Source organism: Urocitellus parryii, chromosome 10 (assembly GCF_045843805.1).
Source record: "Urocitellus parryii isolate mUroPar1 chromosome 10, mUroPar1.hap1, whole genome shotgun sequence".
NCBI classification, from domain to species: Eukaryota; Metazoa; Chordata; class Mammalia; order Rodentia; family Sciuridae; genus Urocitellus; species Urocitellus parryii.
This window is the reverse complement of record NC_135540.1, coordinates 77,931,931-78,050,521: the sequence shown is the minus strand read 5'-3', so window position 1 is coordinate 78,050,521 and position 118,591 is coordinate 77,931,931. Positions and strand designations below refer to the sequence as shown.

Genomic DNA, 118,591 nt, shown 5'->3' with positions numbered 1-118,591 from the left:
TGTTTTTTTAATGACTGAAACCTGGCAAAATATAGGACTACTGGGTTGAATTAGTATTGCACATTTCTGGGGTTTGTTGTGCTACAGCCATGTTTAGCTGAGTAACACTGAGTGGTTATATATTCCATAAAATTAAATTTTGTGCCTCTGTTTCAACAGAATCACAGTTGATAGAAAAAAAATATTTTTCTACATTTGTGTTTCGTGGGCACTAATGTTTTAAAGGATTAAAAAATAAAATAAAACCTATTACAAGGTATGGAATAAGTCCCCCAAAATATGGTAAAATGATGTTTTTGTTTTTTCAGTACTGGGGATTGAACTCAAGGCCTTGCACATACTAGGCAGCGCTCTACCATTGAGCTAGATCCTAGAGCCTTTTTAATTTTTTAAAATTTTGGGACAGGGTCTCACTAAATTGCCTAGGTGGCCTCAAAATTGTGATCCTCTTGCCCCAGCTTCCCTACTTGCTGGAATTACCAGTGTACATAGTTAAAAGATCTTTGACAAGAGTACCAAGACCATTCAATGGGGGAAAGGATAGTCTTTTCAACAAATGTTAAAAAAAAAAAAGTTAGATCTTTACCTTACATTGTATACAATAGCTCAAAGTAGATCAAAGATCTACATGCAAGAGCTAAAATTGCAAAGTTCTTAGAAGAAAATATAGGGAAAAAAATCTCCATGGGCTGGGGATGTGGCTCAAGCAGTAGCGTGCTCGCCTCGCATGCGTGCAGCCCGGGTTCGATCCTCAACACTACATACAAACAAAGATGTTGTGTCCACCAAAACTAAAAAATAAAATGTTAAAATTCTCTCCCTCTCTCTCTCTCTTAAAAAAAAAAATCTCCATGACATTGGATTTGGCAATGACTTCTTGAATATGATATCAATGGCATAGATGATGAAAGAAGAAATGGACAAGGAGTTCATCAACAAAATGGAAATCTTTTGTATATCAAAGTATACTATGGAGGGAGTGAGATGTTACACATGCCTGTGGTCTTAGTGACTTGGGAGGCTAAGGCAGGGGGCTTGCAAGTTTGGAGGCCAGCCAAGGCAACTTAGAGAAACCCTGTATCAAAACAAAAATAAACAGGGGGCTAAGGATATAGCTTAGTTGATAGAGTGCTTGCTTTGCATGTACAAGGCCCTGGGTTCAATTCCTAGCATCACACAAAAATATTAATTAAAATAAATAAATAAAAAGGGCTGGAGGTGTAGATCAGTGTTAAGGAGTACCTGTTAAATCTCCCCAGTAGTGAGTGAGAGAGAGAGAGAGAGAGAGAGAGAGAGAGAGAGAGAAAGTCAACCCATAGAATAAGATAAAATATTTGAAAATCATATATCTGATAAGAGATTAATATCTAAAATATACATAAAGAACTACAACTAAAGAAAAAAACAACCTACCAGCTGGGTGTGGTGCTGGGTGTTGTGGTGGTACACTCCTGTAATCTCAGCAACTGAGGAGACTGAGTTCAGGAGGATCAGAATTTCAAAACCCAGCCACAGCAACTTAGTGAGACCTCAAGCAACTTAGCAAAACCCTGTCTCAAAAAATAAAAAAGGACTGGGGATGTAGCTCAATGGTAAGGCACCCCCGAGTTTAACATCCAGTATCAAACGAAAACAAAAACAACCATTAAACTTGAAATAATGGGTCACAAAATCAACCAAAGATCAAAACTGAGTAATATCCTGAAAAGCCTTATCAAATTGGCTGTCTTATCTTCCCTTCATGGGTCTTACAGATAAAAACATTAAATTAATTATCAAGAAAATGGGGAAAACCAGAAGAGAGAATGTAGATATACCAGTAGGGTGAAAATGCTTAGATGGTTATTAAGAAATGAGATGCTAGTCTGGAGGTGTAGCTCAGCAGCAGCACACTTGCCTAATATGCACAAGGCTCTGAATTCAATCTCCAGCACTGCAATAAAGAAAGAATTATTTAAAATTAGAAAAAAATAAATGGGGTGAATAAACAGACGTCAATAAGGTTGGAACAAAGGGGTTCCAGAGTCAGTCTAAGAGAAAAGAGGCTTTCTGCATGTCATGAGTATCTTTTCTTCACATGTTTCTGAGTAAGCCATTTGTACTTTATTATGACACTGTTCTGGACACCATCCTCTATTAGAGTGATTCTCTCATACCACCCAAGTGTGAGTATTTTGGGTTTTGATATTTTGTCTCCTTCAGCCATTAGGGATAATTTAAATTAATATCTGATAGCAAGCTGTTACTACTGTTACCAGAGTCCTCATTTTAGTTAGTTTTTTTTTTCCCACTGTGACAAAAAGATCCGATAAGAAAAACAGAGAGAAGGAAAAGTTCGTTTGGGGCTCACAATTTCAGAGGTCTTAGTCTATAGACAACTGAGTTCATTACTCTGGGCCCAAGATGAGACAGAACAGAGGAGGAAAGCAGTTCAGGATAAGACAATCAGGAAGTAGAGAGAGCTCTACTCATGAGGGACAAAATATAAACCTCAGAGGCATGCCCCCAGTGACCTGTCTCCTCCAGCCCCACTCACCTGCCTATAGTTACATATTTAATCCATACAGTTGATTAATGCTATTGGTTAGGTTAGACTTCTCATAACCTAATTATTTTACCTCTGAATATCCTTGCATTGTCCCACACATATGTTTTTGGAAGACACCTTATATCTGAACTGTAACAATCCTAGAACAAAATCCCTGGCTCTAGTGGTTCCAACAGATCAGTCTTGCCCACCCACTCCAGTTTGCTAATCAAAGATAACCAGTGGTAAAGTTTTAATCAGTGTGGCCACACCAGGAAGAACAGATGGCAATACAGGGACAAAGATCTATCTTCAAGGGGCTCACAGAAACTGAGGTTTCATAGAAAATGAAAACAAAGGCAAGGTCTGGGGGTTTGTATGGCTGGGAGGTTTACTTGGACTGGCAGAGTAACTCATTCTGATCAGACTATAGTCTGATTGATCAATATCTCAGGACTAAACCTCTGGGAAGGTCATCATCACTCAAGGGGGCAATTCAGTTTCCATCGTAAGTTGATTGCTACTGCTTTAGGAGCTAGCCTCAGTTCTGTCTTAGAGGAATAGTCTCATCATGGGGAGATCTGTTCTGTGAGGATAACTGCTGTAGGGTAGTTTTGGTCCCACATCATAAATATACTTATCAATCAGACCTGTGATTGCTAGAATCCAAGTTAACTGTAGTTGGATTCTAACTTGGATTCTAAGTTAACTGCAGTTAACTTGGAGTTGATTAGGTCAGTGCTGGGCACCTCCTTCTCTCAGTTGGAAATTATCTAGTCCAACATCTAAGTATTCATTGTTGGGAGGTACTCACAAATTTTGTCTTGAGCTTCAGTCTAGGATTGTGCTATGGTTTTAGTGTCCCTTTCAAAACTCATGTTGAAATTTGCTACTTTGATGGTATCAAAAGGCGGGACCTTTAAGATGTGATTAGGTCATGAGGACAGATTTCTTCATGAGTAAGATTAATGCTCTTATCTTAAATGAGTTCCTGATGAATTCAGCCTGATTTCATGTCTCTGTTCTCCCTGTCTCTGTGCACAGTTCCTCACCATGTGATACTTTTCACCATGCAGGAGTAGCAAGAAGACTGCCTCTGGATAGGGCCTTTCATGTTGCACTTTCTAGCCTCCAAAATTGTGAGGGGGAAAACACACACATGCACACACACACACACACACACACACACACACACGCGTGCGCGCATATTTATAAATTACTCAATCTGTAATATTCTGTTATAATAGCAAAAAATTGGACTAAAATAATTCTTTCTGTGATTTATGCCTGCTTCAGGAGAACAGAGCAAGAGGAAGGTGTTGGTGACCTTCTTGCTTCTACTGTTTTCTCAAATGCCATGGTACTATACTTTAGAGAACCATGATCTGAACCCCATTACATTAGCACTGATAGCCAGATTACATGCCTGTCTCAAAATAAAACATAAATAGGTCTTGGAATGTGGCTCAGTGGTTAAATGCCTCCCAGATTTAATCCCTGATACAAGAAACAAGCAAGCAAACAAACAAACAAAACAATAAAAAAAACCCAAACAACAACAACAAACAAAAACAAAACCAAGAAAAACCCCAAAAACACACAACCAAAAAGCAAAAATGAAACAAACAAAAATGATTAGCATTGATGCCTGAAATCCAGAACACCGCAGTGTGCTTAGGCAAATGTTCCTTCCAAAGGTGGAAAAAATGTGGATATAAGTGGAAAGAAGAATAGTAGCTTAAAGTAAAAGAATGAATAAGTGGGTTGTGTAATGAGGGAAATCCAATATTATATCAACACTTGGACAGAAACTCAGAGCAAGCAATGATATTGTCTCTCAGCACAATTATATCTGATGCCTGAAAGTATAACAGTGACTGTTCCCTTGGGAGTTGTCATGGGCATTTACTTTGACTTCTGTTTCCTTTCCCCTTTTACAAAATTACTTCCCTTCCCTGTGCCTTGTGCAAAGGTCATGTTCCCTCCCTATGCCTAGTATTCTGAATTCTAAAGAAAAACCCTACCTAAATGGTTAAGATGTTAACTGCTAAATAATTTTTCTGTATCTTTACAGAACCCAGAACATGTGCTGACCTTCAGATAACATCAGAATGTGTAATGCCCATACTTGCGCTGTGTGTGTTTGTGTGTGTTATTCCTGGGGATAGGATCCAGGGCCTCAGTCATGCTAGGCAAGTACTCTACCACTGAGCTACATCCCCACTCCCCCACTTTGTTCTTCTAATCCTGTGTATCAGCTAATACAAAGGATATAAATTAATGTGAGGTTTAACTTGCAGAAAAAGTAATATACCTGTAGAAAGAGTAACAGAAACAAGCCCTAGGAGGTTGAGGTTCCTAGCGGATGTCTTGACCAGAGGAGAAGGGAAAAAGAGACATAAACCCTGGAGGACAGCTGAAGAACCCACTCAGTGCATAGTCTTCCTGCCCATTGCTCCCTGCACTTCCTGTCACATCAAAAGAACTTTATGGGGCAGGGGTCATAGCTCAGTGCTAGTTGCTTACCTAGCACGTGTGAGGCACTGGGTTTGATTCTAAGCACTGCACATTAATAAAATAAAGGTTCACTGACAGCTTAAAAAAAAAAAGAACTTTACGCCATCAGGATGGAGTTTTGAGGATCATAATGCCTCTATCTTCCAGGGTTCTGGCCTTTGAATAAACCTGACTCCTTTCCATCATTCACATCTGCTAAATATTGGCTTTTGAGCAGTGAGCAGCCCTAATCTGAGTCTGGTAACAAAAAGGTGAAGCCATATATTTCTAAGACCTTTCCTGCTTAGGAAACTGACAAGATCAAAGTGAAGCCTGTGACTTGAGTAGCTTCCCCCTTGGGAGACATTTTCCTATGATGGGATAGTGGACTGACTGGTTATTAATGGTTGAATAGGATTCAAAATATGTGCTATTATCTTTTGACTGTAAGGGGTATGTGGTCAAAGACCAGGCACTTGCCTGTGGTATAATAAGTAAATATTTGATCTTTGTTCCTGGTTCCTGAGACAGAGCTTCAAAAATCCTAGGAATTCATAGGATTTTGTAAGCTACTGCCTGATCCACAGGAGAGGGAATGTCTCTAAATTGTTCAGGATGGGGAACCAATCATGTGACTAGAGAGTTGGAACTTTCAGCTCTACCATCACTGTCTCCACCCCACCTCTGGGGGAGGTAGGGAGGCTAGGGATTGAGTTCAGTCAATCAAAATGGGCCACAATGTAATTAATTTTGCCCATGTAATGAGAATTCCATGAAAAACTCTTAAACTGTTGGTGTGCTTACAGTTTTTCCCCTAGAGAAGTAAATAAATAAGAAATGAGGTATATAGTTTTATTCTATATTTGGAATTTCTGTGAAAGCTAGTAGTTATTTTATATGTATAAGAGAAAAGAGTTTATGTCCACTGGAAAAATAAAGCTAATTGACCAAATTGTCAAATAACTCTAGAATTAAAAAAAAAGCCTATCAAGAGAAGAGCAATATTTTAGTTCCCTTATTAAACTCATGTGAATTATAAATTTGATTGCTTCAGAGGGATGTGCTTACATAAGTTGGAATCCAATGATATCTGTATCTATTAAACATTTGTGGAATTTTAAATAGATGGACTAATGAAAACTTAAATCATTTCAAGAAAAAACTGTAGTTTTACTCTATTTACATTTTCAGATATAGACTTTTTCTCATGAAAAGAATTGTAAGAGGAATACAGAAAGCAATGATTTTACTTATAACAGATCAAATTTTGAGCAAGTATAATTTTAATATATTAAGTTTTGATAATAGTAATAATTAGTAATAAAAAATATCATAAAGAAAAACATAAGTCATCTTCATTAATGATATAGTTTCTTCAAGATGAATGGCATGAGTAATGGCCATGGACCTGACCAACTCAGGTGTCCCGCAAGAGAACCCCCTGTGTGGAGGCATAGTTGGCTGAGGACCTCTACCTGCTGCATCTATGAATGCTGTAGCCACCAGCCCCCTGTAACAGCCAGGAGTTGAGCATGGTGCTAGTGTTAATGTGAACCCATTCTTAGGAGATTGCTTTAACAAGGGACTGTGGCTCAAGGACTCCCCACCAATCAGGATGCAGCATTCTTAGCTTGCAAGGCAGACTGAGACTCCTGTCCAACACTCCCTCTTCCCTTTCTCTTTCCCAGCTGTCAGACATGCATGACTTTCTGAAGCTTCTTCATGTTTTATCCTGCTCTTCATAGATGTCTCTTGCACATTGAATTCCATCTTTGGGACTGCTTCTCAGATGATCCAGACTGATATAGAGTATTTGCTGTTTCTTATCACATAGGAAGGAGTTTCAGAACCATAAATATCACATTTCAAATGCGCCAATTTAAAAAAAATTTCCAAATATAAACATACTAAATGTATAATATGATGAGTTTTAGCTTATTTGTAGAAATATATCTTTCTAAAAGTGTAACAGTATTATTTTTTGAGAAGTAATCTTATCAACAATTTTGCTTTCTTTATTGTATTTTTCTATGTATGAAAAAGAATAAATAATAAGGTTAAAAAGTCTGAGGTTTGGGGTTGTGGCTAGAGCACTTGCCTAGCATGTGTGAGGCCCTGGGTTTGAGTCTCAGCACCACATATAAGTAAATAAAATAAAGGTTCATTTACAACTAAAATATATATATATATATATATATATATATATATATATATATATATATATATTAAAAGTCTGTGGTATGATCATTCCTAAGGTTATAGACACAAAGATGACTCTCTGAAATTCCAGGGAAATTTTTAGATGTATCATTATGATGGCATTCCTATTTGTTATTATTTTATTTCATCTGTTCAATAAATTCAAGGAAAATTGCACGTTTGTGATATACTCACTGAGGATGCACCTCTGCTTAGAGACCTGCAGGGGGCACTGTGATAGTAGCTGTGAAAGAAAAGGTCTTTGGATGGAGGCTGTAAAGATTATTATTATTATGTAAAATCAGTTAATAGACCGGAATCTGCTATAATGTACCAAAAAAAGCCTGCTTTGAAAAATCCATTGTGACTGAGTAAAAATGTCTACAAATGATGTAGCTTATCCTGAATAAGTATCACTGGCTTAAAAAAAAATAGCCTTGTACATCCACAAATACAAGAAGAATAGAACTCAGGCAAATAAGATAGAATAAATGCAGAAGTAGAGGTGCTGACTAGTGCTTTAAGAATCATTACAAACAGGGTTAATAAACTAATTTGAACTCTAACAGAGTACTGCTTTAGATCAATTCCAAGAGAAAGGGTGTTAGTTTAGTGGTGTTAGTTCAGCTAACCCATGTGGATCCAGAATTCTGAAAGCTATTAGTGTGATCTGAGCCAGTATTAATGACTGTAGGTAAAGGTGTTTCTATTTGAAAATTCAAAGATGAATTTTCTATTAGAAACAACCTTTACCTATGAATTTCTATAGCTTCAGTGAGTGAATAATTTAAGCTATGTTAAATAATAAAAAAATCATTAGCCTGGGTTAACTAAAAAAAGACTGCATATTCCAATCTTATCCACCAAATCACTTTTGGCAATTCACTGACTCTCTTTTTAGGAACAGCAGCCTGTGCAATTGCATGATACCATCTTTGAGAAGGGCTCCATACTTTAATTCTCTGCTGCCCTTTCTTGAAATTCTTAGTAATTTTGAATAGAAGTTTTATATTTTCAGTCTGCTGTAGGGGCTGCAAGTTACACAGCTGGTTCTGTCTTTTTTGAGCATTTCCTTATTTGATACAAATGGGCTGTATCAGAACTGCAAGGAAGCTTGTGTTGTCAAACCAATCTCAATGTCATGTCAAGGTCTGCCTGGGACATTGTTAGGAAGGATTGTGAGGTCTTATCTGGGAAAGTGAGAAAGTGTTTTGGCTAATTAGCATGTCAGCTGTGAACTGGAGAGAGGATCCTCATGGGACACATGTGCCATCTCTGAACCACATGACCTCTAAAGCCCTTCTAGTCTGAAATTCTATATGATTGTTTAGCAAAGATCACAATAATTTTGAGAAAATGAGAAAATTTGCTCCAATATTATAAGGAAGTGATATAGAGAATTCCTAACTGAATATACATCATGGCTGTCACACAGGTGAGGATGTAGAATATAGTACAATATAGAAATAGAGTTAGAAAATACCTTAACTGTGAAATCACAAAATATTTTTATTTCATTTCCTCTTCCTATAAGGACACAATTCATGTTATGTTAGGGTTCATCCTAGTATCCTCATTTGATCTACATTACCTCTTGAAAGGCTCTATCTCCAAATACAGTCACATTTTGAGATACTAGGGGTTAATATTTCAACATAAGAATTTGAAAGACATAATTCAGCTCATAGAATTTACTTGAAGTTACCCAAACATCCAGAATGTTTGCTTCTGATGGTATCAAAACTCAAGTGGTAAGCCAGGCATAGTGGCACTGGCCTCTAGTTCCAGCTACTCAAGAGGTTGGGGCAGGAGTATTGCTTGAGCCCAGGAGTTCAAGGCCAGCCTGGACAACATAGATCCTAGTTTGAAAACAAAAACAAAACAAACAACTACAATAAAACCCCAAATTTAAATATTCAGTTCCAGGCTGGGATTTAAAAAGCATAATTGAGAACTCTTCTCAGAACTGCTTATACATGTATATGTATTCTTTTGATTTACATTTACTATTACTATGAAAGATTTTTTATCTTATTTTATGTTTTTATTTTAAATATGTTTTTGCTATTTCCTTTGTTTCAGATTTTTCTCTTTTTTAGTTACTTAAGCGAAGCATGAATTAATTCTTGTAAAGTATTGAAGCAAATCATTTAAATATGTAGAATACAATGTAAAAATTCCTTCCTCACTCTTCCTGGCTCCCACTCCTCTTACATTGTTAGTGGTATATGCCTTCTGGCTTCTTTCCTATGCATATATAATAAAAATCATTAATAAATGTATCATGAAATACAGGTAAATGCTTCTTAGTAGGCAGTATATCAGTCTCATAAGGAAACACATAAATGGGTTTTGTTTTTGCACAGATGTATATCATAAATGAGAGTAAATACCTTTGGTGATGGCCACAGTTGATGGGCCCTGCCAGAGACTAATTAGACATACTTGAAACTGCCTCCAGGTCAAGTCTGAAATCAGCATCTCCTACAGGACATGCTATTTCTTTGAAATTTTGTCGCATTATGTCTAATTTTATGTTTAGCACAGGTCACCCACCTAGAAAATGTCTTTCTTTTGGTTAAGTTGCAATGAGATTTTATTTTTACACCTATCTACATCATTGTCATAATAATTTAGATGAATATATAATTTTATAAAGATATTTCAATTCATTCATGTTGAATAAAAAGTTTGTTTACAGACATTTGCTGGTATAGATGTAGGAATTAGAGTGTATGTCAAAAGGTATGAATATTACTAATCATAAAATCCTTTTTAAGTGTTGCAATAAAATAAAATATGAGATTAAATGATACCACTAAAAGTCTTTTTCCAAAGGCAGAAAGCACATTGTTTTCTTTTACTCTGAGTAAATGCAATTTAACAAGAAATTATTTTAGTTTTCTAAACTTTCCTTGCATTTAAAAATAAATGAGGGATTTAGGAAGTAAGGCTAGCTTCAAAACTCCTCATGGGGTGAGGATGTTCTAAGCAAACAGAAACTAACAGATTCTAAAATACAAGAATTTACAAATAAGAGGAGAAAAATGAATTTTCTTTATACAAAGTAAAAATAATACTTTGATTTGAGCAGGGGGGCATAAAAAATAAATAAAATAAATGAGGGTTAGCCAGGTTTGGTGGCACACTCTTGTAATTAATGCCAGCTCAGGAGGCTGAGGCAGGAGATTGCAAGTTCAAGGCCAGCCTCTGCAACTTGGTAAAGCCCTAAGCAACTTGGTAAGGCCCTAAGCAACTTAGTGAGACCCTGTTTCAAAAATAAAAAATAAAAAGGTCTGGGGTGTAGTACAGTGATTAAGCACTCCTGGGTTCAATCTCCAATACCAAAAATAAATGAATAAATAAATAAATAAAGCTTTGGTATAAGAAAATTTATGATGAGCATTTCTTTTTTTAATTTGTAGGATTTTAACAAACAAAATTCATTTTTTTTCCCCACTTAAAATTTTTTTGGGGAAGCACTGGAGATAAAACCCTAGGGGCACTTTACCACTAAGCTACATCCCTGGTCTTTTCTTTCTTTCTTTCTTTCTTTTTTTTTTTTTTTTTTTTTTTTTTTAGACAGGGTTTCACTAAGTTGCTGAGGGTCTAGCTAAAGTTTCTGAGGCTGGCCTTGAACTTGTAATCCTCCTCTCTCATCCTCCCTAGTTTCTGGGATTATAGGCATGCACCACTGTGTCGGGTCCCACTTAACATTTATTGAATTTTGTCATCCTATTAAGTTAAGAAAGAGGAAAACCATTCTCTTTGTGTTTCTAAATTTATTTTAGTAAGAGTAGACTTACTAAACATTTCTTTTGAATGCTGATGTCAAATAATACAAGAGTTATTATAAGGGGATCTTAGATGTCATTTGGTCCATTTTTCTCATTTTACTGATGCAGAACTAAAGCCCATAGCAATTAATTAAGTGATCAGAAATTATAAATTTGGAGCAGAACAGAAGTATAACTCTGGAGTCCTGACTTCCAGTGCTGTACCCTTTCCATGAGACCAAAGGAATAAAGAGGTGATTGAGAGAGAAGCAGCAACCTCATATGTAAGGCCATTAGGCTTTGGGAAATCCTTTGAGATCCTAGGAAGGCTGGTCAGAGCATGGATCCAACAAGGGGGATAGATAAGCTTTCTAGTGCAGGGATTGGGGTGCACCTCAGTGGTAGAGTAATTTTCTGCCATGTTCAGGCCCTGGGTCTAATCCCCAGCACCACTAACAAATAAAAAAATACCTCAAGTGCTATCCCTGGGTAGCTAAGCAGGTGTTGACTCATCAGGCTTTCTAAGAACTATACTCTTATATTAGTGACAATAGTTTATTTCAATTCTTCACTTACAGATGACCTTTGACTTCTGATTTAATTAGTTCTTGGAAGCCAAGGTATAAAAGAAAAAGCAGTTAAAGATATCAATTAAAGCAGTGAAAACAGACTTTATTCAGTAACAACTGATGGTAGGGAGAAAGAACTGAGTTCCATTCCCATTTGTTCAGAATTGACCTACATGCTGTCATTGTCTGGAAATTTTTAACAGGTTTACTTACAATTGTTAGAACGTTAACTGGCCAAAACTTGTTTACCAAAACCTGGTGACCTGCATTATAGCTTTCTGTCCTTGCATTTCCATAAACTTACACATAAACCTGGAGAAAGTTTATCAATACCTGGTTCTGCCCTACAATTTTTCCATTCATAATAATTGTGTGCTAAATTATGTCCCCCCAAATTCTATTGAAATCCTAATTCCTAGTAGCTCAGAATGTAACCATATTTAGAGGTATCCTTAAAGATACCTCTTTAAACAGGTAATTGAGTTAAAATGAGTTCCTGTGCATGGGTCCTAATTCAATCTGACTGATTTCCTTATAAGTAGAAAAAATTAGAATACACAGACATGTGTGCAGACACAGGGAGAAGTCAGGCATCTACCAGCAAAGGAGAGAAGCCTCAGCAGAAACCAACCCTGCCAACACCTGGATCTTAGAGTTCCAAAATCTGAGGAAATTAAAGCCACCCAGTCTAATAAAAATATCACATATTTAGATACCTCGAGACGTCTATCTCAAATATTGAATGCTCAGAACAACCAGTAACAGGACAGAGAGGTTTTTATGGCATTGTTTTGCTTGGGATAAAATGTTTCTCATCACAGTGGATCTTAAGCTCCTTCTCTAAATATGCGGATGGATATCTTTCGGCATAATCATTACATGTGGATGGCATATTAGTAACTTCAAATGATGCAGCAAAATAGGATTCACTTGCCACCCGCTGTTTAAAGAAAAACTTTACACAAATTAAATTTAACAGGGTTTAATTGAGTAAAGATAGATTCCCAAACTGGGCAGCCCTCAGAACCAGGGCAGAAAGACTCCTACTTGCAATGTGCTCTGAAAAGTATTTATGGATGGAAAAAGGGAAATGATGTAAAGAAAATGGAAGTGAGACACAGAGAATGCTAGATTTTTCCAGCCTGGCATTTGCTTTATTTGAACATGATTTGAACAGTTGGCTGCTTACTATTGGCAAGCTCAGCTGCTGTGATTGGCTGAAACTCAGCTATCCATTCAAAGGGCACATTTGTAAGTTAGGTTTGTTTTGTACAAAAGAAAGTTAGGATGCAGTTCTTTACATGAAGACTCAAATATGTGAGTGCAGTGGCCCTCTCAGACCAATTTAATTTGATTTAACACTGCAAAGAACCAATAGCTGTGCATTGAAATTTCAAAGATCTATGTTGGAGTCCTACCCAATTTCTCATACCTGATGCTGGAGGAGGCATTTGGAGGAGTTCAGTGGACTCCCGACAATGTCTGATTTCAAGGAGTGTCATAATACCCACGTAATGATAATCTTTCCTCACCTTCTGGTTGATTTGCAGGCAGTTTACTTGGAAGGACTCATGGTTATAAAAGTTCTTCCTTTCCTCTTTCACAGCTTTTTGGCTAGAGTTCAGAGAGCTGGAGGAGGTCCTAATGCTAGTGAGACATGGCTGCAGTGACTAATACACACAATTGAGAGATGACATTGGCTACTAGAAAATTTTATTTGAAAACAAATCACTATCTTAACAAAGTTGTGATAGTTATTTACATTTAGATTGGACAATTAAGAGATATGAAAATACTGATAAATAGAAAATTCAAAATAAAAAACATAAAACAAAGATATAACAATTTAAGTGAGTAGGTCAAATTTGAAATAGCCCACTCTTATGCAAACAGAGGGGATGATGAAAATAACAAACTTTTGATAGCCTATTAAAGAGACAAAGAGAAAAAAAAAAAATATATATATATATATATATATATATATATATATATATCGAGAGAGAGAGAGAGAGAGAGAGAGAAAGAGAGATGTTTGCAAACATGGTAACCGACAATTTACTTCACACTATGTATTTATGCAGTTCTCCCATCAACAAATAGAGTATATTAGCTCTTACTTTGAAATTTGCCTGAACTTTTGGTTTCTTTCAGTCAATAAAATCATCATAAATGATTCAGTGCATTTCATAACTGTATTAGTCCATTTTTCATTATGGTACAAAATACCTGAGATATGCTACTTAATAAAGAAAAGTGGTTTATTTTGGTTCTGGAGGTATCAGGTCTAGGGGCTATATCTGTTGATGTCCTACTTCCTGGCAGGGTCCTCAAATGGTACAGGACAACACATGACAAGAGCCAGCTAGTGCATATGTATATGTGTATATGTCTGGTCTCTCTCTCTCTCTCTCTCTCTCTCTCTCTCTCTCTCTCTCTCTCTCTCTTCTCTTCTTGTAAAGTCATCATGATTCAATTGTGGGCACTCCATTCTAAAGGCCTTGTTTAATCTTAATCAATTCCCAAAGGTCTTACCTCTAAGCACCATGGTCAGATTAAGTTTTCATTTCTTAATACCTCCCACTGAGGATTAGATTTCAACACGTGTAGTTTTTGGAGACATTTAGACTTTATCCAAACCGTAGCATACACCTAAGCTTTAAGCCTCCTGACAGCCCCACTTTCCCCATCTTGGGAGTCAGGTACCATTCAGGCTTGACCACTCAATGATGAGAAGACACAGGAGGATGAACTCATCTGGGCTGTTTCAGCTGCAGGTATACTTCTGACTGAGCATCACATGTAGCTTCAGATACAATGCCTGCAGCAGAAGAACCATTCAACTGAGATCAGTTAAGAAACAGACAGTACCATGAGAAATAACAAATCATTTTAATTTAAACCACTAAATTTTAATGTGATTTTTTAAACTAAGCAAGTAATAACTAAAATTTCTTATTTAAATGTTTACATATTAATATTATTTGACTGTCTCATTTAAAAATCAATTGAAATTGCACCAGTGTTAAGAAATGAGACCTCAGAAATGGATTGATGTCCTAACTATGGGAGTGTGTTTGCTATAAAAGTGAGTTGGGAGCCAAATGCAGTGGTGAATGCCTGTATTCCCAGCAGCTCAGGAGGCTGAGGCAGGAGGATTGTGAGTTCAAAGTCAGCCTCGGCAACTTAGTGAGGCCGTAAGTGACTACGGAAAACCCTATCTCTAAATAAAATATTTTAAAAAGGGCTGGGGATGTGGCTTAGTGGTTAAGCCCTGGTACCTAAAAAACAAACCAACCAAACAAACAAAAAAGTAACTTGGGTCCTCTCTTGATTACTGTGTCATGCATGCTCACCTGCATGCCATGGTGGCCCTCACCAAGTGCCAGCACCATGCTCTTGGACTTTAGAGCATGAACCAGCCTTTAGAACCATGAACCAAATTAATTCTTTTGTTTAAAAATTAGTCTGTGACATTCTGTTATAGCAGAATAAAATGGACTAAAACACATATTTTTAAATGAAAAATAAACTTAAGAATATTTTCTTTATTTTGGTAAAATGGGGGATTGAACTCAGGACCTCATACATAGTAAGTAAGCAAATGCTCTAACACTGAACTACATCCCCATCGTTTTGTGTTTTTTTTTTTTTGTACAGAGGATTGAAACCAGGGTGCTTTTACCTCTGAGCCCCATCCCAGCCCCTTTTCATTTATTTAAATTATTTTGAGACAAGGTTGTTGCTGAGGTTGGCCTCCAACTAAGGATCCTTCTGCTCTACCTCCTGTGTCTTTGGGATTGTAGGCATGTGCCACCATGTTGACTGTATATGTTTTTCTTTGCTTGTATATTTGCCCTGAAGAGAAAATTTCAGGGAAATAAAATCATAAGAAATTTAATTAATTTGTTTTCTTTATTCTACAAGTAGTGTTTCCATTTCATTTCTTGGCATGATTTACAGAGGAAGATAATGCGTTAAATACTCTCATTTTGTTATTATGCAAATGTTCTTTTTTGTAAATCTTTGACTGCAGCATGAAATTTAATTATATCTCTATATGTGACTTTTATTCTGAAACCATACAAAAGCAAAAAAATATATATTTTTTCAGTTCTGGGGATTGAACCCAGGGCCTTGGACATGCTAGGCAAATGCTCTACCACTGAGCTATACCCCTGGCCTTACAAAAGCAAATTTAAAAATAGACTTTAAAAATTTAGCTCAAATCTTTGTGGTTTATTATTGTTTTTGCTCTTATTGTTATTATTATTGTTATTTTGCAGTACTGGGAATTGAACTCAGGGCTTTACATATGCTAGTCATATGTACCACTGAGCTACATCCCAAGCCCTTTGTGATGTTTTTAAAAAATGTTTTAACTTCCTACTTTTATGTATAAGACTACAAAAACCTCTATCTAAATAATGATAAAGCAGTTCCGAGTTACAAGAATAGATCTTTCTTTGGAGTTCAGAGCTACAGGCAGAGGGCCCCCTGGAGGACATGAAGGTTTAAATGGCTCCTAAATTAAATGACTTTCCCTTTTAATGGTAGTGCTAGAGCTGGAGTTCTGGCTCCTTCTCAATCCAGCTACTCTTCCATACTATTGAAGCAATCTAATTTATATATAATAATCCCCCAAGCTAATAGGGTTTTTTGTATATCTCTAGAAAACTTGGTTAAAAATACAATGAAGAAAGCAGAATTAAAAATGATTAATGATTTCACAAAGAATTTATGAGAGTAGCTGAAAATACATATGCCACAACTGTTATCTTAATCCGTAGGATTGTGATAATATTTTGGGACACATGGCTTCCACAAGGAGAAAGCTATAGAGCATGGCTCACAGCCTGGCAATTGATACAGTTTTGCTGAAGATTTACAGATATGGAAAGCAGAGAGTAATGTAGAACTACAAAGGCCTAACTGGCCCCAAACCAATACTGCTAGAACTCAAGTCTCAGTCCCCTTATTGTGATGTGTACTTCAAAAAAGTAAAACCCTCAGAGTCTAAGCCTAATGACAGAAGACAAGACATGAAAGATTTTTCTTCCTCCTTGTAATGAAAGGCAATCTTCCCTTTCCTTATTTCCTGTTCCAGTATCTGACTTATCTCAGGGTGACTGATGGGAGAACATACACATTTTTAAGAGAAAATCTGCATACATCTCTTACATAGGGGGTGTAGTCTTGTTTTCCACAAAGCCTTTAGACCAATGGCTTCAAAACCCATAGAACATTTTTCTTAAATCATTGGCACTCTTGAATAAGGTAATAGCTTTTGATACCCATTTAAAATAAATTAATAACAAGCTTATACCCCAACTAAAAATAATGTACAAGTGAATGTTGATTTTGTGTAAGCAGCTGAGGAAGAATAGTGGGATTAAGAAGTTGTATAAATAGGAATTGGAAAATTGAGTTTTAGTAGACCAGTGATTCATCTCCTTACAGAAGGATATTATGAGACTTGAATAGCATGAAATCATTTAGGTATTCCCAGGCAGTGAATGTGCCTGAAGGATAGAGCCTGAGACTATGAATTTAAAAAATATTTAAAGTAGAAAATAAATCAGAATTTCTAGATTTCTAAAAATCTGCCTCTTTACCAAAACTCATTTTCTTCATCCATAATAGAAATATATCCAGTGATATATTAGTGGACAAGCTTTTAAGGTTGTGGATGTGCTGTAATATTCTGTCATTCAGTTGGACCTTCCACGATTTTTTCTTAAGAGGGTATAGTTTTCTCCAGTAATGTATTTATTTTCACTTTAATTTCATGCTACTTATCTAGGTTTTTAATTTATATTTGTTCATTGTTTTATTTATTATTTTTTTAAAGAGAGAGAGAGAGAGAGAGAGAGAGAGAATTTTAATATTTATTTTTTAGTTTTCAGCAGACACAACATCTTTGTTTGTATGTGGTGCTGAGGATCGAACCCGGGCCGCACGCATGCCAGGCGAGCGTGCTACTGCTTGAGCCACATCCCCAGCCCTATTATTATTATTTTTGATACCAAGGATTGAACCCAGGGGCACTCAACCACTGAGACACATTTCCAGCCTTTTTTTGTATTTTATTTAGAAACAGGGTCTCACTGAATTGCTTAAGGCCTTGTTAAGTTGCTAAGGCTGACTATAAACTTGTGACCTTCTTGCCTCATCTTCCTGAGCTGCTGGGGTTACAGGTGTGCACCACCACACCTGGCCTCATTGTTTTATTTTTATTTTATTTATTTATTTTGTGGTGTTGGGGAATCCAACTTGGGTCCTCCCACACATTAGACAAACCCTCTTCTACTCAACTACATCCCCAACCCCATTCATTGTTTTCACCGAGGTGAATTGCTGTTATGGTTTAGATATTAGGTGTCCCCCAAAACATATGTGTAAGAAATACAAGAATGTTTAGCCAGGTGAGGTGGCACACACCTATAATCACAGTAGCTTGGGAGGCTAAGACAGGAGGATTGCAAGTTCAAAGTCAGCCTCAGCAAAAAGTAAGGCGTTAATCAACTCAGTGAGACCCTGCCTCTAAATAAAATACAAAAAAATAGGGCTGGGAATGTGGTTCAGTTGTCAAGTGTCCCTGAGTTAAATTCCTAGTATCCCCCCAGAAAAAAAAGAAGAAGAAGAAGAAGAAAAAATACCAGAATGTTTAAAGATGAGATGATTGGATTATGAGAGCTTTAACTTAATTGGTGCCTTAACCTATTGATATGGGTTAACCAAATGGTAACTATAGACAGGTGGGAAGTAGTTGGAGGAGATGGGTCACTGGAGGTGTGTCTTTAGGGTTTATATATTTTTTTAAATTTTTTTCTAGTTGTAGACAGACACAATACCTTTATTTTATTTATTTGTTTTTATGTGGTGCTGAGGCTTGAACCCAGTGCCTCACACGTGCAAGACAAATGCTCTACCAACTGAGCTACAACCCCAGCCCTAGGGTTTATTTTTTGTCCCTGGTGAGCAGAGCTTTTTCTGCTTCCGGATTGCCATGCCCTGAGCTGATTTTCTTCTCCACATCCTTCCACTATGATGTTTTGACTTATTTTGGGCACAGAACAATGTAGTCAGCTACTTATAGACTGAGACCTCTAAAACTGTGAACCCCAAATAAAATTTGCCACTTCTAAAATTGTTCTTGTCTGGTCTTTTAGTCACATTGGTGGAAAAGCTGACTAAAACAATTGCTCTTCAAAGGATTTTGTGAGGGAATTATTATTATTATTATTATTATTATTAGTAGTAGTAGTAGTAGTAGTAGTATTTTTTGTAGCATGAAAATTGTGATTGCCTGGCAGGAATAAAGATGGGAAGTGGGGAATTACTGCGTATGTTGTGTTTGTGAGTTCTCTGATTTTGTAACAAACCACTAGGTAGATTTATATTACATAAAGTCATCCGAGGAAAAAGTTGAGGCTCATAGAAGTTAAATAATTTGCCAAATACCATGCTTACCTTGGATCAGATCCTTTGTATTACACAATTTAATGTTATTAATCCTATAAGGTACTGTATATATTCTGTTTAGGGGGAAACCAAGGCTCAATGCTTTCTGTAATTCAAACTCACTGCTACTTGATTTAAGGTCCAGGGCTTCACCTGAACACACTGTGGACAAACCTGCAGACTTGAAGCTGAGATCTTACATAAGTTGGGGACTATACAGACCACTTCCCAATTTAGAGAAGCTCCATTTGTAGCTCTCCACCTTAACACTGCTCTAATGGTTGATTTTAGGTGTCAACTTCATTGAATTAAGGAATACTTAGAAACCTGTTAAGCATTGTTTGTGGTGTATTTGAGGGTGTTGCCAGAGAAGATTAGCATGTGAGTCTCAGTAGACCAGGTAGGAAAGTCTGATAGGCACCATGCAATTGGCTGGGGAGTCAGAGGAAAGAAAAACAAACCATAAAAAGGTGAATGTCTGCCTACCTATCTGGTAGCTGAGTGCATTCTTTCTGTCTGTCCTTGGATATTAGAACTGGAGGCTCTGGCCTTTTACATGAGGTCTTAGGCCTTTGGCCCCAGACTGAGAGTTGTACCACCAGTTTCCTTTGTTTTGATGTCTTCAAACTTGAACTTAGCCATGCTCCTAGGGTCTCCAGTTTATAGACAAGCTGTCAGGGGACCTCTCAGCCTCCAAAATCATGTGAGCCAATTCCCCTAGTAAACCCCCTTTCATATCTGTACCCCCACCTCTCTTCCATCTCTTTGTAGAACTGTGATTAATGCCAACCTCTTACTGCAAGTAAGACTTCTGCAGTGGTGGGTACAATGACTCACACTTTTAATTCCAGCTACACAGGAGGCTGACAGGAGGATTGTAAATTTGAGGCCAGCCTAAGTAACTTAGACTATGGTTCAAAATTAAAAAAAGAAAAGGGAGAGCTGGGGATGTGGCTCAAGTGGTAGCGCGCCTGCATGCGTGAGGCACTGGGTTCGATTCTCAGCACGACATAAAAATAAAATAAGGGAGTTGTGTCCATCTAAAAAACTAAAAAATAGATATTTAAAAAAGAAAGAAAAGGGCTATAGCTAAATGTAGAACGCTTGCCTAGCAAACCCACGGCCCTGGGATCAATAGCATGTACAGAGAGATAGAGACACGCACACTAACTTCTGAAGTGATAACCAAAAATTGGAGACAGGTTGCCTGAGCTGAGAGAGAAAACTAAAATATATATATGGAATGTCTTTTTGAGTCAACCATAAATTTCTGTGAAATTAGATGAATGGATCCTTTACACAATGTAAAGCAACTTACCCTTTCTTTTGAGGAGAATCCATGAATAATAAGAATATAGAAGTCTTGCCAGGAGTAGTGATACACATCCTGTAATCCCTGCACCTTAGTAGGCTAAGAAAGGAGGATCACAAGTTTGAGGCCAGTCTTACAACTTAGTGAGACCTTGTCTTAAAACAAAAAAATTTAAAAAAAGGCTGGAAATATAGCTCAGCAGTAAGCATCCCTGGGTTCAATCTCCAATACTACACGACGCACACATACAAAAATATATATGTATGTGTGTGTGCTTGTGTGTGTGTATGTATATTGAAGTTGAACCTAATATACATATATTAGACATAAAACATAATCAGTATTAAGTTCACGATGTTTAGAGTCTAAGTTGTTGTATATGGTTGAATCATTACTAACGCTACCCTGAGACTCATTTGCTTCTATGGTAAATGGATTTCTTGACTTTATTTATACCTAGAATGTGTGTAAGCCAAGGAGACTTACTCTTGCAGAGGTGGGAGTGGGTTTATTCAAGAACTGCTTGCAAGGATTCAGAGCTTTTGTCCCAGAGCCACAGGAAGGACCCAGAGTCTTCACCTTATGTGAGAAGAGCAGGAAGAATGGGGCTGGGCTTGACACAACCCACCCTGTATTGGATTGTTTCTACCTTACACGTGACTGCAAGACTGAATAGCCCAAAATACTCTATTTATTTTTAAAATGACTACCTCAATAGTGGAAAATGGATTGGAAGGGGTAGAAGTGTATTCATTTTAGGTTATTCTGTATTTATGGGCCCTCTTAGTTGATATCTTTACCATGCACTGGATCATTTTACTCTTCTTTAATCCTTAAGATTTATCATAATGTCTGGCACATAAAGAATATGCTTGCCCGGCATAGTGGCACACACCTGTAATCCCAGAGGCTTGGGAGGCTAAGACAGGAGAATCGTGAATTCAAAGCCAGCCTCAGCATCTTTGAGGCACTAAACAACTCAGTGAGACCCTGTCTCTAAATAAAATACAAAATAGGGCTCGGGATGTGGCTCAGTGGTTGAATACCCCTGAGTACAATTCCTAGTACAAGAAAAAAAAGATATGCTTTATACATTTGCTCACTGAAAAATTGACTTTTCCATTAGAAGGTTAGTAATATAGTCATTATATAGAATGTGAAGTAAGACATCCCTTGATCATGAGAGTTTTGGCATAAGAACATTCTCTGAGAATGAAAAAATATTTTTCCTTGCTCATCATTTCCCCCTCAGTTACTTATTCTGATTTAAGAGGATGAATAAAACTATGCACATTGAGACATTTGTAGCAATGAACTCCATAAGGGGGGAATAAAACACCTGGTAGATGTGTTGCTGAAGAGATCTGAGGTACACCCATGAGGGTGACTCCTATATACTCTCAAAGGAATGACTATAATGTGACTGACACGAATGGAACTTGTTATCTTGCTGACTATCATAACCTGCTTAAAAAAGGAAAGAAGAGAGTCCAGGAAACCAGAGAAGCCAACTTGGGTGTTGTCCACATAGCTTGGCCAGGAGAGGCACCGGAACGCGGTCATTATCCTTCAGATACCCAGCAGTGGTCCTCTTCAGGCTTCTCCTCACCTGATGAGGACCTGTATATGGGGCTTTCTCTCATTTCTTCTGATTGAGAATTTGTCCTTCTATCTCTTTGACACAGTGAAGGAAGAGGTACTATATTTTGAAGATGTTCTGGTTACTAGAAAAATACTCATACAGCACCATACACGACTCTTGGCATTCTGAGTAACAGCTCAGTCTCCTGTGAATTTGAAATATGTAATCAAACTCATTATTATGAAGCTGCAAAAACTTGACCAATACAAGGCTTTAATAGTGACACCAAGGGCTACTGTAGTCCTATGAAATGGAGGTGATTACCCTGAGATAGTACTGGACTCCTGTTTTTGGTACTATGTCTTACTTGTCAAGTTTATTGTGGGTTCATGGTTTCAGTCCATGATTGAAAGACTCCATTGCCCTCGGCCTGAGGTAAGGAGAGCATCATGCAAGAGGGACATAGTGGAGTGCTACTATGCTTCAGGTGGCCAGGAAGGTGGGGTGGGGGGATAGAAAGAGAGAGAAGGAGAAAGGGAATTGAGGCAAGGGACCACAGAGATGATGAATCTTTCCAGAGTATATCCCCAATAATCTCCTCTCCAGCCATACCCCCACCTGCCTATGGTTACCGCCCAGTCAGCCATTCAAAATAGGATGGACTGATTAGGCTACAGCCCTCATAATCTAATAATTTCATCTCTGAATATTCCTGCATTAACAGGAGCTTTTGTGGAACACCTCATATCCAGATCATAACAGTGAATTACTTGCTTTTTAAGGTCTTTACTGATCGTTCCATGGGCTGAACTTTGGTGATTCCCAAGGATACCTCCTGTAGCTTCAAGTTCTTCAGGTTCAGAACCCTATCACCCTCCTCCTGGAAAGCTCAAACCAGAGAATTTTAAGATCCCAAAGAAGATATTTACATATTATAATTTAAGAAACACTGAATTTAAAGTAGATTATCACTACTTATTGTCACTTAAGTTCTATGTGCAAATGTGGGAATGCATAGCTATAAGTGGTTATCCATGTAGCAGGTGCTAAATGGAGGCCACCCTATTGATGAAAACCAAGACAGAAAACTCTCACAGGGGACTTATGGACCTGTGAGTGTCTACCTATATCCCCTGTGGGTTGTAGGTACTTCGTTTTGAGAAGCACAGGGAGATGATTATCTTCACCTAATTGTTTACTCATGGTCAAAGATGGGTTACCAGTTTTATTTATGTTGAGGTCCTGCCCAAAATGTCATTAGTCTTCTAGTGGGAATGATTTCTGACGGGTTTAAATGTGAGTATAATTTAAATTTTTTGTTAGGATAACTGTTTTAATCAAGTTTTCATCACTGTAACCAAAATACCTGACAAGAACAACTTATAGGAGGAAAGATTTTATTTTGGCTAAGAGTTGCAGAGGTTTTGGTCCATGGTTGGCCGACTGTATGGTTCTGCTCTGTGTACACTCCCCAGTACCATAAATAAATGAATAAATAGACATGTAAATAATGATGAATAGTGGAAGTAACTGAAGCATAGGAGTCATAACAAGAAATTAGGGTCCTTGACACTACTACCTATTTCAAACTTTGTTCTACTAAACTCTGGTTTAAAAAGGATCACGTTTTTCCTTCAGGACACCAGTTAGATGATACCAGAATGGGACAAATAAAGATTAATGATTGCAACATTGTAAATAATAGCTGTGTGCTATAACAGTCATCATGAGTTGAAAATATTTTATTTTTAACAGAGGCCAGAGTACATTGAGGCTACTACTTAGTCAGCAAGTTGTTTTCTTTTTTAATTGTTGCTATTAGCTACTTGCTCTCTACTTAAAATGAAGAAGTGAACTTTAGCACAATATATTACAGGGTGGTGACAGCAGTCCATTAGTTAAAGGCAACTGTCATGGCCTGAACAGGTTTTTAACTTAGGAACTCTCAAAATGAAAGACTCCAAGACTAATTATGGAGTAAACTTGGTGTCTTTAACTATCAACCCACTTATTTTTATTTTGCTTTTGAAAAGGAAGAGGATGTCCCTAAACAACATTTAAAATGCCAGTTTCCAGTTATTACTACCTTTCCAAATATATAATTCAAAGTTTCACTTGGTCTTTTTATTTTTTATTTCTAGTGCTGGGGGCTGCAGCTCAGTAGTAGAAGTACTTAGAAGTACTTAGCATGCATAAGGCCCTGAACCTTATTTCTAACACCGCATAATAAATAGATAGGAATAAATAAAATAAAATTTTTATTTCTAAAAGTTTTTATTTGCCTTGAACTGGGAATCCTTTAAAGACAGAAGATAGAAAAAATCAATTTCTATGACAACTTATACAATCATGAGTGAATCATTATAAATCACTTGAACCAGGCATGTTGGTGCATACCTGTAATCCCAGCTACTCAGGAAGCTGAGGAAGGAACATCACAAGTTCCATGCCAGCTTCAGCATCTTAGCAAGGACCTATGCAATTTAGTGAAACCCTGTTTCAATAAAATAAAAAATAAAAAGAGCTGGGGATGTAGCTCAGTGGGAAAGCATCCCTAGGTTAAATCCCCAGTACCAAATATAAAAATAAGTAAATAAATCACCAAATCATGATGTTTCTCTCTCTCTCTCTCTCTCTCTCTCTCTCTCTCTCTCTCTCTCTCCCTCCCTCTCTCTCTTTGCAGATGTGGTTGTAATACTTTCACTGTAGAGGTGTGGGGGGGGGACCTTACCCACTCAGGTAAGGTCAGAAAGTTAAATATTGTTATTGGTGGTTGAGAATTTTCCGTGGAGCATGGTGATTTATTTCTCCATCTTTGTGTGCAAATACCCAAGATTAGACAAGTATCCCAGCACAGAAACAGAAGTATACAGTAAGGCAGATGGATAACATTTAAGGCAGGTTTATTGTAAGGCAAGGGAAAGACAAAAAAAGGGAGATATATCCAGGAGAGAGTCAGAGGCGTGCAGATCACTTAGTGCCTGAACTGCCCTAAAATGATTAAACTTTGGGCTTTTGTTAGGACAGGGGTGGGAATTTGTATTGGTGCAAAACCTTGGCTTTGCCTCTTTGGACCAATGTTTTGTGTATCTTTTGCCATTTAGGAAAGTCATACACTTTAAGGTAAAGTTAAGGGCATACGCCTGCATACTTGGGTCATTTTTATCTTTCTGGCTTAGTACCACTGGCAGAAGGTCGTATAATGGTCACTGACCCTTGGAGAACCTTGTGGGTGCATGTGTGACCTTAGGAATATGATATGTGGCCTTAAATCGGGGGAACAAGGACCCGTTCCTGATTTCCAAGACAAGTATCAATATGGCACAGCAAGAAAGTCCTCACCAGGGGGCCCTTCCACACTGGACAATTCCACAATTGTGAGAAATAAATTGCTGTTCATTATAAATGATCAAGTCTGTGGTTTTCTATTATAGAAGCTAAAACAGACTAAGAAAATTGGTAACAACTGTGGGGTTGTTGCTATAAGAAATACATAAAAAGGTTAAAGAAGCTTTGCAACCGAGTGATGGGTAGGGGTTAGAATAGTTTGGAAGAACACATTTTAAAAAAATTTAGTTGTTATTGGACACAATACCTTTAGTTCACTTATTTACTTGTATGTGGTGCTGAGGATTGAACCCAGGGTCTCACACGTGTGAGGCGAGCACTCTACCACTGAGCCACAACCTCAGCTTCCCATTTGGAACACCTTTTTAAAAAGTCTAGATTTCCATGAACTCAGCATTAAAGGGCAATTCTGATGAGGGTTGAAAAAAGAAGATGTATAGGTAATGTCTGGATCTTGTTAAACATCACTTGAGTGTTTTGACCAGAATGTTGGTAGATATACGGGCAGTAAAGGCCTTTCTGATGAGGTCTCAGATGGAAATGAGGAATGAAGTATTGGAAACACGAGGAAAGGCTATCCCTGTCTCAAAGTGGTGATGATTTGTCTGAGTTGTATGTTTAACCTTGTGATGAAGTAGGACATCTGACAGAAGAAATTTCTAAACAAAATGTTTAAAAAGCTATGTGGCAACTTTTTAAAAATATAAAATATGTTTATTGGGTTGCTTTTCCACTCATCTTGATTTGGGTTGATTTTAGTGCTGCTTCCTCCTGAAGGTACATCCTTCTGTAAGTCTTGCTTTTCCTCCTAAAGGCGAGGACAGTGGAGCAATCAACACATAAAACGTGATTTTATAGCATCCTGGGCATTTACATCCATGAAATAGGAAGTGGGGCTCTGCACCAGGTACTTCTTGTGTTTCCCCTTCTCTTCTGGAGAGGGATGAAGGAGATCTTTTGTGAGTAGCCTATTCTCTTGGGGAGGTCATCATCTCCAGAAAGGTGAGTGTGGCTACTTTAAAACTGCTTATAAAAAGATAGGAGAGGAACAGATTATTTTAAAATTGAATTTATAATTAAAAAGAAGCAGAGTAAAAATGTTTGGAATATTCACATTCTGACCTTCTACAGAACAAAAAAGCATGCAGAGCTTTTGATAAAGGGGTTAACACTGGTAGAAGCCAGCCAGGTGCTATTCACAGAGATAATAGGAGAAACACCCAAAGGCATTTCAGAAATCTTGCAGGCAAGCCAGGGCTTTGAGGTCAAGGACTGTGGAGGTGGACTAAATCGACTTCTGTTCATTATAAATTACTGAGTCTGGGCTAGCATGGCAGTACATTCCTATAATCCCAGCTACTTGGAAGGCTTGTTGCTGAAACCTCAGTACTTGTCCTTGATGCCAATCCAATAATGAGGGCACAGTTTTGAGAAAATGGGGAGAAACACAGCGAACTCCTGTCCCAGAGGCTATGATTCTGCTCATCAGAATAGGGAACTTTTAAAGAGACGATTCAAAGGCTACATCCCACCTGTTCTCTGTCTGGAGCTGTAATTCACTTGTTAATTTGAGAGGTAATCATTTCTGTGATCTTCTGGTACCATCCCCAAAGTCCAAATTACTTCCGTCCTATGGTGTGTGTGTACTCAAAGACAGATAAATCTGTCTAAAATGCGGGGGGGGGGGGGAGATAATCCTGTTTCCCCTGAGATTAGGGAGGGAAAGAGATTACATAGGAGCAGGGAGAGAGGAAGAGAAAGAAACATGTTCACCTGAGGCCCTCAGGTTTATGACTGCTGATTTACATGTAACCAGTGTATAAATGGGTTGGGGAGAGGAGAGCCTAGGCTTTTGGTCAGAATCTTCCCTTTCCCCACCCATGCATATGCACTTTGTCAAGCTGTGTACTCACCCCTTTGAGACGTTCCATTCAATTGAGGAGGCGTGTACTAAGTATGTCAATGTATGTAAGTTTGCTCTTGGATAAAAATTATTCTCACCACTAGTTCTCAATACTACTTTGAAACTTATTTTCCCCTTGATGATGTTGGGGATTGAACTCAGGGCCTCATACATAGTAAATATGTGCTCTACCACTGAGCTATACCCTCAGCCTCTCATTACTACTTTGGAAACTTGACACAATAGATTCAGACATCAGATCTTATGCCAGTGGTTCCCATAGGACTGTATATTAGAATCTGTGAGGTCACATTCTAGATCCAAGGGTAAGGCTCTAAGCCCACCCATGAGGAAAAATTGGATGTGTCATAATTATTCTTGAAAAATTCCCTAGGAATTCTCTGTCATGGAGACCATCAGACCACCTCCCACCAGGTCAGTTTATCTTCCAGTAATAGATTCATTGTTTCTTGGACTAATCACAGAGGAAGTAATTGCCTGACTTTTAGGGCTGAATAGTTTGAAAACACACATGATAGCTTTAAACACTAGACTCATACTCAGTGGAGGAAATGTTCACATTTTGAGAGAATCCCAGGAACTGAAACCTTCAGAAAGAAAAGATTCCCCATCTCAAAATGCGAGCTCAAGGAAATGGTTGCTATTTTAATTCTTACTCTTTCCATTTTTTGTCATATAATTGAATTTGCATACATTAAATAAGGCATGGGTCATGATATCTGAGGTACTGAGCAATTCCATATATACAATATGCCCACAGGCACTATTTTTGTTGTTGTTGGACACATATATTTGTCCTTTGGTATCCACAGGGGATTCATTCCAAGACCCCTGAGGATACCCAAATCTATGAATGCTTTAGTACTTTATATAAAATGAAATAGAATGTATATATATTTTAAATTTATATATACTTTAAATCATTTGTAGACTAATTATAATAACTTAAACAATGTAAATGATATGTAAATAGTTGTTATACTGTGTTGTTTAGGGAATAATGATGAAAAAGTCTGAATATGTTCAGAACAGACACAATTTTTTGGTAGGACATTTTCCATCTGGTTGGTTCAACAGGCAGATGTGGAGGCTGACTATAGTTTTACATAGGTGAGTAATTCTCTAAGTATGGCCTGGGGATTCCTGGAGGTCCTTCAGAACTTTCAAGGGGTCCAAAAAGTCAAAAACATCTTTTAAATAATACTACTTTTTATACTTTTTTTCTCTGACACATATAATTAATGATCTTTTTTGATGTTAGCCCAGTCAGGCCACAGTTGCTAATTACTGAATCAAACACTAATCTAGGTGTTGCTGTGAGATTGTTTTGTAGATACATTGACTCTTGGAGACCCCAAATGTTACTTTGGTTCACAGTGAAACTAGGACCTTATGGAGGTCAGGTGATCCATGGACTTTTAGCTCAGCTGCATCTCATATTGTACCTCACAAGTCCTTGAACCTGTCCTGTGGTTATTTCTCCAATTCTGGAATGCGTAATTTGGTTTACTCAGCAACTGGCAGGCCCCCCATGTTGGTTTGCTGACCTGGTTAGTGAGTGAATGAGTGAAAAGGAGACAAGTATATGTGCATATTGGAGGAGGGAGAACTGTGATGTGATCAAAGACCCAGAGAAGAAGAAACCCTAAATAATCCAGGGGAAAGCAAGAAAGTCTTTGTTGGATGTGTTAGAAGTTATGAAGGAGTCCAGGAGATGTCAACCTAAAATATGCCCCCTGGGCATGCTATTATCTTAATTTCTTTTTACATAGTGTTGAGGATTGAGCCTAGGGCCTTGCACAAGCTAAGCTGTTTTCTTTCACTGAGCAGCACTTCCAGTCCTAATTATTGTCAATTGCAGTTGTTTGGAAATTAGCAGATGCTAGAGGAGGCTTTTCTCTGATGTTTCCTTACTTACCTAAAGACCAGCTCTCTCAAAAGGAAACACAATTGCCTTTTATCCCCTCCTGGTTATTATATTCACCAAGGAAGTTTAAAGGATTAAAACTCATATCACAGAAGAGACTGAAAGTCAAAATATCAAACCCAGAACCCAGAGGAACTTTATTCTGAACTGTTGTCTGTTGTTAAGGCTCAGGGAATGAGACCCTTAAAATAGAGCTTTTTTTTTTTTTTTTTTTTTTTTTTTTTTTTGCATGCTGGGCTTCCTTTTTGCAGTACCAGGGATGAAACCCAGGGCCTCACACATGCCAGATAGACAAACACTATACTACTGAGCTACATCCCCAGCCTACAGGCATGCTGAGTTTTTGACCTAAAGGAAAACCTTGTACTGCTTCTATCCACCCAAGTATTGGAGAGACTTTCTCTGGAATCCCATTATTTGCATTAAGACCAGACCGCAAAAGGGTATGCAACTGTCTTCCCTCCTATCCTTAATTCTCATTGTCCACCAAGAAGACTGAGGGATGGACTTCCCTTTCAAGATGATGTCTATCACTTTGTTTTATTTGAATTCCAAAGAGAATCTTTTTGGGGACCATTAATCACCTTTGCTTCCTCTCTTCCCCTATAGAAAAAGGGCTATATAAGCTGCTGGATGATTCAGGACTAGTGGGTAACCACACTAATTATTTCCCTCTTTTGAATGTTAAGAAATGTGTATGCTGTGTCTCCTATTTAATCTTTGTCCATTTATTCCAGCAAGGCTTCAGAGGGCAGAGGAGAATTTTGCCTTTGATTTTATAGTGTTTTTCAGGTCCATTTAACACTCCTAAAATCATTATTCCTCTAAAATTGCCTACAGCTTATACATCCTTACCCCTGTGAAGAAGGACATAGAAGGACATAGATCTCATTAGGTTACTGGGCACTCTCCTTCCTATGATTCCCTGTGTGTGTATGTGTGTGTGTGATAAGTTTGTGTGCCTTTTCTCCTTTTAATCTATCTATTGTCTCCTTCCTTCCTTCCTTCCTTCCTTCCTTCCTTCCTTCCTTCCTTCCTTCCTTTCTTTCTTTCTTTCTTTCTTTCTTTCTTCATACTGGAGATTGAACCTGGGGAGCTCAACCACTAAGCCATATCCCTAGCATTCCCAGTGTTTTTAAAAAATATTTTATGGGCCTGGGGTTGTGGCTCAGTAGTAGAGCGCTTGCCTAGCATGTGTGAGGCACTGGGTTCGATTCTCAGCACCAGGTAAACAAATTAAATAAACAAAATAAAGTTATAAAAAATATTTTATTTTGAGACAAGGTCTCACTGAGTTGCTTAGGGGTCACTAAATTGCTAAGGCTGGCTTTGAACTTGCCATCCTCCTGCCTCAGCCTCCCAAGCTGCTGGGGTTACAGGTATGTGCCACCACATCTGGCTGTTAGTTCATTTTTAAACTCAAATATCTATCCTCAACAGAGGGGGGAGAAAGAGTTCTTTTGCCCCTAAAAGTGCTTAAAGATCTAACCTAAAGTGGTCCATATTTGGCATTTTAACTTGTGGCTATTTGGGAGTTATTGCTGGCTTTGAAAAAGAGTGTGGCATGAAGTGAAGCTGCAGGTGCAGAAGGGGTGGAACACAGGCAGAAAGGTAGAGAGGAATGATGCAGGTCTGGATACTGAACAGTTCATTATGGGATGACTAAGCAAATATACAAATCAAGGTCAGATATTATGAAGGCCCAAGAAAGGTATTAAATGAAATCAGAGGAAAAGAAAGTTCTCATAAAGAGACTGGAGACAAGGAATGCAAAACTTGTCTGGTCAATAAAATACTTCAACAATCTGATTCGCCTCCACATGTTTCAGTTTTGTGCTGTAATTTGGATCTTGAATATTCCCCAAGACCCATATGTTGAAGGCTTGGTCCTTGTGGCACTACTGGAAAGTGGCAGAACCTTCAGGAGGTTGGCCTGGTGGAAGGAAGTTAAGAAGTTAGGTTTTTGATGCTGGGGATTGAACCCAGGTGTTCTCTACTGCTAAGCTACACCCCTGTCCCTTCTTTTTTTTTTTTTTTTTTTTTATTTTGAGACAGGATCTCACTAAATTGATGAAGCTGGTCTCAAACTCCTCCTGCCTCAGCCTCCCTAGTCACTGGGATTATAGGCATGCACCACCAGCACCTGGTGGATGCAGCAAAATTTAAATATACAGGCCCTGTGTTTGTGGGGCACACCTGTAATCTCAGTGGATCAGGAGGCTGAGGTAGGAGGACTGTGAGTTCAAAACCAGCCTCAGCAATATGGTGAGGCCCTAAGCAACTCAGCAAGATCCTATCTCTAAATAAAATATAAAAAAGGGCTGGGGATATGGCTCAGTGGTTAAGCAACTCTGAGTTCAATCCCTGGTACCAAAAAAACAAACAAACAAACAAACACAAAAAACAAAAACAAAACAACAACAACAAAAAAAACCCCAAACCATAGCTCTAATCCCAATAACAACCTCTCCAGGTAGGCATTATTATCCCCGTTTTACAGAGATGGAAAGTGTGTTGGGTTGAATTCAGACTTCCAAAAGGTATGTCCAAGCCCTAACTCCTAAATTTATGAATGTGAAACTCTTATTTGAAAAAAAGTGTTTTTGAAGATGTGTAATTAAGTGAAGGATCTTGAGATGGCATCATCCTGGGTTAGGACAGGCCTTAAATCCATGATTTATAAAGATTTTATAAAAGATTTATAAAAATTCATCTTTATAAAAGAAGAGAAGAAGGGCAGATGTAGCCAGTCATGTAGGGCTTGCTTAGCATGCCCATGTTCAAGGTCCCTAAGTTCAACCTCCATCTACCCTGGAGGGGGAATGCCATGTGAAGATGGGGGCAGAGACAGAGGTGTGTCAAACTAGGAACTCTGGGAGCCACCAGGAGCTAGAAGAGTCAAGGAAAAATTCTCCTCTAGAGCTTTTGGAGGGAACCTGGTCCTGAGGACAGACACTTTGAGTTCACACTTCTGTCCTCCATTAAGTGACTAAATCTGTGGCAATTTGTTAATGCACCTCTAAGAAATAAAACACAGTTTATGCAGGATCCTGACTGCAGGAAGGGAGGGAGGTTCCTATGAATGAAAGGGACATAAGGGGAGGGGCAGGTAAGAATCCTCTCCTTTCTTATCATTGCAAGGATGAGTCTTTGTTACCTTTGGGAGCCAGTTGTAGATCCCTTGCATTTTAGGAGAGAAGGAGGACTTTTGTACTTGACCAGTTCACCTTCTGATCTCTGCATAGAGTTTTTACTGTAGACCCAGAAGTTTCAAAACAAAACCCCAAACCAAAACCAGTTCACAGTGTTGGTTATGAGCAATAAAAATTACACAGGAGCGTGTGCACTCAGTGCCAGCATATGGCTAAGCTGAAACATAAAGTTACCTGTACTGTTTCCTTTGTTGAGTGGACTTTGGTACAGTTATTCATCATTCCTTAGTCATTTTGGTTTGAGGAAATAAAAGAGGGAAAGAATTTTACCTGAACATAGCATTAAAATGAGCCAATATAATCTTTGAGATTTTGTGTAAAATATGAGGTATATGTATATATACACATCTACATGGTATGTATATTATGTGGTAGTGTGTATATTATGTGGTAATATATAGACACACACATAATCATTTTCAGCAGGTACCAGACAGCTCTGACAGTTATGTTTTCCTTGTTTCTGCACCCTGGCAGATGAAAGCTGTTTAATTTTGAGAAACCAAGCTCCTGCCACTTTTTCAATCATAACTTGATTTGCCTCCCTTCTCAGTAGCAGAGAGTCTGTGACACCCATCTGGCAGGAGGCACAGAGGACATTTACATTCTTTGCAGAGGCGCTTATCATTCCTAGCTCTGCACTTCTTCTACACTCTTGGCAGGATCAGTTTTTTTTTTTTTTCCTTACAATATTTGTAAGAAGAGAAGAAGGGCAGGGATGTAGCCAGTCGTGCGGTGCTTGCCTAGCATGCCCATGTTCAAGGTCCCTAAGTTCAACCTCCAACTACCCCGCACTTTAGGGGGTGGGGGTGGGGGAAGGCCATGTGAAGATGGGGGCAGAGGCGGTATTAACACTGTCTCAATTCAGTTGCTGGTCCTCACAGCTTTTTTCACCTTAAAACAACACCCTAATGTTACCCGTAAAAGATTTTGTCCCATTAAGAGAGTTAGATCTGATTTCAGTGATAATCTGTCCCCTGAGCAGCTTGATTTTCTTAGGGACTACGGTAGTGTTCAATATGCCTTCTCATGCTCGTTCTTAAAACCAGTTGGACTGCAGGGGAGTAAATACCATAGCCGTGCGGGGACGGAACCCCCAGGAGACTCTTGTCAGCTTGGTGGAGGCTGGCTCCTGCCTGGCATTTTCTGCAGCGTCTGGGCGCTGAATGTTGGTGCATGGGTGGGAAGGAAGGTGGGTTGGAATCTTCCCCACGGAGGGAGTGACAGATACTCAGCCGTGGGTGGGGTTTCTGTGCTCTGGAGCAGGCAGCGGAATTAGGCGACTCAAGGAGAAAGCCTTCTACTCTTCGGTTAAGCAAGATTTAGCCCCTCAACTCTGTAGGGAGGGACACGTAAGAGGAGGTGGTGGGGCAAACCCAGAAGCGGCATGTGTGGCTGCTCATCCATACGCTGCCTTTTCCTCTCCTTGAAAACCCTTCCCAAGAGGTCGTTTTACACGAACCCAGACAAGACCTTCGCAAGCGTCCGGGATAGTCAATAGTAGGTTCTGTGTTACAGATGGAAACTCTCCTCCAGAAAGGATCTTTGCCGAGAGCGCTGGGGGAGGTGGGGGGCGGGGAAGGGGGGAGGCCGCCCTGGAGGCTGCGGCGCTGGGAGCTCATCCTGCCAGGGAGCTCCCCGTTGGGTGGCAGAGGAGGTGGGGCAAGGGCAGCGCGCAGAAATAGGGCGCAGGACGCCCGAGCGTAGCCAGGCTCCAGCCAGCTTGTGTGCAGAGGTGTAGGTCGCCGGCAGGGATCCTCGCTCTGGGAGGGCCTCGGTGAGTCACAGCTGAGTTGTCGCAATCTCAACATAGAGGAAATCAGGCACCGGGTGGGGCGCGTTCCTGGCTGCGCTCCTGTGCTTTGACCGCACGGCGGTGTCGCTTAGCTAGCCCCAGCTCTGGTCTTCCAGCCTGCGCTACCCGGGTCTGCGCTTGCTACCCGTGGCTTCAGGCTTCGCCCCGGCCTTTAACGGAGAGTTAACCAGTCGGGACAAGGAGGAGCCGAGGAGGAAGGAAATTACCGACGTTCTCAAAGTTTTTTTTTTCCTTCCTCTCTTTGTCCCGCAGAGGTGAGTGGCAGGAGGCGGCAGCGCTGACCCACCGCAGCCCAGCTCAGGGTTCTGTGCTCTGCTCCCGGAGCTCTGGCCCAACTGCCCGGGGACAAGGACAGCTGTCGCGCCCGAACCTCCTCTGCAGACCTCTTCCGAGTGGGTGCGCTGAGCCATGGAAGGTGCAGACCTGGCAGGGAAGATCCTGTTCACCTGGCTGACGCTGGTGCTGGGCCTCATCCTGCTGCCTTCGGCCTTTGGAGTGTCTCTGGGCATCTCCGAGATCTACATGAAGATCCTGGTGAAAACTTTAGAGGTGAGTGCCAGGAAGGATGCTGTGGCCTCACTGCTCTGAAGACTCTAGGGGGGACCCGGGGCTGTGGGGACTGAGCTTAGGGCTGTGACAGCCAGAGCCAAAATGATTAGGGTCCGGCCCCCAAGGCCAGTAGTAGGAAATTGTGTATTTTTTTTCTTTTTTCTTTTCTTTCTTTCTTTCTTTCTTTCTTTCTTTCTTTCTTTCTTTCTTTCTTTCTTTCTTTCTTTCTTTCTTTCTTTCCTTCCTTCCTTCCTTCCTTCCTTCCTTCCTTCCTTCTTTCTTTCTTTCTTTCTTTCTTTCTTTCTTTCTTTCTTTCTTTCTTTCTTTCTCCTTTGTTTTCCTCATAGCGTGGAAAACAGCATCTTTGCATCTTCTGCAGAGCTGGAGGAATTCAGGCTGAGATCACTGGACCATCTTATTTCCCCCGGTTGAAGATAGAACTGCTTTACCTCAATTCCATCAACTATTATTTCACAGATTAGAATGATCATGGGGCAGTCTTTTTCATCAGTGAATTTGTTTATGGATATTATTCTGTGTGGCTCTCGATTCACTGTCAGTTTTTACAGCCCAGGTTCCAGAGGTCCTTTGGTGCGCTAAGATATCTTGTCCAGAAAGACATTGTGTTCTACTTTATTTCCAAGATAAGAAACCAATTGCTGGATGGCAGAAAGAAATCTGATTTTATTTCCGTGGAGTCATGGAAATTTTATCTAACCAATAGCATTTGAAATGCCATTGCAAAGGTCTTTTCTTTGACCTCAGTTCTGCCTACCTAAGGTTTTGTTTCCAAATTTTGCAGAGAAAAGTGTTAGATGCACGTGAGTCCAGTAGGGAATAACAGCAGCTTACCCTTACTCAGGGATTTTTTTGAGTTTCAAAGGGTCTTATCAGGTAGGGAGGACAGGTATATCTACTTTTACAGATAAGGGAACTGAGACTCAGAGTTCAGTGGTTTGTCTGAACTAAGAATTGAAAACAGGAGTCTTAACTGAAGAGAGGCCCTGTAGGCTGTTCAGGTTTGTTTACATTTGGTACCAAAAACCTAATTCCATTTTTTTTCAGTAACTTGTATTGAACCCAGGGCTAAGCAAGTGCTCTACTACTGAGCTACATCCCTAGCCTCCCAGCTCTGTTTTTCTATATGTGACCTTAGGAAGACACATACTTCTTTTACCTTGTTTAACTCACCTATAAAATAGGAGTAAAAATTGTACCTATTTTGGTACTGTTGCTTTAATGAGTTAAAATATGTCAAGCCCTTAGAAATGTGTCTGCATGTGTTCATTGCTATGTATGTGTGTTGCTATTAAAACAATAATATGATTACTTAGATTCTGTCATCTTTGTTTCTCTAGCTTCTACATTAACTTCCAATATGGGTTCCCATTTTTCTGCCTTTATTTTCTGTCCACTGGTAGGACATGGCTTTATTTGCTCTTCTTCCTCAGTAAGGATGTGACTCCCAGATATACTATATAACCCATGGGACAGTGACTTATGCCTGCTAATATTCTGTTTTACTCCAGGTCTTGGTCGAACTTTCTCTTTGTGGCTATTTCTTTGCTGAGCCCTTAAAGTTATATTTGATTACTCATGTCCAGTCCTCATATTTTTATTTACTTATATATTTAGCAGTACTGGGGATTGAGCTCAGAGGCGCTCTACCACTGACCCTCACCCTTGGGCCTTTTTATTTTTGAGACAGGGTCCCACAATAGCCAAGGCTGGCCTGGAACTTTAGATCTTCCTACCTCAGCCTTGCAAGTTGCTGTGATTACAGGTGTGGGCTGCTGGCCTGGCATCCCTCATGGTTTTGAAGTTCTTCTGTTTCTACTTGGGAGACATTTCTCATTATTGAGCTTTTCTCATTGCCATTACATTCTGAGTGTGGTTGCACTATGCCATGATTTTCCTGGCTGCTTCTTTCTGTTAGAACTTCTTCAGAATTCTCTCCCCATAGAGGATACCCCTTTGCAGCTGATATTCCCTCATGTTCAGCACTCTGGAATGATTGAACTCTTCTCTTGTACAGCAATGTCATTTGGAGCTTATACGCCAAGTGGGAACTGAGTGAAGGTTTATCATACTTTCTGGCTTCCAGTTGCTCACTCCTGTCTATTTTACCTTTGTGTTTTAGGAACTGCTAAAGAGATATCTAAGGGCGAGGCCAGCTAGTTGTTCTTAGATAGGCAAATTTGCTATCTTGATGGGATTCTTCTCCAATCCAGGGTCTGGCTTTCAGTTTGAGGAGGCCTTGAGTTTTTGGGGAGTGGGGTGGGGTGGGTACCAAGGATGGAACTCAGGGCCACTTGACCACTGAGCCACATCCTCAACCCTATTTTGTATTTTATTTAGAGACAGGGTCTCACTGAGTTACTTAGTCACCTCCCTTTGCTGATGCTGGCTTTGAACTCTCCATCCTCCTGTCTCAGCCCCTGGAGCCGATGGGATTACAGATGTGCGTCACCATGCTTGGCCTGAGTTTTGATATTTGTCTCTCTGGAGTTGAAAAGACTCTCAGAGATGAACTCCTTGACAACCAAGAAGTTTAGTTTTTCCCAGAATGCCAATTTTCTATTCCAAGTAGCTTGGAAACCAGGTAGGTGGCACCACAAGGAACAACCTTTGTTACTAACACTAACTTATTAGGTCAGAGGGATGCTTGGAATTGAACAGAAATTCCTTTTGTAAGTCCACTGATTTGCTGGATATGCTGCCTGAAGCTCCAATGTTGGGGAGCAGTTGGGCTCATTAGGGAAGAGAGGTATGATAGTGATTTCTGCTTCAGGCTCAGAAAGGAAAATAGCAACCCTGGATTTTCCATCCTTTATCTAGAACAGTGTTAGATATTTCAGAGACATTTCTGTTAGACTGGGGTTAGTATAGTGGATTGCTTTTCCCCACTGTAGGAATAATTCCTTTTAAAATTGTGCCAATTGTCTAGCATTAGAACATTATGAGCCCTGGACAATATGCTGCCTTTTTGTAGATTCCACTCAAGACCCAGCCCTTCTGTCACTCATTATTGCTTAGTAAGTTCTCAATTAATTTGATTCTTGTTTTTCTCCCCATCTTTACATTCCAGTCCCAAAAATATTCTTTGGGATTTTTTGATCAGAATTGGATAGTTCTCTACTCAGCATTATAAGAGAATAAAATTATGGCATTTGAAGATAAATGGATGGAGTTGGAGAACATCATGTGAGGTGAAGTTAGCCAGTCCCAAAAAACCAAAGGCCAAATGTTCTCTCTGATAAGTGGATGCTGATCCATAATGGGGGGGGGCATGGGAAAAACAAGGAACTTTAGTGGGGCAAATGGGGAGTATGGGGACAGGAAAGATGGTGGAATGAGATGGACATCATTACCCTAGGTACATGTGTGACTGCACATATGGTGTGATGCTTATATCATATACAACCAGAGAAATGAAGTTGTGTTGCAATTGTGTACAATGAATCAAAATGCATTCTGTTGTCATATATATCCAATTAAAATAAATAAATTAATTAATTAAAGAAAGAATTGGATAGTTCTCAAGTTTATTGGTTATAATTTACATACTATTTAAAAAGTTCATTTAGTTTTGTCCACATGTATTTACTTCTAGAAATTTAATTAGTAGTGGGGTGTTTTTTATATGACCTTCAACTCAAATTCTGTAGGTTGAATTGTATGTGGAGAACATTCTGAATGTGAAGGTATCCACTGAGCTATATGACTCTTCTCTGACACCTTATTAGTTTGCCAATTCATTTAATGTCATTTATTGAGCACCTGCTGCATGCTGCCTTCTGCATCGCTGGTTGTCTCTAGATGTGTGTATAAGTCCCTGACATGGCAAACTATTTGAGAAAAAGGCTTGAATGCTTGGCTTAGTATGAATTTAGTGAGTCCTTAACCGATGATTTCCAAGGGATATATAATAATTTATTAGTCAATATATGTCAATACAATAACTTTATATTGGGGAAAATTCTTTTAATTAATTAATTAATTAATTAATTATTTTTCTGGGTACCAGGGATTGAACTTGGGGTACTTGACCACTGAGCCACATCCCTATTTTGTATTTTATTTAGAAACAGGGTTTCACTGAGTTGCTTAGTGCCTCACTTTTTGCTGAGGCTAGCTTTGAACTCATGATCCTCCTGCTCAGCCTCCCAGCTACTGGGATTACAGGTGTGCTCCACCGCACCCAGCAGGGGGAAATTATTTTAGGAATAAGAACTGTGAAAAGTAAAACTTTTATCTGAGGGGATGTGTAGAGGGAAATTGATCCAGATGGTAGTGTGTATATTTTAGAGTCTGTGGAAGGGTGAGTGTGAAGTTGTATTTATTTAACAGGAGCACAAATTAAACATTGAAATGTGCTGCTCTCAACCGTGAAAGTAAATTGTAAGGTTAATGATTGGGGTGAGAGTGGGGATGGATTGCTACTCATTGACTTAAGGTTCATGTTTAGAGAGAAATAAAGAATGGAAAGAGAATATAGAGTTGATAGAAAGGGAATGATACTTAAGATCTAAATTATCTAATCAGATATACAGGCAATGGACATACAATAGGACTAATTTTCCTTCCTGTGTGTGTGTGTGTGTGTGTGTGTGTGTGTGTGTGTGTGTGTGCTGGGGATTGAACCCAGGCCCTTGTGCATGCTAGGTAAGCACTCTAGCACTGAGCTACACCCCTAGCCTTCTTTTTCATTTGGTTTTGAGACAGGGTCTTGCAAAGTTGCCCAAGTTAGTCTCAAACTTGAAATCCTCTCACCTCAGTCTCCCAAGTGGCTGGGATTGCAAGTTTGTGCTACTGTGTTCAGCTTTTTCTTCCATTTTTCAGGAATAAGAAGGAAGTATGAATGAGTTGCTCCAAATTTCTGACTTTGTGGCCTTAGGTCACTTAACATCTCAAGCTTAGTTTGTACATGTGTATGGACAAATATGCTGGATTGGATTATTCTGCAAATTAAAGGAGAATAAATTAAAGCATTTGATATACAGTAGATGCTGAACATTTCATGGAGTTTGGATTAGGACATTCTTTGATACTGTTTTAATTCATTTAAAATTAATTAATTATGTACCTATATGAAGCTAAGATTTAACGTATCTTCAGATCTTTGGTGGGTCAACATGTACTCAGAGCAGATTATTCCTATTTTTTGTATATTATTCCCTTTACTCTCTCCTCTCTCCACCAATTAGTTCTACATTAAAAAAAAATTATAACTGAAGTTGTAGATAGACACAATATCTTTATTAAATTTTTTTATGGTGCTGAGGATTAAACCCAGTCCCTCACATATTCTTGGCAAGTACTTTACCATTGAGCTATATACCCCAGCCCTCTCCATCTTTTTTCTTTTCTTTTTTTTTTTGGGGGGGGGGAGGTGAGTGGGTACTGGGAATTGAACTCAGGCACTCAACAACTGAGTCACATCCCCAGCCCTATTTTGTGTTTTATTTAGAGACAGGGTCTCACTGAGGTGCTTAGCAACTTACTTTTTCTGAGGCTGGCTTTGAAATCAAGATCCTTCTGCCTCAGCCTCCCAAGCCACTGGGTTTACAGGTATATGCCACTGATCGAAGCTCTCCGTCTTTTTAAAAAGGCATGTCAAGCTGGGCACAGTGGTACACAGCTGTCATCCCAATGACTCTAGAGCTTGAGGCAGGAGGATTACAAGTTGTGGGCCAGCCTCATAACTTATCGAAACCCTCAGGACCTTAGTGAGATCTGTCTCAAGCCTAAATGTAAAAGGGGCTGGGAATGTAGCTCAGTGAATTGTTAAAAAGTTTCCTTGGGTTCAGTCTTTAATATTGGGGGTGAAAAAAAGTACATCAATAATTATCAGATGGTCATTAACACCTGTATAATAGATATTATATCTGATGTTGGAAACTTAATAAATGTGCTAGAAGGCCCCGATGTTGATGATAGAAAGTAATATTAAACAAAAGCTGGCCAGGTATTGTGCTTTGCACAATACAGCTTAATTTCACACAGCTCTATCATTACTCTCACTGATAGATCTGAAGGTGGAGGTTCAGAGAGAAAATATGTCTGGGCAGCAATATACAGCTGACAGTGGCAGAATGGGATTTTAATTTGGAGGCTGCATTCTTAGTCTATCAAGATGACAGCTCTGTCAAGAAACTTTCATTTGGCTACAGATGGCAGCCAGCTGTTATTTGAGTGAGCTTCGTAATTTGAATTTTTATTCAATTTTATGCACTTTTCTTCTTCCTTTTCCATATCTTTAGTCAATCCCTAAATGTCTTGATAGTTGAAAAATTGGAAGTTGTAATTGTCTAGGTGACAGTGTCACAATATTGCAAGCTTTGGGCTTAAGCTTTAAAGTTAGACTTGAAACTGCTTCTTACTGGTGAATTTTGGATAGCTGGCATTTTTCTCTTAGAAGGTGTGGAAATTAATTGGAGAGAAAGCCTGATTGATAAGTGTCTTAGCTTTCCTTGGGGTGAGAGTGAGGTGGGGAACAGTAAAGGGTGGTGTTAGATGCCACTTCTGACCTTCAGAAACCTCTTGCCTACAGAGCTGCCTTCTCCTGGAGCTTGGAGGTAGATTTGTTCTGAGATCCTTTAGAAGAGATTCAGAACTTGAAGTAGAGATATTCTGCCTTTATATTTGGGCTTACTCAATTGGTGGAAGAAGCTGGCATGATGAAAGAAAAATAGATATCTATTGGGAGACATACTGATAGTTTGAGAAAAAACTGGTCATCTTTGGTAATAAAGTGTGGGGCATGGGGAGGAAGAGGAAGCCATTGCTATTCTTTATGGCCTACTATGGCAACAGATATATTGCTCCTTTAATTTTCACAACCACGCTTGGTGTTGTCCCCATTTTAGGGATGATGAAATGGATGCTCCAAGGTTAAAGGATCTTCTCTGAAATAGCTGGAGCCAAGAAATGGCAGGACTAAAATTCCAGCATACAGCTGGCTGGCTGCAAAGCACAGGCAGGATTTTACTTTCACTGGAGAGTAAACCTATGGAAGAAAATGGTTTTCTAACACAAATTCTTTTTCGTGTTAAATGGCTGCTTCTCCAACATTAACATTTACTTGTGTGTGTGTGTGTGTGTGTGTGTGTGTGTGTATTACCAGGGATTGAATCCAGGAGTGCTGTACCACTGAGCTATAATCTCCAGCCCTTTCATTTTATTTTGAGACAAAGTCTCTCTCAGTTGTCCAGGCTAACCTTGAATTTGTGATCCTCCTGGCCTCCTGAATAGCTGGGATTATAAGAGCCTGGTCTAACATTTGTTTACACTGAGCACAGTCACTGCAGTTCTTTGGCATTCTGAAACTCTTTCTTGCTCTTTAAGGAATGTCACTCAGTGTTTGAAAAATGTCATTGTATAGTTTGCTAGGGCTGACACAACCAAATACCACAGACTGGGTGGCTTAAACAGCACAAATTTATTTTCTCATGGTTCAGGAAACTAAAAGTCCAAGATCAAGGTGTGGCAGGCAATGTTTTGATCTGGGGCCTCTCCTAGTCTTACAGGGGTTCACCTTCTTACTATGCCCTCACGTGATCTTTTTTCCGTGTGCACACACATGCTTGGAATTTCTTTGGCTGTCCAATTTCTTCTTACGACACCAGTCAGATAGGATTATGGCCCACTCTAAGGGCTTCATTTTAACTTCATCATCTCTTAAAGACCCTCTCTCAGTCACATTCCGAAGTAAGGGGTTCGAGCTTCACCATATGAATTTGGGGGCTATAACTCAGCCCTTAACTGCCACAAAAATACCAATATTTTCCATCATATGAGCATGGGGTAATTGTTCCAACCTCTGGAACTACATTTATATAAAATATAAAATCATCTGCATACAATTAAAAAGTCAGTTCTGAGGTAAATAATGCTGGATTGTAAAAAAGTAAACTATTATAAAAACAATATTCTATTTTATCATATATTTGGCTTTTTTTCAAATGATAATGGGGTCCAAAGCTTTAAGTAAGAAACTATGGAAATTAACCTTTATCTCAGTTGAAAAAAGATAGGAGTCCAGAGTTTGAGAAACCCTGTGCCAAATCAGCAATATCTAAAATGATGTAGCCAGACTAAGACCAAGTCTAATTGTCATCAGTGACTTGCCACTTGAAGCTGGAAGATCAGGCTTCTATTTATAGGTGTTTCCTGAGCGTGCTGGCATGTGCCCTCTTGGCTTTTTAAGTTGTTGTGCAGGGGTCCTGGTGGTCCGTGCCAGAATCCTTGACTTTTGTACTTATGCTTGGGCTATTTATTCTGTCAGTTATTTTCTAATTTATTTTTTTTAAAAAAAAACCTTTCAGTTTCTCTGCTTTACACACCTGTCTGAGCCTAGTAATAGGTTTTTGGAAATACTAATAGTAATGGTTTTTGCCTTGACGCATTAATAAATGCCCCTTCATGGGTACTTATATTCAATTATAATTATTACATAGCTTTTTGCCTCTTATTTCCCCCCCACTTTGAAATCAAATTGTAATCTTCTAGATGTCATTTGAATTTGCTTTTCTTCTTTTTATTCTGTGTTCTGGGGATTGAACTCAGGGCCTTGCTCATGCTAGACAAGAGCTTTACTGCTGAACTATACCACCAGCCCCTAATTGACTATTTTTATTATTTATTTATTTATTCATTTGTGGTACTGGTGATTGAATCTAGAGGGGCTTTACCACTGAGCCACATCCTTACTCCTTTTTAATTTTTTATTTTGAAACAGGTTCTCACTAGTTTGCTGAGGCTAGCCTTAAACTTGCAATCTTCCTGTCTCTGTTAAATGGGACTGTAGGTATAAACCACTTCTCCTGGCTAATTGGCTATTTTAAAACTAAAAGACAGCATTTGAGGATTCTCTAGAATACTGAGTTGAAAAAATTCCCTTGTGCTTTTTAAACTCTGATATTAAAAGGTAAATTTTAGAAATACATAAGAAATGTATAAAGAAAAAAATTAAAAACACATCTCAGTATATTTAAATAAAGTGAGAGTTGTTTTTCCAATTATTAAATTCTCCTAAGCCTGTAGATCCTTATAATCATAACATTTTTTCCTATGCATCTTAATAGGTCAGTAATTAGGTGGACAGATTTTGTTTTTTATTTAGTTAGTGATTTCACTTACTCTTTGTAGCTTTCTGAGTCTATGCTGCTTCTTTCTGTAAGCTGTTTTTTTTTTTTTTTTTTCTCGCCCTTTTTCTTTTCTCTTTTTTTAGTACCAAGGATTGAACCTGGGGCACATAACCACTGAGCCACATCCCCAGCCCTTTTTACTGTTTATTTTGAGACAGGGTCTTGCTAAGTTGCTCCAAGCCTTGCTAAGTTTCTGAGGCTGGCTTTGAATTTTCAGTTAAGCCCCCCCGGATTACAGGTGAGCACCATCATGCCTAGCCTTATTATTATGATGATGATGGTGAACTGGGGATGAACTCAGTGATGCTTTACCAGTGAACTACATCCCTTTTTATTTTGAGGAAGCATCTTGCTAAGTTGCTCAGGGCTTTGTTAAGTTGCTCAGCCTGTCCTTGAACTTATGATCTTCCTATTTAAACCTCCTGAGAAGCCACTGAGCCTGGCTCTGCAAGCTTTTCTGATTCCTCTTTGAACATGTCTTGTACCTGAATGCCTAGTTTATTATGAAAAGAATCATTATACTTTGTGCCCTGTGTTTAGGTCTTTATGCGTGTAATGTCATTTAATCTTGACAGCAATCTTATGGGATGGGAATGATAATTCTCATTTTATAATAAGGAAACTGAGGGTTAGAAGGAAGGTTTGAGTAGTTTACATTGTGTCTACAGAAGAGTTAACATTAATACTTCTTGTTTTTGAACAGTGGGCCACATTACGAATTGAAAAAGGAGCTGAGAAGGAGTCTGTTCTTAAAAATTCAGCTTCTGTTGGTAAGTCTTTCTTTTCATTATGATCATTAAAATATTCACATTGGGTAGGTTTATATTTTCCCAATTTGAATGTGAAATATACAGAGAGCGGTGCTTTCCTTAGGCCTTGGATTACTTAAAATTCTGTCCTTAATGCAAAACAGCAGCTGCCTGAGTTTGGGTTGACTTAATTTAATTTATTCTAATTTGTTATATAACTTTTTATCATGAAGGTGGTGATAAGTGTTATAGTTCATTTATATGTTCTTATTACAGGTATTGTATAGGTGGTGTTTTAGTTTCTAAGGGTGTGCATTTGAAGATGGCTTCCTATGGTTATAAAGATAGAGTCAATGGTTTAAAAGTGTTGGTGGGGCAGTAGTAGTCAGTTTTCATCACTGTTACAAAAGAAATGAGGCAGGCCACTCATGAAAAAAGAGATTTATTTAACTCACAGTTCTGGAGGCTCAAGGGCATGGCATGGGAAGATCACCTGGTCTCTAATGAGGAACTCATGGTGGATGGTGGAGCTCATGTGGGTAGAAGGATCACATGGTAAGACAGGAAGAAGGGAGAGTGACTCAGGGGTTAGCTTCAAGCTTTTATAACAACTCATACTTGTAAGAAGTATCATGGGGGCAGGGTGCTATGGTACATGCCTAAAATCCTAGTGACTTGGGAGGTTGGAGCAGAAGGATCCGCAGGTTTGAGGTCAGCCTCAACAATTTATGAAAAGGAAGGGGAAAAAAAGAACTACTATGGAGTTGCAGAGGATTATCTTAATCTCTTCTGAGGGCAGCACCCTCAGTTGACCTAGGACCTTATAAAGTTATATACCATCTTAGCACTGCCACACTAATGACCAAGTCTCCCGTACATGAAACTTTGAGGGAACACACTTAAGCCGTATCCAAACATAGCAGGGCTTACTGAAGTACCAGGGAGTTAACACTTATAATTGAGGCTTTATTAGCATCTTATTCTAACTTGAGTTCCTCAAAGTATGTTCCTCAGAATAATACTTTATTGCTAAAGGCTAATGGTAAAAGTGTACATGAAATAAATAACTCTCAGCTGCTGGTGTAACTCAGTGGTAAAGTGTGTTTTTAGAATATGTTAAGGCCTTGGGTTCCATCCCCATCACCAAAAACCCCCAACATGGCCTGAAATAGTGATAAAGGCTCAGAAAAGTCTTGTAATAAAGAAAAGTGTTTAATTTTATTTAACATAACATTTATTAAACTTTTTTGACATGATATCCTTTTCCCCTGTATGACTCCTGTTAGCTTCTGGTAGGAGTTAACTAGCAAATCAACTGGGCCAGGCAGTCCTTGTCTTTGCCTTTGTCCAAAGAAACCCTTTCATGCAGGGTAAGAATTTTAAGAATTGTTAAAGACATTCAGATCAGAGTATTACTGGCACAAAGGGAGAGGTTCTTAGGGGGTCCCCAGTACAGGTTCATGGCCACCTGAGCAAAGAACTGAGCAGGACACAAAAGGTTGGCAGGCAAGGCAGAGAGTTACTGAAAGTGAAGAAAACACTTTGAGAGAGCAGTGTGGGCAGAGCTGTGAAGTAGCTCAAGGCTCTGTGTGTGTGTGTGTGTGTGTGTGTGTGTGTAGCTCTTTTTTATTGGGCTTTTCTAGCTCTCCCCTCTCCCCTGAGTGGATCTGGGATTCATGGATACCTTGTTTGACAGCTGAACCTGACATACTTTCTTCTCTCCTACGCATGTGTAAGTTTGTTTTTCCCCTGGACAGAGGGGCAGAAACTGAAATGCTAATGATATGTTAACTAGCAACAAGTTAACTTTAGGTCAGTACTTGTGGCATGCCCAAGATTCGTGACTTTCCCTTCCTGGTCTTGAATTCCCTTTCAAGTCATCTTGCTTCCTCTCTTTAACTGCGAGATGGCCCAGTTTCCCCTCAGGAAAGGGGCTTCAGGTGAAGCGTCATGAGGGCCCCAGGTGGACTGGAGAGCCCTAAGGGATGGCCCTTTCCCCTTGCCTTGCCTCCTACCTAACAATAGTTAAGCAATAAGAAAGAAACAAATCCCCAGATTTAATTATAAAAAGAAGTAAGCCTTTATGTGTTTATAAAAAGTAATGTAGAAAAGTTTGTGCCTCACTGATTTAGGATTAACAATTATCATGCTTTGTCAGACATTTCACTAGAAGGAATTTATCTTCTGGAGGCTTGGCTGAAAGGAATTGTAGAAAATTGCTGTAACTTGTGGAAATGGCAAAGTATTTGAAAACATTTGAGCCTTTTTTGTGTAATTATTATTCAGATGACTGAAGCAACTAGTAGAGCTTTAGGGTGTATGCTTAAACACCAAAGTACTACTCCTCTAACATTTTATCAACCTGGATCTTTTTGACTATATGCGCTCCTCCGTTCGGTATCTAGTAGTTCTACTGCTAGTCTGTGGGAACACTTTTAAATGTGCATCCTTACTAATAAGGAAAGAACAGCCAGGTGTGGTGGTGCACACCTGTTATCCCAGTGACTCGGGAGGCTGAGGCAGGAGGATTGCAAGTTTGAGGCCAGCCTCAGCATCTTAGCAAGGCCCTCAGCAATTTGTCAAGACTCTTTCTCAAAATAAAGAATAAAAAGGACTGGGGATGTATTTCAGTGTTAAAGCATCCCTTGTGTTCAATCCCCAGTACAGGAAAAAAAAATGTTTAAGGAAAGAACAAACTTTGTTGCTGGTTTTCTGTTGTATTTAGTGAGACTTTGGGCTATTATTGATCTTGTGAAATTTTATGGGCCCTATGCTTTGGAGTGGTTGTGGTGTATGACTTAGGCCATGAATTAAAAAAGGCACATGGTATTTCAATTTAGTAGGTTAAATGGATTAAAAAAATAACTAGGTGTAGGTATCCAGAAGCATAGGTTTAGGGTTTTTTTTTTTTGGTTTTTTGTTTTTTAAATACTAGGGATTGAGCCCAGGGTACTTTACCACTGAGCTATATCTCCAGATCTATTTTTTATTTTTATTTTGAGGCAGGGTCTCACTAAGTTGATGAGGCTGAACTTGTACTTGAAATATTCTTGTCTCAGCCTCTTAAGTTGCTGGGATGATAGGTGTGTGCCACAATGCACACCTGTATTTTTTTTTAAAGGCTATGTGGAGGTGAGGACTTCATTCGGACTTTCATCTACTGGGTTATTATTATTCTTATAGTCATACATCTGCCTTATCTATTTTTGGTCTTTGTGTTTTCCAGGAAAGAGTGGACATGAACAGGAAGAGAAAATATAAATTATAATAAAATATAATGGTTCAGAGTAAGGCCAGTGTCTACAAAATTTGTTATATTTCATTCAGAGTAGCTGCCCTTCTTGTTAGCTGATAAAATTGGGAATTGACTCCCAGTTATTGAGCATCTGGGATAGCTAAGGTTGTCACAGGATTCAAAGCCAATTAAGGTACAGTCCCTGTGGGAAGACAGGCATCTGACCATCCATTGTGATAAATGCTGAAATAGGTACATAAACAAAGGACAATGAGATCTAATTTAGGCTCTGATCTGTGCTTCATCCATTTCTGTTAATCCAAGAGCCGTTCATGCCATGCACCTCGGCTCCCATGCTGACTCCACACTTGGCCAGCCAGGACTTGTGCCAGTTGATAGCCTGGTATTTGGAGTCGATGGAAAAGTAGTGTCACAATCCTAGACAGACCAATAGAGGGTGATGAAATACTGCACATTTGTGTGCTTGGCTGGTGCAATCTTCCCTCTTGGGAGCATCATGTCTCTGTACCGCAGCCAATGATAGCACAAGTCAGTGTTGAGCCAGTTAGTTTAGGCAAGGGTCACAGGCTGGCTAGCGGACCCAGGAGTTCAGGGTGTGATTTTGAATGATACAGTCCCAATAATAGTTTCTGAGAGGCAGATCTTGTCTAGACAGGGAAAATCATTATTTTTATTTTCTACATACACATAAAACATTCCTTCTGTTGCAATTTTGTTTAATGAAGCACATATTTTGAAATATATTTCGAGCTTCCCTCCCAAGTCAAATCCCTCTAGCACTATATTTCTTCTGGGCTTATCTGAAGCCGGGCTTGGTGGCACACACCTGTATTGTACCCTAGATGTGCAAAAGAGCAGCATGGTAAGCTAAGGCAAGGAAAGAGAATGCTGGTGGTTTCTTTGCTGCTTTTCTCGACCACTGTCACCATACCAGCTAGAGGACAAAGGCATCTATTTGGACCCAGGGACGGAGTACCACTGAACGATCCGTGCAACTTTTATTTTAGTCTGCTGTAAATGCTGCAAGAGACTTTTAAGAGCTGCCAGCCTCACTTTTTGGGCACCTGATTGCCAGGATACCATTAAGCTTAAATCAGCACTTTTGATTAAAATTGTAATTATATAATGAATTATGAAATTTTAGTTAACTGGAATTACTCAGAGAATTCCATCATAATTGTATTGTACCAGGACGTTGGAGTTATGACCAACCCAAAATCAACAAGCATGAATAGGCCTGCATTTTACCCAAGAGTGATTCATAAGAATAGAAATTACTGTACATAGGCTGGTGGTGCAGTCATGTTGGCCTTGCTCCCAGGAGTGTGACTCTGGCTCGAGTGGGCACTGTTGGCAATGGGAGGGGCAGGCAGTGTCCAGGACCCTCCTCCAGCTGCCACTGCTTGTGAAGATTTGGGGTCATGTGGCCTGCTGTTAATTTAGCCCCTGTGCTAAATTTCTCCTTCACCTTGTACTTCATGCCTTCAGGCTCTCCCCTTTGCCTACCCAAACACTCAGAAAGAATGAAATACTGAGATGAAATGCTGTTGTTATACCCAAATGTTGTCTAACATTTCCTTCTAATTTTATGTTTGGAATTCTTTCTGTGAGGCATTTTACTAACTCATAGCTAACTGATAGCTTAAATACATTGGTTACAATAACATTAATAAGCTATTTTAGATTCACAGAAAATGTGGGATAATATTTCGCTAATAGACATTTGAGAGATGTTGTGTTTTTGGTACTAGGGATTGTACCCAGGTGGCTTAACCACTTAGCCATATCCCCATTCCTTTTTATTTTTTTGAGACAGGGCCTCACTAAGTTACTGAGGCTGGCATGGAACTCAAAATCCTCCAGCCTGAGCCTCCCAAGTCGCTGGGATTACAGGCCTGTAATACTGTGCCTGATATGAGTTGTTTTTTAAAAACACTATACAGCAGCCAAAATGGTTTAATTGAATTTACATGGAGAAAACAAAGTAGATAAATTTAAAGCAGTGTTAAGACAGCGTAAAAGGAATAATATAACATTTATTTAAAATTTACTACCACAGGGTTAGGGGTGTGGCTCAATGGTAGTATGCTTGTCTAAAATGTGTGAGACCCTAGGTTCTATCCCCAGACCACTCCCTTCAAAAATTAAAAATTTACTACCAGAAATGGATTATGCAAATTTTTAGGTAAGTACAGACTATGTATGGAAGTGATATGCACTACGTGAGAGTGGTTATCTTCTTAGGAGGAGAGGAAGAGGTGGTAGGGTGGGCTTTAACTGTATCTATAATTTTTTTTTCTTTAAAATGACCTAAGCAAACATAGCAATGGGTATCTTTTTTTTTGTTAAATTCTTATTCTTTTGGTTAATCTTACACTTTAACCATAAAATTAAAAACTCGGCCAAATATTTAATTTGACAAATGGAACTAGTTTTATATGAGTGGAAAATAGTTGCCTGTCTCAGGGGAATGATTTGATTCTTACCTGCTCCAAAAACATACCTTATTCAGTCTTGGCAGTGCCTGGAATTTAAACCTAAGGAACAAAGCAGTTCTTAGTGGAAATATATTACCTCTTAGAACTAGATGTTTCTACCTCAACATTACAGACATTTTGGACTGGAGGGTTCCTGGTTGTAGGGAGAAATCCTCTATGTTGTAAGGTGTTTAGCAGTATCCCTGGCCTCTGCCCACTTGATGACAGTAGCACTGCCACTATGACCCCCTGGGGTCCAATCTTCCTTTCCTTTCTTCATCCACCTTTCATACAGATGTGAGCAGTAGCTTTTAGAATACATATTTATCAAGTGGTGCCCACTATAATTTTAGTATGATTCATTTTCTCTTTTTTATTATTATTTTATTGAGAGACAGATCTTGCTGAGTTGCTTAGGGCCTTGCTAAGTTGCTGAGGCTGGCTTTGAACTTGATCTTCGTGCCTCAGCCTCCTGAGCTGCTGGGATCACAGGTGTGGGCCACTTCACCCAGCTCTAATATGATTCATTTTCTAGCAGAATGTGATTTTTGGTTTTTGGTGGCTGGTTTGGGGAAGGAAGGAAGATATGGGTGGAGGAGCTGTGTGAATAGCAGGTAAGCAGAGAATGCTAGATAGTATACAGGAGGTGTGTTCCTTAAGGACTTGAAAAGCTTGGGTGGAGGTTCTAGCAGGGGAGTCAGCTCTCAATATCCTTGACGGAAGAACAGTCCTCCTCTATTGGGGAAGGTCATCCTCTTTGACCTGGTGCGCAGCCTCTGGAGGGATGTAATGGAGTAGTGATAGAGGGAGGGAACACTCACCTAGTCAGCCAGATCAACCCTGGCGGTCAATGGGGTGACAGACATTACAGCCAGATCACCTTTACATCTGGTATGTTCCTTAAGAAAAGGTGGAGACAGGCAAAGAAATCTTTCAAACTGCACCTCCTAATCCATTAAGAATATATCATCTGTGTCTAGGTCACATCCTCATCCAAGAGACTTTCTTATATGTACTCTGTGCTTGTTATGGACTAAAATCTGTGCCCCTCCCCCACCCCAACTGGATATATCTGAAATCTTTACTCCCAACATGATGGTATTAGATGTTGGGTCCTTTGGGAGGAAATTAAACCATGAAAATGAAGCCCTAGTAAATGAGGTTAGCCCTTATAAATAGAGCCCAGAGAATTTTCTAGCTCCTTTTTTTTTCCTCCACTATGTGAGAGCAGTGACAATACTCAGAACTATGAGAAATAAGTGTCTACTCTTTATAAGCCACTCAGCCTATGTCTCTTTATTACAGCAGCCTGAACTAAGATGCTGCTCTAAGCCTTGGTTAAGTAAGTGATAGCATTTGCCTCTGACCAGTGATGAGTAAGCAGGATGGAGTGGTTCCAGTAGGAAAGAAGGTGAAAGGTCAGGTCAGTGTAATGGTATTACAGCTGCATTGTGAAGGGATGGGTAGGAAGAGAGTGAATGAAGCCCTAAATCACAGAATGGAAGTCTCCCATCCTGGAAGAACAAATAGGAAGTCCATAAAAGGTACTCTGTATTATTTTTTAGGTTGTTTAACCTTTCATAGAACAGCAACATGGATGGCATACCCTCTCCTCATCCCTATTTTCAATGAAATTAATTAAATAAATATAACTAATATAAGCAGGTTTTAAATCTTTGGTCTATAAGGGGGCCCATTTAAAATCAGAAGGCCACAAATGTTTTCTCTTCTGTGTCCTGCTAGCTTGTTAAGCAATTTCCTCCACCCCAGCTTCCCACAAGCCATCATCTCATGCTGATAATGGAAGCTGAAACTGCCACCAAAGGCCTGGAGCCAAAAATCAGAGAACCAGAACTGTGACATCTCCAGCTAGCACAGCCTGGCTTAATCTACCCATGTATTTCCTCGCCTTTTGTTCCTGTGAATTGCAACATTTCTCTAGGATGGGTGAAGGCAGATTAGTTATCCTCCCAGTTTGGGCCAAATGGTGATTACATTCATGTTTTTTTGTATATAATGTTGTCTTATTTCTGATGTAGGTGGATGGCCAAATCCAATTAGTTAGGATCCCAGCAGCCTCTGGTCTGGGCCCTGATGACTTGTCCTCAGCACTGGTGACTGGAAAATTAGATGATGATTTAGCTCCCTTAATCTCAGACCCCTTAGTAGTTTGGAAAAGAGTACTTACATCTCAGAGTGGGAGTCTTGGAGGTTTGAACAAACGGTGAGAACAGAGGGCTTAGAAATTAATTGACAGTGGGAAGACAGTAGGATCAGATGGTGGTTTTGATAGTCCACTCAGGAGTACAATCCCTGTTTGAGAAGTTCTCTTTGCTGTTGAGAGGAGCAGTCATCTCAACAACTGTTCACCCAGTTGAAAATCCAAGCTGGGCACCATGGCACACACCTGTAATCCCTGTAGCTCAGGAGGCTGAGGCAGGAGGATGGCAAATTCAAAGCCTTCCTCAGCAACTTAGTGAGGCCCTAAGAAACTTAATGAGACCCTGTCTCAAAATAAAAAATAAAAAGGGCTGGGGATGTGGCTCAGTTGTTAAGGGCACCAGGGTTTGATCCCTGCTAGTCAAAAAGAAAGAAAGAAAGAAACTCTAGTTGGTCAGTTTAGAGGTATGGGTATTCCCCAAATAACCCCCCTCCATCCCTTATGATCATTGTCCCCCCAGCCCCGAAAAAATGCTAACCCAAAATTCAAAGTTTCTCCATTTGGTTGCTGTCTTGAAGCAAGAGCCTATTACAGGAGTCCTAGGCCAGATGCCTGATTTGGGGGATTCCCAAAAGCCAGGTCTGCCTACTTACCCCCAAAACCAAGCAGAAAGGTAATAGTGAAAATCAGTATGGCCCCTCTGGGGAGGCAGAGTTAGGTCCAGTGTCAGTACTGTTTTCTGAGTGCTGACAGGAGCTTTAGGTTTAAATAGAGGAAGAATTGGTGGAGGAGGCTGGGGGCACGGGTTGGTCATTCTTCAGTCTGGTTCTGGAGTTCTTATCATCTGTGAGTGTTCCTGGAGTTCTGGGCCAGGGATCTGACTCCAGGGATCCAACAAATCAGGTCTGGCCACTTACCCCAAAACCAAATGGAAAAAGTAATAATGGAAAGCATAAAATCAGTGTAACTGCACCAGGAAGAGGAAGGGACTCATGTTCTTAGGGAGGATGACATGAGTGAGGGGAATGTGGGGCAAGGGTTGGAGGCTTATGTAGCTATAGGCTTTTTGCTGCTGGCAGCGCAAGTGATCTTGATCAGGTGTGGCCTGCTCCATCGTGACCTCTGGATTGGTAAGGCTGGCCTGTTCTCTGAGAAAGTCGCTGTTGCCTGGGGGCTAGCTTCTGTTCTTCGCTAGGTATTCATTCATCAGACTCCATGTTTCTGTAATCCAGGGTGACTCAGAGCAAAGGGGTCAGGTGCAAAATGGAGGCAGATGGCAAGATGACAAGCCTTTATCCCCTTTTTAGTCACCCATTAACATTTGCAGGCAAAAGTGAAGTCTCTGTCTTGTTATGAGGGAACTTTGCAGGATGTGATCCTAGAAGCTGGTAATTCAGTTCCCATGAGATGATTTCTCCTGCTGTTCCTGGAAGGTATAAGAGAACCCTGCAGAGTCCTAGGTGCCAATCCAGGCATCGGAGATGGGATGTTGCAAATCTTGCCTCTCAGTCTTCTTATTTTTCTTTTTGATCTTAGAGATTGAACCTAGGGGCATTTACCATTAAGCTACATCCTCAGCCCTTTTTATTTTAAAACAGAGTCTTGCTCAATTGCCGAGGCTGGCCTTGAACTTGTGACCTTCCTGCCTCAACCTCCTGAATTTCTGGGGCTATCTGTGTGTGCCACCATTCCAGGCTTGCCTCAGTCTTGAAGGGGAACAAGATAGGCTAGGTCAATTTAGAGCTAATAACCTTGTATTACCAGTTTTTAGGTGAACATTCCTTAAATGATTAACATGCTGTGTGCAGAGTTTAGCAGGCACCTGAAGATAAATACAGAATGAAGGCAGAGATGTTAAACTTTATCCTGCTTTTAGTCATCCATTGGGCATCTTCAGGCCCAAGTAAAGGGTCACTGCTTTTAGCAAAATTAGCTTCCCTAATTCCCTGTTGTAAACCTAGGATTACTACTAGTAGTTATTACCACCCTTTGTTGAACATTGGCCCCACTGTGCAAAATTATTTACAAGAAAGAAATCTTATTAATCCTCATTTTACTGATGAAGAAACAGGATGTGGAAGTTCATACCAGATCACACTACTAGTCAAGTAAAGCCTTCTTCACTTGTTTGTCTGGTCAGTGCCTTCTCATTCTCCCATATATCACTGAGGTGATTCTTCTATCAGTGGAATCTCCTTGGCTGAATGTGGCTTTGTTTCTGTGACCTAAGAAGAAATATGTGTTTGACACATATCCCCACATTGTGTTCCTGGCACTTAGCTCTTAAAACCCTTGGAATCTATAAAGTACCGTGTGTCTTGATATATGCTAGTGAGATGACATGGGGACTGGGGCTCCTTGCAAGAGGAGCAAGCTCACTGGACTTGTGCTTAGACAGACTCCTGTCTTGAGGTAGGTGGGAAGAGGCCAGTGAGGTCTGCATGTCCTGGGGTGGGTAAAACCTTAGACAGTGGCCTTCCCTTTTCTTTGGTGGCTTCAGAGCAATGTCATGGGAGTTCCACTACATACCTTCTTCACTCACTTTTCCAGGTCACTACCTGGTTTTCTAGCCTCTCTTTCTCAAAACTGTTTTCTCCAAAACTTGGAATAATAAAGAAGAAGGTCCCCACCCCACACCTCGCCCCCAGGATTGAACCCAAGGGGTACTTATTTTACTGAGCCACATCTCTATCTATCTATCTATCTATCTATCTATCTATCTATCTATCTATCTATCTATCTATATTGGTACCGGGATTGAACTCAGGGACACTCCACCACTGAGCCACATCCCTAGTCCTTTTTGTATTTTATTTAGAGACAGGGTCTCGCTGAGTTGCTTAGGACCTCGACAAATTGCTAAGAGTTGGCTTTGAACTCTTGATCCTCCTGCCTCAGCCTCCTGAGTCAGTGGGATTACAGGTGTGTGCCACCAAGGCTCCCGGCTTAAAGAAGAGCTTCGATTGCCTGGATTATTCAGTTTCCAAAAGATTCTCCTAAAGTAGACCTTAAAAGTCTCTTGTGACTTCTGGGGGAGGGTTTCTTGGGAAGGATGAGTGCAAAAGATCTAGAGGAGAGTGGGTGTGGCCTGCAACTCATCCTTTCGAACCCTGGTGTTTCTCTCTGAGATGGATTGGCCTCCTCTGGGCCTCTCTAGCACTCAACACTAGAGAAGTACCTGCTTGTTTTACGTGGAAATAGGAGTGGACCTTACAGCATGAGGATGCAGGGGACAACAGGCAAATTTTGTGGGTGGGATACTTTGGCCCTTTATATCTACATTCACAGAGAAATGTATTATATGCAGTGGACGGTAAAGTTGGAAGAACATTGGCTACATGTCTTCATTATTTTTTTAATATTTTAATATTTTTAGTATTTTTGGAGATTACACACACACACACACACACACACACATATAGAGAGAGAGAGCGCACAAATTACACCCTTCTTCAAGTTATTAGAAAAAAACAGAATTATAGGCAATGATATTGTCCCTTTATGACCAGTAGCATTTTCTTGGCACACACTCTCTCTCTCTCTCTGGGTGTAGGTGTTTCTGAGGATTAATGAATTCCAGAGACCATTTCTGGGTTTTTTTTTTCTATTTTTTTTGGGTCTTATTTTTTTTTTTTTCATTTCTGTTTTTTTTTTTTTTTTTAAGGAGGTAAATCCCAGTGGCCCCGGAGGCTGAGGTAGGATTACAAGTTCAAAGCCAGCCTCAGCAATGGCAAGGTGCTAAGCAATTCAGGGAGACCCTATCTCTAAATAAAATACAGAAAAAGGGCTGGAGATATGACTCAGTGGTCAAGTGCCCCTGAGTTCAATCTGGTACCAGGGGGAAAAAAAAAGGAGGTTAAGACTGGACAGCAAGTACAGGATTTTGCTATATGTAATTAATAATAACCACCTACTTAATAAATCACACAAAGCACTTACAATCTTTACAAGGGGCAAGTGCATGTTTCTCTTTTCTGAACTTAATGTTCCTTTTGTTGAGTAGGTTGTGTTTATCAGTGTATCATTTATATCCCTTCTTTCTGCTTCTGCAATGATGTTAGCACCAATGTGCTCAAAGACATTAACTTCCTCATTTTAAGTGACACATGTTTCCAAATCAGTGAGTGCATTTACTTGCCAACGAGTGGGTGACCTCACATGACCCCCTAGCATGGGTTGTGATGCTGGAAGGCATTGCAAAATCTCAGCGTGTGGGTGGCCATGGTCAGTTTCCAGTGCCAGGCTGGCTTCCTATTCAATGTGCACAAGATCTCTAGCTGATAGAGGAACATGGGTAGCAGGGGTTTTGTGCAAAGAAAGAAAAAAAAAAAAACCCTGGTATTTTGTAATCAGTGAAGATTAAAGAACTAATATACTTTTGGGTTTTCTTTTTTCCTCCTTTTGGACAAAAATAAGGAAATAAATAAATAAATGAGGGCACTGCTTGCCACTGCACTCTTACACTCAGAGGGCAAGCCAGCCTTTATGTCCTTTAGTTAAGCCTGGCAATTTTAGAAACTGTGAAATGATTTTCTGTAAGTTGGATGTAAGTTGGTCAATTTTTTGGTCTTTGCCTAAAATCTGTTAGGACAGCCTGTCCATTGATTAATGAATGGATTAATGAATTCATAGGCTCAAGGAGAATAAGAAAGAGGGGAAAGGCATTCTACTGATTGAAAACAGATTAATTTTAGGGGCATCAGATGGAAAAATCATAAGAAAAGGCAGGAAGAAGGAGAGTTTAGGAAACATTAGGTGCCTACTAACTGAATTTGGCTGGAGCTAGGGTGAGTGAATAAATTGGAGGAGGGAATCGAGATGGGATATTCAGGTTTATCTTGCATCCAAAAGCCTTTGAGTGAATGCAGGCTAATAAATGAACTCCTGTGCTGGGATGTGGCTCGGGGTGGAGTGCTTGCCTAGGATGTGTGTAGGCCTTGGGTTATAGTCCCCAGCTCCAGGGGAAAAAGAAAAAAAAAACTAAATTAATTCCTTAGATCAGGGATTTCAAAGCTTTGAGAAGATGAATCTGGAAGTTTTGTGGAAGTGAGATTAGACAGGAAGAGGATAGGGGTAGTGGCTAAAGGAAGGATGGTAGACAGGAATTCGTTCTGGAAAGGAATGGGAGCTTGAACCTGAGCAATGGGATTGTTGCAGAGATAGATAGAGTTTCCAAGCTGCCAAATAATGTAGGAGCCTTGAGGAAGAAGTCAGGACCTTAGATGCACATCTGGGAGTTGTTTGCAGTAGGTGAAATTTGAAATGATAGATTGATTTATTTGTTTACAGTGCTGGGGCTCAAATCCAGGGCCTTGGGCACACTGGGAAAGCACTCTCCCATTGAGCTACATCCCCAGCTAGAAAGGGTGGATCTCATGAACTCACAGAGGATGAAATGTTGTAGGGACAAACGAGGCAAGACAACGAAGATAGCAGGAAACAGTTTTATTGACTGCAGCCAGGCTCAGAGGGCACAGCTTTTGCTATAATCAATTAATCCCCTAAACCCCAAGTTCAGGTAGTTTCAGAGTTTTATACCCAGTATGTAAGGAGAGGGGCTCAGAAGTTCGCAGTCTGCAGAAATTCACATAAAAGCACCTTTTTCTTTCATTGTTTTGGCAAGTTAACCCTTCAAGGACAACACCTGAGAAGGGGAGAGCTTCTTCTCCCCTTTCTTTCCTCCTCCTGCCAGCTGTTACCATGGAGCCCAATTGGTAACTTATCTTAAAAATGTAGACATCTCTGTGAAGCCCAGCTCAAGGCCAGAGGCCTTGTTTGCACATTTCTACAAACTACTATAATGGATACGTTTGTGAAAAACTAGTAAGGGGTGTCCAGCACCTGGAGTTCTGGTATCTTCTCTGCTAGTAGCCAAGTAAAACTAGGGTGACACGAAAATGTGAGGTTTATCTACATTGACTCCTTTGCAGAGACTCGTTTGCTGACAGTCCCAAAATCAGCCATGGTGAAGATTTCTGGAGAAGCCCAGTTAAGACTTTTCTGTGGAGAAAGGGGGTGCCACCACAGAAAGACCTTTACAAAAGCTGGGGAAAAGTTATAGAAGGGAGCAGGAAAAGATAAATAAAGCAGACAAGGATCAACCATGAAAAATTAAGAGTAAAGGGAAACAAAGAAGGATAAAGTTCTGGGTATTTTCTCTTTCCTCATTCTTTTGTCCACTGACATTTTTTTTGTGTGTGCTATATTTTTCTCCCCCAAATAAGGGATTTTGTTTGTCCTCTTCAGGAAAACACTGAATGCCTTATCTGATGTAGAGGGTTATTAGGGTCTTCTAAAGCTCACCTGGAAATTGTTGTATTTTTGGTTAAGATTGGAAATGAAAGGGTGACTGGTTATGTGGAAAGTGATGATAATACAGTTTGACTTGTTCCATTTTTACCATTCTGACGACATGCTGAGCCATCAGACTATGTGGTTCTGAGAGAGTGAACAGATAAACACAAAGGATATGTGTGTGCAAGTTCTTGTGTTAACTATTTAAAGTGGGGCTTATAATCCTTTTAAACATTTTTTTGTATAAATAATAAATTAACTTGGTTCAGAATTTAAAAATCTATGATGAATGTTGCTTCCCCCTCTTACTACCTCTACCTGATACTAGCTTCTTACATCTTTCTGGAGTTTCTTTGTGCTATTCCATACAGGCTGTTACAATGCAAATGTCTATTATTTTCTTAACTTCCCATCGATGAGCATGACAAACAATAAACACTGTTCTGGCTAGGTGCAGTGGCACATGACTGTAATCCTAGCAAGAGGCCGAGGCAGGAGGATCTCAAGTTCGAAGCCAGCCTCAGCAATTTAGTGAGATCCTACCTTAAAATAAAAATAAAAGGGCTGGTGATGTCGCTCAGTGGTAGTGCACCCCTGGGCTCAGTCCCATGCACACACAAAATAATAATAAAAATAAGTGTGAAAAATTCTTGTGCTGTAAGTGGCTTTCCATGATATTTTTTTTCTTTTCTGATACATACTTACATATTTTATCTGTAGATATTGATAGTTTTGCCACTTTGTATCAACCTTGGTTTAATTTTATTTTTCAATTCATACTTTCTTTCTTTCACTTGTGTGGACTAATACTCTGGCACAGTGTGGAATAGCATAGTGATAATTGGTGTTCCTGCTAGGGAAGGACTTCCTTGTCCTGTCTTCCCAGTAAGATTCCTATTGGCTTTGGTCTGTTTTCCTTCTTCTTCTTCTTTTTTTTTTTAATATTTATTTATTTATTTATTTTTAGGTGGACACAATATCTTTATTTCATTTTTATGTGGTGCTGAGAATCAAACCCAGTGCCCCACGCATGCTAGGCAAGTGTGCTACCACTTGAGCCACATCCCCAGCCCTGGTCTGTTTTCCTTCTTAACTAAGCACTTCTTGATTCTTGTTTTGTTATTTTAAACCAAGAAAGAATGCTAAATCGGGCTCCTGGTGGTGGTGATGGTAATGGTGGTACACAAGCCTGTAATCCTAGGGATTCAGGAGGCTGAGGCAGAACGATCCCAAGTTCCCAAGTTCAAGGCCAGCCTCAACAATTTAGCAAGGCCCTGAGCAACTTAGCAAGACTCTGTCTCAAAATAAAAAATAAAAAGAAATTTTAAAAAAGCTGGGTATGTGGCTCAGTGGTTAAGATTCTGGGTTCAACCCCTGATACAAAAAAAAAAAAATAAGTTGAATTTTGTATGCTTTTTAAGTATCTCTGATGATTAATAGATATTATTAGCTTTAGCTTAAGATCCAGTATGGTGAATTATGTGAATAGCTTCTTAAATATTTGAATAATTTTACATTTATGGGATAAACCATATCTCACCATGATATGATGCTGGAAACTATCTGCCAAAATTGGAGAAAGGATTCTTGTAGTGATCTTTTTACTTGAGATTAGTTTGTTGTTTACCTATCTATCTTCCTTCTCAGTTCAAAGTTTTGATAGGGTTCCCTATAAAAGAGTCTGCGTCTAGTGTTTATTGGTTGGTTGGGGTAGGTATGTAATTTTTTTTTGCCCCCACAACATCATTTCATCTGTGTAAATGATTCTCTTTAGAGTGTTCATCTCTTGATGTCAGGATTAGTAAAATGTCTTCGGTAGAAAATTATCCATTTGCCCAGATTTTAATTAAACTTATTTGCATAGAATGTTGTGCAGTTGTTTCTTCTGATTTCTATAACTTTCTGTTCATTTTTTTCTTTATGCATTTTTACTTTGTGTTATATGTGGGCTTTATCTGCTGCACTTTATCCTTAATTGAATTAAGTAGTAAATAAAATAAAGTGATTAAAATAAACTTTGTCCCTTTTCATGTAGATACAAAAGTTGTAACTGAGAAATGTGCCAACTGGGCCAACATTCCTGGGGGGAGCACAAATAGTTTCATAACTATAATGCTTTTTTAAAAAATCAGCAATTATGGTTGAGCCATCATGATGGAGAAGCACCCAGACAGACCAAGGGAGACATGTATTTTGAGCGTATTTCATGTATGAGACGATCATGATAATTGTACCGTTTTTTTTCCTCCCCTTTTCATTGTATGGATGTATCATAAAGTAAGTCATGGTTCAGTTCTTCTAAAGCAGCATTCCTACTACATGAGACCGATGAATCTTTTATGTATTAATTTTTTTTTTCATTGCACATTGTCACTTTGTCATCCTTTCTACTCCTCCTGCTTTCAAGATTAGAGAAACTTCAAACTTTAAAATAACACTAAAAACACCTAACTGGCAGCAATCCTTTTAAAAAATGCATGCTCTTTTAAAATTTTTGGCAATGCTGGGGATCAAACCCAGGGCCTTGTACATGCTCCACCATGAGCTATAGGCACGTGCTCACCATTGGCTATACCCACTGCCTCTAGTACACAGTAGTACATTGCTAATAAACTATCAAGTAGATAAATAATAATAGGCGAAATAAGCAGAAAGATGTTTAATGTGTGTTTGTGACTTTATAATGTCTAATACTTATTATTCAGATGGTTCTCTTATTTTAAGTATTTTTCTGGAATTATCTGAATTTGTAGGGCGAATGGTTTAACAGATCTTTTTTTGTATCAAGAAAATGACAATGTGATTCAGAAGTAGGGGCAAATCTGAGTTTTGCAAGACCCTGAAGTGGATGTAATTTGGATACCTTCTTTAAATTACTACACAAAATTAGGTATAGCACCTTGGTGGGGGCCCATGCAGGTTAGAACCCTGAAGTTTACCCTGGCTAGATTCATGGTCAACCTGTCTTTGGCAGAAGACCTTATACTCAAACCTGGAGTCATGGCTGAGGATATAACAAAGTTACTTAATCTCCTTGGACCAAAAACCATAGGGCCTATTTTTTTTTTTGGTATGGGGGATTGAACTCAGGGGCATTTGACCACTGCACCACATTCCCCATCCCTATTTTGCATTTTATTTAGAGACAAGGTCTCCCTCAATTGCCTAGCACCCCCATGTTGCTGAGGCTGGGTTTGAACTCACGATCCTTCTGTCTCATCCTCCTGAGCTGCTGGGATTACAGGCGTGCACCTCTGTGCCTGGCAATAGGGGCTATTTTTTTTTTTTTTTATAAGCCTTGACTGAGTGATAGGGAGTGAGAAGGTTTGAGTAGATACCACAATAAGAACACCAACAAAATTAAGGGTGATTATCCTTTCTAAACCTTGACTATTCTGCAGATGCATAGGGAAGCCACTGCTGGTTTGGAGAAGATTTAAAGAGAAAGATACTGGTAGGACATTTTTGTACTAATGTTACAGAGTCCTAACTTGGACAGAACAGCTTCCTCAAACTAAGACCTGAACTACAGAATTTAGGGGCTTTAAAAAGGTGTCTTGAGTTATCGTTTTCTGGGACAGATAATTAAATGTTAAAGTGAATTGGTAACAATGCATATCCAAATAAATATTATATACAGGCCACATACAAGCTTGCCTGTATTAAAGTTCTCCTTCTTTACTTTTTTTTAAAAATATTTTTATTAGTTATTGATGGACCTTTATTATTTTACTTAATTGCTTATATGTGGTGCTGAGAATCGAACCCAGTGCCTCACACATGCTAGGCAAGCTCTCTACCACTGAGCCACAACCCCAGCCCCTCCTTCTTTCCTTAATAGTAGAAGAATACTGTGAAGAACTGTTACTCAGAGCTTTCTGTTTGGCAAGGAAGATATGGGGATGATATGGATTTCATGGGAAAGATTTTAAATATTTGGAGTTTGTCAGAGGGCAAATGTTGACCAGCTTGATGTGGAACTTAAAGATGTAAAATATAAGGAAGCCAGGTGCAGTGGCTCATGCCTGTAATCCCAGCAACTTGGGAGACTGAGGCAGGAGGATCTGAAGTTTGAGGCCAGCCTCAGCAATTTAGGATGCCCCTATCTCAAAGAATAAAAAAGGACTGGGGTTGTAGTTTAGTGGTAAAGCACCCCCAGGTTCAATCTCCAGTCCAAAAACCAAAAAACCAGAAAGTTGAGGAAGCATTTGGTTTTGTAGTCACAGAGTTGGTTTCAGATCCTGGCTCCGTTTTGCTCTGGGCACATTAGTTAACTTCACTGAACCTTAGTTTCCTCATGTATAAAATGGGGATAATCGTAGGATTATGAGAATTACTTTTCTGCATGTGTCAAGGGCTGGCATGCAGCCTGACATCTGGAAACTTGTGTAAATGTCAGCTGCCTTCTAGTTTAGGAAGGAAGGTATTAAAGTATATGTGGGGGAGGATAAGTATGATTGGCTAGGGTCTCTGAGATTATAGCCAGAAATTTGGAAGACTCTCAAAGTAACATTTTTCCCCCTGATTTTATGTATAACTTGCATACCTTAAAATGCACATGTTAATGTTCAGCTAGGTGGATATTTACATATTTATAGATCTATGTGATTACCGCCCAGATCAAAGATAGAAAGCACTGATCTCAAAGTTCTCTTAGTTCTCTTTGAGATCACAGTGCATATCCACGATCCTTCAGTCCTAGTGCTCATCTCTTTTCTGATCTCTGTTATCGTTCTATCATAAAATTTTTGAAATTCAAATAAACATAATCATACAGTATGTACTTTTTGTGTCTTTTTCTCCCCTTCAGTATAATATTTTTGAGATTTTTCCATATTGTAGCATGATTAGTATGTTTTTAAAAAATTGCTATGGAGTATTCCTTTACACAAATACTAATAATTTGTTTATCCGTTATTAGATTGATTGGAATTGTTATTTTAACTTTTAGACGTTAGGAATAATAAAGTTTCTATGAACATTGTTGTATAGATACTCTTCTGAATATCTGGGCCATAATGTGAACTTAACTTTAATAATGCAAAATGGTATTCCAAATGTTTGTAATATCTCAGCAGCCATGTAGACCCCCATCACTCAAATAAAAATTACCAAGAAATTGCGCCTGGTCTGGTGGTCCACATGTGTAATCCCAGCAGCTTCAGAGACTGAGACAGGAGGATTACAAGTTCAAAGCTAGCCTTAGCAACTTAGCAAGGCCCTATCTCTTAATAAAAAATAAAAAGGGGTGGTGATGTGGCTCAGTGGTGAAGCACTCCTGGGTTCAATTCCTGGTACCAAAATAATAATAATAATAATAATAATAAAATAAAATAAAAATGAAGAAAAGAATTTGCTCTATTTGCTTCATTTTCCTTCCCAGGATTTCCTTTGTGCAAGTATATTTTTTTCATTTAAACAATTACAGATGCAATATATAAGCCATGTATAAAGTTATAGAATGAATAAGCAATTATAACTATGTTCTCATCTTAATGTATACCCTATTATGGAAATGTTTTAAAAGCTAATCCTAAATATTATATTCATTTACATTCTTCAGGATACATCCCTCAAAATGGACATTTATCTTGGGGTGATGTTGCACTCCTGTAAATCCAGTGTCTCAGGAAGCTGAGGCAGGAGAATAACAATTCAAGCCTGGCCTAGACAACTTAGCGAGACCATGTATCAAAAAAAAAAAAAAAAAAAGAATAAAAAAGACTGGGGATGTGATTCAGTGGTAAAATACCACCAAAGGAAGAAAAAGGGACATTTAAAAAATATTCTACTATTACACTTAACTAAAGTACTAACCATAAAATAGATTTTAAAAGAAAGCAGTGATAATAATGCAAAGGAATCAGTTTAAGAAAAGCATAGCCAAATAACCCAACTTATGTAACTTGACTTATGGCTCAGGGAATGGTTTGGACATAATATATAGAGAGTTTAGCTTTGCAGTTTAGCTAAATTTTGAAAAAAGGTAACAGAAAGTGTAGGGGAAACCCATGCAGTTGTGTTGACTGTGTAGTTGGTGCAGTGATTACCATATTAATGTCTGTAGCAAGTAATGAATTGGAGAAGAGGAGACTGAGATCCATAGTATGTTTCAGGGATCCGTCCTTGGTTCTGAGTTGTTAAGATGGCATAAAGATCTTTCCCATCTTACTGCAGCTTAGTATTGCTTGAACATTGGCTATGTCTGTCCTTTGGCATAGACTATTTTTGTTCTTTTTCCACAGCATGATTGGTGTGTCTCACTCCCCAACTTTAATATATAGTTGGTCATTATACCAACCAGAGGAGTTCCCAGAGAGGGGAACCTTTATTCAGGACACTTGGATCCTTGGCATACATGATGGCAAAGAATTTCAGTATGTGCCAGTTAGAGATGGATTTATTTAGAAAAGCAGACATGCATTCAAGGGAGAATGTGTTACTGAAAGCTGGGTCCTTGTCCTTGATGCCAATTCAATAAAAAGGACATGGTTTTGAAAATAAAGGAAAAAGAAGTTTTATTGCTTTGCTAGCAAAGGAGAAACACAGGGACTTCTTTCCCAGAGATTGTGATTCTCCTCATCAGAGAAAACAGAGGTTTTTTTTTTTGTTGTTGTTACTGGAGATTGAACTCAGGGATACTCGGTCACTGGGCCACATCCCCAGCCCTATTTTGTATTTTATTTAGAGACAGGGTCTCACTGAGTTCTTTAGTGCCTCGCTTTTTGCTGAGGCTAACTTTGAACTCCTGATCCTCCTATCTCAGCCTCCCAAACTGCTGGGATTACAAGAATGCACCACTGCGCCTGGCATAGGGTTGTTAAAGAAGTGATTCATTCCAGGTGTTGGGGTGTGTGTATATATGTGTTGTGATTCACTTGTTAATTTGGGAGATAGTCATTTCTTATATCTTCTGGTGGCATCTCTGAAGTCTGAATTACTTGGTTCCTGTGGTGGGTGAGTGCTCAAAGAGATAAAAGGTAATCCTGCTTCCCACGACCAGGTTAGGGAAAGGGAGAAGGAAAAGAGGAAAAGAAAACATGTCCATTTTAAAATAAGCCTCAGTAGCAGAGCAGCAAGGGCTGTATTCAAAGCATGAAGTGGGCCACTGTTACAAATGCAGACTATCTCAAGAGAGAGATGTCTTTGGGGAAAAAGTACATTCAGGAGAGAATGTTGGCCATCCTCAGAGGGAGCGAAAGTAAGTCTCTGTGTGAGGGGTTAGTATGTAGAGAGGGGCAGTGGTTGGGGGTTGGACTAGCGGTGGAGCCAGGGTGGAGTTACTCAATTTCATACCCATTTTTCTAGGCCTTGCTTTTTTGCAGGCTAGGACACCTTGCAGGGGTGTGGTCTAAGGACATGGGACTTGTTGCTCAGAAATGCTTGTTTTGCATTTCGAAGTTCATGGGTGTCTCTTGCTTGCCAACAGCTTATAGGCATTTCTCTTTTGAGACTCCATACATCTTTCCTTTTCTGTACCCCCAAATTCCTTCCCAATTATAACTTTTATACTGGGCTCTTTTTAAGTTAGGCCAACTACATTTATGGACCAGGAAGGAAGTTGGGGATGGTAGGGTAGGATCTAGATCTTACTTCCTTGCCAAGGACCAGAGGGGTCTCAGAGGAACTTTTCATGCAAGGAAAAGGGCACCATTGCTTACCAATAGTTGATGCTGAGATAGGTGAACTCCTCCCTGCTTATTTGATTAATAACCAGGGAGGGGAACAGAGGTATAACATACATAGAAAAGAGTCTAAAATTATAAAGGCACAACATTGTGCATTTTCCAAAGTGATCTTATTTATCTAGATCTAGAAATGGAATATTACTCATATCCTGAAATGTTCCCCTAATGTCTGCTTCCACTCAGTGTGGGAGTGAGGGGGTATTTTTATCAATTCCAAACCAGAATTAATTTAACAATTTTTTTTCAGAGTGATATTGTTAGGAGAGATTGTGAATTCATGCTACTACTACTATATGCTTGCTCATGTTCTTGAGACTGGCTTATGACTGAGTAGTGTTCTTGTAAAAATATACCAGTTCAAGGTTTCCATGAGTGTTTCAAACCATGAGCTTTTGACTTTTGGAACCTTGGTAGGTTAAGAGTCTATTTCTGCATATAAGCTACAGACCTCTTTAGATCTGTAGTAGACCTAATTTTTATAAATTGCTTGTTTAAAAAGCTTGCTTTACATCTAGAAAAACCTAGTGCAATTTATAAATGGGAAATTATTCCAAGAGTTCATTCAGCCAATTTAGAGTTAATTATGTTTGAGATGATTTTAACTTCTGCTTCCATTTCCATGGTCCTTTCATATCTGGTATTATTTATGTACAAGTGACTTGCTAAAGTCACAGGGGCGTAGGGCAACTTGTGCAATTAATCTCTTGCAATTAGATAGAAAGTGAGTTTTAATTTTCTTTTCATCCAAGCACGGACTATGTTGACTTGGCCAAAACGTTTGGTATAAGGACAAAGTTCAAATGTTTATGGCTTTACTTTTTTAAACTGACTTGTGAAATAGAAGGACATTTTTTCCTATAATCAGTGTTTGATCAGTAAGGAAATATGGGTTTCTCTAAAGGATCAGGATGAATTTTTAAAAATAACTGTGTGGTCTTATTGATAACAAAACTAATATGACAATGTATCTGGGATAGTTAAAATGTTTTTATATGTATATGCATACACACATGCACTTGTTCTGCTCATGCACATTTCTTGATAAATTATTTATCAGTAATTGTGACCTTCAAAAGTGAATATATCTCAGGAAGGAAGGAACATTTTTGTTTTTAGCAGTGCTTCTTTTGATACCTAATTTAGTAATAGTCTTCGTTTCCAGACACTGGCCTAGTACTAGAGAGCTCTTAAGCTGGTACCTGCTCCCTTACAATACAGATATTTACCTTAAGAACAACTTCAGTTCCATGTGTGCCCACCACCTCATGTGCACAGCTGAGGTGCACACCTGAGGCAGGAGAATCACAAGTTCAAAGCCAGTCTCAACATCTTAGCAAGGCCCTAAGCAACTTAGCAAGACCCTGTCTCTAAATAAAATATTAAAAAAAAGGTATGCAGCTGTAGCTCAGTGGTTAAGGGCCCCTGGGTTCAATCCCTGGTACAGAAAAAGAAAAAAAAAAAGACAAGGAACCTTGCTATATTTAAAGAGTCTGAGACTTGACATAAATATAAGGTCTGATCTTGGATTGAATCCTGGATGAGAAAAAAAATTGTAGATTAGATAATTTTTATTGCATTAATGACAACCTCCTTGATTTTGATAATTGTACTATAATTAAATAAGTGAATCTCTGTATCCTGAGGAAAAGTATGCTGAAATATCTAGGGGAAAAGAACATGATGATTTCTGCAATTTATTCTAAGTGATTCAGAAAAAAATTATCTTTTTATGCATACAGACATAGAACAATAGAGCAAACGTGGCAAAATGAAAGCAATTAGTGAATTTGGGTGAAGTGCCCTATAGTTGCAAAATTTGTATATTCAATGTTTTTTTTTAAAAATAAATCAATCTTTCATAAGGTATACCTAGGAATAGAACTGCTAAGTCACAGGGTCTGATTTTTTTTTATTTACTACACAGCATCAAATTGTTTTCCAGTATGGTTGTGTTACAGAGCTGAGGGCTTTCAGGAAACTGAGTCAGCATGCAGATTCCCCCAACCCTAATTCTTGCAATCAAATCAGAAAAATTTCAGACGTGTAACTCAGAGTAACAGGGATGAGTTTATTGAAGGGATAGGAAAAGGGAAAGGGGACATTCTCAAGGGAGAGAGTGGGTCCTTTCAGAGAGGAGAGGGACAGTGTGCCTTTCCTGCACTTTAGTTTTATTGGGGGATCCCAGAGAAGTTTCCAGAGAATCCTGCCCAGGTCTACTTCTTGACTTTTAACTGACAGCAGGATGCATCAGAGTTTGAAGTCCCTGCTGCCATGGCAACTCTAGGTCACCTTGGTCCAGGCTGACTGTTCTAATTGGAATTTTAAGCATAAATTCCTACAGATTTTATGGTTAGTAGGAATTATCCTTATCTCCCTGAGCTTCAGAATCTGGTCTATGAAAAGGGTCACAAAGGTCTCCCCCTTCTGGGTAACTTGGGTTCTTCTTATCAATATTCTTTCAGGCCAGTAGTTGTTCTGCAGGTAACAGGTAATTTGCTGAGGAATGTGACACATCCTGTTCACTTAAGCCAGGCAGGGCTGCAGGTAAATTTCTTCTTGGAAAAGAAAGCATATGGGGATTAGCATAGTGGGCCCGTTTTATAGAATTATTCTCTTGACTTTGTGTTCCCACAATTTGCATCTGTCTGTCCCCTGTCAGTTGTACTAATTACATTCCTGTCATCTACATCTTCATCAACACTTGATATTATCAGGTTTAAAATTTTTATCTACCTTATGGGTATGAAATTGTATCTCATTGTGGTTTAGTTTGCATTTTTCTGATTATAATGAGGAAGAACATCTTTTCAAATGTTTAGTTAATAAGGTTTAGTCTTTTTTTTTTTTAGTTTTAGATGGACACAACAACTTTTATATATTTATCTTCTTACATGATGCTGAGGATGGAACCCAGTGCCCTACTCATGCTAGGCAAGTGCTCCATCACTGAGCCACAACCCCAGCTCATTAAGGTTTAGTTTTATCTGAATCATTTGACATATTCTTAGTCTTTTTTTTTAAACTCTGATTTTCTTTCTATTAACTTTTTGTATGTCTTATTGTATTCTGGAAATTTATCTTTTATCAGTTAGATGCATTATTGTTGTTCATGTGAATGTGTATTTTATGGTCTAGGGTTCAATTCCAGGTGGGCAAGTGCTCTACCCCTGAGCTAGATCCCCAACCTTCCATATATTTTTGAAAAATGCTAAACTAAAATATAAAAGTGAGTTACATGTATTTGAGTTACACAGAATAAACTAGGTCAGGGGGCAGAGAAAATATTGCACATCAAGTGTGTGGAGGCCTCGGGACTGGTTTCTGTTTATAGATCTGTTCTCTTGTAACTCAGGTAAATAATGTGAAGCAACTTGAAGTTGCATTCTTATCGCTGACTCTTCTAAAGAAGAATATGTTTAGAAAGTCTGTCCTCTGTCCCTAATGTATTTCATTCAGACTTAGTAAAAAACTTGTTCTTCTCTCCTACTTGTAGATATTTTAAAAAATTGATATATTTCTAAATAATGAAACTTTTGCACTATTAGGTATTGGTCAGTATTTGGATTGAATAATCTACTCTGAGCAGTACTGCAATGTCCATAAAGTAAGAGGGTAATTCATCAGGAACACTATCTTTGTCCACCCTCTAATACTAATTAAAGATGAAAAAAGGTTAGAACTGACTCCTGAAAAAGATAGCCTAATGATCATTGAAGAATTTTTTATTCTAAATCTTAAAATGATTAGATGTTAGCTTTGCATGTGGGGCAACAACCCCTCTCCCTCCAAGAAAACCCCAAACCAAAAATCACAAAATGTCAACCCTATTAGGAAACTTAAAAAATTTCCCACTCCTTTATTTTAAAAAAAGACACGCATGATGGAGCTGGTCTAAGTCCTCTGTCCTTTTTCCTCCAGTGCATCATGCTGCCATTTCATAGGAAAAAAAAAGAAAGAAATTTTCCAATTCTTTCTATTGATGCATATATCAGATCAGTCTCCAGGGGCTTGATAATACAGGGCTCTCAGTTCTGCTCATTGATTTCCTGGTAAAATGGAAAATGAGAAAATCAAAGGGGATTTAATATCTTCATCTCCACTTCAAAAGAAAAGATTTTTCTTTGTAGCATAATGTAGGGAGTAAATTCCTCTGTGACACACCCCAGAGGAACAAAGGGGTAGTCATGTTAGGTACTGGGTACATAGTGACTATTTCTTCTTTGAAGGTCTTCTCACTTATATTCATATTGAGTCCTTAGAACTGGATGGCAGTAGTCATTTTTTAATTTACAAAAAAACTAATGCTGCTTTAAAATCTTTGAATGACCAGAGATTGAACTCAGGGGAGGGGGCAGTCGGCCACTGAGCCACTGCCCAGCCCTATTTTGTATTTTATTTAGAGACCGGGTCTCACTGAGTTGCTTAGGGCCTCATTTTTGCTGAGGCTGGCTTTGAACTCAGGATCCTCTGTCTCAGCCTCTGGAGCCACTGGAATTACAGGTGTGCGCCACTGCACCCAGCTGAATTGTGTTCTTTATGGAAAATACAATATCACTGTGGAGAAGAAAATCTAATCCCATTGCCCAAAGATAGCCACTTAATGTTTTTTTTTTCTTGGTGCTTTTCCTATGTTTATATGTTTCATGGAGTTAAACTATAGTTTAAGATTCCACTTCTTTTCACTTAGCATAAGAAGATTTATTAATAACTGCATTAGATATCATTGCCTGGATGGATTATAATGAAGAGTACCACAAAGGACATTCTTTCCTACATTTCTTATGATTAATTCCTAGAATTAGAATTACTGATCATCAGCCAAACTATTTTTAGTTTTTCATGACAAACCAACTTTGAAACTAGTTGCTAATAGTTTTATACTCATGTGGAATATATGTGTACCTGTATCATTTGACATTGAACTTCATTATGAAACAAAACATATTGCTGATTTGGTAATGTAAATCAGTCAGTTGCTGTCTAATTCAAATGTCTTTCAAAGAGTTTTGATTTATTTATTCGTGATTTATGTTGCTTCTATTAAATCACTTCATGAACTTTACTTACTTTTCTGCAGGATCCTGGGCTTTTCTTATTAAATACTTTTTGTATATTAAAAACATCTATCTTTGCCATTTGTGGTAAACACCTTTTGCCATTTTACTTGGTTTTTGACTTTATGGCTTTTATCGGGGAGACATAAGTCTTTATTTTTAGACTGTTCAGATCTTAATCTGAGCAGACTATTTCTGTGAAGTTCTTTTGCCAATTGTGTAGAGAGGAAGATCAAGAGGAGAGGGTTATGGAGAACAAAAATTCCTCCATAGTTAATTGAAGTCATTGGGTAAGGACCATTTCATGCAGATACTGATTTCACCTCTCTTCCCACTGCAATCGCTGGTCTCATTTTTGCAATCTTCATGTCACCCATTAAACTTGTTTTCCTTATTCTATACAGTTAACATTGCCTCTTTGGTTGGTTGTTCTTTTGTCCTACGGCATTTTCTCATATCCTGATGCTTTCTTTTAAGGTATTATCCAAAGAGATGAGTCACCCATGGAAAAAGGGCTCTCTGGTCTGCGAGGAAGGGACTTTGAGCTGTCTGATGTGTTTTATTTCTCCAAGAAGGGATTGGAAGCCATTGTAGAAGATGAAGTGACCCAGAGGTTCTCCTCAGAGGAGCTAGTGTCATGGAATCTCCTCACAAGAACCAATATAAATTTCCAGTACATCAGTCCTCGGCTCACTATGGTGTGGGTGTTGGGCGTCATAGTACGCTATTGTGTCCTACTACCTCTGAGGTAAGTCACCTGCCTGATAATTTATTGGTATAATCAGTTCACATTTCTCTTTTCATCACTTACGAATATTGTGGTACTAATTCCACCTCTTCCCTTTAAAAATGCCACAGAATGTGGCCTCCACACATTTTTTTCTCTAGATGAAGGTGTGTGTTCAGAATTCAATATCTAGCTTACAATCTGGATCCACTTTGTTTTTGCAGTCATAGATAATTTGAAGATGGCTAGAAAAGGGAAGGTAGGAAGTTAGAATGAAGAGAGATGATTTATAGTTCAATATTTACCAGAGTGTCAACCAAAATATAACATCTACCCAGAGCCACTGCCTTTCTTTGCTAGTCTGTAGTACTTCAAAGCTACCTAGGAAAGAAAAACGTCTAGAGTGGTTATCACAGAGCCATTGGGAAGAGTGAGTCCATCCATCCAATTCCATTATGATCATTCATTTCCCTTATTGGCAGTTTCCCTACCTGGATACCCTTCTGCTTCTAGGCTTGAGTTCTTCCTGATGAGGAGGTAACCTCAAGCCTGCTTACTGGATTCACAGTGTGGAACAAAAGAGTAGAAGACCCTGGGCAGTGGGGTGAAGCAGCAGTGATCAAGAATCTGTTTAGCATGGTGATGGCAAGAGTAGGCATGCCTACCAGCCACAGCCTTGAAGCTGATGGTCTTGCTTCATTTTCTGGGCCATGGCCTTGGCATCCTCTCAACAGAGCTTTCCAGGCAGTTGCTGCCAGCCAACTAACACTGGCACAAGAGTTGAAACCTCTTTACCATCCCTAGGGTGGCTTATACTTGCCTCATTCAGATTTCTTACAGTGGAAGGCTAGCTTAAATAGACAAGTGCTGATCTCCAAGAAGTTCTTTCTGTTTTCTTTTGTTCATATTCTCAGTGTTGAGACACTGGAGCATAGTAGTCTTTTGGGAATCACTTCAGCTGTAATAACAAAGTGAACTTCAGGGATTTGCAGACACTTTTCATTTTGGTGGTACTAGGGATTGAACACAGGAGTGCTACACTGAACCAATGTCACATCCTTGGCCTTTTTAGTTTTTTGAGACAGAGTACCTAAGTTGCTTAGGTCCTCAATAAATTGCTGGAACTTGCAATCCTCCTGCCTCAACCTCCCTAGTCACTGGTATTACAAGTGTGTACCATAATGCTTGACTTGTCACATACAAGTATACTTAAACCTTTTTTTTAATTTTTTTTTTCAGGGGGGTACCAGGGATTGAACTAGGGGAACTCAACCATTCAATCACATCCCCAGCCCTATTTTGTATTTATTTAGAGACAGGGTCTCACTGAGTTGCTTAGGACCTCGCTTTTGCTGAGGCTGTCTTTGAACTTGTGATCCTCTTGCCTCAGCCTCCCAAGCTGCCAGGATTACAGGTGTGTGCCACCGTGCCCAGCCAATTTTGCTTAAAACTTAAGCTAGTGCTTCCTGTGAGGGGTTCATGTGCTCTGAGAATGCACATGACAATTCATTGTCACACAGGAAGGAAACACTAGAATTTTTGTTAGAAGCTTCCATTCTTTTTATAATTAGAACTACCATTTTATTCTTAAAGAAGTGAAAGTTCAGTTAAGTTTAATATATGAATTAGTTCTTGCATATTCTGATTCATAGATCAGGCAGTGTATCCGAGGTAACCTCGGGAAAGGGTGAGAAATTCTATAACATGGAGTGCTTAAGATGCCTCATTTGTTGTTGGTTAGACTTCACTATGCTGTGAAGGCCCAGCAAATGTGGTTATGATTCTGTTATCTAGTTTAGACTAAACTAGTGCTCACAAAAGAGATGATTGACATGAAAACTTTTGTAAATAAACCACAGATTTTAGATAGTCATATAATGTAAATATACAGGAACAAAAGGAAAATGGCAGAATTGGTACCTACTCTGAGTACAAATCATTAAATGATTTGTAGAAGAAGCAAATGTGACAAATTGAGCATTTAAAAAACAGATTATACTAAAACTAATTGTGACGGTTGCACAACTCTGTGACTATGCCCCAAATTGTTGAATTGGATACTTAAAAGTGTGAATCATATGTATGTGATCTGTATCTCAATAAGGCTCTTAAACAGATTGTAACTGAAAATTTGTGTCTGGTCTCACTGGAAGATAACTTATCTGAACTTATCCAGGAGAATGCTCATGTTGGCTTACGTTAAGAATTTTCTGGCTTACTAATCTAGGAAAAAATAATTCAATTACAATTATTTTGAACTCAATTGCTAGACAACATTATAATGTAACCCTTTCTGATTTAATATGTAAAAAGGAGTGATTCTTATTAGAAAGAATGAAAGATGAAAAACATTATTTGAAAAGTTTTGCTAATTAAACAATGGTTTCATTACTGTGTTAGTGACTAACATGAAAATATGGCATCTGGTTATGACTTTCAAACTATTATGTCAAAAGATGTTAAACCATGACTTCAGAAGATTTAACACCTTAACAAAGTAGCTATAGCTTAACATCCAAAAAGGTTATAGGTTAACACTCAAAATATAATTGATAACATTTATTATTTATAATTAATATTTTGAGTGAGAGAAAAACATTTTCTACATTAATATTTATATATAATTTTTAAATACTATGTTTAAAAAAATAAAAATATCTCTAAACTGGGCTTGGTGGCACACACCTGTAGCATCAGTGACCAGATGGGCTGAGGTAGGAGGATCTCAAGTTCAAAGCTAGCTAAGGCAACTTGTTGAGACACTGACTGAAAATAAAATTTTAAAAAATTTATATATTTTTTTACATTCTTCATATTTGCAGGTATTTTATAATGTGCATGATGTCAGTACAGTGGAATATATTGTCATTCTTAAATATACTAGGGGTACATGCTCAGATGTGTTGATAGGGTGTTTCCTCAACCAGGTTGATATTACTGCCTTAAGCTAATTTTCTATATTAAATAATCCTAAACTGATTTGTTAAATAAAAAAAATGATAAGCTAGTGAGAGACAGTAACATAATTGTTAGGAGCATGAATTATGGAGCCAAACTGCTGGGGTTGAAATTCTGGCTTTGCTGTCCGTTGGTTCTATAACCTTAGGTAAGTTATTTAACCTTTGTCTCAGTTTCTTCATCTTTTGAATAGAGATGTTGATAATGTTATTGCCTCATGGAGTTTTTGGGATGGATAAATGTGTTAAGTACTTAGAATATTGCCTGGCACATAGTGTTAGCTGTTATTTTATCATCATCTAATGTAAGATCTGAGATGGGTTAAGATAAACTATTTTGTGCTCTCAACATCTGGTCAGGAGGTATAGATATATACAAATAAGGAACAAACCACTTTGACCCTGGAGAGATTTGCTATTGCTGACCCTGGACCTCAGGTAGCTCCCAGACCCACAGGGTCCTTCTGACTGCAATGGCATTTCCTTCCATCAGGTTATTGATACCTTAAATATTCAGCAAAACATGGGAAGGCTCTCTTGAGAACTAGAAGATACAAACAGACCTCTGGTTCGATTTGAGAGGCCAGTGAGATAATCTAAAGTTCCTGTTTTCTCATCTGACAAAGTAAAATGGTTTAAGGAATCTTATTAATAAAATGCCATTAAGCTATTGATTCTTACTTTTAATCTAAATCCTATTTGCTTTAGAAGGATTTTAAATCTCAACCTCATCTTTTTGAGTAATTCTATTTCTAGAAATAACTATTTCCTTTGTTAAAGTGATCAGAATGTACATAACAAGCACTTTTCAAAAATGAGAAAATGTCTACATGGAGATTAGAGGTATTATCAGTCACCTTGTTTTCTAATTCTAAGTCATCTTGAGCCATGCAAAGGGACAATAGTTAGCTTTGCATTAAAAGATTCCTACCTAGTGGCATGTTTTGGTGTTAGTATGAGAAAGGCTTCATAACTATCTTAGCCCTTTAATGATTACATAGATTGAACTTTAGTTTTGTTAATAAATTTTCAGGCCCTCTCTCTCTCTCTCTCTGAGAGAGAGAGAAAGAGAAAGACTAGTTACACATATATGCTTATTATTTTGAAAGTGGTATCATATGCCACACAATTATTTCAAAACTTTGCTTTTTTCCATTCAAAATGTATCACACAACACTCAATAGAATCATGTCATAATCTTTAGCTTTATCAACTTTTTTTTTGGTACTGGGGATTGAGCCCAGGGGCACATCACCACTGAACTGTATCCCCATTCCTTTTTATTTATTTTTTTATTTTGAGACAAGACCTCAGTAAATTGCTGAGGTTTGCCTCAAACTTGCAACCCTTCCACCTCAGCCTCCCAAGTGACTGGGATTACTGGTGTGCAACACCATGCCCGGCCCGATGTATTATATTCCATAATGAGGATGCTGTACAGTTCATTTATACTTTATTTGTGAATCTTTAGATTATTTCCCCTTAGATTATTTACCTACTATTTGACAAATTTTGCATTATTTTTTCTTTTCTTTTCTTTTTCAGGGTTACTCTGGCTTTTATTGGGATCAGTTTGCTGGTTATAGGAACTACACTGGTTGGGCAGTTGCCAGACGGCAGGTGAAATGTTTCCTTCCATCCAGTCATAAAATAAAACTCTCCTTTTTCCTAGCTGTGTCCGCAAAGACAGTATTTGCTTAGTGCCTACATATTGCATTGAACTCATCATATCTACCCACTTATTAGAATTCTGCTCACTTCATCTTCATACTCATTCTTTGATTTTTTTCCATTGTGCTTCCATATAAATCAAAAGAAATTTCTTCAAAGGAGAGAGGGAGCTATTTTCCATTGGAGTTTCTGTCTATTTTCTTGGTAAACTTTTGCCATCTAATACCAGAAGTATCAATGAGATTGTAAGAATCCTACTGTGCTTTTTCAATGGAATAGAACACAGGATGCTGTTGTGAATGAGCACATTAAAAATTTTCTTGTATTGTTTCTTAGGAGAGCCCATTACTGCACAATAAAATGACTTCTTATTCTTTCAGACTCAAAAACTGGCTGAGTGAAATGGTACATCTGACTTGCTGTCGGATCTGCGTGAGATCTCTCTCTGGCACCATCCATTATCATAATAAGTGAGTGTCCTAACTGTGCAGTTAGGAAGTTCAGGCCAGGCCCTGTGCTTCTCACAGGTCAACGCTATGGGATGGGCATGATACCCCATTTTACATGGAAGAAATGGGAGCTCTGAGACTGGTTGTGTATATATAATAAGTTTATTATATAATAAGTTTCCAGTTTTGAGCCAGTTCTGTCTGATTTAGAAAATGAAATTCACAGGCTTATGATGTTGTTGGAATCCAGGGGGTCCCTTTTTGGTTTTAGTTTTGCCACTTCTAAAATTCCATAACTGATCCTTAAAAGAAAATACTATATTCTCCTTCCCTCACCCCCAAACAAAGAGTGTAAAGGTAGCTAAGGAAGGCTATTAGCTAAATGATAATTATTCTAATTGCTTTTAAACTATATTTCTGTGAATTCAATTTTAGTTAATTAAAAAATCATTTGCTGACGGTGTCTTTCTGACTCATTTGTAGAAGGGAAACATTCAGAAAACCAATTGATTTTACCATGTGTTACCAACATAAAGGCCCCTTAAAAATTTTAAATTATGTGATTTATCTATTGGGCTATGAGTTTTAAGGTAAGAAATAGAAGAAAATCTCTGACAGAAGTGTGATCAGAGGATACATCTTCTACAGAAAAGGTGCTTTAATGACATAGATAGGTGATCCTAACTTATTATAGAAGTACTCCTAATTTTAAGGAAAATATACTAAAGTCATTATGTGTTTGTTTCCCTCTTCTATGAATAAGCCTGACAAAAATACTTTACTTTATTGGTGTCAACTCTCATTTAACTCTAGGGCAGAGATAGGCAAACAAAACTATGGGCCTACAGGCCATATCTGACACTCTTTCTGTCTTTTGTAAATAAAGTTTTATTGGAACCCAGACATGCTCATTTATTTGCATATTATCTGATGTGGCCTTTGTGCCACAACAGTAGAGCTGAGTAATTGTGGCAGGGATTGCTTGGCCTGTACAATCTGAAGTATTAACTCTTTGTCTCTTATCAAAAAAGTTTGCTGACCTCTGCTGTAGTGGGAGAAGAGGGAGGAAGCCATGGTAAAGATTTACTCTCTGAATCACCATGAAGCCAGTAAAAGTGGTATTTATGAAGATCAAAATCATATGAAAATACTTTCAATTAAGTAAGCAAAAATTTAGGAATTATAAAGGGAAAGTCATAGGCCTCCTTACCCTATTTCCTATAAATAACCTTTTGAGATAGTCTTTCCTGTACCTCCAAGTACACTTTAAAAAACGAGCCTCTCCATGCTTTTCTGCAAAACAATGGCTATTTTCTGAGGGTTAGTACTTACCATTGTTTGTAATTGCAGGCAGTACAGACCCCAGAAGGGAGGCATTTGCGTTGCCAACCACACCTCTCCAATAGACGTTTTGATCTTGACCACAGATGGATGTTATGCTATGGTAAGAGCAGTCCATTGATAATTCTGGTGGTTGTGTCTTTTATGATTTGCTCAAATTTGTTATCCTTTTTGATAAATTTGAAAGTTAGTCTCTTATTAGAAATTTGGGTTATATTATTGCAGTTGAATAAAGCATTCTAGATTTACATGAGGAAGAGATGGTGCAAGAAAAAGAAAATAGACTGGACATGGTGGTGTCCACTTGTAATCCCAGTGATTTGGGGAGGTTGAGGAGGATCACATGGTTGAGGCCAGCCTCAGCAACTCAATGAGACCCTGCGTCAAAATAAACAATAAAAGGAGCTGGGGATGTAGCTCAGTGGTAAATCAACCCAGGGTTCAATCCCCTGAAGAAAGAAATGAAAGAAAGGGAGGGAAGGAGGAAGGAAGGAAGGAAAGAAGGAGAATAGCCATTAATATTTAAAGTAGTGAATAATTAACTTACTGAAATGTAGACATACTTCAACTTGGTAGGACTTGGTAAAGTTGATTCCATTTTGCTTCTAAAATCCCTGCAAATATTTAATAACACTTTGCAACATTAGAGTCTTCCTTCTTTGAGTTGTACAAATCCCCTAGACTGTCAATTAGTTCTTTCTTCCTTCAGGGATGTATATGCAATTAAAAAAAATCTGACTCTTTAATGAGGCTCTAGCAAGAAAGGCAAATATTTATACTATACTATCTTTCTCAGATCTTATCCACAGACTCAAAAGAAAAGAAAGGAAAAGAAAACAGAACAACCCTACTAACAAACCACAAAGCACATAGTAAAACCAGGCTTTAAAATATCCTTTCATGGGGATGCACAAAACCACATTCTGGCATTTTTTTCAAATATTTGTTTTCTATTGCCATGAAATATTTGTCGAGAGTTCCTGCATCTCTTTTACGTGTCAGATGAATTCTAGACAATAATGGAAGATGTGCTTTTCTTCATGGTAGTTAACCATGACCTGAGGTGGAGTGTGGAACAGAATGCTTGCACAAAGGTCCTGGTGGAGCTGTTCATATTCTCTTGCTGGTGGGTTGGACTTCAGAGAGAGCAGATGGGTTATATTTCACCAGTGTTATCACATGGTAGAAGTGGAAGGGCCAAGATGTAACAGACTGCTCTTGAGAGCCCTTTTTATAATGGCATTAATTTATTTTATTATTTATTTTATCTAGACACTCCCATTTAAGCCCTATCTCTTAATATAGTCACATTGGCAATTAAATTTCCAATATTGATTTCTGGGAGACATATCGCACTAGCACTGCTTAATCATGATTTTGTGTTTCTAAGACTATATTTCTTCTATTTCCTGATCAACAAAGTTGAGAATAATGCATTCGTGACTCAGGGCCTCAGAATTTTGTTGGTACCATCCATACTTTTTGATCATAAATAACTGTAATTCCATTAATAGCCAAGGTTTAAAAACACCTTGTAACTACAGGGTGCACACCTGTGATCTCAGCATCTTGGGAGGCTAAGGCAGGAGGATTGAAAATTTGAGGCAAACCTCAGAAATTTAGTGAAATGCTGTCTCAAAAAAAAAAAAAAAAGGGCTGGGGATATATATAACTCAGTGGTAGAACATCCCCTGGGTTTAATCCTCAGTACTGGGGTTGGGGGTGAGGTTTAAGCAAAGCAAAGATTTGCTACTGCAAATTGTCTAGGCGGTCAAGTGATAGAAATATAAGACCAATGGTACTTAATTGGAGGTGGTACAAGGCAGAAGTTGAAGGAAATTGTATTGCTGACCTGAGGAAGTCATAACTGGCTAAATAAACTACTTATCAGAGCAACATTAAAGATTTTTCTCTCAATGATTTATTGTTTTTTTAAATTAACTTATTTATTTATTTATTTATTTACTTTTTTGGTACCAGGGATTGAACTCTGGGACACTCGACCACTGAGCCACATCCCCAGACTTATTTTGTATTTTATTTAGAGACAGGGTCTTCCCGAGTTGCTTAGGGCCTTGCTTTTTGCTGAGGCTGGTTTTGAACTTGCGATCTTCCTGCCTTAGCCTCCTGAGTCGCTGGGATTACAGGCGTGTGACACTGAGTCTGGACTAAATTAACTTATTTTAATTGACAAAAACTATATAAATTTATTGTATACAGAATGATGTTTGGTACGCATATACTTTGGAATCTTTAAATCAAGCTAATTAACATATCCATTATTTCACTCAATGACTTTTCTAAACTATTTTTCCCTTCTAAAAAAAATTATAAATATTTTTAAGCATACAGAAAAGTTGTTATAATAAAGGATATTACATATACCTTTTATATACATTTACATATTCACATTCGTAATGCCTCATTTACTTTATCACTTGAGTTCTTGTGTTCTACCCCTCTCATTGTAAGGTGAAAAAATATTTGTCTTTTTTTCTAATTGATTTTTAGTTGTTAATAGATCTTTATTTATTTATTTATATGTGGTGCTGAGAATTGAACCCAGTGCCTCACACATGCCAGGCAAGTGAGCTACCACTGAGCCCCAGCCCTAGCCCCTTGTCTTGATTTAATATCATAGAAATTTTTTTCATTTTTTAATGGCACTTGCTGGTAAATGGATGGGACTGAAGAGTATCATGCTAAGTAAAATAAGCCAATCCCCCAAAACCAAAGGCTGAATATTCTGTTTGATATTCGGATGCTAACACACAATAAGAGGGGATGGGGAAGAATAGAAGTACTTTGGGTTAAGGAGAATGAAAGGACGGGAGAGGGGATGACAATAGGAAAGACAATAGAATGAATCGGACATAACTCTCCTTTGTTCATATAGAGTATACGACCAGTGTAACTGTACATCATGTACAACCATAAGAATGGGAAGTTATACTCCATGCACGTACAATATGTCAAAATACATTCTACTGTCATGTATAACAAAAAGAACAACTAACATTTTTTTTAAATTTTCACTTTTTAAAATAGAAGACAGTTTTTGTTTGTTTTTTTAATTTGTTTTCAGTGCTAGGGTTTGAACCCAGGGCCTCCTGTGTGCTACACAAGTGCCTACCACTGAGCCACAGCTCCCCCAAGTCCTACTTTTGATTTGATTTTTAGTTATAGATGGACACAATATCTTTATTTTATTTGTTTATTTATTTTTTATGTAATGTCGGGGATCGGACCCAATGCCTCATGCATTCTAGGCAAGTGCTCTACCACTGAGCCACAACCCTGGCCCCAAGTCCTACTTTTTATTAATTTATTTTTAAAAATTTTTGAGACAGGGTCTTACTAAGTTGCCCAGGCTGGCCTTTCCATCTTCTTGCCTCAGCTTCCCAAAGAGTTGGAGTGACAAGTATGTGCTCCTGTGCCTTGCACAAATATATTTATATTTAATATTTGTTTCTAAACTTAAATTGGAAATCTGAATCTATACCAATATATTTAGTTTATAAAGTTCTATCTTACTTTCCCTTTTTTAAAAGTGAAAACTCTAATTCCTTACAATATCAACATATTTAATCATTTTCATAATCCTGTAATTCATTTAAAATAGTTTCAGAATTGCTTTATCTGTTTTACTACAATAAACCAAAAAATAAATAAATAAAACAAATAATAAGAAGAAGAGTTTAGGATGTTTTACAATTCTTTCTATGCCTTCCAAGATGGAGGGTAGGTTACCAGATACAATCTTTGCAAGTGTCTTGGATTGTTCCTCTTCCTTCAGTGCTGTTCTTTCATTCATTTGATACATTATTGAGTTCATTTCCTTCAGCTTGCTTTCAGTTTGTTATCCCAATCCTTATTTGTTTATTTTTTTAACATGTAGGCTATTAACATGCCTCCATATAAAAAGGTATAATTGAGACATGTCACCCCTCCATGTCCATCTCTCCCATTCCTTCCTTCCTCCCTGCCCTGCCCCAACTTAATTTATTTGTATAGTTTGAAAATGATGCATTCACATATTTGGAAAGTCAGAAAATGTAGAAAGATTTTATTAACTTATATATACTATGCCTCCATATATCTAGTTTCTGTCAAACCAGTAACAACTCTTCCAGTTTCTTCTTATTCTTACAGAATAATGATGATGATTCATCATACTACTTATATTATTATATTCCATTTTAAATTCTGTTATTTCGCATTGTTTTTCTTTCATTAATTTAAATCCCTGGACTCCTTTCTTCCTTTTAAGTTCCCAATTTCATTGGTCTTGGTTATCCTTTCTGTATTTCTTTTTGTCAAGATAAGTAAAAGCATATGTATCATTTCCTCTTTGGTCTTAGTCCAAAGTTTATTGCTTGTTCTTTTGCTTTTTCACTTATCTCTTGGAAATCACTTTTTGTCAGTCATAGAGATCAACTTTGCTGTTTTCCTACTGTATGTATAGACCATTGTTTATTCATCAATTTCCTATATTTAGATAGTTTCCAATGTTTTAAAATAATAAGTAATACTGTGATTAATTGCATATGTATTTTCTTTTTTTGATGGTGCTGGGGATTACAGCCACGGCCTTGTGCATGTAAGACAAACACTCTACCAACTGAGCTATATCCCCAGTCCTTTTTCCATATTTTTATTAGTGCATTACAGTTGTACATAATGGTGGGATTTATTGTTACATACTTGTACATGCACATAAAATAATAAAATAATTTGGTAAGTATCATTCCCCAGTATTCCCTCTTTCCTGCCCCAGTCCTTTTCTTCTATCTAACTGTTTTCCCTTTATTTTTCATGAGATTTCCCAGCCACAAATTTTTCTTACCCTTTTCCTCTTTAATCTCCACATATGAGAGAAAACATACAACACTTAACCTTCTAAGTTTGGCTTATTTTGCTTAATGTAATGTTCTCAAGTTCCATCCATTTTCCTACAAATGACCTAATTTCTTTCTTTTTTTTTTTTTTTTTGGTACTGGGGATTGAACCACTGAGCCACATCCCAAGCCTTTTTCATATTTAATTTAGAGACAGGGTCTCACTGAGTTACTTAGTGTCTGGCTCAATTGCTGAGCCTGGCTTTGAACTTGCAATCCTTCTGCCTCAGCCTCCTGAGTCGCTGGGATCACAGGTGCGCACCATCACTCCTGGCATAATTTCATTCTTTTTGACAGAATAAAACCTAATTGTATATATGTGCTGCATATTCTTTATCCATTCCTCAATTGATAGACATAGGCTGGTTCCATAGTTTGGTAATTGTGAACTATGCTGCTGTCAACATGGGTAGTGCATATGTGTTTTCATTTAGTTGAATGTGTATCTTCAGGTTGAATTCCTAGAAGAGAAATTATTAACGTGAAGGATAAATGAATATGTGATCTCAGTAGATGTTGCCACATTTCTTCCATTGGTGCTATAATCCTCTCTCCTTTCCTGGGCAGTGTGAGTGCCTGTTTCCCAAAGCCTTGCATCAGAGGGAACTGTTAAGCTATTAAATCTTTGTCAGTTTGAGGGGCTTAAAATGGTATTTCAGAAAAGTTTTAATTTGTTTCTCTAATCTTGACTAAGTTGAAGCACCTCTATTTTTGAAAATTAGAGAATATCTAGGGTGTAGCAACATGACTTATAATTAAAAACTGCTAATAAAGAATATTTTTGCTTACATATGGCCTTACAAATGCTTTGATCACACTAAAAATTTCAGTCAGTAGAAGGCAACTAATCTTGCCTCTGAGCAGGAAATAGAAATGTATTGGTAGTTAACTAAATAAATAAGTAAATAAAGCTTTCTTTGGAAAGCTTTGACTTTATTATTATTATTTTTTTTCTCATGGCACTTCTAGGTTGGCCAGGTTCATGGTGGACTGATGGGAATTATTCAGAGAGCTATGGTAAAGGCTTGTCCACATGTCTGGTTTGAACGTTCAGAAATGAAGGATCGACACCTGGTTACTAAGAGGTAAGCAGTGAGATGACTCTGTATTCATTTGGGTAGCATAAAACAGATGAATTTGGGTCTTTTGGCCAAAGAAGACAGAGCTCACTATGGGTCAAAACTAAAACATATAGAGCCCTATTTGTAGTTTTTTTTTTTTTTTACTTACCATGATTAAAAAAAAATTCTGTAGACAGTGAGATATAGGATCTCTTATGTTTATTTTGCCATGACTTAGGTATAGTCACTATACTGATGTTGACAACAATCCAGTCATTAAATTTTGAAAATTTAAAATTACTTTCTTGAAGTTAAAATAATTTATCCCTATTTCCTGAATAAACAGATAATTGATTATTAGCTGAATGACTGCTAGGACTTAAATCCAGCTATAGAAGGAGCTAATGATCTTTTGTTAACTCACCATGGCAAAACCCCTGAGATAATCAACTTAATAAAGAAAAGTTTTATTTTGGTTCATGGTTTCGAAGGTTTCTGGCCTTGTTGCTTTGGGTCTGTGGTAGCACAGTACATCATGGCAGAAGCACATGACGGAAGAAACCTGTTCACTTCATGGCAGCTGTGAATCAAAAGGGAGTGGAGAGGCCAGGGTCCCAGTATCTCTTTCAAGAGTGGGATCCCAATGACCTAACTTCTTCCTGCTAAGTCCCACCTCCTAAAAGTTCCTCTACCCAATAGTGCCGCAAACTGGCAACCAACTTTCATATGTGGGCCTTTGGGGGCACTTATCCAAACTATATAGAAGATCATTATGGAAAGGCAGAAGAAAGAACCTCTGGAGTTAGGGCTGGAAAGGAGCTACCAGAAACTTTGGCTGGGAAACAGCTTTTTGCCCAAGGGTTTTAAACCCACTGAAGGCTTTCTGGTCATTGCTCCCATAAACACAAAGGTGGCCCATGCTCTTAAATGAAAAGTACTTGTTGAAATCTGCTTCAGGTTGGAAAGTGTTCCCTATCTTGAGATTATTTAGCAATGGGACTGTCTGGCAGCTGGATCTCTGTACCTCAGCCTTTCCCAGCTTCTGATGAGCAGAGTTGGGAATACAGGGCCAATTGCAAGGAGGACAGGCTTTAAGCCTGGAAGGATGTCAGTCTCTCTCAGCTTTATGGTATGAATTTCATAGAAAAGTTCAGCCTGACTCATTTAAGGAGTCTCTTGCCTAAGAGCTGTAATGTAGATAGTTCCAGCAATCAATATTTCCATTTTCAGATGAAGAAATGGAAGTACATGGAGAACAACAGAAAGCTATGACATGGTGACCCCCTGTCACATGACTGTCTAAAGTTCACTACCTTCCCACCCGCTGCCACAGTGGGGATAGAACCCAGGACCTCACACATGCTAGGCAAGCGCTCTACCATTAAGCTACCTCCCTAGCCCCTAGAGTTGCTTTTTAATAGTAGGCAAAAGGCATTGAAAATCATTCACTTTGAAATTAGACAAATTGAAATAGTGCAGATCTTCTTACACTTTTAAAGAAAGGGAACAACTTGAGTTTGTTTCCTTTCCAAATTTCTTATTTCTTTTCTCCTCTTTGCTTTACAATTTTATTCACACTACTAGAGTGTGAAGAATACCAAAAAGGACTCTGTTTTTAAAGGTAGAATTTTGATTCCTTGTTTTTCTCTGCAGACTAAAAGAACACATTGCTGATAAGAAAAAACTACCCATATTAATCTTTCCTGAAGGTAAGAGCAGAGACTGCCTGCCAAACTATCATTGATAACAACAAGTGATTAGGAGTGTGAGGAATAGTTACTCTGGGACTGGCATTCTCAATCCAGGATGAGATGACCTTTGAAGCTATTCATTTTCTGCTTTCTTTTGAGATGATAGGAGTCATGCTACCTTTTTTTTTGTGTGTGTGTTGTATTTATTTTTTGTGCTGCTAGGGATCCCTTTTTTATTTTAAAAATACTTCTGGGTCATAAACTTAGAAAGGTATTATCTATATTATCTGTCATTTTAAGGGTAGTATTTTAAAAGTATCAAAGTTGTCACCTGTTGCAGAGAAGTTGTACTTATAAATATTTAATAGTAAAGTAAAAGTTTGTTATTATGAATCTGCTTAGAACTATTAGCGTTTAAGTTTATTTACTCCTTTAAGCAGGGATGGATTTGTGAAATGGTATTAGAATGCCTGTCATTTGCTATTTTAAAGTATTTTATATAAAAGTAATTCCTTGGCGCTGGGGTTGTGGCTCAGTGGTAGAGTGTTTGCCCAGCACATGTGAGACACTGGATTTGATCCTCAGCTCCACATAAAAAACAAATAAATGAATAAAATAAAGGTATTGTGTCCATGTGTCCATCTACAACACACACACACACACATATATGTATTTAATATTTAATATTTTGTGGGGGTGGATACCAGGGATCGAACTCAGGGGGCAGGGGCACTCGACCACCGAGCCATATCCCCAGGCCTAATTTGTATTTTATTTAGAGACAGAATCTCACTGAGTTGCTTAGCATTTCACTTTTGCTGAGACTGGCTTTGAACTCACTGCCCTCCTGCTTCACCCTTCTAAGCAGCTGTGATTACAGGTGTACACCACAGCACCCAGCTTAAAAAAAATTGTTTTAAAGTAATTCATTTTAAAATTTATTTAAAAAGACGAGTAACCTCCCCATTCCTATCCACCCTTGCAGGAACCTGCATCAATAATACTTCAGTCATGATGTTTAAAAAGGGAAGTTTTGAAATTGGAGGAACCATACATCCAGTTGCAATTAAGGTAAACATATATATATATATTTTTTTTTAGTACCAGGGATTAAATCCAGGGGTGCTTAACCACTGAGCCACATCTCCAACCCTTTTTATATTTTATTTAGGGACAGATTCTTGCAAAATTGCTTAGGGTCTTACTAAGTTGCTGAGGCTGGCTTTGAACTTGTGATCTTCCTGCCTCAGCCTCCCGAGCCACTGGGATTATAGGTGTGCACCACTGTGCCTGGCTAAAAGAGATTTCATAAAAAAGCCTTAGATGGATGACTTTATTGATATAATTACAAACTTAAAATTTTCAAGAATGAGGAAACTGGCATACTCAGATTCATCAGTTCTTTACGTTCTGCCCCATTTACTGTCACATGCTCTGTCTCTGTGTTCCTATATGTGTGTGTGTGTGTGTGTGTGTGTGTGTAGCTATGTTAAGTGCTAAGGATTTAGTGCTAATCAGAACAGACACTGCCTCTGCTTTCAATGACCTTCCATTTCCATATGGAGACAGATATTTAATAGGCACATAAATAACCCTCTTTTTGCCATGTCTGGTACTCTATTTAGAAAATTAGTCTGCTCTAGTCGGTGTTAGATGGCCTGGTAAAGTTTTTGTGGTCAGTTCTATCAAAAAGAATTGAAGGAAAGTGGGGTTCTGATAGAGTTGTTTGGCCTGCCCTTAAAAACGTTGAGTTGAATAAGAGAAGCCACTGCTTGGTTTGTAATTGGGATATGTTTTCTTTTCTTTTTTTCTCAGTATAACCCTCAATTTGGGGATGCATTTTGGAACAGCAGTAAGTACAACATGGTGAGCTACTTACTTCGCATGATGACCAGTTGGGCCATCGTCTGTGATGTGTGGTACATGCCCCCCATGACTAAAGAGGTATTTCTTAGATAACACTTGGTCTTAGGTGCTTTGTCTAATCAGATAAAGGCAAAAAACCCCCAGGTGTCTTCATCGTTCTCATCATGCCTTTCTGCTTTCTCAGCAATTAGTTTTTCTTTCTTTCCCCTCCCTCCCTCCCTCCCTCCTTCGTTCCTTCTTTCCTTCCTTCCTTCCTTCAGGGGAGTAATGGGGACTGAACCTAGGGGTGCTGTACCCTGAGCCACATCCCCAGCCCTTTTTGTGTTTTATTTTGAGACAGTGTTTCACTAAGTTGCTTAGGGCCTAGCAAAGTTGCTGAGGCTGGCCTCCAACTTGCAATCCTCCCACCACAGTTGCTGGGACCATAGGTGTGCACCAATGCACCTAGTTGTTTTTTAAAATACTGTGTTTAGTGCTCTTTAATTCAAGCCAGTTTATATTGAGAGACTCTTTTCTGTAAAAGCTTTACAATTGTTTTTGGTTTATTGAGCCTACAGGTAATATGGAATGTTATATTTTGGGTACAAGTAATAAAAAAAAATTAAAGATATACTCATGATTCAAAAATTAATAAAACACTGATAGAATAGAATTTATTCTTGATAGAATAAATGATACTTGTTATGCTTGACTCAGAATAGAAAGTATTTGAGCTGAAATATGAATCTTATATTTTAAAACAAATATAAATGATTACAAGACATTTTAAGGTGTTATTTAAAAATTCTATACCCTAAATGTGTACTTAAAAACGATTTTTTTTTTTCCAACCAGGAAGGAGAAGATGCAGTCCAGTTTGCTAACAGGGTTAAGTCTGCTATTGCAGTACAAGGAGGATTGACTGAACTTCCCTGGTAAGAAATTTTTCAAGAGTTTTATTATTATTATTATTATTATTATTTTTAATTTAAAAAACCACTGTTAATGTTACTTATTTATGCTAGTTAGCTACAGGCTAAGCCAAAAGTGAGTGTGGTTTATACAAAATAACAATGGTTTAACTAAGATAGAAGTTTATCTTCCTCACTTAAATGTGGACAGTACTTGGGGGGTACAACAGCTCAATCTGTGTTGCTCCACCATCTTCAAGAAGTGCTTCTAATTTATGGTCTAAGATGACTGCTCCGACTCTACCTAGTGAATACTCAAATGGCCAGCAGGAAGAAATTTGAAAACAGGGATTCACCCATCTTCAAGAGCACACGCTGCAAGTTGGACCTGCTACTTAGACTTGTATCAGTACGCTAGGGCTCAAGTTATATGCTGATATATGCTGCAAAGGAAGTTGGGGAATGTAGTCTTTGTTGTAGGTGGCCATGTCCTTAGCTAGAATGTAGGGTTCTTTTATTGAAGAAGAAATGTAGAATGGATTTGAGGGTGAGGCAAGGAGCTACAGACAGGCTTGTTCATATTTAATTCCATTTATAACTATATTAAAGAAAACCTTAAAAACTTGAAAGAAAGGAAATAGGTGAGATATTTTAATTAGGGTAACTATATGGCTTTCATTTTTTGTTTGTTTGAGAATGACTGAATACAGTTGAGTATATTAGTTAGCTTGGGCTGCCATAACAAAAAACCATAGACTGAGTGTCTTAAATAGCAGAGATTTATTTTCTCACACTTATAGATGCTGCCATGTGGCCATTTCTGGTGAGGGTCTCCTTTTGAGGTGCAAAGGGCTGCTTTCTCCCCTCATTGACATGACCTCTTTGTGCAATCAGAGAGAGAGAGAGAGAGAGAAAGAGATGAAAGGAGCACACAAGCTCTGTCTAGTGTTTTTTTTTTTTTTTTTTTTTTTTTTTTTGGTAGCAGGGATTGAACTGAGCAATATCCCCAGCCCTTTTTATTTTTTGTTTTGAGACAGGGCCTCACGATGTTGCTTAGGGCCTTGCTAAATTGCTGAGACTGGCCTCAAACCTATGATCCTCCTGCCTCAGCCTCCCAAGTTGTTGGGATTACAGTTGTGCATGTAATCATGCCTGGCTAAATTGACATTTTTTTTTTTGTAGATTGAATGAAAACTGTTGGGTGATCTTAAACTGGTTCTTACATATAGTTATTCATATAGTTATTGCTTTTTTTTTCTTAAGAACTAATTTACTGCCATTTTAAAGGGGAACAGAGGAAGACTGAAGTCTCCAGAGGTAACACCTCACGGTTGGGGTACTTAGAGCAGCGTGAGGTTTACTGGGTGTTTGGGTGTTTGGAAGGAGAGGTATACAAAAATAATGTCAGGCTTCTCATAGACAAACATCTCTAACTTAAAATTTTTGCTCATTTTTATCCTGGACCTCACAGAAGGAGAAAGGTCCTTCTGACTCTCCTTCCCTTCCTTAGCTCACACTGTTCAGAATTCATGCAAATGCTATGAATTAGCTAGAGGCAATTCAATTGGATAAAAAAGGCTTTATGGACAATCCTGGGGACCTAAAGATGTTTTTCATTTCATGGAAACTTCCCACAACTGACCCCTCTGCGCAGTTTGTGGACTGTGGTCTACATTTAAATTGAGGGCTTGCTAGTGGGCTGTCCCTTAGGTTTGACTTTACAAGCCAGAACTTTGTGCTGGTCTCAGGCAGTCGTCTGCATGGAGGTCAAGTTCCGTTCTCATGGCATTGAGTTCATTAGCTAACCTGTGATCATTCATCACCATCAGAAAGCCCTTGGTAAACACTGGTGCTAACAGGGTGAAAAATTAAACATTCACAGTATAAAGTAAGCGCCTCTCAGTCTGCACTGGGCCTAACAGTTAAAATCTAAGAATTAGAACTGTAGGGAGAGGGTGGCCCCCTGTTCCTTCCCAGCTCTTCAGTTTGTTGTTTCTTTGAGTAGTCCAGAGAAGGAAAGGCAGGAAGAGTCCTCTTAACCCAGGCAGGTCTGCGATTCACCACTCTGGGGAGATTCACAGGCTCTGAATGAGGGGATGATGCTTTCTTAGAGACTAACTGCTGGTGGGATGAAATTTATGATTTGGTTGTTTTTAGCCCAAGTCTGTTTGGAACATGGTAAATTGCAGATACTAGAAAGATAGTGTTTGTCTAGGAACAAATCTTAATAAACATGGGATTAGATTTAAATAATGATTAACTTGTGTATCTGCACACATATACACATCATTCTTACCATTTCTTATGGGTATATTTTAAAACGTTTGTATAGTTTTCCAATAAGACACAGGTGGATGAAAAACAATATTTGTTTTTCCTTAAGGAAAAAAAATAGAGAAATAAATCCTGGTTTTCATAATCCAGGTTTTAATTCAAATATTGAATGCAGCAGCCCTAACTTCTAAAAAGAAACTAAGTAGAGGACGTATCTTTCTTTACTTTAACCAAACATTAGGGAGGTTGTCCTTCCTTAAAATAATGTGTATTAGTAGATTGAGGCTGAAATGTGGTCTGCCTGCTTCCAGATCCAGGGACCTTTGCCCCCTTGCCGACCAGTTGCTTAAGTGCCATGATACAATATTAACACGTGACCCTTCTACGTCATTACCAGAGAATATCTTTTATAATTTACCTTTCTTCTCCCAGGGATGGAGGGCTGAAGAGAGCAAAGGTGAAGGACACCTTTAAGGAAGAGCAGCAGAAGAATTATAGCAAAATGATTGTGGGCAACGGATCTCCCAACTTGGAATCAGACTGAGGCCACCCCTGATGCTACCCTGTAGATAAACTCGGCTTCCCAGAACTACCTTAGAAGTGAAGTGTTTTTTGGGGAGGGGGGGTTGTTTCATTTTATTATTTTGTTTGGTTTATTGTTAATATTTTCTACAGGATGATTGTCTCTACCTCTTTATGCCAGAGGCAGAACCTACAGGTGACCTGTTGTGGCTTTCCTGAGGCTGTTGGAGCACTAGCCTCATCAATTGTAAGGTAGTTGACTGAGGCAAAACAGATTCTGCCTTTTGTAAAATGATGGTGTCATTGGTGATTGAATGAAATATTTTTACAGGGACAAGTGCTTCTAGGGAGTATTTGAACCTCATTCATAGGGTAAATTCTTGGAAACTATCCCAACTATCTGTGTCCACAATTTGCTTTTCCTCACTTACACAATGGGGGGGTCACAAAACAATGTGAGGTTACCATTGGGGTTCTGTGTTACCGCAAAGTTGAAAAGAAAAATGGAACCTTGTATTTTAGGGTGAAGGACAACTTTGTGGTGACCTGACCAGAAAGCCAAAAGGAAGTATAAATTATTTTTTCACTAGTGTGTTGGTAAGCTTCACCAAAGAAAAATTGAGTGGAAGTAAAGGTGTGTATGTATTTATGTTTAGGAGACTCACAACACATTTCAACCAGCAATGGTGATTAATAGCTTAGTTAGTTTTTCTTGTGTGTATGCTAAAGATTCCCTTCCATCTACCAACTTGTTTTTTTTTTTTTTTGTAACCAAACACATTTTCAAATATAAGGAACCTTAAAAAAAAAAGTCACATTGGGTATCTTCAGTTTGAATGAGTGAAAGCCGCCCCTCACCCTCCCACCCTTAGTGGTTTATTCTCAGATCTTCCTGGTCTTTTAAACAGAAAAACAAGTGGTATCATTACCTTTTGGAAACTGAGCCTTAAATATTTTTAAAGGGGGGAAATAAGCATTCCCTAACTCAAATAGCATAAGCAATGTTGGATAGCAATATAATACCACTGTAAACTCTTGAGTATTATCTCTCCTGGTAACCTTGTACAGAATGTGAACTGTCTTACCATGAACATAAATAAATTTTATATTTTTAAACATGTGTTGCATTATTTGCTCCTCCCCTCTACCTTCTGGTTTTGAGTGAATTAAATTCCTTCTTATTATAAACAAGGATTGTTTTCATTTCAGTGACATACTCAGATTTTATCGGAGTGGAACACTTAGGAAACTAGAACATCAGCCACTAGTCTTTTTTTTTTTTTTTCCCCTTTTACTTATTTGGAGTCTGGCCCTGTGGACTCTGCCCTTGAACAAAGTCCCAGACTTAAGGTATTTTGCAGGTGAACCCAGACAATTACACCTAAAAGACTAGCCAGGCAGGCCTGGCATGGCCCCATCAGTGTGGACTCTTCTCATCTAGCTAGTAGGATTTTATCCCAAAGAAAAATTTGTAAACAGGTTTCCCTCGTGGTCAGCACCGTTCTGTTCTCATATCCCCACTCTCTTTCTCTGTTGCCTCTTCTTCAAACTGTTGGGGTGATCTTGACCAGGAATCATCAAATTCAAACATGTTGAGATGGCCCTTTGTTTTATTTGTTTTTTTTTTTCCCTCAGAAAAGTTCCTTTTTCTTCTTTTCATATTCAATATAGCTTGAATTAAGAGATCTATTTTATTAACTCACTTCTCAGAAAAGCTAATAAAATAGCTAATGGTATTTTGTTTGGTCACGGATAAGATGTGTCTAAGCACCATGAAAACAACAAAGCTGTTGTATATTCATTGGGCAGTCTGATGCTAGCTTTCAGAACTTTCTCTTCCTGTAGGTCTTTGATGTACACAGTGAATTTTCAAGTTGCTTGCAATTGTCATGTTACTGCAAACGTGTTTCTGGAAAACAAGTCTTGATCAGATTTAGCTCAAGATTCCCACTTTAGAAGTCTTGTGTCTATAGAGTTTAGTATTCCTGAGTTTTCAGGACAATGATTGTAGTGAGATATCAAGGGTAGACAGGATTTGGTAGAAAAATCTCATCAGCATCATTCCACCTAATCCTCGCATAGATTGATGAACTGAGCCTTGAGATTACCCTCCCACCCCCGACTTCTTTTTGACTCTTTGTCCTGGCTGTAGGCCATAAGTACACACAACAAGGTTTAGGAGTGCCAGTGGCTTCTGAAATGCCATGGCACATGCTGGGGTTGGATGAGCAGCCATGTGTGAAGCAGTAAATACACTCAAGAGCACAGGGAAATGGTTCTGAATGACAGTTGGGTGCAAAGGACAGTCTCCAGGAAGGTTTTCCTGTATAAACAACTTCCCAAGCCATAGTCAACATCATCTTCGTGGCCTGACCACCCTCTCCATGTGTATGTGGCACTTTGAGCATTCTGTTGATACCTTAACATATAATGTTTGTTGGTTTCTTGTAATTACAGATAGTATGTGGTCATGATGACTGCCTCTTGGGGTCACAGCTGCTCTCAGTCTTTGTTTCTGAAATATCTTATTATTGACCTAAACCACCTCCTGATTGGACAGAGTAGGTTGTGATGGGAGGTAGGGGCAAGACTGGGGTATGGGATTGGTACTGTAGATTGGGGTCCCTAATAAGAATGTTGACAAAAGTGTGCTCTTTTTATTTGCAGTATGAGTGGAGAGGCTTTGACAGGGGTGCTCTGGGTTACATCCCCAGCACCCCCCTCCTTTTTTTAGAGACAAATTCTGGCTAAGTTGCTGCGGGGGCTGGCCTTGGACTTCTTCAGCCTCCCTAGTAGTTGGGATTACAGGCTTGCAGCATTATACCTGATTTGCTTTTGGTTTTTAACACATGTTCCTAGTGGATTCTATTAGTATTTGGTATTATCGTTTTCTCAATAATGATGAACGTAACAGGATAGTCAAAACATGCTGTAGTTGTGGCTCTGGTACTTATTGGCTTTGCAGCTTTTACACTTATCTGATTTTCCCTTGTCTTTTTATTGATGGTAAAAAAGAAAATAGAAAATACAAAAGTGTATGTGAAAGTAAGTAGATCCACTTTAAGGGCAATGTAACAACAAATACCTGTGTACTCATTACCCAGACTAATAAGTAGAACTTGACTGTATCCCCAAAGGCAGGAAAAGTCATTTTCTTATTCTAATTATCTTGACAGACGTTAGGATTTTTTTTCTAGCTGTTTTGTAAACATGCTTCTGTATGTTTCTTGATGTACGCTCACAAGAACTTCTCTAGTCTGTTGTTTAGTGGCATTAGGATAGCTGCATGGTAGGGTATTAGCATACCCAATTTTAACATAGACACTATCGAACCATTTTCAGAACTGGTGTCCCATTTTACACAACCCATCAGTTGTGAGAGAGCAACATTGAAGTCTAATATAAGAACATATTTGGATTTATTTTATCATCTTATTTTGTGCTTTCTCTTCTATTTTTTCCTTCTTCCCTTTTGAATTTATTACTACTTCCACTTATTTTATCTATGTGAATTGGAGATTAATAGCCTTATTTTTATCGTGCTGTTACTTTAAAAATTTCGACTTGCATGCTTGTTGTAGTCTAAAGTCAATCATATTCCTAACTCTCCTGAAAAAATCTAAGGATCTTAGAACTTGAATTTCAGTCATCTCCCCTCAATGTACGCGATATTATGATATCATGAATTGTAATCCCACGAATTGACACTGCCCCTGTCGACGTCATCATCCTCGTCATTGGATATGGTCAGTGTTTACCCAGAATTTCCCTACTTCCTCTTTGGTTCTTCCCCCTTTTATCATCTTATTTTGTGCCTTTGCTTTCTTCCACTTCTCCCTCTTGCTTGAACTCTTGGGTTTATTACTTCTTCCATTTATTTATGTAAATTGGATATTAGTGGTCTCCAATTAATCCAAGACTGATGGACATTTAATCTTTCCATCTGGGATCACTTTTCTCTAGGGACAGTCTGCTGGTAGCCAATCCCCTGTTTTTTCCTTTCTAAAAGTACATTTACTTTGTACCCATTCTTGGAAGTTTTTCCTGGATATAGAAGTTTATATTCAGATTGAAGTTTTTATTTTTTTTTATTTTCTCTGTGTACATTGAAGATTGTCTTCTCGCTGCGGTCAGCTACCAGCCCCTCATGACTTCTTTGAAGCTAACATTTTGAGGGCACATCATAAGGTCATTGTTTTTGGAATTTACCATTTCACTGGGATGCACACAGGTGTGTGTTTCTTGTTATTGTCTACTTTCGACTTGACTTTTCATGTGTGAATTGGAATTTTTCATCACAGAAAGTTCTCAGATATCCCTTACATAATGTCTTTTGCCCTATTTCCCCCTTTCCTTTGTTTTTAGAAGACAGACATTACTTTCTCACTCTATCCTATATCTCTTTTTAAAAAATATTTATATTTTAGTTGTAGTTGGACACAATACCTTTTTTATTTATTTATTTTTATGTGGTGCTGAGAATAGAACCCAGGGCTCGGACGTGCTAGGCGAGTGCTCTATCACTGAGCCACAATCCCAGCCCCTATCCTATATCTCTTAATCACTTTTCTTTATAGTTCTCATTTCTTTGCCTGTCTATACTTCTTTCTGGACAATCTTTAGTTCCACAATTTTGATTAATTAATTCTTTCTTTAATTCTATTGATTCTGCTCTTACAACCCTTCAACACAATCCTTCAGTGAGTTTTTTTCTTTCTTCTTTTTTTTTTATTTCTTGGTGATGCTGGAGCTGCTTCCCCAACTCCCTGCACTCAGTTTCTTATTTTAGTTTTTCATTTCTCATTTCTAGGAGTAATATTTGATTCTTTTTCAAACATGCTTACTCACAAGTTTTTTGTGTTTTTGGTACTAGGGATTGAACCCAGCGGCACTTGATTAATGAGCCACATCCCTAGCCTTTTTTATATTTTATGTAGAGACAGGATCTCATTGAGTTGCTGAGGGCCTTGCTAAGTTGCTGAAGCTGGCTTTGAATTTGCGATCCTCCTGCCTCAGCCTCCTGAGCCACTGGGATTACAGGTATGCACCATTGCACCTAGCTCATAAATTTTGAGGTTATTTATGCTTATTAGTTTTATTTTTTTTCCCAACAAATCCAAAGAATGTCTTCAGAGGAGGATCTGAGTCAATTTTTTCTGTTGCTTCTTGGTCATAGAGTCTTATTTATTTGTGTGTTTAGAGTATTTTCATGATGCTCAGTTGTCTTTTTATTTTTTATTTTTTTGAATTTCATTTTCTTCTCTCAGGATTCCACAATAAGGATTGGTAAACTACAGCCCATGGGCAGAATCCTGCCCTCCACCTGTTTTGTAAATAAACTTTTGTTGGAAGACAGCTGCACCCATTTGTCAATGTAGATCTCTATCTGCTTTTGCCTTACAATAGCAAAGTTGTGCAGTTGCCCTATGGCCCACAAAACCTCAAATATTTACTCTCTAGCCCTTTACCCTGTATAGTTCACCCATGTGAGCACAAGGTTAGTATCCATCCAGGATCACTTTAGACTGAATTATTGGCTTGAAGTTTATTTGGCCATGTAAATGTGAGAGACCTTACTTAGCCTGTAAACCCAAACAAAGGCTGTCTTGTGGTTTTGAGTTCTCTGCATAATGTTTTTGAGGTTAATCCATGTTGTGTTTATAAGTAGTTCATTCTTTTTAATTGCCAAGTGGTTTTAAATCCTTAGAGGAAAATTATTTTCCCCTTTCACTCAGCACTAAGGTCTGACAAGCCATTTACTGTGCTCATATCTGAAGTGGGGGATGGATGATCTTCTCTCATAGTCCTTTGAGAGTCCCCCTTCAAAGGAAGTATCTTGGGCTTCCCACCTCAAACTGGCCTTTCAGTCTGTCTTTTTTGCCTCAGGCCCTTAATGATCTAGAAACTCAAGTTTGCCTGGTTTGGCCAGTTGTGGTAAGGTAAAAGCCAAGTGCTGGCCCCTTACTCTGCTTTCCTCTCTGGGACCTCATCTCCCTCAGACCCTGGCTTGAGCAGTCCTCACTCTTTCTAGTTTGTAGAAGTACACAGAATTTTCTTTTATCCATTGTAAATTTTTAAAAAGCCTCTCTGATTGTTTTTAGATTAAAGCCATTTTGTTGTTGTGGTGGTGGTGGTGGTACCAGGGATTGAACCCAGGGATGTTTAACCACTGAGCCACATCCCAGCCCTTTTTGTGTTTTATTTAAGAGACAGGGTCTTACTGAGTTGCTGAGGGCCTAGTTAAGTTGCTAAGGCTGGCTTTGAACTTGAGATTCCCCCTGCTTCAGCCTCCTGAGCCGCTGGGATTACGGGCATGCGCCACTGTGCCTGGTTTAAAGCCATTCTATTAATATAAAAAGTAGTGCTTTTGCTCTCATATATTGTTATTACTATTTGTAATTTAAATATTTCTCTAGATTTTTAAAAATTAAATGAATTTTTTTCTTTTCTTTTTTTGATGGCACTAGGGATTGAATTCAGGAGAGATTTACCATGGGAGCTACATACTAGTCCTTTTTAAAATTTTATTTTGAGACAGGTTCGTGCTAAGTTGCTAAAGTTCTCACTAAATTGCTGAGGCTGGCCTTGAACTTGTAGTCCTCCTGCCTCAGCCTCCCTATTCATGGGATTATAGGTATGTGCCACTGCTCTGGCAGATGAAGTGATTTATAAGGAAGATATGGACCAAGCAAGGAAAAATTATGAGATTTTTAGCATTGGTAGAGAATACTTGGACTCCATAGCAAGAAGGCAGCTTATGGGATTCTGAGGGTGAGTGTCTTTTTTGGCATTCTGGGTAAGTGGTAAGTTTTCTGGCAGCTCATGTTATAGCCCTGGGGTGAGGATCCCATCAAGGTCTTTTATGACCCTTAAATGGGGCTGGGTTGGGGGACGTATCCTAAATCCCTGTAATAGGTGCCCCCTGCTGTTGTAAGTGGAGTATAGCAATTCTGACTACTTGCTGGCCTAGGCCCTATCTGGCAAAGATGCTCAAGAGAGCTCTCTTGAGGCCCTAGGTTTGATCCTCAGCACCACATATAAATAAGTAAATACATAAATAAAGGTATTGTGTCCAACTACAAACTCCAAAAAATAAAAAAAAAATTAAATCAAACCAGAAAATGAGAGCTTTGAGGATAGCATATGTGTATCCTATTTTGGTGAGGTAAAATATTTCAGATCCCTCTGAGCTCCAGACTATATAAAGTCAACAATGACAAAGAAATGACAAAGTATGGACACAACAATGTCAAAAATAGATAAAGCCCTTAGACTTGTGGAAATACCCTGCAGCAGATGGGAAAATAAGAAAAATCAAGGGAATCAATCATGTTTAGATGAAACAGTTTATGGAGGATTCAGAGTGCTTTTTAAATTTTTCCTGTAAGCCTGGGGTAGTAAAAGGCCTAGGCACTCTTTCTGAAGAGTTAGCTGAAGAGTATATTCCCCTTACAGCTGAGTGAGTGTGAATGGATCAAAATGTGTGAATAGGAGCAGGGAGGGAATCTAGTCTCTCTGAAGGCTTCTGTGCCCAGTGAAAGCCTGTTTATTATAGCAATTATCTTTTGATACAGGCAGCCCTGACATTGGGTTCTTGCTCAGTCAGGCACAAGTGAACTGTGCCAAACTTCCAAACTGAAAGGAATTTTCAGCACTGATTGTGAGTAGGTTTGAAAATTGTTCCTTCAGAATTAGAATCTTGTTTGGGTCCTGCAGAGAAATGACCCTGGAAATGTTGTCTTATCTAATAGGTTCTGCAGAAATTTGGTTAACCAATAGAGTGACAAATATTTGAGATAACATACCTTCACCCAGTAAACTCCTTGGTCTAATACCTGTCTTTGAAAAATGCTTACATCTGACAATTACCTGGTTAGACATTCACCCGTTTTATGCAAGGCACACCACAATTCTGGCTCTGTTAGTGTTAAGATTTTATGTTGACCAAGACAGAAATCTGCCCTTTGGGGAGCTTGGAATCTGGAAGTAGAAAATAAACAGCAATGACCTTAAGAGGAAGCCTGTAGCCTTCATTTGGTCCAGGGACAAAGTGCTGTGTGTGTGCAGAAGTGGTTGACGTGAGGTGGGAAGTATCAAGGAAGGGAGGCCCTACAGGTGCTTTGTAGACAAGTGCTCTTTTTTTCCTACTTTTTAAATTTGTTCATTTTAGATATACATGACAGTATATTTTGACGTATGTACACACATGGAGTATAACTTTTTCTAATTAGGATCCCATCCTTGTGGTTGTACATGATGTCGAGTTACACTGGTTGTATATTCATCTATGAACATAGGAAAGTTATGTTCAACTCGTTCTACTGTCTTTCCTATTCCCATCCCCTCTGTCTTCCTTCATTCCCCTTTGTCTGATCCACTGAGCTTCTATTCTTTCTCTCCCCTCTTGTTGTATGTTAGCATCCACACATCAGAGAGAACATTCAGCTTTTGGTTTTTCAGGATTGGCTTATTTCAGTTAGCATGATAGTTGCCAGATCCATCCATCTACCGGCAAATGTCATAAAGTCATTCTTCTTCATGGCTAAGCAATACGACAAGAGCTCTTAGATAAAGTGAGAGAAAGTGCAGATGAGTGAATTCCCTGTTCTGTGTATGCATTGCCATCCTCTCAGCCCTCAGACAAAAACACGAATAGGAGAGCATTGCTTATAGTCACAGACCTTTTGCCTCTGAATTCTCTGTTCATGTTTTTGGAGCCATTTCCTCCTCCTCTACCATTACCACCCTTATCATTTCTCATCCGGGCCACACTAAACCTCCCTGGGCTAATCTTCCTGCCTCCACTTATACTGCCAAAGAAGTTTATTTGGCAAGCAGCAGCTAATGTGATAATTTAAAATCATAAATTGAATCATGTCACTTACACTTTCAAAACTCTCCAGTGGCTTCCTATGACATTCAAGGTCAAGATTAAATTCCTTACCCTGATATTCAAAGTCTTGATACAATCCGACTGTAGGTCATTCCTTCAGCCTTCTTTCTTTCTTTTTTAAATGTTTATTTTTTAGTTGTAGTTGGACATGAGATATATATATATATATATATATATATATATATATATATATATATATTTATTTATTTACTTGTTTGTTTGTTTTTATGTGGTGCTGAGGATCGTACCCAGGGCACTGTACCACTGAGCCACAACCCCAGCCCCCTTCAGCCTGATTTCTATCATGCTTTCCCTGGCTCACTCTCTGTCGTCATTGTGAACTTTTTGCTCATTTTTCAAACCAATAAATATATTCTTGTCTCAGGACCTTGACACTTGCTGCTTCAGCTGGGAATGATCTTCTAGATAATTGCAAAATTCCCTTTTTGTTCATTTCTCTGCTCAAATATCCCCTCCTCAGAGGCCTTCCCTGGTCATCTGACCTAAAACAGCAGCCCCTTTCACTCCCTACACCCTTATTCTGCTTCTCTTCCACTAGCATTTATTTCTAAGTTTAGATATGCATATACCTAAATGTTTATATATTTGCTGTATGCATCTCCTATGACACTCTACGTTTGATCAACATTTGTCAAAGAACAGGTACATTTGTGATGATTTCTCAGTCCTTCTTTGACTTTCATGATCTTGAGGATTTTAAGAATTACAGGGCAGTTATTTTTAGCAGTTTCTTTAAGTTGGATGTTCCTGTGTGTTCTCCTGGTTAGAGTCAGGCTGTGCATCTTTGGCAGGAACAACAAGAAGTGCTGTTACTGGATTTGCTCTTGGATTTGCCTACCACTGAGGATGTTCATTCTGAATATTTGATTAAGGTGGGGCATTGGTCAGCGTGGGCTGCCATAATAAAATACCACAGGCTGGCTGGCTTCAACACCAAAACTTATTTCCTCAAAGTCCTGGAGGCTGGACGTCTGAGATCCAGGTGTTGGCAGAGCTGGTCCCTCTGAGGCCTTCCTCCTTGGCTCCTAGATGAATGTCTCCTGGCTCACATGCTTTTCCCCTGGTCTGTGTTTCCTGATGTCCTTTCTTGTAAGGACACAGATCATATTGGATGAGAGCCTACTTTTATCATTTTATCCTGATCAGCTCTTTAAAGGCCCTGTCTCCAAATATCATGGCAGTCTGAGGTACTAGAGGTTAGGACTTCAACATATGAATTCTAGGGGACACAATTCAGCTTATAATAGGTGGTGACTACTAAGCTATGCCACTGAAACTTTTTCTTTTTCACTTGTTAATGAGTCATTTGGAAGGAGATATTTGAAACTATGGAAGCATACCATCAAATTTTTAATTTGCCTGACACAGTGGTGCATGCTTGTAATCCCAGAGACTCAGGGCCTGAGGCAAGAGGATCATGAGTTCAAACTCAGCCTCACCAACTTATCGAGCCCTAAGCAACTCAGACTTACAAAAACATATCTATCTATCTATCTATCTATCTATCTATCTATCTATCTATCTATAGAGAGAAAGAAATAGTGGGTGGGGGCAAGCTGGGGATATGGCTCCATGGTTAAGCACTCTTGGGTTCAAATCCTTGGTACCAAAAAAAGGAAACTTTTAATTTATTAATTTATTTTATTTTATAACAGTATGGACTTATGGTTTTAAAAATTTTATTTAATGGATTAAAGTCCATTACCACCAAGTGAGGTGCAGTGGCGCACACCTATAATCCCAGTGGCTCCAGAGGCGGAGGAGGCAGGAGGATTGCAAGTTCAAAGCCAGCCTCAGAAACTTATCAAGATGCTAAGCAACTCAGTGAAACCCTCTCTGTAAATGAAATATAAAAAGGACTGGGGAGGGCTGGGGAGGGCTGGGGCTGCAGCTCAGTGGCAGAGTGCTTGCTTAGCATGTGTGAGGCACTGGGTTTGATCCTTAGCACAGTATAAAAAAATAAACAAATAAAATAAAGGCATGCTTTCCATCAACAACTACAAAAAATTTTTTTAAAGGGCTGGGAATGTGGCTCAGGGATTAAGCATGCCTGGGTTCAATTGCTGGTTACCCCCCCACACACCCCAAAATCCATTACCACTGTTATTTATTTTGTTGTTAAATTTGCCCCAGTTTGGCTTATGGAGTCCCCCCATGGACTGGTTTCTATGTCCTTGTGACATATCCCCATTGTTTTAGGTCTTTTCTTTCATGCACAAGATGTTCCATGCTCTTAAAATTGAAGGCATCAAGAGAAGAGAGGAGGTACCAAGGGCTGGGGGAGGAGGGAAGAATATGGTAAAATACTGGGAAATGATACTGGCCAATATATTGTTATATTGTGTGCCTGTAAGAATATGTAACAACAAATTCCACCATTATGTACGATTACAATGCACCAATATAAAAATATGGGAAAAAATGTGTTTCATGCTGGTCTTGTACTTTCTTTGCCCCAGCCCCCAAATGATTGTTGCCTCAGGGACCCCTGTTTCTTTCAGTGGGGAATGTCATTAGAACCCAAGATTTGCATACTAGTGTGTGTATTGCTTCTGGGGTATTCCTACTTCCGCATACTATCAGTGGGCAGAGTTTGGAAATATATGTGCATGTGTGTATACACACACACACACACACAAACACAAACACACATATCTATTTTAACTACTTATCTATCATCTATCAACAATGTTTATTTACTTATTATCTATACCTGTTGTGCATATCTGTCTCTTTAACATTAACATCTCTGTCTCTTTTTTTTTCTGGTATTGAGGCTGGAACCTTTGGTGCTCTGCTACTGAGCTACATCCCCAGTCCTTCTTTCATTTTTGTTTTTAAATTTTGAGACAGGGTCTTGCTAAGTTGCCAAGATGGGCTTCAATCTTGTGATCGTCCCCCTCAGCTTCCCAAGTTGCTGGGATTGCAGGTGTGCGCCTGTGTGGCGGCTGTCACTGTGATCTCTATCTTGTCAGTCATTTCTATTTGCATCTATCTATTGTTGTCAACATCTCTTTCTGATCTGTCATCTCTGTCTATGTTTATTAATGGTTATCATCTCTATATTAGCATCTGTTTTTAAAACCAGGAGTGTTCTCCGGTACCTATTAGTTCTCTCCCTTTGTAAGTCCCTTATCAGTCAGTGAGGAGCCCAGTTCCTCATCTTTGATGTGGTTACTTATTTACAAACCGCGTCATTGCCTGGGCCACCCTCCTTCCCTTGGGCACCGCTTCACCTCACTCAGTGTCTGCACAGGCTGATCCACCTCTTCCAGGAATGTTTTTCTTACTCTGAACAGGAAAGACCAGTAGCCATGTCAGGCTGTGCCCTCCCAATAAAGATGTCCTCATCACTCAGTGCAGATTCTCTTGCTTCCCCTGCTTGGGCTCTGGTGCTCTGCACTGGGCAGCCTTTCTCCACGGAGGTTCTCTGCACAGGCCCTGACACTGCTCTGGCTCATCATGGCCTTCCCACCACCATGTGGAGCCCACCTTAGCTTTGCCCCAGTAAGAGGTTGTTATTCTTCTGAGATTCTATGTGCTAAGAACTATGCAGATACAAAGATCCTGAGGGTCACCTTTGCTGCCATAGGAAAAGCACCTTCTGAGGATGAGACCAACACTGAGGAAAGGGGAGAGATAATGAGAGTCTCCTGGTGATAGTCTCACAATGCCTGAAACCTGAAAACCCTGACTTTCAAGACAGAATAATCAATACAGTCTTTTCTCCCATTAAGCTAGATAGTAAGTTGGGTTTGAAATTAATAAATTGAGTTTACAGATACAGTCAGTTACAAATGAATCAGTTCTAAGATAGATGGTTTTGCAAATTTACATGTACATGTATTTATATGTGTACATGTATTTACATGTATTTATATGTGTATATGTATGTCTGTAGTATGCATATTTGTATACCTACACATATATCTATGCACATATGTACACACACACACACACACTTTTTTTTTTAATGTTGTTGTTTTGGGGATTGAACTCAGGCATTTGGTCACTGAGCCACATTCCCAGCCTTATTTTGTATTTTGTTTAGAGACAGGGTCTCACTAAGTTGCTTAGCATCTTGCTTTTGCTGAGGCTGGCTTTGAACTCACCATCCTCCTGCCTCAGTCTCCTGAGCTGCTGGGATGACAGGCATGTGCCACTGCGCTGGCTCTCATTTTAATGGTTTAAATACAAAACACCCACAACAGACTTTGTAGAATGTTTATAGAATCTAAATATCTGGGGGTAATTTGTTGAAGAACATCAACTATTAAATGAAATTGAATATTAATTAAGACCAAGTCGAGTTGAAGTAGGTAATTGTGCCCAGGAGCTTCTGGGAGTTTCCTCTCAGGTGCAGAGAAGCCAGTATGGAGGTGTCATCTCTGCCAATGGAGACCGCAATGATGCAGGGATTATTCCAACAGCTGTTTAGTACCCATCCTCTGGTCCATCCCAGGGCAGACAGCCAGGGAGAGTTACTGCAAATTCGTAGAGAGTGGAGGATGACTTTCTAGAACTTTCTCCAAACCCAGAATGAGTGACAGAACAACAGAACTTTTAAGTTCCTGAATATGTTCTGCTGCTAGAGTATAGCTTCTTCTTCCTCTGGTAGGCTGAGGGAAATCCCCAAACTCACCATTAAAGGTACAAATTTGCCTATTGCTATGGAGTAGCTGTTTTGGCATCAATCCACATGAGTACATACATGTTTGTCGCAGATCCATAAGTGGCCAGGAAATGTGGTTGGCATTTCAAGAATTCTGATTTCAAATGATGGAGACTGGTCCTCTTTGCTTATTCTTCAGTACTGGATTCTCTGTTAAGGCGAAGAGATTCACACCACTCTCACAGCTGAATCTGAAAGGGGTAACTAACTCTTCCAGAAACTCAAAGGGATTTATCAGTACTGGGCATTGAAGGTTCCACAATGCTGTAGTCCAAATTCTGCAGAAAAGACTAGAAGGCAAAAGTGGCAGTATGTATTTCCTCTGTGAACCTACCCTGTTGTTAGAGGGAATGCTGCTTACTAAAAAATTGCTCTCAGAACCCAGCAGGTATAAACCATGGCAGTCCCCAGCCAAACAATGCAAGAAACAATGGTTTCGTTACTCTGCCCTGGGAAAGACACTCTTGGTCTGAATCGAAGAGCAGTGTTTTGGTTGTTTCTTTGACCTTGTTTTCTCTTGATCCTCCTTTTTTTCTATTTATAGTGTGACTCCGTTAGCACATGTCTGGCTCAGGTTGCTTGTGCTTAGTTCCTTTTGGTTTGCTATTTTAAAGACTGTGTGAAGGTAATTTTGGATTAATGTCATGTGTCTTGGCAGCACAAGTCACTCAGCTACAAGAGCATAATAATCACTGAAGTAGAATCCAAATTAGAATTTTTTTTTAAGCACTGATTTTCCAAGTAGATCTGTGAATTCTCTTCTTCTTCTCTTTTTTGGCACTGAGGATTGAACTCAGAAGTTCTTTACCACCGAGCCACATTGTAAGTCCTTTGTATTTTTATTTTTCATTATTTTTTAAAAATTTGAGACAGAGGCTCAATAAATTGCTTAGGGCCTTGCTGAGTTGCTGAGGGTAGCCTGAGCCTCCTGTGTTGTTGGGATTACAGGTATGCACTGTCACACCTGGCAGATCTATGAATTCTTAACAGTTTTTCTTTAGTGCAAGAAATATTTATTTCCTAGGATTGATTTTATTTCCTCCTAAAATGGTCTCATCGAATAGTTGGTTACATCATTAGAAGAAAATTCAGTTTGATAGACATAAGCCAAAGTCTTCGTTCAAAAGTTCAGCTTCTACTAAGAAAGTAAATCATGTCATAATAGCAGTTTTTCTTTATAGTATAGTAGGAAATTACAAACCACTGCTACATGGTCTTACCTTTAAGTTTCTCCTGTCTACACTTTTGTTTTCTTCTGAGGCAGGGTCTTTCTATGTTGCCCAGTCTGGCCTTGAATTCTTAGGCTCAAATGATCCTCCAGCTTCAGTTTCCAGACTAGTTGGGACTACAGGTGTGTACCACTGCACTTGGCTTATACATTCTAATAAATTCCAATTCAGGAGTTTTGTTCTACTATTGCCACATTGTATTTATTGACGAAATTAAGAGAGTGAATTTTCTGGCTAGGGTTCAACGTACTTCATGGATCACTTACCTGTCCTATAGCCCATTTTTCTGAACAAAACCTTTGGGGATATTCATTCATTCATTCATTTACTCATCCCGTGGTCACCAAGGAAGCAATTTTCCTGTCAACCCTATGACTGGGCAGATATAAATGTTTGTTTTTGTTGAGCACCTCAACTGTGTGGTTCCCTATCATGGGAAACCTCAGGTTGTCTGCTGGTGTGACCTTGGGCAGTAGCTATGGTTGTTTGCATACTTTTTTCTGGTCTTGAGCTGGATGAACTCAGCTCTTGAGATAGGGCCAGGCCAGGGACATAACTGAGTGAGTCAGGTTTTGAGCCCAGGCTTCTGTGGCTGGCTACTAGAGCTCTTCAGGGAACATTGGATGAGGTCCCTGCTATGAGCTCATGTATGTCACAGTTCTGTAGGTGGCCAGGAAAGGTGGTTGGCATTTCAAGAATTCTGATTTCAAATGAGGGAGATGGGTTCTCTTTGCTTATTTTTTCCGTACTGTGTTTTCCGTTAAGGCTAATAGATTCATGTAATTTCCTGGAAGACCTCCACCTGCTGCTACTTGAACAGGTGAATCTGTAGATCCAACAGGTGGGCATGCAGCCAACTACTGGGTATACCTTTCTTCTTCTTTTGAGATGCAAAATTAAGTGTAATTGCTACTGTTAATTCTTTGTACCAGTCAGCTCTTATCCTGCAAAGTAAGAATCATTTCAGGTAAGGAAAAGTGAGGTCCATAGAGACAAAGTTAGAAATGGGTTCACAACTGGTATACATTTATTTCCTTGTTGTAGTTTCTGAATTTCATGCTACTCTGCATTGTTATTCTTCTTTATCTCAAGTGGTCCGTGCAGAGTTCTAGTTGCACCTTCACTTTATTGCTACTCTACCTCTTTAGGTTCTTCTGATCACTTCTGTCTGTCAACATGGCTGGAAACATCTCTCCTGCCCTCTACATGATTGGATTCTTCCATTAAAACCTGCCCTCTGCATGATTGGATTCTTCCATTAAAATCTCTTTTTCATTCTATTCTTCTCTGTCGTCCTGAAATAGTTAGTATTAAGATATTTTCATTTCTTACAGATTATGACAGTTTTAGAACTATTATTTTCTAAGCCTGAAGCTGCCATTAACTACAGCTTTTGAGACTCTGAAGCAGAGAACCCTGCTAGCTCATCCATGTCCAGACATTGGATCCAGAGTAACTATGAGAAAACAAATGAATGCCATTTTAAGTGAGTGCACTTATGATAATTTGCTATGCAGAAATGGATGACTAAAACCTTTATCTACTAGTTTTGTAACCTTGAGGTAATGGCATAACCACTGTGTCATGGCAGAGACAATGAGCTGTTCATTAGAAAGTTATGCTTCCTCTTCTACGCAATAGTGTTGTCACTGGGAAGCACCTGCCCAGGCAGGGGCTACATTTCCCAATGCCCCTTTGTGTCTTGGTGGAGTCATTGAGTGGTTCTTACCAGGAAGTTGTGACTGGAAGACCTTTTAGATCACTTCCAGTAAGAGGAGGTAAAGAGGTAGCTGTGTTTTTTTCCTATTGTCTCTTCCTGTCTTCCAGCTGGAGGGTGAAGGCTCCAGGGCTTAAGGGCTTTGTGGAGCCATAAGATAGCAAGAACCTGGGGTCATTCATTACCTCACAAAAAATGTCACCCCTTCACCCGGAGCATGTGGGTCACATTGTTACATGAGTGAGAACTCAGCCTTATTGTGTTAAGTCAGGGATGTCTTGGGGTTTGTTTATTGTAGTAACTACCATTTCTCTAGCATAGTATGTACTTTCTTATTTCTAAAATGGGGATAAAATTGTGACTGAATGAAACAATCTACTCAAAACAAATTGTCACACTGTAAACTATTATCCGAATATGAGGTGTTAATGGAATTTTCACAAAAACACGGCCATGTTAACTAGAAGGAGTTATTTCTTCATTTTATAGGTGATAACACTAAACAGAATGGTTATCTGGCTTGTTTGAGGCCACTCTGTGAATTAGTGACAGGGGCAGCACTAGAACTTTCCACCTCCTCCCTAATTCTCTTCCAGGACATCTTTCACAATGTCATGCCATGGCTTCAGGAGGGTGGTGTTATGATTTGGATGTGAAGTATCTACCCAAAGCTCACATATAAGAAAATGCAACAAGGTTCAGAGGAGAAACAATTGGATTGTGAGAATCTTAATCTGATCAGTGAATTAATCCCCTGATAGGGATTAACTGAGTGGTAGCTGAAGTGGTAGGGTGTGGCTGGATGAGGTGGGAATTGGGGTGTGGCTTTGGGGTATATATTTGTATCTAGCAAGTAGAGACCTCTTTCTCTTGATCATGTGAGCCGATATCCTCTGCCACAGTCTCCCACCATGATGTCCTGCCTCACCTCAAGCCCTGAGGAACAGAGCCGGCCTTCTGTGGACTAAGACCTCTGAAACCCTGAGCCCTTAAATAAACTTTTCCTCCTCTATAATTGTTCTGGTTGGGTCTTTTAGTCACTGCGGTAAAATAGCCGACTAAAACAAGTGGGAAGAGAGCAAAGGCAGGCAGAGCTGCAGGGAGACACACTTCTTTAAACTCGAGCAGATGAATGCCACAGTTTCAAGGTTGTCCCTGTGGAATTGAACCAAATGCTTCTCTCTGCAGAGGCTGCATATTTAGTTGCCAGTACATGGGGGGAGGGAGACATAGCTACACCTTACATATGTTTCAGTTAAGTTAAAAGATTGATGTGTATTTATTTTGAGGCGATTGTTGAAATACCTTCCTTGTGTGTAATGGAATTTTCTCCTTTTGGCAATGCCAAAGGCAGTTCACTGGGTTACATATGTTGTCAGTGAAATTTCCCACATGCTTCTATGAAACATTTGTCTTTTCCAGATGGCCTGTGTAAGCCCAGTTGTTCCTTCAAACAAATTTACAGTTATGACAAATGTGCTCGCTCTCTCTAGACTAAATCAGAGTTCTTTTTTTTGGAAAAAGAAATGGTTTCCAACTAATCCAAAGGGGACAGATTTTTCAATGGAAATCGGATACTAAACTCTGTTCTCAGGTTGAAATTTGCTGAGATTTGGGTGTAGAGGAATCAATAGGTTAATATGTTTTATCCCCATCTCTACACATAATATATGCGTGGTTTCATGTTTCTTCCATTAAAAAAAAATCCCAAACACAAAAGTTACCTTGAAGAAAGTGCACATTTAAACTCTTGCTTTATGGATGTTTTTCTGTAGTAATACCTTCCTTTATTAAGTAATGCAAACATTTACTATTTAACATGTAAGAAGAATATTTATAGCCCAGTTGTCGAGAAGCATACTAATAAACTGAACATGCATGGAACTGCACTGTTGCCTTGATCTCTTTCCTTTTCTTTCCATAGTTCCTTTCCCACCAGGAGCCACAATTACACCTTACTTTCTTAAATTTTCGTGACCTGATTATAAGTATTATTAATAGGTTTGAAAACCATAGTGGGAGAAAACTCAAGGCGACTTCAGATTGGCATTAACAATAACCTTTAACCTTAATTTGACAGTGTTCAAGTCTCTGGTTTTCAAATCTATAAAAGTTATAGTAGACTGATGAGCTAATTAGGCATTATATTTTATCCTTCAGATAGGAAATAGAAACCAAACCTGGACTTACAACTAATAGATAAACAAATAAATTTTTATTATTTATAAATTATCCAGCAAGTTTGAGGCTAGAACGAGTCTTGAATTCAATGATCTTTGCATTAAACAACTCTGAATGAGTGACTGGTTATCAAGTAGATTAATCCTAGTACCTAGCCTGACAGAACAATCCCCGTAGACTACCTGTGCAGCCTGGTAGTGGTTTGTATTGTTAGTGGACTTGGCAACTCAAGACCAAGTGTTGTATCTTACTTTTTATCATTTATTTTGTCCTTTGTCCTGGGCTCCAGCATCAAGCAGCATGGGGTTGAAAACTGGACTTTCATGTAACAGCTGTATGGCTGTGGGCAAATAAATCAACCTCTCTAAGGCCTTCTTACTTTTCTGTAAAATGAACCCCATCCAATGAATTCTCAAGCATGGGAAGGAGTGAGACAATGACTGTGTGGTTATTGGCAGAGGACTTGACGTAGAGCAAGTGCTGAATGAGAGAGTGGCCCTTCCTGAGTTGGAAGAGCCCGATTTCTGATGGAAAACCTGGTAAGTTTTGATCCAACCTGTAGTTTGAATGTGTCCCCCAAATTCACGTGTTGGAGACTTAATCCCCAATGCAACAACGTTTGGAGATGGGGCCTGGTGAGAGGTGATTGGGTCACAAGGGCTCCGCGTTCATGAAAGGTTTATGTTATTATCATGGAAATGCATTGGTAATCTTAAAAGTGGATCCAGCCCTTTCTTTCCTCCCTCACCCCTGCCCTCTCTTATCCTTTCTCCTTCCACCATGAAATGACACAGCACAAAGACCCTTCTGAATTCAGGCACCTTGACAGGACTTCTCAGTCCCCAGAACCATGAACCAAATACACTTCTATTATTTATAAATTATCCAGCCTATGGCATTCTGTTATAGTAGCACAAAATAGACTAAGATAATCCACGTATGGGCCATGTCAGTTAGGGAGAACTCTACCTAGGACAGGAATAGATAGAACTTCTGCCTCTTCACTAGGTAGAGGAGAGGATGTGCTGGAAATGGGTTGGACATCAGAGATTAGTATAGAACCTATGCTCTTGGAGTAAGGCTTTTCTCCCAACCTGGGTAGGAGTGGACTCTGGTACTGATTTGTGTCCTGTTGTTTGCCAGGACACAGATTGTATTGTGATACATAATTTCACCTTGTTAAGGTTTAGATATGAGGCGTCCCCCAAAAGCTTATGTGTGAAACAATGCTCGGAGGTGAAATGATTGGGTTATGAGAGCCTTAACCTAACTGTAGGCAGTTAGGCAGTGGCAGGAGGAGGTGGGTGGTTGGGGATATGCCTTTGTGGTATATATTTTGTCTGTGGTGAGGAGAGGTGTTTCTCTACTTCATGATCATCATGTCCTGGGTGGCTTTCCTTCACCACATCTGTCTGCCTTGATATTCTGCCTCATCTTAGGCCTGAGGAATGGAACTGGCCATCTATTGACTGAGACTTCTGAAACCATGAGCCCCCCAATAAATTTCTTCCTCTAAAAATTTTCTTGTCAGGTCTGTTGGTCACAGCAATGAGAAAAACTGATTAAAGCACACCTGTTTTATAATAATTTTGTATTCAGAAAATTGATATATTTGTGACACTCTCTTAATGACCTACATAAATACTTATTGAGTGCCAGTCAATATTATAGGTGCCAAATTGATGTAACTGATGTGATTCAGCAATCTGTATACGGGGTAAAAATGGGAGTTCATAACCCTTTTGAATCAAACTGTGAAATATGATATATCAAGTTAGATGTAATGTTTTGAACGACCAACAATAAAAAAAATAAAAATAAATAAATAAATAAAATATTATAGGTGCCAACTACATGTCATACAAAATAGATATAGTTGCTTCCTTATAGAGATAGATAAGTGTAAAGAAGAAAATATTTAACCAATAATTAAATGAATTGTATAATTACAAATTGTGTCCAGTTGTCAAAAGGAAAATAATAGGCTGTGACCAGATTGTAACAATGATGTTTTGCTACCAAAGATGCAACAAAAGGCGAGAGATTCTCCACATAAAGGATTCACAAAAGTTTTATTATAGTAGTAGGAACTGTGTGTTTTATTCAAGAGGCTTTGCCCTTCCATTTTTATAAACGTACATTAAAACACAATTCAGAGATAGAATCCCGTAAGGTGTAGCATATTTTGGTATTGAATTTATGTGCCATAGCTTGTAACGGAACTGAAAGCAAGCTTTGAGGAGACTTTCCAAGCCAATTGGTGAACACGACCGCAGTCCAGTTTAGAGACAGGGACATAAAGAAGTTGTCAACAGAGAGAACAACTTAAAAAATAACTTAAAACTGTTTGGCCGTGAAGAGAGGAAAGCTAATCAGGCTATTTGAGTGGGTACATCATAGGAGCTTGGTGATTCCAGCCGGCAAAGAACATTTTAATATGACAAAATTTCCTGAACATTTTTTTTGCAGGTTGATTTTGTTTTCCTGAAAGAATTGACCAAACCTTTTTCACATTTGTTTGTTTTGGCATTTGATCATAAACTGATAACCATCACATCCAGGATGCTCTGGGAGGCACATTGTCACTACCAGAGTGCATATGGACTTATCTGGAATGGGAGGATTTTTGCAGCCCAGACGAATAGGATCTGTGTGGGGCATAAATAAGCTATTAGAATGTGGCAGATTGACTTAAGAAGTCTTTGAAAGAATGCTTGCGGCTCCATCTTGTGGTCAGCAACACGAAAGCATCAAATTCCACCTGTTAGCTTACTGGAGAGATGGAGCTTAACAAGTTTATGAGGGCTTTTGTACTGTTGGGACTTAGAAACAAAACCTACTTCAAACTAGTTTCAGCAAGAGGGGTTATCTCGTAGGTCTGAAGGGGTTGATTTTTTTTTCTTTTATTGGCACATTATCATTATATATGACAGTGGGGTTCATGGTTATATATTTGTACATAAACACAACGTAACAGTATAATTTGGCCAATTTCATTCACACCACCTCTCCTTTACCTCCTCTCTTCCTTCTCCCAACTCCTTCCTTTACTCCACAGATCTTCCTGAAGAGATTGATCGAGGGACAAAGGCTTGGCAGTCACATCCAGGTCTCTGTCACCAGGACCCATCCTCTCTGTTTCTCTTTTTTGTTACTAGGGATTGAACCCAGGATCACTCAACCACTAAGCCACATCCCCAGTCCTTTTTGTATCTTATTTAGAGACAGGATCTCAATGAGTTGCTTAGGGTCTTGCTGACTTGCTGAGACTGGCTTTGTACTCAAAATCCTCCTGCCTCCGTCTTCTGAGCCGCTGGGATTACGGTGTGCACCACCGTGCCCGGCGGCTCTGTTTGTTTTTATTCTCTCTTGCTTTATGGAAGATTGTTGCTAAAAGTTTAGATTTAAAATAATCATTCATATATTATGACTCATTTACAGTTAGAAGAATCTCAAAGAAAGACTTCCACCTGACTGGGTTATATGCCAAACCTTGTCCCAATCACGTGGTAAGAGAAATGAGGCACCATGGACAGCTTGAGTTCTTAGGAAGGGGTGTCGGCAGGGGGCATGCTTGCTGGACAAATAAACACCCTTCATATCCTACAACCCTGCCACCAGGCGTCCACACACTTCTCCTCAAGCATGCAGCTCATAGAGTGCTAAACACGACAGCTTTCCTGAGTACGACACAACCCACAAAAGCACATCCCCTCCCCAGGAGGAGATAATTCAAGAAGACACTGAGTGGATGTACTTAGCATAGAGTTCAGGATTGCTGGGTGGCACACTTTCCTTCTCAGTGCAGATGTAATATCTATTTTTGGTCTTATAATCTACCTCCATTAAGAAAAAAACAAAACAAAATGAAACACCAAAACCTTGGATACAAAGTAGGTTGGCTTGAATCAGTCTATCTTTAGAAGAGACAAGTTCTGTAAGTCCTATTTAGTGAGTCAAATCCTTCTCATGCATTCATTCAGTTGATTCATTACTTCAAATAAACTCTGATTTGAGTTCCTATTTTTTTTTTCAGGTATCTTTTTAGGTTCTAGGAATATGTCTCTGACTTCTCTGGATTTAAAACACAAGAAAATAATCATAATACTCAGCATTAAGGAGCTGTGATTGCAGTATGAATTGCAAGTATGCGCGGTAGCATTTATACAGAGTTGAACATAGTTCACAAGTGGTACTTATGGAAAATTAAAATCGTGGAAATAAGACAATCTGAGATACAGGGGTGGTGGTGCATATTATAATCCCAGCCGCTCAGGAGGCTGAGGCAGGAGGATCACCAATGAAGCCCTGTCTCAAAATAAAATATGGAAAGGGTTGGGATTTATCTTAGTGGTGGAGCACCCCTGGGTTCAATCTCCAGTATTGAAAAATAAAAATAATAAGAAAAAGAAAAAGAAAAGTGGTGGTCAGGGGAGGTAAAAAAAATTCTTATTAATACAGAGAATATGTATAAATAGAACCTCAAAGATTAGGTATTACTAGGATTGATTTCAGATAGGAAGATACTTAGTAAGGTTTTTATCTAAAAAAAAATGGAAATTTTTTTTCTTTGGTTTTTCTGAACTTTTGTTCCAAGTAAAATTTGGTTTAGGCACTTGAAGGCTAATTAATCATGAAGGAAAATATTTAAATCAATTTGCATTATTCATCGATTGGTTTCAGAGCTCATTATCCTAGTGAAATCTCTCATTCAAAGCATTGAATGAATTATTTTTAAAAAATATTTATTTTTTATGTGGTGCTGAGGATCAAACCATGGCCTCGCACATGCAAGTGCTCTACCGCTGAGCCACAACCCCAGGCCCTGAATGACTTATTTTAAGACATCCATTTAGGGCTGGGGATGTGGCTCAAGCGGTAGCGCGCTCGCCTGGCATGCGTGTGGCCTGGGTTCGATCCTCAGCACCACATACCAACAAAAATGTTGTGTCCGCCGAGAACTAAAAAAAATAAATAAATATTTTAAAAAAAGAGACATCCATTTAGCTAAATGATTAGAGGGGAAGGTTTGGATAGGGCTTAAGAGCATGAACTTTAATTTTTGCAGTACTCAGGACTGAATTTAAGACCTCTTACACGCTAGGTAAGGGCTCTATCATTGAGCTACATCATCAGCCTCCTTTTAAAACATTTGAGACAGGGTCTCACTACATTGCCCAGATTTTCAAACTTGAGAATCCTCCTGCTTCAGCCTCCTGTGTAGCTGGGATTACAGTTATGTACCACCATCCTCAGCAAGAACATGACTTTAGGCAAAAGATTGACCAAGGCTTGAGTGTTGGCTTCACTCTCTCTCTCTCTCTCTATATATATATATTTTTGGTATGACCTTCATTAAGTTTCTTAATCTGAGTCTGTTTTCTCATCTGAGTAGTAGGGATAATATGGTACTCATGTCAAAGTTATTGTGGGGGTTAAATAAATGTGTAAGGTATTAGTACACAGCAAGGATTCAACAAACATTAAAAGCAAAATCAGGAAAAGAACACTTTTCTTAAATGCCTTTGGTAGTAGACGGGTACTACATGGTTAAAATCCACTTATTAATATACAAATTATTGATGGAATGATCATTCTCGGTTCTTATAATTGATTACTGTGGTCTTAATAGTGGACCAGTTGGGATGAATGTTGAGAGCATTAAGAAGCTGTAATTGTAGTAAGAACTGCATGTATGCTCTGTGGAAATTAAAAGATTTTATTTTCACTTATTACATTGAGTGATGGTGTGAGGAATCACTGGCCTAGCAAAACCCTCCTTTCCTAGCGTTGACGTGGTAACAGACTGGTGGTGGTGGTGGGGACATTTCTTCCCACTGTTGAGGTTTCAGTCCACATGGAAGGACCACACTCATCTAACATTTTTGGCCTTCTTACACCTCTTCTTTGCTGCTCTATGGAGGAGGAATCACTCATCTGCCTGAGGAATGTGGAAGTACTAACTGTGACTGTTTTCTCTTGGAAGCCTATGGGAAGCTTGCATTCTACTCCAACCTTCCATGATGTAAGAGCACTGGACACGCCCTGTTTTTCAGAGGCTTGCTCACATTTAGTGGTACTTTTTACTCAAAAGACAAAAGTTTTGACTCTTGGGTTGAATATAATGTGATCCACTTGCCTAAAGTCATAAATCATATTCTTTAAAATTAACAATGTGACCTTCAGTCTCTTGTCTTCCTTATTCTTTGGCCTTAATTCTTAATTGCTTCACAATATTTGTGGGAAAGACAGATGTCGTTTGTTAAAAATGTTCGAATTATAATGGTCCTGTCAACATACATTGTGTGCATTCCACGGGGGCCTTTTAAGAGCCTCAGTAGGAAATACTTCAGAATTATCTACTGAGGGGCAGGAAAGCTGGGGCATTCATCCTCCAGCTCTGTCTCTCCCCTGCTGAAGGTTGCTTTCGGGTTGTTAATTCCCTGGAACTTCTAGCTTCTGCATTTTGTGGCTGGCAAGTGTCATCTCACAGAGAAATGAAGGTGCTTCATGTAGGAAACCATGAGTGTGTCTAGAACTATCCAGTGAAGCTACAAATGACTTTCAGTGTGTTGAGGGGTCCTGGGTGGGGCACCAAGACGGCCTGCTATAAGGCTGTCTTTGAGTTATCCTTGACTATGTTGGGTGTGCTTGTTCCACAGCTCCTTGTTTTTTCTACCATAAATCTCATGACTCTATATGGGTTATGTATTCTTTTCCAGGCAGGGCCAGGATCTAGGTGGCTCACTGTGGTATCCCCAAACCTTGTTACTATTTATTGAATGAATATTTTGATCAGTAATAAATAAATGTTCACAGTAGAAAAATACCCAATTATTAAAGCTTGTTTTGGTATTTTGTGAACAAATACTTTTACTATACGTAGAATGATATTTCTGAGCCCACATAACCCAAAACATGAAATGCTTAGTGGAGACCCACTGGACACTGGTGTTAGACTTGAAGGAAACTGTTGCCTCTTGCAACTTTTTGGTCCAAGAAAAAAGATGAAGGTCATATATTTTTTTTTAATAAGCAACAACTGTGAATGAGTAGTCGTCTTCCTGATGGCAAAATATATTAAGAAATTTAGGGTATAGTTCAGGGGTATGACACTTGCTCAGCATGTAGGAGGCCATGAGTTCAATTCCCAATACAGAAAATATTGCATCTGAAATCTTTCTAGTCTGTTGTGTTTGTGACGTTACTTGGGAAAGTTTCTCAGCAGGTGAGAGTTCAGGGATATTGGGTTGATTTCAGGGCAAAGAACGTGACAGTGTAATGTGACAATGTTGCCAGTAGGTGGTGCTATTTTACACAGCACTGGCAACTGGGTTTGGATGCTATTTAAATAGAGTTCAGAACATTATTCTCAAAATAAATTAGATAAATTTCTGAAAGACTGGTAGATTTTTAGCATCAGACAAGCCATAAGCGGGAAATTAAGCTAACATTCTTGTGAGCAAAAAAGTTAGAGAAAGCTGAAGTTTCTGCAATTGCAGCCAATAATATGGGAAGGAAAAAATACACAAAATGATGTCTAATTCCAGGACGGTTATACTCCTTGGCATGGCTTGGATAATCCCAGTTTGGAAAGACTATTATGGATAGACACAGATTTTGGGAATAATTCTGATAGAATAAATATTGTATGGTTTTTCCTACAAAGTCAGAGTTGCTTGAGTAAATAGCTTTAAGATGAACTGGGAAGTTCTGGCCTAAGCTTTGTGAATCACCACATATGAAACACAATTATGCTCACAAATTAGCATATTTAAAAATGGCTCACAAGGTAATTCTCAATTCTCTGATATTTATAACTTGACAAATGGCTGAGATCTTTTAGTATTTCAGTTGAATCTAATAAACACTCACTGAGGTCTATGTATACCAGGCGGTTTGCCAAGCACGGAGAATCCACAGGCTGGTAAAATAGAACCCTTCCTTCTATGTTGACCATTAGCTCAGGTTTTTTAGGCCTTAAGGAGATTCTGCTACTTCTCCA

At 38.8% G+C, this 118,591-nt stretch overlaps 1 protein-coding gene across 3 annotated transcripts; it reads left to right on the top strand.

Annotated features, from left to right (window-relative positions):
- Positions 1 to 33,639: 33,639 nt before the first annotated feature.
- On the top strand, positions 33,640 to 93,010 carry Gpat3 (glycerol-3-phosphate acyltransferase 3). Of its 3 annotated transcripts, none has more exons than XM_026411946.2 (13): positions 33,640 to 33,833; positions 34,402 to 34,698; positions 44,551 to 44,617; positions 72,004 to 72,274; positions 76,756 to 76,830; positions 77,262 to 77,351; positions 78,681 to 78,774; positions 84,539 to 84,654; positions 86,284 to 86,339; positions 87,307 to 87,392; positions 88,137 to 88,265; positions 89,022 to 89,101; positions 91,784 to 93,010. In XM_026411946.2, exons 2-13 carry the CDS (start codon positions 34,558 to 34,560, stop codon positions 91,893 to 91,895), a joined length of 1,317 nt encoding a protein of 438 aa, XP_026267731.1. In that variant the 5' UTR covers positions 33,640 to 33,833; positions 34,402 to 34,557; the 3' UTR covers positions 91,896 to 93,010. The 3 variants fall into 3 exon arrangements, with proteins under 3 accessions (XP_026267731.1, XP_026267730.1, XP_026267733.1); XM_026411945.2 differs by lacking the exon at positions 33,640 to 33,833 and adding an exon at positions 34,032 to 34,110; XM_026411948.2 differs by lacking the exons at positions 33,640 to 33,833; positions 34,402 to 34,698 and having other exon boundaries at positions 44,558 to 44,617; positions 72,102 to 72,274.
- Positions 93,011 to 118,591: the final 25,581 nt, after the last annotated feature.

Excerpts from the sequence above, each read along its gene's own strand:
- Gpat3 (XM_026411946.2), top strand. The coding sequence starts at position 34,558 with ATGGAAGGTGCAGACCTGGCAGGGAAGATCCTGTTCACCTGGCTGACG. Across the intron at positions 84,655-86,283 it reads CGACACCTGGTTACTAAGAG|ACTAAAAGAACACATTGCTG; the intron begins GTAAGCAGTGAG and ends TTTTCTCTGCAG. Across the intron at positions 89,102-91,783 it reads GGATTGACTGAACTTCCCTG|GGATGGAGGGCTGAAGAGAG; the intron begins GTAAGAAATTTT and ends TTCTTCTCCCAG.